General features: G+C 39.1%; 6 protein-coding genes across 9 annotated transcripts; 1 reads left to right on the top strand and 5 right to left on the bottom strand.

Moving 5' to 3' along the window:
- Positions 1-33113: 33113 nt before the first annotated feature.
- LOC129723374 (enhanced level of genomic instability 1) lies at positions 33114-37721 on the top strand. Of its 4 annotated transcripts, none has more exons than XM_055677558.1 (5): positions 33114-33251; positions 33316-33792; positions 33854-34563; positions 34755-37126; positions 37187-37721. In XM_055677558.1, exons 2-5 carry the CDS (start codon positions 33438-33440, stop codon positions 37485-37487), a joined length of 3738 nt encoding a protein of 1245 aa, XP_055533533.1. In that variant the 5' UTR covers positions 33114-33251; positions 33316-33437; the 3' UTR covers positions 37488-37721. The 4 variants fall into 4 exon arrangements, with proteins under 4 accessions (XP_055533533.1, XP_055533534.1, XP_055533535.1 ...); XM_055677559.1 differs by having other exon boundaries at positions 33121-33251; positions 33302-33792; XM_055677560.1 differs by having other exon boundaries at positions 33121-33251; positions 33295-33792.
- Positions 37516-39933, bottom strand: LOC129723375 (uncharacterized). Its single transcript, XM_055677561.1, has 3 exons — positions 38298-39933; positions 38092-38224; positions 37516-38030 (listed from the first exon to the last, which is right to left on the bottom strand). Exons 1-3 carry the CDS (start codon positions 39633-39635, stop codon positions 37753-37755), a joined length of 1749 nt encoding a protein of 582 aa, XP_055533536.1. The 5' UTR covers positions 39636-39933; the 3' UTR covers positions 37516-37752.
- A 6615-nt stretch (positions 39934-46548) lies between these two features.
- Positions 46549-107826, bottom strand: LOC129724524 (cytochrome b5). The gene is made up of 4 exons (XM_055679491.1): positions 107475-107826; positions 47588-47918; positions 47329-47457; positions 46549-47089 (listed from the first exon to the last, which is right to left on the bottom strand). Exons 2-4 carry the CDS (start codon positions 47705-47707, stop codon positions 46979-46981), a joined length of 360 nt encoding a protein of 119 aa, XP_055535466.1. The 5' UTR covers positions 47708-47918; positions 107475-107826; the 3' UTR covers positions 46549-46978.
- LOC129724522 (leucine-rich repeat-containing G-protein coupled receptor 4-like) lies at positions 65182-69686 on the bottom strand. Its single transcript, XM_055679488.1, has 2 exons — positions 69559-69686; positions 65182-69494 (listed from the first exon to the last, which is right to left on the bottom strand). Exons 1-2 carry the CDS (start codon positions 69606-69608, stop codon positions 67421-67423), a joined length of 2124 nt encoding a protein of 707 aa, XP_055535463.1. The 5' UTR covers positions 69609-69686; the 3' UTR covers positions 65182-67420.
- LOC129724523 (toll-like receptor 3) lies at positions 101221-105047 on the bottom strand. Its single transcript, XM_055679490.1, has 2 exons — positions 102618-105047; positions 101221-102556 (listed from the first exon to the last, which is right to left on the bottom strand). Exons 1-2 carry the CDS (start codon positions 102698-102700, stop codon positions 101386-101388), a joined length of 1254 nt encoding a protein of 417 aa, XP_055535465.1. The 5' UTR covers positions 102701-105047; the 3' UTR covers positions 101221-101385.
- A 24081-nt stretch (positions 107827-131907) lies between the features above and the next one.
- On the bottom strand, positions 131908-133144 carry LOC129723816 (trypsin alpha-3-like). The gene has a single exon (XM_055678266.1). It carries the CDS (start codon positions 133065-133067, stop codon positions 132174-132176), a length of 894 nt encoding a protein of 297 aa, XP_055534241.1. The 5' UTR covers positions 133068-133144; the 3' UTR covers positions 131908-132173.
- Between the last annotated feature and the right edge of the window lie 11035 nt (positions 133145-144179).

Raw genomic sequence — 144179 nt, 5'->3', positions numbered from 1 at the left:
ACGGACTATAACGGCCAACAATGCATCAACTTCGCAGCTTACCGAGGTCTGGTGATTAGAAGTACCTTTTTTCCACGCAAAGCCACTTGGAGATCTGAGCATAGCCACAAGAGACAAAGAAACGCCAGCAGGAGGACAGAGATCATGTAGAGCTGGAGCAACTGTTCAGGAATAATGACACGCGCAAGTTTTATGAGAAGGTAAACCAATCCCTCAAGGGCTACATACCAAGTTCAGATATGTGCAGGGACGAGGAGGGATACCTTATCACCTACAAGCGCGAGGTGATCGACAGGTGGAAGCAGGACAGTCTACCGGCAGAGCTCTATAAACACGGCAAAGAGACTCTCAACTATGTAATTTCTAGGATTTTCAAGTCTGTTTGTCCCATCGATGATTTTCTACACATATTTGTCCCACTAGATTTTTTTTATTCTAATTCATCCCACTAACCACTAATTCCCACATTTATAACTTGGGAAGTGCTACAGAGCACTAAAGACTTCTCCTGACAACATTTGGTACATTACGGGTTTCAGAAATTCGGTACTGAAAATCTTTGCTTGATTATTTAAATGCGGTACGTCCATATCTTTGTTAGGGATAACTAAGCCATGTTTGCTGGTTTGTAATCTGAATGCGCTTCCTTATCGATAGCCAAAATGGCGAAAGCCCAACAACGCTCAAATATGATATAAATGGGCAATCTAAAAAAAACATTTCCCCTTTGTAATGGTAAGTCATCTGATACTTATTCAATTAACTAAACTTTCATCTCGACTATCAATACTTGCGTTTAAAGACAACAAGATTAGCGTGATCATTTTCGTGAAAGGTTAAACAGCCTTGTATCCCCTGTACGAACTTTGTATTGGGAAACATCGAATGCACGTGGTGGGACTGATATGCGTAGAAATTACATATTGAAAGGCAAATTTCTCGGCATTATTGTCCCAGTGGGTATTTTTATGGAAAAGAGTGTTAAATCGAAAAACCTTCAACTAGATTTATTGAAAACAGTCTATTGCAAGGTAAAACTGGTTAGAAGCCCATAATTGCATTTGTCACATTGACGCAATATGTAAAACTATAGCAAAACTTTAACATCGTTATTCTCGTTTGCATGATTTGGAACTTGGGACAAATATGTGTAGAATGGCAGATTAGTGAACGATTTTTAGGTAAATTATTGCCTTCTCAGATATTAAGTAAATTATTGCCTTCTAGGTATTAGACCAGTGGTATTGAAGAGCATGTAAATTGGTTCTGCCCCAATTCGAGGTTAACCGCTTATTCTGCTAAATCGAGTGGCAGCAAAATGTAACAATATGAAATGCAACTACCGTGGCATAGCGTTGATCAACGCCCCTTACTAGGTTCTTTTCCAGATTCTGCTCCCCTGTCTTTCTCATCTAGCAAAGTATACTTTGGACAGTACTAAGCGGGCTTCAAGCGAGAACGCGCTTCTACGGATCAAATCTTCACTCTCCGGCGTTTCCTTCAGTAATGCCAGCAACGTGACCACACATAACATTTTCGTGGACTTTGAGGCAGTGTATGATACAGTCAATCGAAACCAGCTATGACAGATAATGCACGACTACGCTGCCGCGCATAGCAAGTCAGTCCCATTTGCATTTTCAGTAAAACTGAGTTATTACGCGTAAATGGTAGCTAACAATGCATAGTTTCGTAACAATGGATGAGTTCCTCAACTTTGTTCTGAAAAACTGCTGGAAAACATCCAAACATATTGTCCCATCTCGTAAGAAGCAATGTTATAAAATCATACAAAAACGCGTTTTTCTCGGCATGCTGAAAATGCAGGTGGGACTGACATGCTATGCGCGGCAGTACGGTTTTCAAGAAAAACTAACACGACTTGGCCACCTTGGATCGAGTGACGTGTTATTTGTGCGTAACGGGGATACTCTCGAATCCCTTTGAAGTAGGGAGCCTGTATACCAGAGAGACGCAGAGGCACTCACCGTTAAGGCAACTATCAACATCAAAACGGATAACGGCAATGCAAAACCATACAGCTCGCCCGTTTTGATGTTGACCGTTTCCGTAACGGTGAGTGTCTTGTCATTTCTCTAATATACAGGTTCACTACTTTGAAGTAGTCAGCCTATACACCAGAGGCAACTGTCAACATCAAAACGGATGAGCTGCATAATTTTGCATTGCCGTTATCCGTTTTGATGTTGACAGTTGTCTTAACGGTGAGTGCCGTTGAAGCGCGTAGAGAGACGATCCGGCACGAGCGGCACAATTTTTAGTAAAGGTAGTCAGCTCACAGGCTTTGCAGATGACCTCGACGTTATTACAAGTAGCTTTGCGACGGCGGAGGCAATCTACGTCAGACGAAAGGTGAAAGCTAGGGTAGTTGGATAAGGAATTAATGTGTCGAAAACCTAGTATATGAAAGGGTGAGGTGCTCAAATCACCCCAATCCCTATTCGAACATCTGGGGACCATCCGGGGCTGGGCTCTGAAGGTCTTTTTTGATGGCTAGCTCGAGCGTGCGTTTTGGAGGTTCAAGGTTGGCTTTAGGCAAGGCGACACCAATCAGATGCCAATTACGGTCGTTTCACCTAATTATTCTTTTATTCAAACTCACGGGTGTGTGCGTGTAAAGTGTGTGGTATGTATTTTTTCTGAAATTAATCTTATACCGTACATAAATTATTATCATGCCTCTTTTACCTCCTAAAACTACTAAACTAATCTAATAACAGTTAAAACACATATGACGGGAATTCAGACTTTATTGACGACATTAAATGTTAGTACTAACTCTCAGGTACTAACAAGCCAATCATACCGAACAGCAGTATGCCTTGTTTCTCGCTGGTTGCTAGATAAAGGTGTCTATATGGGATAAAAGCAAAAGCGGTAACAGGACGGTGATGAACTCTAAGTGGCAGTTGAGTTCGTATACTGGTGATTTGTGGTAATTGCCAACAATAACACAAGTGAGGATATTAAACTACATATTCAAGCTTAAAATCGGGCCTGCATTGGCCTTCGAAGGACGCTTCGGTTCAGGAGCACACGGCGTCGCACGAAACTGACGATGTACAGAACCTTGATTAGATTAGTAGTTCTCTATGGACTTGAAACCGTGACGCTGCTTATGGAGGACATACATACACTGGTCGTATTTCAACGGAATGTGATGCGGACAATATTTGATGGACTACAAACCGAAGGCGGAGAGTGATGCAGAAGTATGAATCACGATCTGCTGGCACAACATGGAGATGTTCCCATTGGGCATCTGCCGAAGGTCGGAAAGCTGCGATGTGCCGGACATGTCGCGATGATACCGGACGACGGACCGTTGGACCCCACCAGCAGCAAAACCAGGGGTCCTAAGGTAGAAGCGGATCTGTCGAGAGTGTCGAGATTCCTAGGAAATTGGCGACGAGTAGCCTATGATCGAGGAGAGTGAAGAAAAGTTCTTGATATGCCACGTGTCTAGGATGCTGAAGTTAGTAAGTATTTTTATATGGAAATTTATCGGGCCATTCTACAGGAAAAATTTGGGAAGTATGCGAATGACTGCTCGAGAATCATGGCGTTTTACATCTGTTAGCCTTGCTGCTCAGGGGTTGGGAGGAAATATGACGGATGGGGGAGTGAATGTAAGCCTCAAGCTGCTTCTATACCAACCACGCAACTCTTATTCTTGCGAGCAGGAACTAAGGGAAAGTGAACCACCTAGCGGACCTCGACCATGGTGGAAAGCTTTGCCAAACATGTACTTGGTAACTATTACTTGCTCAAAAGCTTCTGTTCAGAGCACCTTCTCGTTAAATCAGTAGCGACGAGGGGTGGAAACTCCTTTCGAGTTACGAATACCGGACTAAGTGGCGGGTGTAAATTAGTGTGGATTATAAAACTTGCGTACATACATTTAACTTATAATATATTCATCCCGATTCGATACAATATGGCTCTTAACCTAGGTTTACTTGCGCTTTTCTGCCTGTGTAACTCTCATTGTACTCTTTCCAATTTTCCGCGGGTCGACCTCGCTGTACGGTTTTTTCTGCTTGCTGTTCCCCTGCTTTGGCTCACCGGCTTCGGACCACCGGTTGGGTACACCGGCGTTGGCAGCTACTCGTATCAGGGTATCTCTGCCGATTAACCTGGGCGGGATCACGTTCGCGTGCACTCCGCACGACTGTGGCGTATTGTATAGCACCGCTCCTGCGGGGTGGGGAATATTGGGCCAAATCGAATGGCGACCTGGCGACGAGCAACTGTCGGGAAGAATATCTGGGGTAAAACCAGAGCAAAACACAAAAAGGCCCCTCCAAGGACCTTTTTCTTGTACATAAATGACTTTTCTTTAACTTTTAAAACACTCTCTTTCAGCGCTTCTCTCTTCTTTGTATTCGTTGCTAGTACACTTTTCTTTAGGTTTTCACACAATTAACTTTTAAATCGTGTCTTTTGTTTTTTCACACAATTAGCTTTTATGTCCTGACTTTTCCTTTTGTACTTTTCTTCTTAATTTACACGGATTTACACCCTTGCTTTTTGTTTCGTCTTTTAGAATAAAACTGATTTCGCGCGCACTTCTAACTTCGCTACTTGTTCAACGTAAAAAGAGCGTTCACAGCTTTAGCTGAGCCTTATAAACCCTCTCAGGTTTCCCGCATTTTGATGCTTTCTCTCTCTTGGCAACACTTCCCGGTCGTTACTTAGGATGGCCCGAAACCCTTGTGGCAAAATCTGCCAAAGTGCATCTGCTCGCAGACCGGTATGAGCGACCCCTTCGTCCCAGACGCGAAGCGTCAGACTTGGAGGGATATCACCCATACAGAGTGGAGTAGTCGTGGTTGTGAAGTAAAGCTTGCCTACGTGAGTGACCCCTCTGTCCAAGACGCAAAGCGCCAGACTTGGAGTGATATCACTCACTTAGGGGGCTTTTTGCAGAGTCGTACTAAGGGAGTGAAAGGTATATCTGAGCAGCCTTAGCTTTTATTATTGTTGGCAGAGTCAACACTTTGGATTTGGAACCATGGGTTACACATCTTCGTTCTTCGAGTTTTTTCGTTTTTTTGAAACCGTTTAGGCTGAAATTGTTCTAGCCCGAGGAGTTTACTCGGATCTTTCATGGGAGTTAATTAGCAAACTGTTAACCCGAAATTGGGGACGAAATAAACTCTAACTTACCGAGTTAAAATGAGCTCGGAAACTTCAAGTTAATGCTATTTACAGTTTCTTTCCACGGAGTAAAGGCCTGTGTTATAGGTAGTTAAAGGAATTGTCACAGAAGCTGTCATTCCTGTTGTTTTTAATTTCGCTGTCGTCAACAACAACGTATGTTTGTGTCGTAAGGTCACCTCAGATTTTTTTCGGAGTTGTGAAACATAAGTAAGCAACTTATGAAAATCTTAGTGATGGGATTCAAATCCTTCAAGTCATGTTCAATTCACACCTTCAGATAGAAAATTTCTGAAGATCGATTTAAAAAAATGTATACTTCTATATGTATACTTCTCGGTGCCCTGTGAATTGTTTGGTATTCTGAATCCCAACAAAATTTTTAGTTGAATTACATTCTGAATTACAACATTTCATTTCACGCTTTCAGAGAGACAGATTTTTCAAGTCTTTCAAAAGTTAAATTAAATATTTAAAAATGCATTATGTTTGCAAAATATTTATTAGAATCGATAAATTGGTTCTTGCTATTCATTTTTAAAGATTACTACATGTTAGGGCCGGTTCAATAATTACGTAAGCAAATAGAGGGGGAGGGGGGCTGTGCAATTTTCTTACGCTACATTACAAGGGAGAGGAAGGGTGATTTCATTATCTTACGTGAGAAAAAGTGGAAAACTATGCTTACGTTATTATTGAACGGTCCCTAAATGTTGACCACGGCTACGTTTAACATAGTCCATACACAAGGTCCAGTTTTGCACCAACAATTACACGTAGACTTGCAAACAATATTCCAGTGGCATCAAATGACGTAGAGCTTTCAGACAGCTCAGTCACGCACACTTAATTCGGGTATTTTGCCTTATGAATGACTCTAACTTAACTCTACCGGGGTTAAGCAAATCAAAAAATATAGTCTTTTTTGAGTATATCGGTACTGGAAATCAAATATTCATTTGTAAGATACTATCCGTAAATAAATCACGTATGAACAAATTAGCCTTCAAGTCAGCGAAAGAAAATAAAAATTGCGCAATGAATGCAGGCATTATGACAGTACTTAGTTGCATCATTTTCCATCCGACTTACACGGTGTCAAGTGCACCAATACGTGTACGATTGGAGAAGTCCAACTGGTGGTCCATTGGTGACCAACTTCCAAGGTAAAACGAGAGAAAAAATTTCTTACTAAATTTATTCCTTGAATTGTCCACTGTTTCGTGAGCTGTGTGGTATGTGGCGCCGTGCTGTTGAAACCACATATCAACCCAGTTCAGATCTTCCAGTTAAGGTAAGAAAAGGTTAACGTTTTGTTCGAGGTAGTTTAAAAAACGGCTTAATGAATCCACTAGTTCATAAACTTCATTAAACTGTTGCGAGTCAATTATTTTATGTCCAACGAAGTATATTTGGTGCGAAATTTGGTAATAACACTCTTAATTGTGGTTTTACAAGGTCGATAATGACAACCATAAAACACAATTTTCCTCAGAGCACCGATTTTGATAATAAATTTCTACGATTTGCCGTCGTTCTTCGTTCGTAAGTCTTTTCATGACGCAATGGCGTATACTGAACAGTTTTGACATTGACAGATGATGTTCAGATACCATTACATACCAGTGCTACCAAGTTGGCGAAAATTTTACCCTGGTTAACGGTTTGCAGAAGTATAACCAACCTCCTTTTTTCTGATCGTAGTTTAAACCACAAAGAACCATTGTTAAATAGTGAATACCTCAAAATGTTCGAGAACTGATATTCATATATTAAGCCAGCTCTTTGAAGAACACACAAGGCACTAGATAATATAAACAATTTCTGTTCACTTTGTCAGCAAAGTGATAGTTAATCTAATTATTTTTTAGGCCTTCTTCGTTTATTCATATTATTTATGCCTGTAGGTTAGAGGTAGTGACTGATGATAGGCCTATAATGTTTTAATGTTTTTTTCCACAAAAGAATGTTTTCCATTAAACGTCTGTTCAGAGTAGTCGCAATAGAGCTATTTTTGAAACATCAAATTACCATCGTAACCCCATGATTCGATTCCTAATAGGTTGTCATTGTGTTGCAACCTCTCTTTTTTACAAAACATAATACTACATTATACAATATGTAGGCCAAACACGCCACGTGAATCCGTTTGAAATTTACCACTGCCATTTGTGTTAGTAATCTTAGCTCAATAAAACAAATTTTATTGAATATTCCACCGCTTTTTACCCATCTGCACTGTGATAAATTTCACCCAGGGTACTCGGCCGTCATTGATTCTCGGATCCTAAACGCCAGAGCGACGTGCGCCTCGGCAAAGCGGTTTCGTATATGTGTAACACTAATCAGCTTGCAATTGCGGGAAACCATTTCCCTGTTGGGGGCAGATTAAATTTTATACGTTTTACTTTTAATTTTCTCCAAGTATTCCATCACAAACTGTCGGTGTTATTATAATGCTTTCATTTTTTTTTTACAATCGGCGCATTGTTTTTTTTCCTTATTTTGCTTTGTGGAAAAGTTGCGCACTAAACGGTGTGCAGCGGCAGAATTTATGTGCGAGCACATGTGGTAATAATTGGCACAAGCTGACAGCTTCTCCTCCGCAGATAGCGTGTCGCATTCGCGAAGGGGGTATACCCTCAGAGTTTTTATTCAATGGGCGATCTATAACTAAGCTAAAGGTCGTTTATGAGACCGCAAATTATAAAAATCGCCTGTCCTTCCGCCCAAAGCAGGAAATTGACTTTGTCGAGCGGGGCTACGAAAATTTCCCCACCACTCGAGATGTAAGCGATCGATTATCGCGTTTATTGATGAGATGATAGGATCAAGCCTTTTCCTTTATGTATGACATTCGTTTAGCCCTTGGGCAGTGCATTCGAGATAAGTACACTTTTACTTGCTCGCTGTTTAATGGCGCACAAGGTGGATGGATTATTAGTTATTGGAGCCAGAGTGGTGCAAGTTTTGTCCGCTGTTCACAGCAATGGACACGCTGAAAAAGTTAGTTACGGTCTGCTTTCTCATTTAAACGAAGGCAAACTAAAAAATTTCAATATATCCGAAAAGAGCCTAGCACAACTTACTATTGGACTGACTGGTTAGTAAACTGGTGGAGCAATCAACTATACCAAACAAGTAACTCATTATTCAGTTTACTGATGCCGTCCGTGAATAACCCGTACTTATTTTGCTTACAAAACGCAGGCAAACCGTGGCAGTTTTCATCTCTTTACGCCTAAATGATTCCCTGTGTTATGCAATTAGTAATTTTCTACCCAAGTCATTCACATTTTTTTTTGATTCTCTATCTGTGCTGTGGCATTTCCCTTTTCAGCTGTTTTGCTTATCGACGGTAGCCATTGGTTTTCGCCTCGATCCAGATAAAAAATCAGTGGGTGGAGTTTGCAATCGCTGGGCGCCTCTAGTAGTTACAGGAGCGCACTGATGTGGAGTTTTAGTTAGTGAGTAGGTATGCTTTCGAAGAAAGTGGCATGATAAAGTTGATATGTCTCGGAGTGTTTACAAAAAAAATAGATAGAAAATCGATACCCACATGGGTTTTTCAACGAATATTGTATTGACAAAATAAAGCCTAATCGCATTAAGTTTTCTCGGTGAAGTAAAAACCCGTACTACTTGAAAATATTTGCGTTTACAGTTGTTCTGTAATTTGTTTACCTAGATATCGGAATAATTTACCGGATAAATCTGTAAAACCGAAATTTTTGAATTCATTGAACTGAATCTCGGTTCCTTGATGTCATTTCAAAGAGATCTCGTGGTTAAAAAGAGCTTTTACCAAGATTCTGAAAAAAAAACTGTCAAAGTAACGTGTGCCTCCTCGAAAAAATCACAGGAGGGTTGTGTGCAAAGCCACGACCGCAAGGTTGAAGTAGAATACTCTTACACAGCTCTACTTTAACTATTAACTTACGGCCGGGCGAATCGGTTCGCGCCGCTTTTCGCGTTTAGCCTGGCAGAGGTCTAATACGCACGGCCAACACAATAGAAAGGTGTTTTCATATTAAAAATTAGACACGGCTTTACTGGAGTAAGTGTTGGCAAATGCATCTACCGCTAATACCGCCGCTATCGTACGAAAGTGCGTCGTTTCATGTGGAGAATAATATCAACAATGAAAAATGACGCGCGTCTAAGCACACCCGAACCATTTCGCCGTGCCGCTTCCATTTACTTCCTTATAACATCCGCCTCATGGAAATACCGGCTGCACCTACCGCTGAGGCTGTTACCATACTGCTACTGGTACTCAAAACTATTAACTCTTCAAATTAAATGTTTTTTTTTTGTCCTCAAAAGAACAATTGTTCAATTCCATATAGAATATAATGCAATCGCAGCTCTGCAATATTACCGACAGTAATATTCTTCTGAACAAAATGATCCAACTTTTCCATTAGAGGAAGTGCCGGCTGATGTACGGCAAAAATCTCGCCCGATCGCTCGCGTTGGCGTTCGTTCTCAGGCAGAGGCCTGAGACCTGATGACCAACCACAGGGCAAGTGATTTGTTTAATTTGAAGGCAGCCATAGGCGCAACCCGCTGATATATTCTGTTACCGCTGAGTGCTGATATCTGCTGCTGCTGCTGTCAACGTTGTGGACGGTCCATCCAGCTCACCTTCCGACTAATGAATGTAGCTAGTTTGCTGCTGAATTGTCTTTTATTTTTGAAATTGTTTACAGAGGTATAATTTATGACAGGATAATTGGTCAGCCCTAAAGGCTCGTCATCTTTGTTCGTAGTAGTGCATTTAGATTGGTTTTTTAAATTATCTTGAAGATTAATTTTACATCTTTGCCTTAATGGCACGGTAAGTTTATGAATTTAAATAAAATTGAACAACCTACCTAACTAATACTATCTTAAAAACTAAATTGACAAAGATCGAATTGCCTCGTGAGTTGACCTCTGGCAAGCATCCCTGAATCTAGACAGAATTGTCTGTTTGCGCACCAAAAGTGTATCTAGACCGGTTAGTTGGTGGATCTCAGAATTACGCGTTCTTGGAGGACTGTTAAGGATCATCCTTAGGATCTTATTTTGGATAACCTGTAATTTATCATGGTCATACTTGGCACAACTCTCCCAGATTGGCAAACCGTATTCTAATACTGGCAGGATAATCATTTTATGGACAGCAAGCTTGTTCTTCAGGGACAGTTTGGATTTTCTGTTTATCAGTGGGTATAGAGATTTAATTAGGATGTTGCCTTTGATTGATGTTTTTTCCACGTGTGATCTGAATATAAGCTTGCTGTCCAGAACAAGACCGAGGTATCCCACCTCTCTCGACCATTCGATGGGTGAATTATTAATTTTAAGCCTGACGTCGTCAGTCGGAACAAGTCGACGTGAGTTTAAGTGGGGAAATAAGATGGCCTGTGTTTTGGCCGCATTGATGCAAATCTTCCAGTTGTTGAAGTAGCCGGATAGAACATCCAGGCCTGATTGAAGTTTTCTAGTCAGCGAACGGATCACTCGCCCTTTGTACATGATGGCAGTGTCGTCCGCGAACATGGACAGTACACCACCATCCGGAAGGGGAGGAACGTCTGACGTAAAGATGTTAAAGAGGATAGGACCCAAGAGGCTACCCTGGGGGACCCCAGCATCAACATTAAATGTATCAGACTGGGAGTTCTTCAAGCAGACCCTAAATGATCAACCCGACAGATAATTTTTGATGATTTTCACAAGGAAGATAGGGAAGTTGCACCGATGCAGCTTATAAACAAGACCATCGTGCCAGACGTTGTCAAACGCTTTCTCAACGTCCAACAACGCCATTTGTTTTGGAAACAGACTTGTTCCGCCTGATAATGTTCGTTACCCGGGTGAGCTGGTGCACAGTGGAGTGCCCCTTCCTGAACCCAAATTGCTCTCTAAGGAAGATGTTGTTCTGATCAGCAAACTCTAGTATACGTCTCAGAATCAGTTTTTCGAATAATTTCGAAATAGATGAAAGGAGGCTAATGGGCCGGTAGCTTTTAGCGTCAGTGGGATCCTTCCCAGGTTTATGGATGGGGATAACTTTGGCGAGCTTCCAACGGGACGGGAAGTAGCCAAGTTCCAAGCACTTATTGAAGATCTTTGCGAGGTGATGAAAGAAGTCCACGCTCAAATTTTCAATTCGAGATTGACCACCCCATCGACACCCGCGGCCTTCTTATTTTTACAAGATTTGATGGCTGCCATTACCTCGTCTGCAGAAATTATAGATTTCTCTGGGACAACTAGAGGGGTCCCAGCAATTCTGGACATTGTAGCTGCCATATCGGGCTCAAAGGTGCTCACCAGGGAACGACCAAGATTGTGAGAATTTACGAAATGCTGGCCAAGTGCATTAGCTTTTTCAGCTGGTGCTATTAGCTGAACTTGGCCAGCTTGTTGATCAGAATGGGAGAGAGGAGTGACAGGTTTCGGCTTGTTTTTCAGAAGTTTAGTTAATTTCCAGATGGGGTTTGCACAATCTGGGAGAGAGCGAATATGACTTTCAAAGCTTTTGTTTCTGAGATCCACCAACCGGGCCTTAATGATTTTGTTAAGACGATTGCAGTAAGACTTTAAGTGAGGCAGGCCAGTACGTTGATTATGGCGCCTAGTTGTGTTACGAAGTCTTATATAAGATTTAGTTAGGCTGTCTAGATTCAGAGTGTTACTCACCAGGTCAGAAGCAGGGATGTGTTGGTCACGGGCTAAGGATAGAGGCTCGTCGATGATCTGCAAGCACTGATCGATGTCGTCCGTCGATTCAAGCTCGATGTTGTAGCGGATGTTGGCGTCGATGAACTGCTGGAACCGTGGCCAGTCAGCACGATGGTAGTGGCGACGACGAGCACGAACTCGATTGGCGGAGTAGCCCACTTCGGCCACCACTGGAAAGTGGTCGGAGCTCAGTTCCTGGTAGACGATCGGATTCGAAAGGTTTGCCATGTTGGTGATGAACAAATCGATGGTCGAGTGGACACCAGAGCGACTCAACCGGGTGGGGGAGTCTGGGCTCAGGATGATGTACGAAGATGCTTGTAGGTCATTGTGGACGACTTTGCCATTTGGATTGCTTCGAGTGTTGCCCCAGGCTTGATGTTTGGCATTGAGGTCACCAGCCAAGATGAAGTTTTGCCGATGTCTGGTAAGCTTGACGAGATCTTGTTTCAGATTAGAGGATGAATCGTTCCTTGAGCTGACTTGCGACGGACAGTAGGCGGCTATGATAATAATAGGGACCTCGACCCCAACCGCTTCGATGACTTTTAAGTTGAAACTGGGCAGCAGCTTACAGCAGATGTTCTTCCTCAACGCGATGGCTACGCCTCCACCCGCTGAGTGGGTACGATCGAGCCGAACAACTCGAAAGTCGGGGAGGTAGATGTTGACTCCAGGTTTTAGATGTGTCTCGGTGATGATAGCTACGTCGATATTCCGCTCGTTGAGGAAATCAGCGAATTCGATGGCTCTTTAACGAGCAAGCGTTCCAGTTAGCGATGTTGATGCATTCACGGGCCATATTTGGTGAGGATGGAAACTGCTGCTTGCAGCTGTTCAGCTCTGGTTTTACAGGTGCGAAGGGCTACAAATGCTTCGGCCAGGAGATGCACGAACTCCTCTGTAGTGAGAAGGGAATCTGCGTTGTTTTCTTCGGCGTCTGTGCGGGTAAACTTCATTCCAGTGGCAGGAGTTGAAAGCCCTGGGAGCCCCGGGGGAGGCGAGGAACGGCTCGATGCTGCGACATCGGCAAACGAGGTTGTAAGCCGATTACTCAGTGGGAGAGGTGGAAGCACTGGGATTGCACGTCGCGATGCGATGACTGGAAAATTTTGTTCGTTATCCACTGGCACTGGGACTTTTCTCCGACCGGGTTGGTTGTTGGTTGAGGCTCTTTTGCGGATCTCAAAGAATTCCGTCCGCTTCGGGCAGGTACGACTGGTGGCCTTATGATCAGCTCCACAATTTGCGCAGACAGGTTCGGCAGTTTCCATCAATTGGCAGGCGTCGGGTGCGTGCGTTTGTCCGCATTTGATGCAGCGGGAGGCCATATGGCAGTTTTTAGTCCCATGTCCAAACAACAGGCAATTGGAACATTGAGTCACATCTCGATGAACTGGTTTGTAGCGCTCCCAGGCTACAATGATGTGGAAAAGGGCACGAATGGACTGCAAATCCGCCAAACATGTTGAATTTTTCTCCAGATTGATAAGGTACAATTGGTCACGGTACTTCCGACTCTTGTTGTGGCGTGACATCTTATGGATCTGTATTGGCTTGAGTTCATTTGCCTTCAGTTCCTCTAACAGAGTGTCAATTTCCATGTCTGGAAGACCACGGAGAACAACCTTGAGCGGTTTTTCTGCTTCAATGTCATGGGAGAAATATACCACCTTACGCTGCTGCAGTATTACTTGTACCGCCTTGTAGTGATTCAATGCCGGAACCATCAGTTTGTAGCCGTCAGTGCACATACGGATAGTGCATTTCAGTCCTTTTTCGATGTAAAAGACAATTGCTTCACGAAGACCTTCTGGAAATCCTTTCACATAGAAGGGTGGAATTTTCTCTTTTTTCACTATTTCGGGGTCCGTGGAGTTTTCCAAGACAGCAAATCTGTTGTTGGCCAAAAGCTTCTTAGCCGCCGAGTCGGGGGCATTTCCAGGTCGAGGCCGTTTACCCGTACTAGAACCGGTTTTCGATTTACCCATGTCAGGGTTCACCGTAGCGTCGGTTTCCAACGCGAAAATAAAAACCTACGAACGAACGAACAAAGCGAACGGAGCGAAAATAAACAACTGTACTGCTCAACACGCTAGCAGAGAATGATCGATGATTTTTTTTGTGTAGCTAGTTTTCCCAGAAACACTCTTTCATAGCCGAAGGGTGCTAAGTAATAGGCCACGCCCTATCAGTTCAGTTGTTCCATTCCCTAATGTTCTTCGGACAAATTATTCCACAATTCGCATTTGATTTTTGTATCCAGCGAATAAACACCGATGGTGCTCTCACACACGCAACGGTTTTAACCCGTATCTTATTGCGGTTTGTAACATCAAGCGATTTCGTTTGCTCGCTGTTGCGTGTTGCATCATGTTGCAACTTGGCAGCTGGGAGACGACGAAATTCTGTTTATGCGGATTGATTGAATCGTCTTCATATTAGCTCTGCATAGTCGAACTAACTGCTTTTGTGAATGCGTTCTAACAGGGTAGTTTATTATTCAAAGTCGGTTATGCTGATCGCAGCCTTTGCGCTGCCCCTACCGTGGGGGGTTTACTAAATCGTCTGTTGGATTCAATACTGGCACAACTCAAAATTTTGCAGTTTTGAGTTATTGATGGCAAACGATGCCGAATACTATAAAGTTTCATCTCACAAAGACCCGTTTTAAAATTCACAAGGATTCCAGAAATATAAGTAGATGGGCCTTTATTGCACAAATCTAAAATATCCCTAAATAGACGGGAAAATGAGGTTACAACTTTTATCACTTGCTTATTACATGCACATGATAGACCCGAACAAGTTCAATTGAAATGGGAAGTCTTAAAATTGGATTTTTTCACGAAAATAAAAAACAAATTTTCGACGCAAATCTTCAAACGCGTTTTTCTCGAAACTATGAATTTTGAGTTGTGCCAGTTTTGATTTCAACTGACGAAATAAAGTAAAACTTAGACAACTACAACAGAATTTGATTGCATCCCGCACAGAATGTCCGCTTGTGTTGATGCCAGAAAATTATTAACCTTCAATTATTTGTTTATTTGCCTTGAAAAAGGCATTTTGCGGATCAAAATCAGTTGCTGATCGCAACCTTTGAGCTGCCTCAACAGTGGGGGAACTAAAATACACGGACAACATGCACTGTGGAAGCTATTTCACATTCAGTAAATTAGACGGGTGCGACAGATTTAAATTGCTAGGATCCAACACAGAATGCTTACTTGCGTTGTCAAAACTTATTAACTTTCAATGACTTGTTTATTTGCCTTGAAAAAGGCATGTTGATTTTCAAAATTGGATTTCCTGATGGCAATCTTCATGCTGAGAAGAACCGCGCTGCTCCTGAGACGTGGTGACCAACCACAGGGCTAGCACTGCTGCTAAGGAAGGACGACTGCTGTTGTCGCTGTCTAGAACTATTATGAGCGGCAACGGCTGAAACAGGTTTTTTATATAAGCCAAATAGCATGTGTTCAATTGCAAGGTATATATGATTCTGTCGACCGTGCTTGGAAAGCAATCATATAACGACCAATCAGAGGTCGAGTTTTTCGTTCTGACAAGGCTTGACTATTTTCAATAGTACAATAGTGCGAACAATAAAATTACAATTATCTTCTTTCGGGAAGAATCTTAGAAGATTTTCCAATTTATTGCTACAAGAACGAAGGAAATCCATCGAATAATAACCGATTTATTACAATTCGAAATTGGACATGTTTTTCACTTTTTTCGGTTTTAGATTTTCATTTCACATCCCTATGTAGCCGAACTTCCTGAGAGAAGTATTCTACTTCAAAAAAATAACATCAAAAAAACCTTAACAGTTGCTGTAATTGTACATAGTTTTACCATAATTTAACTATGTCTTTCATTGTAAATACATCATTTTTACATTAAATAGCATTGTCCAGAACAATAAAAAACATTGTTTTTGCCATTTTCACCATGAAAAAGTGGGTTGTTATGTATCTTAACAGCATTTTTCCAGACACTCTTCCCATACATTTAGAAGTCGCTGACAATCAAATAAATTTCTTTTTGAGTGTCTTAGCAGAATGGAATTGAATATTGAGAATAGGTTTTTTTTTTTAAAGGGGGGGGGAATGTTTGTAATGATTTATTTATGTACTAATATCTATTCAGAATTAATATTGTGTGTTCTGCCACAAATGGTGACATTTCAACACTATTATATATATATATATATATATATATATATATATATATATATATATATATATATATATATATATATATATATATATATATATATATATATATATATATATATATATATATATATATATATATATATATAAATATACATATATATTATATATATAAATATATATATATATATATATATATATATATATATATATATATATATATATATATATATATATATATATATATATATATATATATATATATATATATATATATATATATATATATATATATATATATATTTGTACGCTTTTTTATATTATTGAATGTTATTAGCTTTCGCAGTTAAGTTAATGTAATTGTAGGATAATTATTAAACCTACTTGTCAAGGAAAAAAAAAGAATAAAACAAAACTTAAAATAAAATTAAAACTATCTTACTGACTATAAAGTGAGCTAATCGTTGCAATTGAGGATTGCAACGATTTTTGTCGGAGTTTGTTGATAATTTGGCTTGACATATTTTCTAATGTTTCTACATTAGTGAGCCTATGTAGCTCGTTCGTGCTAAACCAGGAAGGACGCTTCAAAATCATTTTCAAAAGTTTATTCTGAATCCTTTGAAGTGTCTTCTTCCCGGTTGCACAACAACTTGTCCAGATGGGAACTGCATATAACATTGCTGGCCTAAAAATTTGTTTGTAAATTAACAGTTTATTCTTGAGACAAAGTCTAGAATTCCTGTTGATGAGAGGATATAAACATTTGATATACTTATTGCACTTTGACTGGATATTTCCAATGTGCTCCTTGAAAGTAAGATTCTTATCCTAAATTAGCCCTAAGTATTTAACTTGATCAGACCAATTGAAGACCACACCGTTCATCTTAATAACGTGGTTATGGTCGGGTTTGAGAAATGAAACTCTTGGCTTATGAGGAAAAATAATTAACTGTGTTTTAGAAGCATTAGGGGAAATCTTCCATTTCTGCGAGTATGAAGAAAATATATCTAAACTTTTTTGTAGCCGACTGCATATAACACGAAGGCTTTTTCCTTTTGCGGAAATGCTTGTATCGTCACAAAACAGAGATTTCTCACAACCTAGTGGTAAATTAGGAAGATCAGAAGTAAAAATGTTATATAAGATTGGGCCCAAGATACTTTCCTGAGGCACACCAGCTCTAACAGGCAATCTATTAGAATTACCATTTAGATAGTTAACCTGAAGAGTGCGGTCAGTTAAATAACTTTGTATCATTTTTGTAAGGTAAAGCGGAAAACTGAAATTTGACATTTTAGCTATTAAACCTTTATGCCAAACACTGTCGAATGCCTTTTCTATATCTAGTAGAGCTGCTCCAGTCGAATAGCCTTCAGATTTATTAGTTCGAATCATATTTGTTACACTAAGTAACTGATGAGTAGTGGAATGCCAATGGCGAAAACCAAACTGCTCATTTGCAAAAATTGAGTTCTCATTAATATGTGTTATCATTCTATTGAGTATTATTCTTTCAAAAAGTTTGCTAATAGAGGAAAGAAAACTAATTGGTCCATAACTTGGTGCCTCAGCTGGATTCTTTTCGGGTTTTAAAATTGGAGTGACTTTGGCATTTTTCCATTTCGTAGGAAAATGTGCTAGTGCGAAGCATCTGTTAAAAATTTTTACCAAGAAATTTAAAGAGTTTTCGGGAAGTCTCTTAATAAGGATATAGAAAATCCCATCATCTCCTGGTGCTCTCATGTTTTTTAATTTTTTGAGAATAGTTCGCACCTCATTCAAGTTTGTTTACATTACCTCTTCAGAAAGAAATTCTTGGGTGGTGATCTGATCATACTTTTGGTTTACTTCATTTTCAATAGGACTTACTACGTTCAAATTCGAGTTATGAACGCTCTCAAACTGCTGAGCAAGTTTTTGAGATTTTTGTTCATTCGTTAGAAAAATGCAATCACCATCTTTAAGGACTGGAATGGGCTTCGAGGGTTTCTTAAGAACCTTGGTTTTGAATAAGGTTTTAGTTGTTCAACTTCTCTCATGAAATTCTCATTTCTCAAGAGAGTGAATCTATGTTTAATTTCCTTTTGCAATTCTTGAAAAATAATTTTTAAAGCAGGATCACGAGATCTTTGGTATTGACGTCTCCGTATGTTCTTCAAACGTATAAGAAGTTGAAGTTCACTGTCAATAATTGGTGCATTAAATTTCGCTCGAGCCTTAGGAACTGATAAATTCCGGGCATTGAGTATTAAGCTGCTAAAATTATCTAATGCTCTGTCAATGTCAGCACTATTTTGTAAAATAATATCATCATTCGAATTTTCTTCGATCGTAGAACGATATCTATCCCAATTAGTCTTGTGATAATTTAACACAGATCTAGTGGGATTTAAAATAGTTTCATGGGAAATAGTAAATGTTATGGGAAGATGATCAGAATCAAAGTCAGCATGAGTTAATAAATCACTGCATGAATGACTTTGATTTGTTAGTACCAAATCAATTGTAGATGGATTCCTAATAGAAGAATAACATGACCATTTGGAAATAAAACTGAATAAAATCCAGCCGAGCAATCATTAAACAATATTTTTCCATTGGAATTGCTTTGAGCATTATTCCAAGATCGATGTTTCGCATTAAAATCACCGATGATTAAAAATATAGATTTATTTCTTGTGAGTTTTTGCAAATCTCCCTTGAAATAATTTTTTCGCTCACCAGTGCATTGAAAAGGCAAATACACTGCGACTATAATTAGAATGCCAATACTTGTTTCAATTTCAATTCCCAAACTCTCGATAACTTTGGTTTCAAGATGAGGTAAAACACGATGTTTTATTCGACGGTGGATAACTATTGCAACTCCACCACCGGCAACATAAATTCTATCAAACCTATGAACTATATAATTTGGGTTCTTTTTTAGTTTAATATTTGGCTTTAAAAACTGCAATATGCACATCGTGGACTGTTAAAAAATTGAAAAATTCATCTTCTTTCGCTTTTAAAGAGCGAGCATTCCAATTTAGAAAATTTACAGCATTATTTAAAATCATTGCTGAATTTCAATTTCATAACAATATTAGTTGTAAATTTTATACCTTCTTGAACAGCCTCGTACATCGAGTTACAGTTCAACAAAACGGACATTAGCAGCATGGATTGTTGTAGGTATTCAATCTTTTCTGGAGTTGGACTACCTAAATCAATACTGGCTGACTTTTCAGCACCAAGCACGAATGGTTTGTTACTGTTTGAATTTGAAATATTACCTGTAAGGACACTGGCATATGAACAGCCTGGTTTTGCCTGAACAGGATTTTTTGTTTGAAATTTGTTATCTGAATTTAAATTATTACCTACAGACACACCTGCTAATGAAAGTGCTGGTGATGCCTGAACAGTATTGAAAGTCTTTTGTATACCCACATTGACAACAGGTTGCTTAGAATTTCTACGTTGTCTGGAAGCAATTATTTTTGACCTTACAGGACAATTAAAGAAATTAGATTTGTGATTTCCCCCACAATTTACACAATTGAAACTCTCTCTCTTTCACGGGGCAGATATCTTTCCTGTGACCAGTGTCACCACAAATCATACATTTTGCTGCCATATGGCAGTTTCGAGTTCCATGACCATAGGCTTGACAATTCCGACATTGAGTAAGATTATGGATTTCTCCATCTCTCTTGAAATTCTCCCACTTTATTCGCACGTTAAATAAAACACGTGCTTTTTCCAAACATTTCAAATTATTTACTTTGGTACGATCAAAATGTACTAAGTAATTTTCCTGGTGTATTCCAGTTTGATTAATTTTGGCATTTGCCTTTCGTTTCATCAAAATTACTTGGTTGGGGCCAAATCAAGTGATTCTGACAAACAATCTTTGATTTCATCAATACTTTGATCATTTGAGAGACCTTTCAACACAGCCTTAAACTGTCTCTCGTTTTAGGCATCAAAAGAGTAAAATTTATACATCTTTTCAGTCAAATACTGTAAAAGATGTTTATGGCCATCAAGAGATTCGGCCAAAATACGGATTTCGCCTTGGCGGCCAATTTGAAAATTAACTTTCACATTCGACAGAAACGATGGAAGCTCTGATCGAAATGCTTTAAAATTTGCTACAAATACCACAATAGGTGGAACTTTAACCTTCTTCATAACGGCTTTATGCTCAGTACCGTGCTGGATCGAAGCCCGTACAGTATCGAAATCCGTACACCTTGATGTTTTTCGTCAGTTTTAAGCATTATAAAAATGAAAATTCATATGATAGTTACATCTACAAACATGTAACTACCATATGAATTTTTATTTTTATTATACTTGAAACTGACGAAAAACATCAAGGTGTACGGATTTCGATACTGTACGGGTTTCGATCCAGCACGGTATGAGAAGTTTGAATTTCTTGATCCCCAACGAAAGAAAGAGTATCATACCTGTTAGTCGAAATTTCAGTGTCACTTGGAGGAGATGCCTCACGTTTCCTTGAAGCCGCATCAAAGCGAGCTTTTTTATTTTTTCCAAGCATAACTGGAAAACTTCACTACACTTTCACTTCACTATAGAATTTAATTAGAAATATCTCAAACCAAATTTACTCACTAAACACTCGTTAACGTTAAAAACAAAATTATTACTTTGCGTTTCAACAAGTAGTATTTCAAGAAGATTGCCTGTTGAAAGCGAAAATCAAAATTTCAATATCTCTCGGTAGTCTAAGACTTAGCCTCGAGCTGTTGATAAAATGCGACCGTACTGTAGGACAGTTCAAGTCGATCTGTTGAGAATAGGTTATGTTTCCATTTAATTCTACTACAAAAAAACGAATACCGTCCGCAGATACGTATTTCGGTTGCTACATGCAACCATCATCAGTGCTTATGTGGACTGTTGGATGGAAACATAACCAATTCTCAATATTCAGTCACTGACAATGTTTTTCATGATAAGATTATTGTCAGTGGTAGATTCAACAACAAAAAAACATTGTTAAAACATGGAAATAACAAAAAACGTTTGCAAGCTTACGGTAAAAATATCATGATTTTTATGGTTACAACAAAAAGTATTGTCCATTTTCTACTGTTACATCCTAAATTTTTTTGGGTCACCATCAGTGTTCACACTTAGACTTTGTTGCCGAGAACTCAACAGCTGATAAACTCAGCTACAGGTTTACGGCTTAATTTTCAAGAACTTCGGTAAACAAAATATCAATACTTGCTGGTTTACGGTAGCTGGTCGCGGTGCTGAATGCTCATCAAAATATATTACTGACATCTGTTAAAAATTTCGCCAAGCTCGCTTTAGCTGTTGAGAAGTTTACCGAGATAAATTAAGAGTGTTGTTCGGTTCAGGTGCAATATAAATGGAGCAGATTTTAATAATTAATTATCATGGTAAGGGAATCTGTACAGAGCGAGTAGTAATAACTGTCAGTGTTTCTTGGACGTGTTTAATTAAAGATGGGTTTATCACAGATGGGTTTACCTATTTTTCGTCCAGAGTGATGTCAAATGCCGACACAGCTTGTGAGTTTTTTTAGCCAACACAGTTTGCAAGTGTTGTAGTAATCATGACCGCAAAAAAGGAACTTTGCGACATGAATGATTTCGGTATGAAAAATCTACTGTGTGATGTATCAAAGAAGCTAAAGCTACATAAATGAAAGACTCATCTCTCGTAGCATCAAGCAATACAAAAAACTGGTTCTTTGAAAATACTTCCCACACCTGGCCGTAAACGCATAGTGAGGAGTCCGGTAGCCATCAAACGAGCAGAAGCGTGAATTTGACGGAATCCTGGTCAGTCTGGACGTAAGATGGCCAAGGAGCTAGGAATTTTGCAGTCAACCATGAAGAATATTTTGAATGATCTTGAAATGATTACGGAATGTAGCACTTTAGCTTTGCTTGCTTCGATTTCTATGCATATGGTTACATGCTAGGCAAACTAGGGAGCCCCAAAGCATTGCCTGCAGATACTTTGAAGCAACGTTTAAATTTTACCGAAGTTCTCGTAACGAACTGACAATTTAACTCCCGAACGTCAAGCATATTTTGGTGAAGTCGGGTAATGATTCACAAATATATCTGTAAAATCCTATCGAGAAGCTTGTTTAAATTTTACCCCAGTTTTAGCATCGTGCGGAAAATTTCCCTAATTTTGAATACCACTGCAAGAGCGTGTACAAGCAGAAATTACTTCGATTTGGGTACTGCTGTAAGAGCGTGTACCCAACAGGACAACTGCTCACCACTCTTTGCCGAATAAAGTTAATCTAAATTTGTTTATTTTTATTCGTTTTTCCGTTTGTGAACGATATAATCACAATAGATAACTGTAGTATTCTCTTTGTCATATTTGTGAATTAATATTTAGAGTTAAATAGACCGAAATTTTCCTCTAGCTGTAAAAAGTGATATGCTAAGTGCTGACCTCGACGTTTCGGCGGGTTTGTAAGATATTTCACTCAATTTGTAAGCTGTTGAATTCTCGCCAATTACATTTAAATGTGTACAGAAGATATTCGCTGAAAAAACATCAATTTGATTCCAGAAGTTTTCTTTCAGTTCAGCCAAAAAAATTGTCTTGACTCGGAATGTGTAGTGTTTATTCTCCTTAATGCTCAACATGGTACAGTCAGGTTTTTTTTTACGCGGGGGATACGTACCTCGTAAAAAAATCGCGTAAAAAAAACCGCGTCAATTCGAAAATTCGCGTAAAAAAAACACCTTGTTTTAAAAATCCGCGTAAAGTAGTCCAGCAAGAAGGGCTTTAGAAAAACCCGAGACACTCTAGAGCCAGTATTGTACAGTACAGTACAGTATTTAATTGTCCTCTTTGACGGTCATTCCGGATCTTTCGGTGGGCAGAGAGTATTTTTTGGACAATGTCTTTTACTAGATAAACAATTGAACGTTTTTGGTTCCAAACCCACGTTAATTCGGAAATTCGTAAAAAAATTTTTGAATTAGCGCGGTATCGCGTAGAAAAAAACCGCGTTAATTAAAAAATCCGCGTAAAAAAAATCCGCGTTAATTCAAAAATCCGCGTGAAAAAACCTCGTAAAAAACCGCGTATAAAAAAACCGCGTAAAAAAAAACCTGACTGCATATCATTGGCCATTTTACGAAACGTTTTTGAACTAAATTCATGAATGGTATTTTGACAGCAAGCACGAAACCAGTATAAAGCCATTCTCAATGAAGGAAGAAATCTCTTCTCTGTCTTTTTTATTGTTAGTATGTATTTTACACTTAGGCGACATTCATAAATTACGTAACGCTAAAAACTCGATTTTCGGACCCCCACCCCCCATATGTAACGAAACGTAACGCCAACATCTACCCCCCCATAAAAATAACGTAACGCTGCAGAAGGATTTCCTTGATAAAAATGCTTATTTTTGGACAGTCTCTCCAGAGATGTTTCGTTACGTAACGCTGAACTTATTCCCCCACCCCTGTGTAACAAATCGTAACGCTGAAGAATACCCCACTCCCCCTTATTAGCGTTACGTAATTTATGGATACCGCCTTAAGACAGTGCATTACATTAAGGTATTTACAGAGTGTAAATTTCATTAATAAATTCATTCCGTTTGTAAATTTTTCTTGGAAACTTTTCAGTTTCAGTTCGTTCACAAAGAAAGTCCATTTCTTTGGGAAAATATAGCCTTTCAGTTCGTCCCCAAGAATTAAAAGCATTCACGAAAATCTACGGACCATAGTGAATCAGTTCACTCGTAGAATATTACAAGGGCCACCACCTCGGATTATCAGAAGCACAAGACTCGGAAGCAGATAATGCATTCCCTGTGAAAACGCTTTTTTATGTTTGCTTCACCGCAGCAAACATAAAATAGTGTTTTCACAGGTGACGCATCAACTGTTACCGGGTCTTGTACCTTTGAAAATTCGAAGTGGTGGCTCGAAGTCGGCCATTTTTGGATTCAACATCGTTTTGCCTTAAGCACGAAATATCACCAGAGAGAACAAAAGCGTGTTCGGTGCTATTTAAACCATACTGTAGGAACAATAGACCATCGCACGGTGAACTCACGCGTTTAACTTTGATAGCTACTGGTAACTTTGTTTACCTTTCTTCAGGCTATATAGTTTTGCTCTCAATCATAGCAGATCGTTTCAATTGTGACCAAAATCAAAAACATCATAACAAGAAGACTGTGAACTCTGCCTGAGACTGAGCGACAGTTTTGGCAGCGCAGTCTTACGAGTAAAAGTGGAACTGAGGCATGCTAGTGTGTGTGTGTGGCGATGCGAATGCAAGCCGATCGTACAGGTTGGACCACCACATAGCCCACTCTGTCTTCGCAGCGATGCAAACTTCCACCTTAAATAGAAGGAGTGCGCTGTTTGATTTGACGCTTGTCATTTGTATGCGATCGATCCAGAGATGCCAGTCTTCTTGATATGATGTTTTTTGCCAAAATGCTCTTTAAATGTTGTACGTGAGGTACTAAAACACTAAGAGCAATTATAAAATGGGCAGCATTTCCACTACGCACACGATTGCTCTACCGGAAAAAAGCACAGGGTCCAAAATGCAAACAATGTTACCGCTAACTGTCAGAAAAGTGAGGTTAAAGAGATTCGGTAATATGGACTATATCGTCGGCACAGTAAGGTGAAGTCACAAACTAACAGACTGGAAACTAACTAATAAACCGATTTGTTTGATTTTTTTTAGCATGTAAAAATGGATTATTTTACTTATTACATAGCCGTTTTTCGATATCTAAATTTTTCAAGTTTTTATGATTTTTAAATAGTGATATGTCATAAAAATTTTTTTTTCAATAAAATGGCCACCAGTAAAATGGCCACCAGTAAATCATTAACCCTCTACAGGGAATTGTAATTGGCGAATTGGCACGAGGAACGAGGTTTCGATAAGACTCCTTCCTCTTAAACCTGGCCAGAGAGGAACGTTAGGTGTAGCCTCAGCTCAGGGAATTGTAATTTCTCGATATTGGTAGGATAGAAAAGAGGCTCGGCGGTATAGTAGAGCAGTAAGCTTGAAATGGAAGAGTAAACTCTCACACACAAGCACGGATATAAATAAAAAAAGTGTATCATTCACTTCAATGATGATACTGCCAATAATATGAAGTGCGGAGTACAGAAAACACCTGGGCAATATCACAATAGATCAAAATGTCTCTGGTCGCAGTGATGAGTCCACACCAGGGGGCTCTTGTGGCTGTCAAACTCCATACATTTTCCATCTACCATTCTTTGATTCTGGTACCAGCGTTTCTGGTATCCACTTTTTGGTTGGTTTGCTCTAAAACAAGTGTAATAGAGTAAACGTCCCTTTTTGTCGGTAGACTTATTCTTGAGTAAATGTCGTTTTAGTTGGGAAAAAACAAGAGCTCAACATTTGTTTTCAGTACAATGAGCACTTTCAAAGAATATGATAAGTTTTGTAAGCCTTTCCAATGAAATATTACCGCCGTGATGAATTTATGATTGGTAGGCAAAATGTTGACGTTTATAGGCCCCTGGTCCACACAGAGGAAAAAAAAAGTAGGGGGGTGGTATTCAAGACACGACCGCATGACGTTGACTACCGTATTCTTAAAAAAAAAAAAATATTCCATTGAAGCAAATAGTAGAGGAAATTGCAACGCTTCTTTTACAAAACTTCTGTAACAAAATTTCGAGGCTCCAAAAGGTACCAGTTTCCGATTATTCTCGTCCAGAATTCCAGCCATTTTAGTATTTTGCAGTAGCCATTTATTACTAACACCTAGCGCTGTCGTGAAATTGACATCAACATAAACATGCATTTTTGCAAGGTTTTTTTCCGCTAGCAACAGCAATTGTAGAACATAAAATTCAACTAACCGCTTCTATTATAAAACTGCGAGGCACCAAAAGGTGCCAGTTGCCGATTTCTTGTTTACTGGTTTCCGTCCAGAATTCCAGCCATTTTAGTATTTTGCAGTAGCCACCAGCATCACGGGTCAAACCGGCACGAGATGACCGGTACTATTTTGTTTTTCCTCCTTTAAGCTGCTAACACCGAGCGTCTGTATGTAGCCGGTACGGTTTAATAATGAAACTGATGGGGTGAAATGTTCGAACGATACGTTTTATACCAAGGCTTCGTCAGATAATTAGAAAAAGGGAGGGGCTACATAGATGATGGAATGGTAGAGACAAATGTTTCTTGAAAGCTGCGCCGGCCGCTGTCGTAATATTAACACCAACACAAACATGCATTTTTGCAAGGTTTTTTCCGCTAGCAGCAGCATTTGGTAAAACAGAAAATTCAATTAGCCGCTTCTGTACCAAAATTTCGAGGCACCAAAAGGTGCCAGTTGCCGATTATAGTTTCCTGGTTAGTCCGTCCAGAATTCCAGCCATTTGAGTGTTTTGCAGTAGCCATTTACTACTAAAGCCACCAGCATTACGGGTGAAACCGGCACGAGATGACCGGTACTATTTTGCATTTCCTCCTTTCAGCTGCTATCACCTAGCGTCCGCATGTCACTGGTGCGGTTTTGGAATCAGAATGATGGGGCGCCGGCCGCTGTCGTAAAATTAACACCAACAAAAAGATGCATATTTGCAAGGTTTTTTCCGCTAGCAGCAGCATAAACATCGGAAACAGAAAGTGACAACAACAATAACAACAAAGTCAGATCGATTGTATCCGTTAGTGTCGACTGTGCTTGGGAAGAGAGGTAGTGATTGGCTGCGCGGTATGATTTAGACAATCGATATAAATTACCAATTTTTCAATAGTGTATCTCAAACAATAGTTTGTTTTTGTTACATAAATTTAACCGTAAAAGAATCTCTGATCGATTGATGCCAAAACCTCGAAAACCTGATTATAAATGACTGCAAAATAAGCGCTCAAAACCTGACCACTTTTCTCTGGTTTTCCCTGGTTGAATTACTAGATTTTCAAATTCAGGGGCCCAACTTCGATATAGACGTTAGTCAACGTCAAAAATCATATCATAATAAATAAACAAAAAAACAAATCCATTTATTCAGTATTGATGCAATTCATCTAACAGATAACTTGTTCGTTAATCATGCTCATCAAAACATCGCTAAAAACTAGAGCATAATTATTAGAAAACTGCAGATGACAGAGACAAAGGCATTTGTTATTCACCTCAGAAGTGACTCTCCAGCTTAAAAACCTGGACGAAATCACTGAGGGGTGCGACATTGCACAAGCCCTAAAAGCGAAGTGCGGGGTGGAGGTGGCTAAGGAGTCAATCCGCCTCCGCAAAGGTCCGGCGGGGACCCAGATAGCTACCTTCCGACTACCGTCGGCGGACGCTAACCTGGCCCTGAAAGGGGGCAAGTTGAAGGTTGGCTGGTCTGTATGTCCTCTGGGCATACTACAGCAACCAGACATTTGCTTCCGGTGCTTCGAGGGCGGACATAAGTCCTGGACCTGCAAGGGGCCCGATAGGAGCCAGCTGTGCAGGCGATGTGGTGGTGCAGGCCATAAAGCAAAGGACTGTGGGGAGTCTCCCAAGTGCATGGTATGTTCCGGGAAACGGGACGCCAAACACTTTATGGGAGGCCCCAGGTGCCCAGCCGGTAAGCCGGCTGCGAAACCACGGGCGTAAGGGTGACTCAACTGAACCTGAACCATTGCTTCGCGGCTCAGCAGCTGCTACACTTAGCAGCCACTGAGTCGTTGTCGGACATCGCCATCATATCGGATCCCTACCGCATCCCTCCCGGAAACGGTAACTGGGTTGCGGATAGGTCCAGTTTGGCGGCCATATGTACGACGAGCAAGTTCCCGGTTCAGGAAGTTGTCTTAACCTCAGAAGAAGGGTACGTAGTTGCTAAGGTGAACGGAGTGTTCTACTGCAGTTGCTATGCTCCGCCACGTTGGTCTACCGAAAGGTTCACCCAGATGGTCGACATCCTATCCATGGAGCTAACGGGCCTAACGCCGTTGGTGGTGGCGGGCGACTTCAACGCTTGGGCTGTTGAGTGGGGAAGTTGCTTCACGAACCAGAGGGGCCAGATCCTGTTGGGGGCTTTGGCAAAGCTCAACCTAGATCTGGCCAACGTTGGGAACAAAAGTACATTTAGCAGAAATGGTGCGGAGTCGATCATCGACGTGACGTTCTCCAGCCCAGGACTGATCAAGAACTGGATGGTAGACGATGGCTGTTTAGTGTAGACAACAACGAGAGGCGGCAAGCGACGGGTAGAGCCAACACTCCGACCGTTAGCGGGTGGAAGACATCGCACTTTGATGCCGAGGTATTCGAAGAGGCAATGAGAAGGGAGCGCGAGGGGGGCAGTTGGCTCCGCCCGACTGCTGACCAACTAGTTGCTATGCTATCGCGGGCGTGCGACGCCACCATGCCTAGGACTCGCCAACCTAGGAATGGAAAGCCACCGGTTTACTGGTGGACGGACGCGATAGCCGACCTTCGCAGTGCGTGCCTCCGTGCAAGACGGAGGATGCAGCGTGCGCGAAACGAAGAAGAGAGGACAGAGCGCCGCGCAGCATTCAGTTCGGCAAGATCGATGCTAAAGAGTGCGATAAAGGCCAGCAAGAGGGCCTGCTTCGATAGGCTATGTGCGAGTGCCAATACAAATCCGTGGGGTGACGCCTACAGGATCGTAATGGCCAAGACTAAAGGCGCGCTGGCGCCTGCAGAGGGACTCTTTCCACGCCACGAGCCAAGTCCTTGGCCTCCGGCGGTCGAGTCTCACGTCCGACGTTCCAGTATCTCAGACATAGACCAGGGATGGTCGGCCAACCTGCCGAGCATCCAATCCGTGAGCGACGACAGCCGTGTCGAGGCAGGGGAGGAGGCAAGGGTTACGAATGAGGAACTCATCGTGATCGCCAAATCCCTAAAGGTGAGCAAGGCACCGGGACAGGATGGTATCCCTAACCTGGCGATCAGGCTGGCGATAAAAATGGCCCCCGGGCTGTTCAGGGCAGTCATGCAGAGGTGCCTGGATGACTGTCTCTTTCCGGACAGGTGGAAGCGGCAGAGACTGGTCTGATTGCCGAAGGCTGGGAAACCGCCAGGGGACCCATCGGCATATAGGCCTATCTGCCTGCTGGACACCGCGGGCAAGGTGCTTGAGAGGATCATCCTCAACAGACTGGTGAGGTACACGGAGGGTATACACGGTCTGGCAAGTAACCAGTTCGGCTTCCGGAAGGGCAGGTCCACGCTGGATGCAATCTCTTCCGTCATCAAGACGGCGGAGGTAGCAATCCAGCGCAAGAGAAGGGGAATACGCTACTGCGCAATCGTCACGCTCGACGTGAAGAATGCGTTCAATAGTGCCAGTTGGGACTCCATAGCGCTCGCGCTCAGGAGCATCCATGTACCGGTGTCGCTGTACAAGATTCTGGAAAATTATTTCCAGAATCGAGTACTTGTTTACGACACGGAGGAGGGTCAGAAGTGCGTCCCAATTACCGCAGGAGTTCCGAAAGGTTTTATCCTGGGCCCGGTGTTGTGGAATGTCATGTATGACGGAGTGTTGAAACTCAAGTTCCCTGTAGGGGTTGTGATCGTCGGCTTTGCAGACGACATAACGCTGGAGGTTTACGGCGAGTCTATCGAAGAGGTCGAGTTGACGGCCGCGCACTGTATACGCAAGGTCGAGGACTGGATGCGCTCCAGGAAACTGGAGCTCGCGCATCATAAGACGGAGGTCACGGTTGTGAACAACCGTAAATCGGAGCAACAGGCGGTGGTCAGAGTCGGAGACTGCACCATCACCTCGAAGCGATCCCTGAAGCTCTTGGGGGTTATGGTGGACGACAAGCTCACGTTCGGGAGTCACGTCGACTGTGCCTGTAAGAGGGCCTCAAAGGCGATTGCAGCACTATCTCGTATGATGTCCAATAGCTCAGCGGTTTATGGCAGCAAGCGAAGACTTCTTGCCAGCGTGGTTTCGTCCATACTTAGGTATAGTGGGCCAGTGTGGTCCAGAGCGCTAGGTACTAACAGTTACCGTGGTAAACTGGAAAGTACCTACAGGCTCATGTGCCTGAGAGTTGCGAGTGCGTATCGTACGGTGTCATACGATGCAATCTGTGTCTTGTCCGGCATGATGCCTATCAGCATCGCCATCAAGGAGGACAGAGAGTGTTTCGACCAACGTGACACAAGGGGCATACGAGGTACCAGAAGGTCATTCTCGATGCTCCGCTGGCAGCGGGAATGGTCCAACTCCACAAAGGGCAGATGGACGCACCGACTCATACCGGAGATATCCGGCTGGGTCGGGAGACGACATGGTGAAGTGAACTTCCACCTGACACAAATCCTGTCAGGCCATGGTTGTTTCAAGCAATATCTGCACAGGTTCGGACACGCGGTGTCCCCCATGTGTCCCGAGTGCGTGGAGGAGGAGGAGACTGCGGAGCATGTCTTTTTCGTATGCCCCCGTTTCGTAAGAGCAAGGAGCAACATGATGGCTGTGAGCGGGCCTGGCACTACTCCGGACAATCTAGTCCGGAGGATGTGCGACGACCCGAACATCTGGAACGCGGTCTGTGCGGCCGCCTCTCAGATTGTCCTGGAGCTGCAACGTGTGTGGCGGGTCAACCACCAACACGCCAGTGGTAGCTAATTACCAGTCTCCAGGTAGTTAGCAAGGAGGTTATTAGAGTAAAGAGGGTGCATCACGCACAAAAGCCACTCCCCGACGTAATACTTAACCGTCGTTCCGGGAAGACCAGGGCTGGAGACTGGAGGGGTTTTAGTGGGTCGGGACAGGGATCAGTAGGTGCCTGGGCGAGTGTAACTACCCCAGCATCTCTCCCCTAGTCTCATCCCCACACCCTGAGTTCTCTTCTAAGAGCAAGCCCACCAGTGGCTAAATTGAAGTTTCTAAAGCTAGTTTGGCAACTCCCACCATAACGCGGCAACCGCACCGGGCGTTGCTATGTTGGTTTGGGAAATAGCAATCCCCACCTCGGGTAATAGCGAGTTATTAAATTTGGCAACGCGATAGCAACGAGCCGAATCGTTGCCGGCAAATCAGTGATGCCAAGGCCGAACCGTTGCTATTTGATGAAATGTCAAACTGTTGTTTTTTTGTGCTCGATAGTGAATGTTCGTAATAATATTACGAAGATGATGAGTGTTTCGAATGCGGACTCAATTGGTCGGCCACGGAAGACGAGATGTTTTGCCTCGCTTGTTAAACACGTCGTAGAACGCAAGTGTCGGCGTGAACTACTACTCAATTTTGTTTCCGATTGAGCTGAATTTTTGCACAGGGTGTTTTTTCGGGCAGGTAAACATTTTGTATAGGTTTTTTATTGAAATGACCATTTTGGTTGGCATTTTGGTGTGCAACCTACAAGATGCGGAAAGCGCAAATCCTCACAATATTGGCCAATATTATTCAATATACCTGGAAGGTTTAAGCAAATCTGCTCGGGAGTATTACCAACTATTTTCCCGTTTAGTTCGGTCGTTGTATAAAAAACCATATTTCTCCTTTACCGCTGTTTCAATTTTCAAAAACAACCTGAGATGCGTTCGAAAGCGGCGTTGGAAATGGTCATCTGTATTGACCGGTGTTTCCCATGAAAATATTTGTTAAACGCTGGATGGCACCTTCCTCCGTATGGCGGTCAATGTTTGGCTATTTACTAGGCTGAGAGCCGCCCCGAATCTTTCCAAAAACCTTTTTCTTAATCGCGTATAAGGAAATTTGTTTGGCGAAATCACTTTCTTCATCACTAGAATCAACCAAATACTCGAAAACAATTTCCGCGTTCTATATTCAAGTTTCTTTTTTTGGTGGCAAATTTTCAAATATTAAAAGCAAACTGTGGGAACCAAGACATCATAGAATACAGAATACAACTAATGAAAGTTCGCCAGCTTTCAGTAGAATAGTCGTTTAAGCCAACGTTGCGGGACGTGCCCACTTTTACGAAATTACTTTAAATAAACATGTAAGGATGAAAAAACCCATGTACGCACAAGTAAAAAAACCTGCAAAAGAATTATGTTATCGATAACTTGGGAAAACGGAAACAAAGTTAAAACAAAGTTGCGTGAAATGGAGGGAACATTTTATGAAGCAGAAAGAACGTAGATCATTCCGGAAAAGATTGACTGACGGATAGGTTGGTTATTACTAGATACGCAAAAAATATGCGAAATACATCACAAACAAACATTTTGCCAACGCTGGCTAGTGACGGTCTTCAGAAATTGGCAACTGCCGGTGTGAAAAAGAAATAGTGGAATTGGTAATCCCCATTAGCAACGACCGGTGCGAAAATCGGTTGCTATCCAAAACAGCAACGGCCAGCGTTGTGAAAGTAGCAACTCAAATGGCAACGGGTGACGTTTCTTTGCTTGTACGTTTGTTATTGTTGCTATTTTTCAAGCTGCAAAACCAAAACATGACCAAAACCGAAATCTTTTAATATCGACAGTAATATCAAAAGTGATTTTTTATTGTTGTATTTAGGATTGGCACTCGCGATACTCGAGCTACCAATCGGATAACATTTGTTTTTCACGCTTCTGGATCCAAATTGCATCCAAGTTGCAACCGATCTAACATACATAAAGCTGTCATAAGTTGAAAACAGACTAAAATCAGCTGATCGCAACTGTCTCGTGGATTGCCTTATAGGTAGATAAGCTGATTCAGGTTCATAATTCTGGAAATGAATGACGAGCTCGAAGCGAACCTACAAAAATTATTTGAAGTAATAAAAATGATTTTGTTATTCTCAAAATTCATTCACAATCAAGAATAACCAGTTTCTAAACTTACAATATATTTTGTTTGAAGTCAGATATACAGAACTTTTCTGATATGTATAAACACAACGGCTGAGCGAAGAAGCATTTTAATGCATCATCTAGTCTGTTCTTGAAAAAGGATCTTTGAACTTTGATCAGCTGCTCTGAGTGCCCTTCGGAAACGTCTCGCGGCTGACAGTTTGTTTCTTCGCGCTCAAACGGGTAGAAAATTGCTGTCAAAAAGTTGTGAATGAGCGAACTGCGCCCGTCGTCTGTAAAGAAAACAGACGAATATATAGTTGTAAAATAAGTAAAAAGTTAGTTAATGTTGCGTGTAAACTGAGTCTCGCCAAGTGTAGGGGGTAAATATTAGTTTAATTGTTCTATTGTTGTTAATTTAATTAGTTTCAAGCGTCTTCTCTTAAGTCATAAGCGATGTTGAATGGGAGGTGTCATCTGGTATCTCTATATTGACGACTGAGTGAACGATTTGCTAGATGCTTGTTTGGGAGGATTGAAATTTATCGGATTGCGAGCCCCACAAAACAATGAGTACAGGTATAGTTAAGTATTTGAAAAGTCCCGTGCACGGGAATGGACAATTTAAGCCGAACGAGGCTGATCCGGTGGAGGAGAAAGCTACGGAAGCGGAGTCCGTCGCTGTTTGCCCCAGCGCTAGTAATGCAGAACCGAGTGCTGGTCCAAGTCAGAGGTCAAAAAGTGAGGAAGATCGAATAATCGCTGAGAATATGGCTTCCGTACTAAAATCGTTGAAAAAGAAACGAAACCATAAATGCAGTAGACGAAGGCGCAATGAGGAGCACAGGGGTCGGGACAGGCATCGGGTAACCGATGAAAAGAATGAGGATGGATTGATAGAAGTGATTAAGGTGGTGCAAGAAGGTAAATTTATATTATAGAAAGACTAAATGAAATCTATTAACTTTAACGCTTACCGTTTCAGATGCTATAAGACGATCTCCCAGGAAAGTTAGTAAAAATGCGAAGGACTTCGAAAAAGAAAAATCACCCGTACAAGAACCAACAGTAAATAAGTCGAAAAAAGTCAATGCATTTCAGTTGATGATGAGTTCGAGGAACAAAGCGATCGGCTCGAATTCCCCTGGAAAAGATGATGCTGGGTTGGGAGAAGAAGACCCCGAAGCTCAGTTGAAGCGTGGTGACAAAATAAAGCGCAAACTGAAATTGGAAGAATGGGCAGAACGAAAGGGTGCAGGAAAGCGGAAGCTACAGGAATCAGCCGAGGAGGAGTTTATTGCTAATCAGCTAAATCGCAGAGCAAAGCGAATGAAGCGACTTATTAAAAATATGGAAACAAATGGTAGCGATGACGATGCCGTAGTAGAAACAACTGCAACAGAAAGTGCGAAGCGCACTAAGTCGAAGCCACCAAAAAAAGAACGACCCGCAGCTAGTTTAAAGTTGAAAGCCCGACAAGGGTGGCAGCGATTGTCGTCGGAGGATTCTACCCAATCGTTATCAAATGGAATGGTAGGTGGCGTGGCAAACACAGAGAAGTCTCCAAGTAGGAAACCAAAAGATGATAATTTTGTTGATAAGTTGAGCTCTCCGTTGAAGAAGAAGGATAGTTTGTTGGGTTATTTCAGCAAAGTTGCAGGAAAAGATAATTCGCCGGGAAGCACAACTGAAGAGGTAAGAAGAGAAAGACACCTGAAACGAAAATAATTGTTTCTTCCTGTATTTATATTTGGAACATGAAATAGAGAATTGTATGGTGAAGTTACCAATCATTTTCTTGTAGTATGTAGTTCCTAAAATACTGTTAGCCTTAAGCTAATGTTGAACGTTTCGATAGTCTTGTTGAACGATCTTTTTCTTTCCAGAAGTCTCCTGCCGGCAGTCGTATCCGGGGTTGCAAATCTAAACCAAAAGAAGAGTCACCTGTGAAATGCGTTGCTATTGATCAGGTCACACCTGGCGAGAATCTACCAGCATCGGAGAGCACCGATAGTATCGCTAATTCCGGCCGGCCGCGGCGGTCGTGTGCTAGTAAAGTGAAAGATTATGCTGTCTTTGCTGGCACTAGTCCGGAGAAGGAAGTCGGCGTTAGGCGGACAAGCAGTCGGAAGGCGATGGTTACACCGCTGAAGATACTGAACGTGGGCTCACCGCAAACTATTAAGGTGATAAAATCGGTACGCAGCTTGAGTATAGATTCGGAACCTCCTTCAACACCGAAATCGTCCAAAAATGTGAAACTCGCTCCAGTGTTTGTCAAAAAACCGGTCGAAGATCCAGAGAAAGTTCGCGCCAAACAGGAGTTTTTAATGTCAGGAATTCCTGAGAAAATGCGCCTGGAAATCGAAAAACAACGTTCTTTCGAGGAATCAGTTTTGAACGAATCGCCTGTGTTCCCACTGATTAGTCACATACAGCAGTTGGATTCGCCGAAGAAAAGCATTAACACTTCGCTTAAAAACAGCAGGATTAAAGTGCTGCTGGAATCACCGGAAAAGTGTGATGCTGGGAGTAAGCAGAGGGAGGAAGAGTTCGAGTATAGTACATTGACGAGTTGTGATGATGAAATTGTAGAGGACATCCTAGCCAGGCTAATTGATGTTGGGAATCCGGATGCCATCTATAGTTTAGAATTGCCCGACGTGGCTAATGTTAAGGGTATCGTTCGCGAGTGGAAACAAATCTATCGTCATTTTCCCGTGTTCAAATGCTACAAACAATTTCGAAGCATGTACGAAGAGCATGTTGAGGTTGGTTCTCCACCTGGAAAACATTATCACAAAGAGGCGGACGCGGAAGACAGCATCGAGCTGGTAGAGCCATACTTTGCTAATTTTAATGGAGAGATTTTGTTTACCGAAAAGTACAAACCAACCTGTTTGGATCATATCTTGGTGAACTGCCAGCCGGCAATTGCACTTAAGAAATTTCTTTCTACTTGGAAAGAGGACCGTTCGTCAGTTCAGTACGGTTCGGAAGATGACTTCGAAGGTTCAAATTCTAGTGTTTCGTCCAGTTCGACAAATATATGTAATCACGTGGTACTGGTGGGTCCTACGGGATGCGGTAAAACGTGCAACGTGTACGCCATTGCAAACGAAATGAACTTTAACGTTCTCGAACTGAATGCTAGCAGTCGGCGGAAAGGTAAGATCATTCTCCAGGAGCTGCAGGAAGCGACCCAAAGCCATCAAGTGCGCAGGAAAGATGAACAGGTCGATATTTTTAAGAAAGCACTTGCTCGAAAAAATAGTAAATCTAAGCTGCGAAAGCTATCAACCGATTCCGATGGCGGAGTATCATCGAAGAAGCTCTCACTGATTTTAATCGAAGACGCCGATATTGTGTTTGATCAGGATGAGGGATTCGTTGCGGCCATAAATCAGCTGATTTCCACCTCCAAGCGTCCGATCGTTTTGACCACGACAAATCAGAACTGTCCGCACCTGTCACGATACATCGGCAACAACGTAATCCGATATGTGGCACCCGGAATCGGCCACGTGGCCAAGCTGCTTTCAGTGTTGGCTTTGGTTGAAAAAGTTCACATCGATCAGAATGATCTCGCGCGATTATACGCTTTGAATCGAAAGGATCTTCGAAAAACGGTGAATGAGCTACAGTTCTTCATTCAAACCGGGGGCGATCGGAATCAGACGGAACAGTTTGATCCCGAAACACCACTGGAACTGGAAGAAGAGAATGGTACGCCTTCTGTACTGGCAGTTGATGATGAAGCCTCCCGGCAGTCGAATGTTTCGTCCACCACCTCGGAGGTTGTTGCCGTATCTTCTCGAAAACATACATCTCTTTTTCGGTTGTTCAATCGTGACCAGAATAATCCAGATCAGCTGATTCGAATGCCACTGAACTTCGATAATCTCTGGTGCAATATGGAGCGGGTGCTACAGACGGTGCCTGTTACCGTTTCGAAGGCGAAGAAACGAAAGAAAAAAGGTACGAATCACAAGCAACAGGTGGATCTTGGCGAACTGGAAGAGCTGGTGTTCTTCTATCAAAACGTCTCCTCGGCGGCGCTAGTACAACGAGATACTAAGCGCGACGAAGATCGGTTGGTGAATTACTTGGAGGAAGAAATTGCGCACGATTTAGTGGAGGATTGTTGGGAACGATGGTTCGAGGGCGATCTTGATCAGGAGCCAGTGCCAGACAGACGACGCAGTGGAGTTGGTGCAATGTGTTATGACAGTCTTAAGCAATTCGATGCTGAAGAATGGTCAGTAACTGAACTTCAATAAATCCGATATTATAATCCTAAGTCATTTTCCTCTTTTAGTCAACCAATCTCTGCCTACATTGGTATTAATCCAATACGCACCCGGTCAACGTACTGCGATTACGAGCCATACCTACGCACCATTTGCCGCTACGAACGAGAACGCTCGAAGCTGGAGCGACGTGGCAGTCGCTTTTATCACTATCTCCGGAACTTTATGTACACCAGTGCGAATCCGGGCCCGATGGGCGTCGGTGGCAGCATGGTAACCAATTTCAGTGTGGATCACTTCGATGCACTAAGCACCCGCTTCGAGGAGGATCCCATTCCGGCGGTGGAATCGTCAGACGAGAGCCGCTAGGATGCGTACAAAGAGTGCTCACAATATATAAGACTAAACGATTGAACTTTATTTCAAAGGATGCCTTTTCTGCACAATGTTTTTTCTTCATGCTATTAGATTAAAATTAGTGGCCTAGAATCTAATTATTTATTTCACATTCGGTCGGCGCAAAAGTATATCCTCGTAGCACTTCACTTTGATGTCACTTAATGGTGATTAATAAACACGATTGATCTTACATTTATGGTGTAGAAACGTAGAAAGTTTGCTGCCGCTTGTTCTGTTAATATTGATTGACAATGTCCAGCTTTTCGGCCTTTATCTGCTTAACCTGCCGCTCAATGGAGCAGTTCAGTGCCGGTGGATAGGGACTGTTGGACTCCCGCCGCTTCCGGCTGTCACGAAGCATGTTTTGACGCGAATGTTTAATGAAGCTCTGAATGGCGGTGAAAATGGGTTTCTTGTTGGCTTCTGCTTCTTCGTCACTCTTGCCCAGGTTGAGTGTTTTAGTGAGCAGATCCAGGATTCCTACACTGTTACCGAACACGTACTTTGTGTATTCTGTAAAATAAGAAAAAAATAAACAATTTCACATTATTTTAAAAGAAGTAAATTAACGTACGTCCATTAATCGCGGATTTACCGCTCCAACTGAACTGGCAGAGCACCTCATAGGTCACAAGTGCCTCCATCATTTTCTTAACATTGCGCTGGTGGGGCTGAGAGTTATCCACCTCTTGATGAAGACGAAACATCTGAAAGCAGCATCAGCCATACGTATTATGTAATAAGTACTTATCACTTGAACCAAAACAAAAGGGTACTCACCATCTGCAACAAAAACTGTTCATTGTCGGTGCAGTGATCGTTGAGATCTAGAAAGTCATTAACTGTCCGAATCGGAAGTTCCGGAACATCGGGGAATGTATCGTTAACACCGTTGCAGCCACCGATTGACTGGACGGCACTCGCCGGGTTGGAGTTAATGAGCGCGGTGCCGACTTGGCTACCATTGATGGCATCTAGCGAAGGCTTTTGAGCTACCGGATGGTGCACGGGAGTAACCAGAGGCGCCGTCGGTAGCGGGGCCATCATTTGAATCGATTGAACGCTGGAAATTGTCGGCAGCTGATTAAGCGAAACGGACACAGGCTGCGTTGGAAGCGGCGGTAAATTATCAACCGGGACGGTCACCAGCGGAAATGGGACTATTGTGTTTAGCTGGCTTTGAGATGCCGTTTGTGCATTCGTTTCCTCGAATTTGCTGACAAAGATTGCGATTATTTTGGTAAGCCCATCGATTTTCGTTTCAACGCGGTTAAGGTTTTGGTTAACCAAATGTACTTCCCGTTGAAGAGATTTTATGCGTTCCTCAATTATTTGATAGCGAACGTCACTCTCTGTAGGGGTTTGAGACGGCGCATTACCCGAGGTTCCGTCTATGGTCAGCGAAATGTCTGGCTCTAATTTCATAACAGCAGTACTTTCTTGCAGTTCATAACTTTTGAAAAATCGCTCGCTATCACCGGTGGCGTAATCTTCATCCTCACCAGTCCGCCCACCGGACTGGAAACTAGAGTCCTGCGATTGTTCCGTTTCCTGATCCGGATGTTGAATAGTTCCAGTGTAGTCTTTTAAATGGGTCCGCTGGTGCTTCGTCAAGCGATACTGCTCTCTGAAGGCCTTGTCACAGCTGCCACACTTGTACGGTTTTTCATCCGTGTGAACTTTAAGGTGATAGGACAGTGTGTTCGATCGAGTGAACAACTTCCCGCAAAAGTTGCACTCATAGTTACGTTCGTTATCGATATCATCACCGACACTCGCTGCTCCTGCCACAACTTCGATTCCGCCAGTTCCATTCATCAGCGCATCGATCGTTTCCTGCAGCAGCGGATCTTCTTCCGAGTGCATAGTCTCTAGCTTGTCATTGTCAACCTTCTCTTCCTGTTGCTTTCGCTCCTGTTCAGCGGTTACGTTATCAACGTTCAAATCTTGGGTCATGACGCAAGATGAACTGGTGGAACTTTCCATCATCAACTCGAGACCTGCTGCGGGTGTGAAATGACGAACCTCAGATGTATCGTTCACAATTCCTTCCGCCAAATCCGTTCTGCCAATGATTGGTTCCTCGATTTCCAGTGGTTCATTTTTTATTTGTGCCATCGATTGTTGCGTAGTCCGTTCTCTCGGCCCATCAAGTGGCGAATCATTTTCAATCGCACGTAGAACACGCACAAACGAATGATGATTGTTCACGGCTCAGCTGCCTGCGCTCGAGGTGTTATCAAATTCTGCACCGTAAACTTATACACATGCCGATAGCACACAGTCGCGCTGATAAGGCTTAGATTTGTGAAGTCAGGTCGGCCGAGGAATACAAAAAAGTTGAACGAAATTCCCTGGAAATAGCGATAAGATTTCTGATCACGACAACAAAACAACGAGATGACAAGACACCAGAGATGCCAGATCTTTCTAAATTTTTAGGAAAATTCAAAAACATATCACTCCCACGACTCACACCGACAAAACTCTGCAGAAAATTGCGCACATTTTGAGTAGGACTGCGCAAATATGAAAAGACTCGGACAAACACTTTAGGATACTAATAAAAACGTGTAGATATTAGCAAATCATATGAAGTCTGTACATGAACTCTAAAAATTTGTGTTTTGTATGCAAATCTACATGTCTGGTGTCCCTGCAAGGCCCAGTCAGATCCAAGTACAGATGACAGTTCTACAAGGTATGCTATTCACGTCGATGCATTAGTATTAGTGATCGTTATGAACTTTTTCCAATTTTGTATGAAATTTGAAATGATTTTGCATTTTAAACTAAACTTATAACACATACTTTCCTGAAAAGTTATAGAAATGATGTTGAAACATGTTTCATTTGTGGGGAATACATAAACATGCTGCGTTTTAGGTAAAATATGCGGTTTTTCATCAATTTGCCGGTAACCTTTTTGCACTTTTCGTTTTTTTCTTGTACTCTAATAGCTTTTTTCTTGTACTCTAAATAGAGTCGCTTATGTTTCATACAGTAACAAAAGTCATGAGCTATGACAATGACTAAGATTATGCTCCAACTATTAGAAATATAGCATTTATATATATTTTATTTCGACATATTGTCGCAATTTTTCACACTAAATCTAAATTAATATAAATTTCTAGTGTGTTTCAACTGGAGATTCACTCTCCAACCAAAAAAATCAGATATAAAACAACATAAAACGAGAAATTTCCAAAAATGTTCTGAATTCCATACAAAACGCGAAATTTTTCATAACGAGATTTGTTTGTGTGCGTGGATAGACAAAAATGTAGCATACCTTGTAGAACTGTCATCATACTTGGGTCAGATTGAGTTTGAAAACGGCTGCTGTCAGAGAGCTGGCCGCAGGGTTGTGGTTACTGAAACGAATTTATGCTGTACACGGTTGGTTGATAAATACCAATAAATGGATTAAAATGAGTAAAAGTATTGAAGATTTGTTAAGATTTATTTAGAATCATTCGTCTTTATTTTTTCCAGCGCGCAACTTCTGTGACGTTTTTGCGGAAGGTCCTGCAGAAAAATTTCAAATCCGAACATGTAAAAAAATTCAATTTCAAATGCTTATAACACGGTTGCTTTTCGATAAATTTCTTCGTTCACGAAATGCGAAAAAAGTGTAACTTGATGCCTTGTTAAAACGCAGTTCTCAATCCAATATAACACAAATACTATTCAGGAGCCGCAAAATGATCTAAAAAGTCATTTGCAATTCCAAGATAGTCCGGTTTTCAGAAAACAACCTGAGATGACCAAATGCCAAAAATCGACGCTAGACGAGATGGCTGTTCCGGGAAACAACCTAAAATGACCAAATAACTAAACAAAACGTGGTTTTCAAAAATTTTCTATCGCTGTCCTCCGATTTTAAAATCACGAATTAAAACTGCTCGATATCTGCCCGAAATTGCTAGAATGACAGTTCGCCCACATACATAAGACATACGTAACACTGGCGTTTTTTTCTGGTACACGTTGTCCCATAGTACTCCGTACATCACCCTGTCAAATTGCTCGATAAATAATGAACCAAATGAATTTTCTTTTTCTCGGCCTTATCGAGCCCCCATGAAAATCCCATAATGAACTGTCAAAAAGTTATTTACAAAATCAATGCAGCATTTTTCGAGTAGGAACGAGACAAATGCAGGGCTGCGCAGGTACACTGCCTTCAAAAACAACTCAAACAGTGATTTTATTCAGGGTGTGGTACCATTCGAGTAGTTCATTTTGTACCAACTTTTTTGGAAGATTTCTTCCTGAGTGTTAAGCCTGTATTACACTCTTTGACCAAGCGTCAAATATTTGGCACTTTTTGACAGATAAAAATTTGGTCAAAGATAATTGTTTGCCACTCTCCAATTTTAACATGGGGCAAACACGGGCAAACAACAACCATGATGTCAAATAAATTTGACCATTATGTAAGAAGGTCAAATATTTGACCATTAGACAAAGAGTGTACTACAGGTTTTACATATGTCTTATGTACGTGGTTCGCCCATATACGAACCGTCATTGTAGCGGTTTTGGGCGATTTTTATTCTTCTTTTTAAAATCGAAGGACGATAATATAAAATTTGAAAAAATCACGTTTTGCTCAGAAAATTACACCATTAGCTCATATATAAAAATCCGAAATCCGAGCATAGCTAAACAACCCAATTTGATTATCATGGTGGCGACTTTCGGTTTCTGATAAAAAATACAGCTAGAAGAACCAAAACCTAAATAATGCAATTTTGAAAACTAAGATTGCAAACTGGGTGGTGAAATATGAGAAGAGATTCGAAATTGTTAAGACTTATATCCTGAGCAACGTAAGGTACGCCCGGAAACTGGCAAATCTTTTCTATCTGCGCTTGGTTAAAAATCGTTTGCATTCAGATCAGACGTCACAAGTTCACCACGTATTCTTAGCAGTGACGTAGCCGAAAATTTCTTCTGAGGAGGTTTCGATAACAAATGTGAATTTTGAAAATAATTATGAGAGAATCACTTATATTAATGACTATCCTGTAGCAAAATAGAATAAGAAAAACATTGGTTTGGTGCGCTCACACCACTTAATCTCAATATGGATTCTGTTGTAGGGGTACCTGGGGTAATAAGCACCGTTGAGGCAAGATGCACCTCCTCCGATTTGCAATGGAGAAAAATTTTAATAACAAAATAATAACTCCATTATTTGAATTCGTTGCAAACGGTCTAATTTTTTTCAGCTGAATTGAGTGTTTTAAGCTCTTTATTTGTTGTTTTCCACCGGCGAAAAGTGTTATTGCATCGAATAAACGTTGAGCAACATATTCCTGAGGAAATATCGGTGAGTTTCAATGAGCATTACCGTTAAGTAAACCTAAGCATTCTGTTGTTACGTTCGGGGCATAACGCTTCCCGTAGCTTAGGGTAAAAGGACTCTTTGCAAACTACTTTTTTGCTAACATTTCATCTCGTTTCCAGCAATGTCTTTAAGTCTAATCGGCGGTTATGGACCGTTGTCCAGCTACGATCGGTGCTAGAGGCAATCAAAAATAGCACATATTTCCGAAAGCCATGCCGCTCGAGTGTATGAAATTCCAAAGAAAACCATTTTTACATTACTTTTTAGATGACAAAATGAGCCGTACCGCCTCAATATTGTAGTTCATTTTACCTCATTTGCATGGTGCTTCTTGCCCCTTGGTTGCAGTGCATTTCACCCCAACAATTCATCTCGATTGTTGATATTTCCAAGTTATTGATATTTTGATCAGTATATAACATTGGTTCTATCCCTCAGCTTCAACAAGACTAAGCGCTTTTTTCATCAACTGGTGCGTTTTACCCCAGGAACCCCAAATAGAGATATGAGTGCGGATGAATAGACCATCTCACCGAATCTCTTTAATCTCACTTTTCTGACAGCTAGTGGTAACTTTGTTAACATTTTGAACTTTGTGATTTTTATCTGGTGGAGCAATCGTGTGCGTAGTGGAAACGCTGCTCATTTTATAATTATTCTAAGTGTACTAGCACCTCACGTACAAACTTTAAAGAGCATTTTGATCAAAATTGAACAGATCTGCTATAATTGCCCAAGTAACCAGTAAGCACTAAATCATTGCCCTACAACAATACTATATTCGATTACAGAAGTCTGGGTAAGAACTTATTCTGACCTAAATTCTTGTGTATATCTGATATAATGTTAAAAAGGCGAAATAGCAAGCTGTTATAGTGCTGATGGTGGCAACCATTGATATGCATCACTAATGCTGATTTGGAGCACTCATGAGATTTCTCTTTTTTGACATGTGAGTTAAGAAAACAAACGAAAAGAAAATTAGAACCCTAATTATTTGGTGTCTGGTACGAATGCAAAAAAATATTCAGAGTAATACATATGATCTAAAAAGGTACCTTGGGTGGCAACCCGGGTACTACTAGAATCAGACTTTTTTCATCGTCTGATATTGATGGTTCAGAAACCACGAGCCCAGGAGATGTAGATCCTGGATCCAACTCACTAGCTTGCAATAGTTTTGTATTGGGTATCTCGGAAAGCTCATGCATTCATATACCCGAACTTTCCGTCGAAAATTCTCTCTCCTTAATGTTTTTTTTTTCATTTTCGTGGAGTATCCACGTTCCGTCTATTTTTAATAGGCCACTCGATATCGCTCGTTATTGGCACTTACGAATAAATGTAATGCGTCATCTATATGCATTCAAAACACTACATCGTAGCACCTACGGTAACCCATTAAGCGCATATTTTGCTCTCAGTAATGCTAGTTTAGCATAATGCCCTATACATTAAAAAAACATGATATAAAGCTGTTTGGCATTAAAAAGGATGAATTAGTGCTAATAAAATGCTATCTCCTAATGGTTATGGTTACTTGGTTGAGAGCATCGCCCTAAGGTAAACAAAGGTAAACAAAGTTACCAGTAGCTGTCAAACTCAAATGCGTGACGTCACCGTGCGATGGTTTATATAGAAGAGAGAGAATAGAAGAGAACAACATAGAAGAAGAAGGTTCTTTCTATCTTTAGATAAGCAGTCTTACCGTGCAACGCTATTAAATAAACTGTTGCCAAGTTCAGACAACGGTAGGGTTACCATTCGGTCGGGGTTAAAAATCAGGACAAATTTTTCCGGTACAAATTTGATATGGGGTGTTTTCTTTGTTTGAGTTATCAATAAACAAAACACGTAATTTGAGATTTGCACTTCAAAATACACCAAAACAATCATTTATTTATTTGAAGTATTTCTCGGACGATCCAATTTTGCAACTTTGATTCATTGGGCGTTAGAAGATACTTAAACATGAGGCACACGTAAACGGTTTAAAATTGAGTCCTAAGTTTAACACGGTTTTCTTCTTTTTATATATCTGTTGAAAGAATGCAATTTTTTTGAGCAAAACGTGGCTTTAAAAAAATGTTTATCGTTGTCCTTCGATTTTTCAATGAAGAATAACAAACTGCTCGAAATACCTTAAATGAAAGTTCTCCCATATACTGTACGTGTGCGAAATGTCATTAAAGTCATTTAGAGCAGGTTTTTATTCTTCATTAAAAAATCAAAGGAAAACGATAAACATTTTTTTAAAAGTCACGTTTTGCTCAGAAAACGCGGCTTTTTCAAATGATATATAAAAACTGGTATCCAGCTTTTTACGCGCCATAATGACGGACGCTAAAATGCAAAGTTCGTATTGAATCATCCACCCTTTTGACAACTCTGCTCACGTCATTTTGAAGTCTTCACGTATTTTTTCAAAAGAGAAATAAATTTGACAACATTTGTGTTGCCAATACCTCAGAAATCCCAAAACTGACGTAAGCGGAGAGGTTCGCATATAACGAACACGCATTATAGCGACCGCCATCATGATGCGTAAAAAGCTGGATAGCTTTAGGACCCAAAAGTCAGATAGTTGAGAGTTGCAACGACTAGACAATTTCTCTCGTCAAAATTCAACCGAAAAAGAAAAATTGTTCGAAATAAGTCCGTTTCGTTCCGGAGTCGAAGTAAAAGTACTGAACAATTTTCAACATTTCTGAACATCCGGCATAATTCAGAAAAATCAGGACAAATGCTAAAATATGAAAAATAAATCAGGACGCTCCAAATGGGTCTCGAAATCAGGACATGTCCTGCTAAATCAGGACGGATGGAATCCCTATTCATGAGTAAAAGCAAAGCAAAGCCTTGGTGCTACTTCTCGAGTCGGAACTTGACCTTCTGTTTATTTATACACATACTTCGCAGCCGACTATTTAGTATACAGAACAATTGTGGCGCTTTGATCCTACTGACACTATCAGTCTCTCCCGAGTCGAGACTCGAACCTGCGACAACTGGCATGTTAGGCCAGTATCGTACCTCGACACCATCTGGGAGAGTCATGAGTATGCTGTTAAAATATTACCGAGGATCTCGTTAAAGTGTGAGAGGATGTCAATTGTTGGTTTTAGAGAATCTCGGTATTTTGATGCATTACCGAGATATCAGCTGTTGAAATCTTGGTGATTTATTTTACCGTACTCGGTGATAACACCAAAGTGTGTATCGCATGACATAGGGCGTATAGTGAGGTGCCATTGAAGTCGACTTTTCGAATTTCGTTTAGCAGTAGGTATCACAAGTTTTGTCACCTCGAAAAAAGTCCGCATGAAAATACTAACCCTCGTAGAGCAGCTTCCTGTTGCTAAACACCGGAATTAACTGCTGATACTAGACACCTTGTTTCCCGTGGGAGAAACAACGACGTCCGCATGGTAGCGAAATAAGTAGGCAATTAAAAAAAAAAGGCGATTAAGTGTCTTTTCTTGGTAACTGTAGAGTGTAGGTGACAGAAACAAAGTTAAGAATTAAATAGCTAGAGAAAGACGGAGGAAAATTGGGAAAAAAATTCTCCAGGGTTTAAGAAGATCCATAATAATCGGATTAGTTTACGGATAATAATAATAATTTTCAGTTTTATGTTTTTTTTTTCATATTTCTGGATGTTGAAAAGCTTCCGTTTTGTATGATATATATTTCTGGGCCCTGAGTTTTTATTTGAAGATGTCAAAAATTTATTTTTTTTATTGTAGATGTAATGTTAACCTATCAATATTTGTATTACAATTTGTAGTGGTAGGATTTCATGCCATCGACAAATTTAACAAATTTTAAATGGCTTATAATAAGAGCATCTTTTTCTGATTATTATATCTCTAATTTTTGTCTATTTTTTTATATTCAACATTGCATACATTTTTTTTTGGGGGAGCCTCGAAGCACTACTAATTTCACTTTGGTTCTACACTAAGCTCCCCAACAACTTAATAAATATGTTTTAATTTCTTAGGAATAATGATAATTTACAGTATATCTTTTATAAACTCAGAAACATTATGACTCACAGTCTAGGGGATACAATAATGACTTGAAGAAACCTTTGAAAAACCTAACCACAAAAAATAAACATTCGTCGCTTGCTTCGCTTTTTCGGTGGTAGAACGCATGCTCCGTCCGGAGTCCACTCGGAACCCTTCTTCTGGAATTTAGCTTGTTCGCACTGTTACAAAAACGCAGAATGCAAGTTAATTACAGAAAATTCGCTCGAAGCTGAATTAGTTGTTGAATTTCGTAAAGATCGACACTGACTGACTACAATTCGGTGAATGTCATTGTTTCATCAAGCTTATCAATTTACGTGCCGCTGATTAGTAGCAGCTGATTTAGTCGTAAAGCACCGTTGGTGTAGGTCAGTGTTAAGTTGATTACGAAATCATTGCAGTATACTAAATCACTTACCCTGTTTAGCTCGCCAATTTTGTACTGCTTGAGAAGATCCATCGCCCCACCAGAATGCCCAAAATCGTCGAAGTCGCGTGTGCCATCTTTCCCGGCGAATTCAGTGATCAATTCTCCTCCGCCTGGGTGCTGTTGGGTGTGTACATATTAATTTAGTTTTAACATCATAAGCTGTATTAAAATATAGTATTTAGGTTTGAGAAAAGACGTGTATTTGTGAGTTGATGAAAAGACGAAAAAAATAAAAAAATTGACAAACCTCATTTAAATACTCCGTTACATCGTACACCATTTCACGGATGATAAGCCACGTCGGATTGCCGTTTTTGCCGTCCCGAAGGGCCACTTCTTGGCGGGTGAACTCGCGTGTAGTCACCATCTTTTAATTCGTAATACCTCCCGAATTGTTTTAGGAAATACTGCTTTCCCGTAGGCCCCTGGGTCAAGTTTGAGCTTCATGGTCGTGGAGAGCAATGTTTTATACGCGTTAATTGATCTAAATCTGAGTCGATGCACATTGCAGATTATCGAGCCCGTCTGTAGGTCGTAAAAATCTTCACGTCACGGTACGTGTCTTGAAGATAACTTTTCTGGAAACAAAATAAAAAGAAATTAAAGAATACGTGATTAAATGAATTGTATATCATGGCTTCTGAATAGGAGATAACAACTGTCGGTTGGCGGCTGTTACTCGAATGTTTGTATCAGTTTGTATAAATATTTAACACTTTATCCGATAGAACCCTATCATAAGTGCGTATTGAGGGTTTAGGCCTAACAATTGCCGTTCCAGATAATATTGATGAATATTTATAATATATACATAGATAAGCTGCATTGCTAAATGCCAACAGCATAGCGTTCCTTTTTACAGGAAGTTATATATGACTGATAAGAAAGTGCTCATCAATATCGATTTGGTATTCCGCATTGCACCAGGTAATATATCGATAAGGGAATTTTTTTCCGCGCTGAAATTTTTCATAAAGATTAAGATTTACTAACTAGGGCTGATTGAATATATCGTTACTAGCAACTTGTATGATGAACAAAAACCGTCAAAAACGTTTGATATCCTATTTTTCTCAACTTATTTGTGTACTTCAGTATTTTTTTAACTTCATAAAATTATATAACCATATTACCATCCTAATTGCAGTTACGGTTCCGGGAATGGTTCCTGAAATCTAGCTTGCGGCATATTAAAGAACTCAGACAGGTACAATCATTAGTCGTCTAAGTGGCCAAATACCGAACGCCAACATTGTTGTTTTGCAAAAACTTAAAGTTTGATATGTCGTAGGCAAGGTTTCGCTACCTTTTCAGTCTACCCTGTGTCTCTGGAAGGGTGCTTACCCCACGGTTCCCTTCGATAAATCCGGAATACGAAAAATTTTGAAATGTCCCCTACTGTCCCAAAAACTATGATAAATTTGTGATCTTTCAAAAAACGTACGATAAAATACGGTTGGGATCTTGCGGAATGGCAGGTGAAAGTATTTCATTTTTTCGGCTCCGGAAGAGTCAGGTACGCCAGTGTTATTTAAAATAGAAAATACATAGATGATCTTATAAAATTGTGTACCATTTTGCAAAACTTTTTTGCGATTTTTTAAGCGATTTCTCTTTATCATTAAAATTGTAGTAGACATTGTTTTTCAAATTTTATTTCGGGTTCTAATCCATCAGTTCAAGAGTTATGTTCTTTGGCGACACACTGTCGAATCCACTGCCGAATTTATAATACATCTCCACAACACTCGATCCAACGTGGATGAGGTCTGCCACAGAGTCGCCGACCTCTCTCCGGCACTTCGCTGAATACTATCTGGTCGCTCCTTCCGCGAGTTGGTATGCACTTCGATCTCCAGTTTGCCGTCAAATATTAAACGCAGGATACTACGCTCGAAGACTTCGTGTGCCCGCCAGTCGGCTTCTCGCAACGACCATCACAAGAGAATCAGCGTTACGTAGAGTGCAAATTTGTACGCACATGCATAATGTGGGATGTTAGCTGGCTACCTACCTGTTAAAGGTCCTGTTCTCGGTTTCTATCAATCACTTCGCGACTAACATCGTTGTCACACGTCACAAATTTATCGACTGCATTCTTCCAGGTACTCTTCTCAATCATGACCTTACGATTCGACGAGCTTTAACGCTTTACACCAGTAACCTTGTGCTTTGTTTTGGTAGAGTTGATGATAAGTCCAATTTTCGTTGCTTGACGAAGTTAATATCACCCGAAAAGCCCAGGAGTACATGAGAACTCGAGGTAATGTAAACGTATAATGTGTTCGAGGTTTTCGGCTCATCCGTTAGGTCTCATCTAATAAATCCTGAACACATGATAATGGTACCGCTTCTTTGCACGCCAGCTCTCCGTATTACACGATCTAAGGGAGTGTTGAACAATAGGTTCGAGAGCCCGTCGCCTTGCTTCAGATCGTCCAACGTCACAAACGGGTCCGAAATTACACCTGCTATCCTGAGGAATGATGAGAAACCGTCAGTGGAGGCACGAATCAGTTTAACCAATTCCCGAAGGAGAGAAATCAAATTTTACCTCGAAAAATGACCTTCAAACTGTTTTTACTCAGTAACTGTATGTACTATTGACACAAACTGTGTTGTGTATTGTAGACCGATCTGTTTGCTAACAATATTGAATAGTTTCATCGATCAAAAAATCAAGTATAATTGTTAAGCTGTAATCCAAGTTTAGATTTCAGGTGATGCCATACGGCATCATCCGCCAGGAATGGTTGAAACCGGCTTTGAAAAGTTCGACTTGGCCGTATTTACCGGCTGCTTTGGAGATTTTCAGTTTAACAGCACCTCGAAGTACTGTTTTCAACGCATGGCCACCAGTATCTCATTGGTTTTCATGTTTTCTTCCCCCTGTCGTTGCACATGGCAGGGATTGGCATAGTCCGCTTGCAGATGCCATTATTCACTTGCGTCAGTGGAGTTGATTTTCGATCGCTCTAGCCTAACGATATATCTTTCTTATCTGGTATGTCACACGATTTACTTATTTACTTCCGTCACCTCTTGAAATTCCACATCTAATCATCTGTTGCGTGTGGTTCCTACGGTCGTACCCAACACCTCTCGCGCTGTATTGCTGACTGTATTGAGGATGTGGTTCCTCTGTTCGTTCAGGTCTCCGATAGGATCATCAATCTGATGAGCGGAGTTTACTTACTTACTTACTTTACTTCACTTTAGCGGCGACAGACCGATTATCGATCCAATGCCAAATCCAGAATACGTCATGTCACTCGGGCTTGGGCTCCTCAGGTCCTCGCATCCTCGTCGACAGCACACATCAAATCGGTGCGCAGTCTACCTCGAAGTCGACGGCGGTAAATGACACGTGTCACTTGAGCCCTTATTATGGTTATCCACCTCTTTTCAGTAGTTCCTATCCCAAGCTCCACATGGTGCCGACCGGAATATAAGTAGCCTTAGAGGAGATCGGTTGGAAACGTTACTCGTGTGCTGATTGAGAAGAGAGGAAGGGTCCACATGTTAGGAGCGGCGTTCAACAATGTCTGACCCAGAGTGGGCGGTTGAATCATGAAATGCGGTGCATCGCCAGCCATATCCAAGACAGCAGCCCCGTCGCGAGACTAGGTATCGCAGCCCTAATAACGTAGCATACCGAATATGAATTACTACGAACTTTCCACCCTTTCGAGTCAAGTAAATAATAGTCGATCTAAAAGCAGGCTTCGCCTTATGATGTTGCCAAGGGTGTTTCCGGATATTTTTTCGTGCTAGGTATGTCTTGCAGCTTACCAATCCTCTGACTGCGGCGAAGTTCACCAACTTCAAGCTATTCTCTTTACCGATAGCCTGGAGGCTATGCCTACGATTGAAGAGACGAAAGAACTGCTCCTGTCCAACCTGAACGTGTCCATCCCCGATGACGATCTTTCTATCATATTTTGAGCAATTGAACTTCTCCTTCACGTCATCGGGTATATCGTTTGTCGGTGCATAAACTTACATTGATCAGGTTGTATTTGAAGATTTTACTCTGATTCTCAACACGCATAAACGGTCACTGATGGGCCTCACCCGGACAAACACATACGATTTGCATAGATTCTCTAGGATTCCTCACATTGGAATCGTGAGCGTCCTTGAAAAGGATTCCTGAAAAAAGAATCCTTAGGAATGACCTGTATATGGCTCTAGGATTCTTGAATAAGAATCGTGAGTGGGAATCCTCCGGATCGTGTTTGCGATTCCTTTCACGATTCCATCAGCGAGTTAAAGGTATCCTGGGGATTCTTACTCAGGATTCTCTGCGTGTTAGTAAGGGCAGACGGTTCCGACGACTTGTGCACCAATGGAGCCATCACACTATAGTAGGTGTGGGATTTGAAAGTCGTTCCCACGAAATGATCACCGGTCGGAACTCACGTTCACCCACCTCCGGCCACCGGATGGCTGCAAATTCCACCTGGCTAAGATGCCCACGCTTGCTGGATCGAGTTGAATTATGACATCTCAGGTATCGAGATTCCAATCATTGATACCGATTATTCCGAGAAAAGTCAAGTTTTTATTCGTTGTAAATTTGCCAGGAAGTTCTTGATTCGGAAAGGGATTTCCAACTGCTGACAGAAAACCAAGGCTCTCGTCACAAACGACACAGTTTACTCGAGTATTGAGAGAAAACTGAATTCCATTGCTCTGGAAATTGGGTGTTCGAACTCCTCCATCCGTCTAAAAATGGTCAACCCACCATCCCCCAAATCACGGCAATTGGACAAATCTTCAAACTTCTGACTCGGTTGAAGTATCCTCGGAAGAAGATAGGTGGCCTGTACCAGATTGTCAGGTCCGGTTTCTATCGTCATGTCAACGAAGTTTCCGACCCATGTGGTGGTTCTAGTCGTAGTTTCCAACGAGGGGGACGTAATGCCCCCGTATTTCTTTGATCTGTACTTATATGCTTTGTAGGTTGTTGTTGTCCCGCGGATGAGGGAGGTTGCTGCTAGCCTTCATTTTATCTTCCGACAAGACAAGACTCATAATGCCAAGAAAACACGGAAATGGTTGAAAGTGTTCCGGTGTTTTAGGAGAATGAAGTTTTTATTCTTTTCTGAGAAAATTTTTATTAGGCAACGTTTATTGCGAACCTTTATGACACATTAGCCCTTTGTGCTGTACGACGAGCTCTAGACGTTCCTCAAAAGAATCGCACGCGGTACACACCTGGTCCATCAGCATTTCGTCCTAGATCTTGCAAATGAGCTTCCTGAATTGGTCCTCAGTGCTCACTTGTGGTTTGCACTGCTTGGCCAGTATGTACGACCATACATAAAAACCCATGGGGTTTAAGGTCTGAAGAGCTGAGAAGCCGCAAAATATTATCGAGAAAATCAGTCAAATTCTCCCGACACCACGCTTGGACGATATTCGCCGTGTGGGCCCTATCAATCACCTGTTCGCGTTTCTTTGCTCCCCTGGTATTTTCGTACACCATGGTACCAAAGACCTCTAAATCCCAAAGCTTCGATTGATGGAACTGAAACACAGTATTTTGAGTACAAGTGTCTGTTTAGGTATTTCTTGTGTTTTTGGCGTAATGTGTTGATTCTTTATTTTCATGTATTTACTTTGGGAAAATTAGACACATCTTGTCAAAAATTTTCACAACATTTTCGTAAATTTTTTGCCAAGACTTTTGTGCGGCTCAGCTAAAACTGGATAATACACTTGCGCAATGCTTCATGTTTAAACGTCATTTTGAGCAGAACTGAGCGTGCATAAGCAAACAAGACTGGCATGGCGTAGAAAGGCGAGAGAAATTTTCATTAGGGTGCCAGCCAAAATGGTCATATTGAATTCCAAAAAAGAAACCCTTTACAAAATATTCACCTGCCCGAAAAAACGCCTTTGTTAAATTTCAGCTCAAGTGGACTTGAAATAGGGTGGCGAAGTTCGGAAAATTTAGAAATTGTCTTCTGTAGTTGATCGCTAGTGTATCCAAATGATATGTACACTAAAGTCGCTTTTTACGCGGGGGATACGTGCCGCGTAAAAAAACACGTAAAAAACGCGTAAAAAGCGACCTTAGTGTATAATAATTTACACCATAAATATCGCCAAATACATTATATTTCGTAAGGGTGGTTCATTCATTCGACATAGAGTGAATACAACTAGAAAAATTCCTGAGAATGTGAAAAAGGTCGGATCGATTATCCGGAGTTTTGGAAAATATTTTACTCCGTATAACCGAGTTCTCCGGATGGCTCGATTATCCAGAGAATTCGGTTATACGGGGTAAAATATTTTTCAAAAATCCGGTTTATTTATTTCCATTTCTTTTCTTTAACAGCTTGACAAGATCAAATAGTTTGCTGATGAAACATATTGTAATCGATAATCGTGCCGACATGAACATATTAAAAAAGGTCTATTAACTGTATGTCGCTGTTCGTCATATAAGGTAATTAATTAGAAAACGGCTTCCGATGTATTTATCTCGGAGATGCCTGAATGTATTTGTAGCAACCGATTTTTTTTGAAAGGTTCATCTGCTTTCAAATCCTTATGAGTTATATACCTAGTGACCAGTTAACAGATTCCAACATGAATTTCGGGATAATTATGAGGGAAACATGAAGATACTTAAACGCTTTGATACCCTTTTTATATGTATCTTATTGGTGACTATTTCAGCGTTGCGGCTAGATAAGATACGGATCAGAGGAAGCGACAAAGATTTAAACAGAAGCAACCCATCCATGCGACGGGTACGGCGAACGAGAAAATATTGAGCAAAATAATGTGAACCAAAAACAGTCGTACCACTGTAATCTATCAAAACTGATATTTTTCACATGGAAAAAACGGATATCGAAGAGCTTCGCGCACAAATAATGTAACGATTGGTCATGAGGTGATCCTTTATTCGCTTTTGGTTGTTTGAACAATTAATCACATAGATAATCATAATTTAATATTTCTAATTATTATAAGTCATCAAGATACAATCGGTAAGTTGAATAGCACACAATGCTGCAGTTCTATTCGATATTGTGCACAATCTGCTGAATTTAATTATATAAGACTTTTTCGGACTTTTATAAATATTGCAATATACAGGGGGTAGACAAAATGATTGAGACAGGCAAGATTTTGTTAATTTTCAAATAGTCAGAACTTCCTGAAAAATGATTCAATTTTGATAAAACCGGTTTCATTTTACTGGAAAACTATCCTGGTCTCTTGGTTTTATTTGCGAACTTCACGTGACCAATGGACACCGGAAAAGTTCCGGATTCTAGAAGTGTGTATCAAAATGTGCATTTTATGCTCGCTATGTCAAATAAATGAAGCACTCTAATTAAATTTAATATATTTGATGCTATTTATGGTGTCAATTTCAGCGTTCAATATACGAAGAAAATTTCTAAATTTTCAGAATTCCGTCTCCCACAATTGGCATCAAAAATAAAAAAAAACGAACACTGAAATTTCACGTACTTCCTCCTCTGGGTGGTTTTTCATATTTGAAAAAAGCCAAAATTCAATCGCTTTGCACCACTCTATTTTTGAGCTGAAATTTTGCAGAGGGTGTTTTTTCGGTTGATATTTTGTATTGGAAACTTTTGGATTGACACCTTTTCGTCTGAGCGTGTTTATTGTGGAGAAAGAGAAAAAAATCAAACTTATAGCTGTCTCCCATTAGAAAACAAATGCGGCTGTGATTTGATTTAGCAGTTGGTAAAACTCGTATTAGGAAGGCCAGATAACAATAACAAACAATATCGCACGCTTAGCCTTGGGGCTAATAGCGGTCTCGATCAACTAGATTAGTTGAGAGAATTCGTTATCGATATTGTTGCCTTTCTCCTAGAAAGGTATAGCAATCACTGGAAAAACCAAAGGTATAAAAGTGCTCCAAAGGGTCGAATCTCGTATATCAATCGACTTAGTTTGACGAGCTGAGCATTTTCTGTATGTGTGTGTGTGTATGTGTGTGTGTGTGTATTTAACGCTCTCCCAATATCACTCGATTTTCTCAGAGATGGCTGAACCGATCTTTATGAAATTCATTGCAAATAAAAGGTCTAGTTGCCCCATAAGACCCAATTAAATTTCATTGCAATCGGATTTTTAGTTTAGAGGTTATGTTTAAAAATGTGAAAATCACGAAACATCATTATCTCAGAAACTACTCAACTGATTTTAACAAAATTGGTTTTAAATGAACAAGCTACTTAAAAAACCCTTAACTTTTGAGTTTCATGAAGATTGAACGTGTGGTTCAGAAGTTATTTAAAGAAACGTGTTCTGGAGAGTGTTTAATCTCACTCATGTTTCTCAGAGATGGCTGAACCGATTTCCACAAAATCAGTGTCATTAGGAAGGTTTAATTACCCCATAAGATCCTATTGATTTTTTTTGTAATTGGACTATTACTTTGCCTGTTATGTTTAAAAACGTGAAATCCAGCTATTATTTATTTATTTATTTATTTCACAATCTATATTCATCTGACAATGATGAGTCTTAATGAATTATTAAATTAAAAATATAGTCAGGTTGTTCGTAAAACATCAATAACTCGCTGACGAAAAGCGTTGATCGGCATATTGAAGTCAAATAACTCATAAAACTCATTAAAGCGGCGTGATATGGCGCGAATCGGATCGTGGGAACCATAAAGTCGACTGCGCGGTTCCAAATAAAAAAAGTTTCTGTTACGCAGTGGTCTTTCAGGAGCGTATAGATTGAGCTGGGTCAAAATACTTGGGCAGTCGATGTGGCCAGTCAATAGTTTAGCAGCAAAGACGGCCTGTGCGATTTGTCGTCGATGTTCTAATGGTTGAATACCAAGAAGTCGGCAGCGGTTTTCGTATGGTGGTAGGTTCTGTGGATCCCGCCAAGGGAGAAAGCGGAGAGCATAGCGGATGAATTTTTTCTGCACCATTTCCATTCTGTGTGACCAATTTGCATGGAAAGGACTCCATACCACAGAACTGGTCTCTAGGATTGATCTCACAAGGGAACAGTACAATGATTTGAAGCATAACGGATCACGAAATTCATCAGCAATCTTGAATATAAACCCAAGTTGTCGGTTTGCCTTAGCGATAATGCTGTCATAATGGGTTTTAAATGTCAGTTCACGGTCCAAAATTACTCCGAGGTCTTTTACACACTCCACACGGAGAAGATGTTGATTTTCAATAGAATATGTAAATTCGATTTGCGTACGCTTCCTATTAAAAGAGATTGTGTTGCATTTATCTATGCTCAGCGTTAAGCAGTTCGTTCCACACCAACTCGCAAACATGTCCAGGTAGTTCTGTAGCTCCATACAATCACGCAAACACTTATTTTTTTTAAACAGTTTCGTGTCGTCAGCATAAAGCAGCCGGCAGCCTGGTGGCAGCAGAAGAGCAGCGTCGTTGATGAAGATAGAGAAGAGTAGCGGACCCAGGTTACTACCTTGAGGAACTCCTGACATATTGGAAAAGCGGTCTGAAACAACAGATCCTACTTTCACACAAACTCTACGCTCAGTCAAATACGACTCAAACCAGCGTACGGAATCCGATGTTATACCGAGCCTAAGCATTTTACCAAGCAGTATCCCGTGGTCCACTTTATCGAACGCAGCCTTCAAGTCCAAATAAATTGCATCAGTTGGAAAACCACAATCCATGGTTTGTACACAGCGAGACACGAACTGCATTAAGTTTGTGGTTACTGACCGTTTAGGAAAAAATCCGTGCTGCTCGGTGTCAATATAATGTTTACAGCTAGCGAATAAAGCGTCGTAAATAATTATCTCGAACAACTTAGAGCAAGCGCACAAGGATGTGATGCCACGATAATTAGAGATGTTGCGTTTATCACCTTTCTTGTGAATTGGAAACAAATACGAGAATTTCCAACGGTCAGGAAATTTACATTGCTGCACAGATAAATTAAATAGCTTAGCGATTGGTGAACAGAGAACTTCTCCACATCGCTTGAGAACCGCTGAAGGAATACCATCAGGTCCAGCGGTATACGAAGCTTTCAGCTTACTCAGGGCAATGACAACATCCTCTGTATTAATAAGCGGCAGTCGAAATGAAAACACGTCTCGGGGAGCTGCATTGCTGGCTATACTGACTTGTTCGGGAGAGGCAACAAAACCGTTGACAACTTGCTGGAACTGCTGGGCAAATAGATCGCATTTTTCACGTTCGTTGTTAGCAACGGAATCGCCCAGAAACATGGAAGAGGGTAATCCGGCTTCCTTCCGTTTATTATTCACGAACGACCAGAACTGTTTTGGGTGTGGGCAAAGATTATTTTGAATGCGTTTCACGTACCGGTTGTACAAATATCGGTTGTAGTTGCGATACTGGCGGCTAGCGATGTTCAATCGATTTTTGTTGTATGACGAGCGATGTGAACAGTATTTCCGAAGCGCAGCAGACCGCAAGCGCTTGAGCGAACGGAGGTGAAGATTCGACCACACTGGTTTTCGAGGTGGATCACAAGCTGGCACTGTATGGTTGATTACGCCCTCAATTGCACTGTTGAAAGAGTCAACCGCTTCGTCGATACAGGAAGACCGATCCAATAAAGCATCCCAGTTTACTTCCGATAGTGCTGCGCAAAGTGCAGAATAGTCAGCACGACGAAAATTCAAAGACCTGCTTTCTGAAGCTTGATCGAAGCCATTTGGTTGAGAAAGGCTCACTGATATAACGACCGCAGGATGCACAGCTTCAAGATTTACCAGTGGCTCGTGGGGCACAGACACAGAACAATTTTGCATTGCTTGGTCGTTTGCAAGTATGAGATCTAGCATGCGTTCGTCATCAATCAAAGCAGTGTTGATTTGGGTCAGTCCGTGTAGACAAAAACCATCAAGAAGAGAGCAACAGCCAGTCGGCATGTGGGAACGCAGTGTGTTCACTAACGGTAGTCCATTAGGCGAAATAAACCATCGCAAACCAGACTGATTATAGTCGCCGAAAACTAATGCTTGAGCATGAGGCTTCAAACGTGACAGAACCATTTCTATCGAATCGATATGTTGCTGAATGAGCTGTGAATCCGATTTTTGGTCAGGGGGCAAATACACAACACCCACGCTGACGTCACTGCAAGATGTTTCCACAATTACCCACACTTGCTCAAGAGTATCATGGATAGGTGCAGTATCAATACGGCAGTTCAGTCTCACCGAAACAGCTATCAACACACCTCCGCCGCGCGTCTTTTTGCTATTCAAATCAGAACGGTCGGTCCGGAACACAGTATAGCGATTTCCAAACAATTGTGTTGAGAGAATGCGATCGTCGAGCCATGTTTCAGTAAGAACAATGACATCGTAATCACCTTCGGAGACTGCCAAAAAGAATGAATCTATTTTGGTGCGCAACCCACGCACATTTTGGTAGTAAATCCGCAACTGGTGTGAATACGAAACGGATCCATGCGCCAAAACACTGGAAATGTGGAAAGCATGAGGTGCCGAAAGGTCGGAAATACAATTATACATGCCTGACGATGCAGGCTGGAAGACCCCGTCCCCATCTCCGAACACAGGACCGGGACGATGAGGAAGGCGGATGTCAGCAGGTAGCACGACTGTGTCGGAGGGGTCAGGGGCTTCCATAGTGCCTGTTAAAGGGTGTCCCGGATCCGAAAAATCAGCAGTGGCATATGTAGATGAAATCAAGTCATCAGAAACGCAGTTTCCATCGTCCGTGTTACAATGTAGAGTGATCAGGTGTGAACAGCAGGGCTGCAAACGTACTTTTCGTGGGCTGAGCTCGGCCCGCGACTGGCGTTTTTTTTCGATGAATTCACGGAACAACAGACCTTCTGGCCAAGTAGAGGGCATCAGCGCTTGATGTTTTAGGTCAGGAGAGAGGCCTACTTTGTAGGACACAAATGTCAGCGTACCAATATCCTTGCCTTTGGGAACCAATCTGACAACATCTACTGGGTTATCATCATCTAAACAGCGAGCAACAATCTGGCAAACATCATCGTTTGTAACAAGTGGTTAAAATCCCGAAAGGTATAACCAAAACTTAGGAGCAGGTGCTGCAGGAATAATAAATGGGACTGATAGGCCACTTAAATCGACTGCTTTCGTTCCACGATCAGTAGTGGTAGTACGTAGTGGCGTTCCGATATTACCTCGTCTTCTTTTAACACCTAGGCTTGGCCAAATTGTATTACTTATTGGCCGCGGAGTAATATTTTGTTCCGGTTGGGTACGGTCTAATGCCAAACTGTCAACTTTGCGGCTCAAACATTCGACAAACTTGTGTAGCTCATGAATTTGTGATGAGATGTTACCAGTATCAAAATCAGTAGGTACAGCAGTACTCGGTTCGATTTTATCAGCCAAATATGAACGAATGCTTCTGCCTTGCAATTCGTCTCTGCATTCTAAACACAAAAACATAGCTTGGCCAGCGGCAAACAGTTCCTTATGTGCGCGATTATTAAATCCACAGCACTTTTGGCTGATGTGGAAATAAGTTTCACAAAAGCCGCAGCGAATTGGTTCCAAATCGTTCACCAGCAGCTGACATGCACCACACTGCTTCGTATCCATCACTGCTATAGTCTATTGTTTGCGAGATGAACTGATGAATCGAACACAACCGACGGTAGCGTGTAGCGGCAAAATAAAAATCGCAGCGAAAGAACTATTACACTTCGAAATATGTACAAACTTTAATGTTCAGTGGTACTACGCACAGAGTAGAATGACCAGTAATAAAATTTACAAAAAAACGACGGAAAATTCACTAAATAAATAGAAATTAAACGGAGCTAAAAAACCAAAACAACTGCTTGTCGTGATTACCACACACACACACAATGAAAAGAACATATTCCGAACATATTCCGAAGACTACTTAAACTCACTCACATTTCTCAGAGATGGCTGAATGAATTTTATAGTGATTAAACACGTGGCTCATAAATTGTGAAAAGAAACATGTTCCGATGACTTTACAAATTCACTCGTTTTCCCAAAAATGGCTGGACTTAATTCAACAATCCTAGTGTCAAATGAAAAATTTGGCTTTCCTATAGGTTCCCATTTTATTTGACTATAATCGTATTTTTATTCCAACCGTTATGTATTAAATTATAAAAACAACGAAAGTCTGTTATCTCAAAGATCACACTACTTATTTGAACATATCTAGTGTCATTTGAACGGGTTGTCTCTCAAACTCACAAGTAAGAAATTTTAAAGCAATTTGATATATGGTTCAAAAGTTATGAAAAGAAACGAAATTCAAAGACTATTTAAAACTGTAACTGCTTTGATCAAAACATATGGCCTCAAATTTAAATTTGGTATTGTGCTATGCGTACGTTCCCGGTATTGCTCGTGATTGAAGTGTACGAAATTTAAAGTCATTTCTTTTATTTCACTATTTCTTCAGCACGAATATTTTACTCCTAATAAATAACTTTTTTAACTTTTTGCTTTTCTCCTAGAAAAGTATAGAAATCACTTGCAAAACCGAAGATATGAAAGTGCTATAAAGGGCCGAATGGTATATAGCACTCGACTCAGTACGACGAACTGAGCATTTTTTGTATGTTTGTATGAATGTGTGTGTGTGTGTGTGTCTGTGTGTGTGTGTGTGTGTGTGTGTGTGTGTGTGTGTGTGTGTGTGTGTGTGTGTGTGGGTGTGTGTGTGGGTGTGTGGGTGTGTGCGTGTGTGTGTGTGTGTATATGTGTGGGTGTGTGTGTGGGTGTGTGTGTGGGTGTGTGTGTGGGTGTGTGTGTGGGTGTGTGTGGGGGTGTGTGTGTGTGTGGATGTGTGTGTATGGATCTGTGTGTGTGGATGTGTGTATGTGCAGATTTTTATTTTCACCGATTTTAATGAAATTATATGCAAATGAAAGTTCTTGTTGCCCCATAAGATCCTATTTTTCATTGTAATTGGATTTTTATTTAAGAGGTTATGTTTAAAAATGTAAAAATCACGAAACATCAATATCTCAGAAACCACACAACCGATTTCAATAAAATTGGTATCAAATGAACGGGCTATCTTAAAACCCTTAACTTTTGAAATTCATATAGATTGAACTTGTGGTTCAAAGTTATGAAAAGAAATTGTGAAAGTCACGAAACTTCATTATCTCAGAAAGTATACAACCGATTTGATCAATAGTATTATCAGATGAACGGGCTAGTTAAGGGTTAACTGATGAATTATGATTTAACACGTGGTTTCAAAGTTTGGCTGCCCTATACGTTCCCATTTCATTTGATTATAATCGAACTAAGCAACCGTTATGTATTAAATTGTTAATAAAACAACGATAGTCTATTATTTCAAAGATTACACGACTTATTTGAACATAACTAGTGTCTTACGAACGAGTCATCTCTCAAACTTACAAATAACAAACTTCATAACAATTTGATATGTAGTTCAAAAGTTATGGAAAGAAAAGAAATTCAAAGGCTATTTAAAACTATACCTGCTTTGATCAATATATGTGGCCTCAATATAATTTAAATGTGGTACCGTACCATTTGAATGTTCCCGGTATCGCTCGTGATTGAATTGTTCGAAATTAAGAGTCTTTTTTTTATTTCGCTATTTCTTGAGCCTTTACATTACGTCAAATTTCATATTTTATACTTCAAATACAACATCATTATTTTAGAACCCAAAAAGTGAATACACATTTATTGGATTGAAGCGTTCATGTAAATCTATTTTTACAAATAATAAGTTTGAATGAGAAAGGCTGGGTCTGACCGCTAGGTGGATTAATTAAGGTTTTTTTTGGCACATTTTGTATGTGTAGGATAAGTACAACGATACACCGTTCCCCAGTGCTGAGTCGAGGAAATTTCCGGCTTGAAAAAATCCTCGACTCGATCGGGAATCGAACCCGATATCACAACCGTGTGGGAGAGCTAGCTGACCGACATCGCTAACCACAGAGCCACGGGGACCACGTGGCCAGATAACAATGCTGGGTGAATAAATTTATTTAATTTGAAATAATCTATGATAAATTCTAATTTTGTTTTCGATACACCATACAGGCCATTTGACTTATCTACTCATTTTTAGCCTAAACACATATTTCAACAAGCGGGGGCCTAGCGTGATTGGTAACATCTCCGCCAACCACGCTCGACGCCTGGGTTCGAATCCCACCGCCGACATACGTGTCGATGGTTGTGAGGTGGCGTGAATCCACTCACAACCAACCCAAATGGTCTAGATTCAATTCTAGCCGACACTGGGAGATTTTCTGAGGCGAAAAATCTCTGGGATCACGCCTTCCATCGCATGAGGAAGTAATGCCGTTGGCGCCGGTCCGTTAATAAACGGGTCGTGAGTTAGGGTCCTGGGTGGAGTCGCCTCCCCGGGCGTCGGTGATTGGCACAACAACAGTGGCGGAACTAGACCGACGGAAAATAAGCGAGAATATCATACATCATTGAATTATTTACAACTTACATCCAACGGGTTGGTCATTCATTCCGGTGATTCAACCTGCGGAAAGAATCAGAATGACGTAGCGCTCGCAAGGGTATACTGATTTGGAATTTTCCAAGAATGTCCACACAATCGATTCGGTCTGTTAGAACATCAAATATGAGCGTACGTTGAAGGATGACTCGTTGGCTTGACAGCGTAGCTAAATGAGTCAGCATAGAATGGCTTTCGTATGATGATAGGTAGTTTTTGCGTTAAAATATTGATTTTGCTTAATACACCTATTTTTTCGTGAGAAATCTAATAAAATTGATTTCGCAGCGTTCAATACATATTCGGAAAGCATCAACTGGGAAACTATCTCCCTAAAACCCGATGTTGATCAAATGGTGGTGCTGTTCAATGATACTTTACTTGAGTGGCTCAATTCGAATCTACCTTTAGTAAAAGCGTCAGTTTTTTCACAATGGGCAACTTCACGTCTGCGAGAATTAAAACGTGTACGCAATCGATGGTGACACATATATCGTCGTACTAATACAGTCGATGCGAAGTGTCATTTCGGGCGATTGAGTGATGAATATTGTCGGTTGAATGCTGGCTTGGCTTGTAAAAACCCTATGTCATGCGAATGCAGACAGACCTTCGGAAAAATCCCAGAAATTTTTGGAATTAAGGAAACTAAACGAAATTCAACAAAAATGTACTACAATCCCCGCAATCCGATTCTGACACGTGTGAAATGTTGACACAATTTTTTGCTTCTGTGTTCGCTGATAATACCGCATCTGATTTCGATGCTGAGGATGTTGCTGAGTCTGTTGTTGTCGATTTGGCAGACCTGGATTTATTTCACATCTCTTCTGACATGATAAAAACTGCTGCAAAAAAATTAAAACACTCGTACTCTGCAGAACCCGACGGCATCCCGGCAGTTATAATAAGTCGTTGTGTACACGCTTTAGTCGAACCTCTTTGCCATATTTATAACAAATCTTTCGAGCAAGGCAAGTTTCCCACATCTTTACATTGTCCCAATATTTAAAAACGGGGAACTACCGTAGCATCACTAATCTTTTTACTGCGTCAAAATTGTTCGATATAATCGTGAGTACGTTTATGCTTTTAAGCACTAAGAGTTATATTTATAGTGACCAACACGGTTTTATGCCTGATCGCTCAGTAAGAACAAACTTGCTTGACTTCACGTCGACTTGCTTATCGCACAACGAACAAAAAGCTCAAATCGACGTAATCTAAACAGATTTAAAAGCAGCGTTTGATCGGATTGCCTATTAAATAATACTAAAAAAATGCTACGGCTTTGTGCATTGCCGAGGTTTGTCGGTTGGCTTAGCTCATACTTATGCGATTGAGTCCTACGAGTATACATTAATTCCTGCTGTTCGTCTCAGTTTTCAAACACCTCCGGCCTTCCACAAGGTAGCAACTTAAGACCATTGCTGTTTACGCTGTTCTTCAATGACGTTTCCTTACTGCTGGATGTTGGCTGTAAACTAGTATACGCAGACGATTGATAAGCGAGTGGTCGTGGGTTCGAATCTTAGTAGAATCAGGCCATTTGGTTGTCAAAGGACTTTAACATGGGTTCATTCTCAGGCTCTCTACTACATACCCTTCCTTCAAACTGAATTCTATAGTACCCTTGCTGACTTTCATCCTAACAAAAAAGTCCTCTTATAATAAAACTGTTCTGAGTAACGTATAATAGTTCTCTTCAGGGAATTGTAATTATGGCGCGGTCTTGGCTGGAGGAACGAGGTTTCAATAAGACTCCTTCCTTTTGACAAAATAAGTCCTTCTTATAATAAAACTGATCTAGGAATATTTATCCTCTACAGGGAATTGTAATTGGCGATATTGGCACGTGGATCGAGGTTTCGATAGGACTCCTTCCTCTTGACACAATAAATCCCTCTTAGAATAAACCTGGCCAGAGAGAAACGTTAGGTGTAGCTTCAGTTCAGGGAATTGTAATTTGGCGATATTGGTAGGATAGAAAGAGGCTCGGTATAGTAGAGCAGTGAGCTTGAAACGAAAGGGTAAACTCTCATACACAAGCACGGATATAAATGAAAAGCGTATCATTCACTTCAATAGTGATACTGCCAATAATATGGAGTGCGGAGTACAGAAAACACCTGGGCAATATCATAATAGATCAAAATGTCTCTAGTCGCAGTGGTAAGTCCACACAGAGGAAAAAACCGCAAAATGAAACCAATTGTGTTCAACTATCAAATCGATAATTAAGACTGGAAAAGAGTCGACCGCGTAAGTGACCTCGGAGTCGCTAGAGCGACGAGACAACTTGGTTGCGTTTCTATAATTGCTCGCGACTTTATAGATCCCCATTGCTTGAAGGCGTTGTATTGTGCTATCGTTCGACCATTCCTGGTACTTTATTAAGTATGATAAAGGTTTCTTCACTGTCAGGTCGATTAAGGGAGATTTTCTCGTTTACTTCTCAAACTGTCTCTTTAGTCTATTTTGTGTCATGTATTTGTATAGTGAAACATACAGCGTAAGAATCTTCATCATCACAGTAAATCCCGGCACGGCAGTAAGAATTTTTCCCTAAGTACTGTTTGAGTGTGTAATGTTTACACAAATTAAGTAACCTTGTTGGAGCACCAATTGAAAATACGTAATAAAATAATTTGGACACACGAAGTAACTTTTTGTTGTAAGTGAATCCTTGAATACCTAATTACTATATACTAAAATAAAAGTGAACTTACGTTACAACGGAGAAGAATCCGTTCTGATTTGCCCGAATAAAACATAATCCGTGAACCCGAATCTGACCAGAATTCTCCGTGAATATTGTACTTTTTTCAACTCTCAATAGCTGCAACGTTCAGGGTACAAAACTAAACTAACTTTATGCGTCAATATTTTGTTGAACGATGGAAATGTCATTAATTTTTCATATGACCATATGGCACCATTGGGCTGATTCGGGTTAAACTAATACTAAACTGTAATACTATTGCGCAGACTTGGAAGAGCATGCACGGTAGTGGTCACAAAATGTTGCTCTCTATGCGCAGTTTTTGGATTTCGCGTCTGTCCTCGGATAGTCAGCGATACAAATGAAGTTCGGCATCTTGGTACCGTATTACACTTTATCTTTGCTATGTATCGTCTTTTCATACTCTGATTTTCATTGGCTAGGGTATCGAACGTCTTCGTCAGTGGTTTTCTTCGGCAGTTTTTCTGCAGCAATCTTATGCAAAAGGGGGCCGAAGAAAACTACTGACGAAGACGTTCGATACCCTATATAGTTTTGTATATATCTTTTATTTTCACTTTGATACCGATTCGGCACATGGCACTGACATTGCCTGCAAATGCGATAAGCTCTTGGAGTGGTACTTTTCTATTATCTGTTAATGGTTGGTACAATAGTGACGGAAATGTACCAACGAAAACCGAACGATATTAAATAAAGCTCGTTCACCTACGATGCATCCTATGTTGTACTCATCACCAGAACAACTGCTAAATGGTGCTTTGAATTCCAGCCAGTGTTGCCAGATTTATCTGGATAATACAGATATTTAAACATGCATCCAGATAAATGGATTTGTTGTACAATTTCCCCAGATTTTTCATAACAGGTCTAGATTTATCTAGATTTAATTTTTTCTGTCTCGCAAAAACGTCGTCACTTCCAGTTTTTCAATTACATCACATCATAAAATGTTAAAATGACCGTGCTCCCCGTGGCTCTGTGGTTAGCGATGTCGGTCGGCTAGCTCTCCCACACGGTTGTGATATCGGGTTCGATTCCCGATCGAGTCGAGGATCTTTTCGAGCTGGAAATTTCCTCGACTCAGCACTGGGGCACGGTGTATCGTTGTACTTATCCTACACATACAAAAAGTGTCAAAAACAATATCGATAACGAATTCTCTCAAATAATCTAGTTGATCGAGACCGCTATTAGCCCCAAGGCTGAGCGTGCGATATTGTACCTCAAGAACTGTATCCGAAAAAATTACCATTTGTCCAACGAAATGACTACCAGATTTTTTCCAGATATTTTTTGTTTCTTTTTCCAGATATCGACGAAATTGATATGGAAACGCTGATTCCAGTAGTAGTAATCGGAACAACTGGTTCTGTGAAGATCATCTATTGCTGACAACTCAGTTTGGGCAGTAGTACTCGATGGTATATCACCCGGTAGCTTTCAGCAAACTCCGTGCTACAGTACGAAGCCTTTGCACATTGTTTCTCCGAAGGTCAGGATAAGAAAACTTGTACCGTCTCGTTTCGTTAAAACAAAACATTTCCAGTTATTTCAACAGTAACTGGAAATCATCAAATAGAATCTCTATCGAAAAGCTCGTAAGATCATTGTTGTCCAGCAGTATTACGTTTGATTAGATGGAAGCAGGATCTACGCTTTGTATACTATTGTTTTGTCACCACAGCTTTGTATACTACTCATATACACTCATGTCCACGTATTTAATAATACGATCACCACCGAAGTGTCACGGGTTTAGTTGCGTTATGGTACCGACCGTGCCGACGGAATACAAAAGAGATGAAATAATCCACCTTTAGCCTTTTTATATAGAATGCTGCACCCACTGCTTAATCAGGTGTAGGCTTGTGATTATAAATCCGGTAATACCCGACCTTGTGCATCCCCAATCGGAACCACTAGTTCTAAATTCAGCTATCGCTGCCAACTCTATTCGGGAAGTGGTACTCGATGGTATATCATCGGGCAGCTTTTGGATAAACTCCTCGTTGCAGTTCGAGGCCTTCGTAAGAATCCACTTTTTCAATTGTACATTGTTTTCCCGTAAGACAGGATTAGTAAACTCGTATCGACTCGTTCCAGTTAGACAAAACATTTCCAGTTGTTTTAAATGTACGATAGCGGTTACAGGAAACACGTGCAGATGGCTTTTGGACAAATCTAGAACCCGTAGTTGCGGATTATTCTCGAAGGCTCGCTGATCAATGTGTTGGATTGGGTTGTCGGAAATATAAATTTCCCTCAAATTTGGCATTGAGAGGAAGCTTAAACTAGTGATGTTCCTTATCGCACAATGTTTCGCATTAAATGTTTCGACAACCGGTTGATCGATGAATGGTACAGTTGAGGTGAATGAGAGGAATCTGTTGTTATTCAGGTTTAAGGTAGACACATTTCCGTGCAACGAAAGCAATCGCACTGGTAACAGTTGCAGTTCATTTCCACCGAAATCAATGTGGTTCAAATGAGTATTTGAATCAAATGCTTCAAAGGCTATTTTTGTCAGGTGGTTATTTTTTAAAAATATTCGTCGTAGCTGTTTCAGATGAGAAAATGTGTCTTCGTAGATTATTTCAATTCCGCACGATTCACAGGAATAACTTTCTAGAGATTCACTGTAGAGCAGCGGGTAGTGCTTGTGGAAGCTAAAGTTCGAGTTGTCATCCATGTTCAAGGCTGTAAGTGCTTCACAGGCCACGTAAGCCATCGGATCGATGAATATCACATTGCGGTTTGCTATGCTCACAGTGCTGTTGCAGGCTGGGAGATCTTTTTCGTACAGCGAACTTCCTTCCGCCTCTATATTTGGAACGATTTTTTCAAAATGATGATGCTGCCCTGCGGCGCAGTCTTTGCGCAGTTGCAATGATTTGTATAAATCGCTGAGCTGTTTGAAGTTCGGCGTGGGATGGAAATAGTTATTGTCGATACATAACTGCTGCAGGGCTCGAGATGTCCGTAGAATCTCTATCGGAAAGCTCGTAAGATTATTGTTGTCCAGCAGAAGCGTTCTCAACATTGTGTTCGATGCGAAGGTAGCGGGATCTATCCTTTGTATATTATTGTTCTGTAGCTGTAGTACTCTTAAACTAGGGAGCTGCTGAAAATTTTTCTCAGTGAGGCGTGATATATTGCATTTAATACAACTCAGTGTTTCAAGACTTTCACTTGTCAAACTTAGTTCCTGTATAGGATTGTTGTTCAGATTTAGGAAGTGCAGTACACTGTTGTTGGTGAAACAGTCCTCCGTCAGCGCATCTATAGAGTTGCTATCCAGATGCAGTTTTTTGAGGCGAGCAATTTTGGAAAACCACTGCCCACTGACACTGGAAAGGTTACAGTTACTACAATGTACTCGCTCCAATCTCCGAAAATCCATCGATAGATCATACAGATTAAAGTTTTTGTTAGCGCTGACATCCAACAGCATTAGGTGTTGCATAGTTTCCAGTTCATGCCGCTCGTTAAATCGGTGGATTTGGTTATTCGCTAGAAACAGGAATTGTAGCCGATTATAATTAAATGCTTCGGCTGGTATTGTTTTAATGTGGTTATGGCTTAGATTGATCGATTTCAACTGACGAAGCCCGGCAAATGTATCCCGGTAAATTGCAGTGATTCCACAGTTAATACAACAATATTGAATCAACTGTTCATGGTAGAGAAATCCCGATCCGTTCGAAGGAAAGTCAAACAACTCGTTGTTGCTCATGTCCAGGGATTTGATGAAACTGTCTCGGCCGAAGTGGTACGGGTTAAGTTGCGTTATGTTGCAGTTTGTCATATCGACAGGATTCGTGAAACGATTTAGACAATCTTCATTGTTTGTGTTGGTCACCACGGCAGCCTGTACCAGTAAATGTTCGGTAATTTGTATGCTATGGATTAAAGCAAATCTTCGTTCGTTAGCTGTGGTAAACTCTTGAATATTTTGATACACACCAGTAGAGATAAAACAATAGCAACCGTAACAGTGAAAAAACTCTTTCCATTGTACTGCTGTTTAATAACAAACAGTCATTACTCAACTGACTGGCTCAGACTAACTGGGTTTGCCGCTAAACATGAACGTTATAACGAGCACATTTGGTGTGATAACGTTGATTAGCGTGCTTACTTGTCAAAGGCACGCTGAGGTGCGATAAGATACCTTGGAATGTGGTAAAATTGATCAGTAAGGTGAGGTGAGGTAATTATTTACTATTTCGGAAAAAATGTACATGAAGCAAGTTAATTGGAAAATATTATTAAAATTAATCAATTTCACCCCGTGCCATGGAACCGTGGAATAAAAAAAAGATCGGGATGCAATCAAATAGGCACAACTTCGAACCAAAAAACTTTTTTATGCAAATTGCTAAATTTTCAATTATTATCACTAACATTCTTCTATAAATGCAGTTAACCTTGATAAAGTCCATCAAAAACGACCGAAGAGTCGAGCAATTTGTTTAAATTTATTATCCCAGTGTACAAGTTAATGGGGGACCCTGCTCTGGAAAGATTGAAAAATTTTAAATTTCTGTGATTTATTTTTCGGATGTTCAGAGAAAGGTATTAAAGAGAGTATTTTGGCTATCGAATAAGATATATTTGAAGATGTATTTTGCATGTAGTGGACCATATTTAAATAAATACTAGGCTGTTGACAGCGGTTTTATCTATACAAAGATAAATAGCCACAATTTATAGCGTTCAGTTCCCGCTAAAATGTGCTAAATACAGCTTGTGAAAAATCAATAATTCACTCGTAGCTGACTGATAACAAACGTTGCGAGAAGAGTACAGTAATGCAAGTAAACCCAACCAGAAACCATAAGTGGGACCTTCCCGAAACATAACAATATTAACAATCGATATATTGCGTGGTACTTAGATGGGCGTATCGTTCGTATCAAAAAATAAACAAACTATTATCACCGCTCATACACGGCTGCTTAAGTTGTGAGGAAAATACACCAATGGGCCGAAACAAGGGGTGCGAAGGGTATTTTGAAACAAATCAACAAAACGTTTTCTATGTTAGGAATAAAGGTCGGACTCGTTTATATGTAGTCTCCGTTTTTTAACTATATATCATTGAATTTTATATATAATCGAATCAGAGAAAAAAAAGTTTTATATTCATCTTTCATAAATGATTTGTTGTTTTCGAATAAATAAGAAGAATTTTATTTTTGATTCATCCCCCTAAAAGTCAGAGGACACATTTCTTACAAAAAAAAATATATCTTGTAGTTTTCCTGATGTAATTGCAGTCAAATGTAAAGGAAAATCATTGAAAAAAAAAATGGAATGTGAATTTGTCAACTTGTTTGTATTTAATTTCTCAAATTTTTAGAAATTATTTCTTTAATTTTTTTTATTTTTGAAACTATTTTTATTCAGGTATTTTTGTTAAAATATTTTTAGTTTTTTAATTTTAAATTTTTTAAACAATTTTCAAAAATTGATTTTTTTTCAACTTTTTTTTTATTTTTTCCCTTTTCTATCAAGCTTTACGTAATTGTAGATATTCCCTTATGATATATTAGCTCTAAATAAGTCATATTTGAAATTCAAGAGAAAAATTTTTTTGCTTCTTTATATAATCGAGTTTAAAATTATATACAGTAATCACCCGATTATATCTGTATCCGATTTTATCTGCCCCCGATTTTATCACATTTTTCACCCGATTCCATCACTATAAAACATTTCATTAAAAAAATATCAGAGTGAACTAATTTTCTATTACGCTTCAATATTTAAGATATTTTTCATAATTCTGTGTATCATTCTGGATGTAGTTTACATTAAAAATTCAACCGATGCACAATGTTATATTTTGCTGTTATCGTGCAAATAATTAAATAGTGATACAAATGTTTATTATAACCGTATAATATGTTCGGAGAAGTTTAAAAATATTTGAAAACGCATCTTTTGATGTAGAAAGCTGGGAGATCAATCCTCCTAATAGTGAGATAGAATATTGACTTTTTCATTAGATAAAGATAGACGCTTGGTGTCTTAGGCAAAGTATTAGGTGATCTCGGAACAAGAAACTTTACAGAAGACATCATGTTTCTATCTCTTACATATTGCAAGCAACATAAAGTTCTCTATGAGGAGACATTAAAAATCGTTATTTACATTTTAAGATTTTTCAGGCTGAAATATGTGAGAGATATCAACGTGCTGTCTTCGGAAAAGTTTAGTGTTGTGAGAACATCTAATATTTTTCTTATAGTACTGCGCTACAAAGAAGCAAGTAATTCATTTTACCAATTCAAACAAAAACATAACGAATAAAAAACTTAATTGTAATTTATTTGCAACTTAACATCGATTTTTTTAGGTTTTTTATATTTTTAGGTTTGTTCAGAAAAGCTTTAGGCAACTAAATTATCTATCTAAAAAAATGTTTTAAAAAAATAGTCATGATCGATTTTTTATAGTCACTTTTTGTTTTTGAATATTTTTTTAGTACAGGATCTCAAATTGAATTTTTTAAATATTTTTTAATAAAAGCTCAGACAGTTTTCTCAAATTCATCCCTTGACAACTTTCTCTATCTTTTGTCATTATTCAGATATATCGATTTATGAAAAAACAACTGCAGCTTTTTTGTTTGTACAGATAAATTTTCAAAAAAAAATTAAAATCGCTGATTTTACGTATTTAGTTATTGATTTAACAACTTCAATAAAAAAAATAAAATTTTAAAAATTTCCCGATTATATCACTTTCCCTATTTTATCACGCCAAAAATCATCAGGGTGAGATATAATCGGGTGATCACTGTATAATCGAATCATATATAATCGAGTCAATATATAATGGAGTCTCTATGTAATCGAGTCCGACATGTACTTGCAAAGTGTACATTGCATACTTTTTTGTCGTCCCGTTCATAACGATTTGCAAACATTAAATTCATATTATCATTTACTGCTTCTAAATTTATACCCACAAAATTAAATGAGCGATTCTCACGTAACTTTCCAAAGATCTATGTAACGATGAGAGATTCTCTCTTCTCTCACTCTTTTCCATTAATCACAGCGTCATTACAAAAAACATCCACAATCCATTGCCATAAATCGAAAGATGATAATATTACCTTGCTCACTATGCAAAAAGTGTTCTGTAGAATGTAAAAACGACTTAGTTATTAATCAAAGAGAAAGTTAACAAAGATAGTCTCACTGTCTAAGTTAGGTTGTTTTGAAAAGTTACGCGAGAATTGTTCACTAGAAGTCAATTCTTTTACGCGGAGATAAGCTTCCACTGGGAAAATTCCAAGAAAATTCAATTTGATTGGCGATACAATATCTGAATTCTGCTATTTTTATTAATTTCTGATACTGAAATCAGTCGTCAATGTAATATCAGTAAATATCGATACCGGCACAAAATATTGGTATGACAGCTGCCAAGAACGTTTTGGAAAGCGGAAGAGGGTGTCTTAATTTCTATATCGATTCAAGAGTTTTCATGCATTCCGAGTCGAACAGCCAAGCGCATCGGTTGTGTTTATCGGTCGTCTCGATATATTCGCAAAAAGTAATCGAACAAAGGGCATCGCTTGCCCGGTCCCGGTCTAACGAGTGCTGTGCAGTGCCAAATAGTTCCGCTTTGAAGGTCATCCGCTATTGTTTGCTTTGTTGCTGCGTAGCTGAACCGCCGCTGCTGAACCGATCGTTTCGGTGTTTAGCTGTGTTGAAGACAACCAGAGCTGCAAACAGGGAAGAAAGGGTAAATCCGCACAGCTGCCGGCTGCCGGCTGCTGCACCCAACGATTACGTGACCACATTGTCGAAGACAACTTGAGCATCGCTCGAAATCAAGAAAAGGTACGTGTTTCTTGTCGGTGTTAGGGCGCTAGCCTTAGCACAATGGAAGTCGATCCTCCGACACCGAACCCTCCTGACCCTGTCCCTCCTGCTCCTTCCCCCGCTGTTCACTCTTCAGTTCCCCCTCGTGCCAGGCTCTACCTTGACGAAACAGCAGGTTCACGTTTCGTTGTATATTTCCGGCCAAAAGCAGGACCTAAGTCGAAATCCCTGAACATATTACAAATTTCGAAAGACCTGACGTCACGCTTCAAGGCCGTGACTGAAATAATCAAGGTCAGACCAAACAAGCTCCGTGTTGTGGTCAATGACCTGAAACAGGCCAACGATATAGCTTGTTTCGAGCTCTTTACTCGGGAGTATCGCGTATACATACCGGCCCGAGACGTGGAGATCGACGGCGTCGTGACCGATCCGAGTTTGTCCGTCGAGTGCCTCTTGAAGGATGCTGTAGGCTGTTTTAAAAACAGCAGCCTTCCTGAGGTTAAGGTATTAGAGGTTAAACAACTGCGATCTGTGTCGCTCGTTGGCGACAAAAAAGTATACACTCCGTCAGACTCGTTTCGTGTCACGTTCGCCGGGTCTGCATTGCCGAGCCACGTCTTGATCCACCGGGTTCGTCTTCCTGTGCGCTGATTTGTGCCCCGTTTAATGAACTGCACCAATTGCAAGCAGTTAGGTCACACAGCCGCCTACTGTAGCAATAAGGCACGGTGCGGTAAGTGTGGAGAGAACCATGCCGACGATTCCTGTAGTGCGAATGCTGAAAAATGTATCCACTGCGGGGAGAATCAGCATGAGCTCTCCACATGCGCGGTGTACATGCAGCGCAAGGATAAATTGAAACGGTCTCTCAAAGAGCGTTCAAAGCGTTCTTACGCTGATATGCTCATGAAGACCACGACCACTTCTACCATAACAGCGAACCCCTTTGATCTGTTGTATTCAGATGAAACCGACTCTGACGAACCACTAGAGGGAACTTCTTTTGCCAATCTTGGGGAGTCTAGAAAGAGGAAAAATCTTTCCTCCCCTAAGCTTCCCAGAAAAGGTCCTAAGATTTCCCAAAGTGGAAAGAACAGTACAACCAAAACTAAAGGTGCTACGGAAAAACCGAAGCAAACCCCTCCTGGGCTTGGCAATTTAAAGTCTCAGAAGGAGTTCCCAGCACTTCCAGGAACATCTAAAACCACAGTTGCTCCTTTTGCACATCCAGTTGACAAAACAAATGCTGGATTGGTGAATTTTTCTAATATTGTGGACTGGATTTTCGAAAATTTCAATATACCTGATCCAATTAAAAACTTTCTTACAGCGCTCCTCCCAACAGTTAGATCATTTTTGAAGCAGTTGACTGCCCAATGGCCCCTCCTTGCAGCGATTGTATCCTTCGATGCCTAATTCAACTGCGTATATGAAGGATTCTATCTCTGTCTTACAGTGGAATTGTAGAAGTATTCTACCAAAAATTGATTCGTTTAAAGTTTTGATAAATAAAAACAAATGCGATGCATTTTCCCTTTGTGAAACTTGGCTTACTTCAAATATTGATCTCAACTTCCATGATTTTAATATTATTCGCCTTGATCGAGACACCCCATATGGAGGAGTACTTTTAGGGATTGAAAAGTGCTATTCTTTCTATCGTATTAACCTCCCCTCGATTCCAGGCATCGAAGTTGTCGCATGTCAAATGACAATACAAGGTAAAGAGCTTTGTATTGCCTCAATATATATTCCTCCCAGAGCACAGGTTGGGCAACGGCTGCTCTTTGATTTAATAGAACTTCTTCCCTCACCACGTTTGATTTTGGGAGACTTCAACTCTCATGGCGTGGCTTGGGGTTCCCCTTACAATGATAACCGCTCCTCTTTAATCTATAACCTTTGCGATGACTTCGACATGACTATTTTAAACAACGGTGAAATGACACGTATCCCGAAACCTGCAGCGCGCCCAAGCGCTTTGGATCTATCCTTGTTCGACGTCGCTACGGTTGGATTGCACATGGAAGGTAATCCTCGATCCTCACGGTAGCGACCATCTGCCTATTCTTATTTCAATTACTAACGGTTCAACTCGCATGCGACCAATTTACATTCCGTATGACCTCACACGGAATGTCGATTGGAAGTTATACGAGGAAATGATTTCAAAAGCGGTCGAGTCGATTCAACATCATCCACCACTTGAAGAATACAACCTCCTCGCGGGCTTGATTCTCGACGCCGCGTTGCAAGCCCAAACGAAGAAATATCCCGGCGTAACGATCAAAGAACGGCCTCCCACTCCGTGGTGGGACCAAGAGTGCTCCGATGTCTACACGCAAAGATCCGACGCGTTTTTGGCCTACCAGAAGGGAGGTATACCCGACGACTATATACGGTATTCGGAGCTTAATACCAAGCTTAAAAGCCTGGCTAAAGCAAAGAAACGCGGATATTGGCGTCGGTTCGTGAACGAGACGTCGAGGGAGACATCGATGAGCACTCTTTGGAACACAGCCCGAAGAATGCGGAATCGCGTAACGGTCAACGAAAGCGAGGAGTCTTCAAGTCGGTGGATATTTGATTTTGCCAGGAAAGTATGTCCGGACTCTGTTCCTAAGCTAAATATTGTTCGCGATGCGTCTCCGGGCCACGACGCGATAGAATCACGTTTTACGATGGCAGAATTTTCAGTTGCCCTCCTCTCCTGTAACAATAACGCGCCTGGGTTAGATAGAATCAAATTCAACTTGTTGAAGAATCTACCCGGCAATGCCAAGAGGCGCTTGTTGAACTTGTTCAATAAGTTCCTGGAGCAAAACATTGTACCGCAAGATTGGAGGCAAGTGAAGGTGATCGCCATCCAAAAACCAGGGAAACCAGCTTCTGATCACAACTCTTATAGGCCGATTGCAATGCTATCCTGTATCCGGAAATTGATGGAAAAAATGTTACTCCGTCGTTTAGACCATTGGGTCGAATCAAATGGTCTACTATCAGATACTCAATTTGGCTTCCGCCGCGCCAAAGGGACGAATGATTGTCTTGCGTTGCTTTCAACAGATATTCAGCTGGCGTATGCTCGCAAAGAACAAATGGCGTCTGCGTTCTCGGACATTAAGGGGGCTTTTGATTCCGTTTCTATTGACATTCTTTCGGGTAAACTTCACCGACAAGGATTTTCTCCAATTTTGAACAATTTTTTGCAAAATTTGTTGTCCGAAAAGCACATGCATTTTACGCATGGCGATTTGGCAACTTTTCGCATTAGCTACATGGGTCTTCCCAAGGGCTCATGTTTAAGCCCCCTTCTTTACAACTTTTATGTAAATGACATCGACGAATGTCTGGCAAATTCATGCACGATAAGACAACTTGCAGACGACAGTGTAATCTCTGTTACAGGAGCCAAAGCTGCCGATTTGCAAGGACCATTGCAAGATACCTTGGACAATTTGTCTGCTTGGGCTTTACAGCTAGGTATCGAATTCTCTCCGGAGAAGACTGAGATAGTAGTTTTTTCTAGGAAGCATGAACCTGCTCAGCTTCAAACACAATTAATGGGTAAAACGATTTCTCAGGTTTTGGTACACAAATATCTTGGCGTCTGGTTCGACTCTAAAGGCACCTGGGGTTGTCACGTGAGGTATCTGATGAAAAAATGTCAACAAAGAGTGAATTTTCTTCGTACAATAACCGGACAATGGTGGGGAGCCCACCCAGGAGACCTTATAAGGCTTTACCAAACAACGATATTGTCTGTAATTGAATACGGGTGTTTCTGCTTCCGCTTCGCAGCAAACACACATTTGATCAAACTGGAGCGAATACAATATCGTTGTTTGCGTATCGCTTTAGGATGCATGCAGTCGACCCATACGATGAGTCTGGAGGTCTTAGCTGGAGTTCTACCATTGAAAAACCGCTTTTGGAGCCTCTCTTCTCGTATTCTTATTAAATGTGAGGTCTTGAACCGTCCTGTGATTGATAATTTTGAAAGGTTAATCGAACTCAATTCTCAAACCCGTTTTATGACATTGTATTTCAATCACATGTCTCAGAATATTAACCCTTCTCCGAATATTCCAAATCGTGTCAACTTATTAAATACTTCTGATTCTTCTGTGTTCTTCGATACATCCATGATAGAAGAAATTCGTGGAATCCCGGATCATTTACGCGTGCAGCAGATCCCTAAAATTTTTTCCAATAAATATCGAAACATCAACTGCGACAATATGTTCTACACTGACGGATCACTTCTGGATGGGTCCACTGGCTTCGGTATCTTCAATAATCATTTAGCCGTCTCCTATAAGCTCGATAATCCTGCTTCTGTTTACGTCGCAGAATTAGCTGCAATTCAGTACACCCTAGAGATTATCGAAAAAATGCCCACGGACCATTATTTCATCTTTACGGACAGTCTCAGTTCTATCGAGGCTCTCCGATCGATGAAAGATGTTAAGCACTCTCCGTATTTCCTGGGGAAAATACGGGAACATCTGAGTGCTTTATCCGAAAAATCTACTCAGATTACCTTAGCGTGGGTCCCTTCTCACTGCTCGATACCGGGCAATGAGAAAGCGGACTCTTTGGCTAAGGAGGGTGCAATAAACGGCGATATTTATGAAAGACCAATTGCTTTCAATGAATTTTTCGCATTTGTACGTCAGAATACGATCATCAGTTGGCAAAATTCATGGACTAAAGGGGAACTGGGAAGGTGGTTACATTCCATAATTCCCAAGGTATCGACGAACCCGTGGTACAAGGGGTTGGATGTAAGTCGAGATTTCATTTGCGTGATGTCTCGGCTTATGTCCAACCACTATAGATTTGACGCGCATCTCCGTCGTATTGGGCTCGAAGAAAGCGGTATCTGTGCCTGTGGTGAAGGTTATCACGACATAGAGCACGTTGTTTGGTCATGCCCTGTTCACCGTGACGCCAGGTCTAAACTTGTAGCTTCCCTTCAGGCCGGAGGTAGACGGCCAGCTGTTCCTGTTCGTGATTTCTTGGCGAGCCGTGACCTACCCTACATGTCCCTTATATACGTTTTCCTTAAATCCATCCATGCCCCAGTCTAGTCCCGTTCCCCTCCGTCTACACCCAACAAAACGACAAGAACACGTTTGAACCTTAAGCACAAAACCAGCAACCAGACCCCGCACAATAGAACCAGGACCCAAGGACTACGAGCCTCTGTCCCAACTCACGACATCGTGATTTTGATTTGAAATGGTGTGGTGGGGCATTTGTTGAAACTTTACTTGCTTTGGTCACTTCTGCGAAATGTTCTTTGAAACGTATCCCTAGGTTACGTTTAGTTTGTCCAATGTAAACCATGTCACAGTGACTGCATGCAATTTTATAAATTCCAGCTTTGTTCAGGGTATCAATAGGGTCTTTGGTAGACCCTAATTTTGTTTTGAGTTGGGTATTTCTACTAGTGTAGACAATATCCATCCCAAATTTTCTAAATTTTGAACGAAGTGGGCGTGTCAAGTTAACGTCATATTCAACGGGTACCCTTTTCAGATCTTCTGTTAATGGGGTGAGTGTTGTAAAAGATTTCCGAATTTGAGCACGCTTCTTTTTATCAACAATGGCTTGGATGATACTTTCATTGTAGCCATTAAGTTTAGCAATTTCGAAAATATATTCCAGTTCCTTTTGCTTGGCTACTTCACTTAGAGGTAAAGTTACCATGCGGTGGATCATATGATGGAAGGATGCCATTTTATGCTGGAAGGGATGGTTTGAAGTGTTAGGTATTACCCGTTTTGTATTCGTGGGTTTCCGATAAATTTCAAATTCCAAGTCCGTAGACTTTCTGACTACAACGACGTCCAAGAAAGGGAGTCTGTTGTTAAGTTCCGCATGGTAACTTTACCTCTAAGTGAAGTAGCCAAGCAAAAGGAACTGGAATATATTTTCGAAATTGCTAAACTTAATGGCTACAATGAAAGTATCATTCAAGCCATTGTTGATAAAAAGAAGCGTGCTTAAATTCGGAAATCTTTTACAACACTCACCCCAATAACAGAAGATCTGAAAAGGGTACCCGTTGAATATGACGTTAACTTGACACGCCCACTTCGTTCAAAATTTAGAAAATTTGGGATGGATATTGTCTACACTAGTAGAAATACCCAACTCAAAACAAAATTAGGGTCTACCAAAGACCCTATTGATACCCTGAACAAAGCTGGAATTTATAAAATTGCATGCAGTCACTGTGACATGGTTTACATTGGACAAACTAAACGTAACCTAGGGATACGTTTCAAAGAACATTTCGCAGAAGTGACCAAAGCAAGTAAAGTTTCAACAAATGCCCCACCACACCATTTCAAATCAAAAGTGGCTGAACATATTTTTAACGAGGAACATCCACTAACTTCGGATAACATTCACCTCCTCCGCCCCGTTAATAATTTATGGAAATTAGACGTAGCTGAAAGTTTAGAAATTTATAAACAACACTCATGCACGCTCCTCAATAAAGACGCAGGTAATCACCCCTCATGGCTATTCAATCTGCTTCCCAAAAACCCCAGAAATGGTACGGTAAACAATCGACCGCATAATTCCCTACCTAACTCCAATTAAGGGTGCTAAATTTTCATTTTTACCTACTACAAATAAAAAAACAGGATTTACGCTTTGCTCTTTACCAGTCCACATAAGCACTGAAGAAGACTGTACGTCACAGTCGAAATATATATTTGCGGACTGAATTTCAATATTTATTTCCAAAAAATTTAGTAGAGTATAACGGAAACCGATAACTATTTCTTTGATTGATCTCAATCACTCTGCTAAGACGCTCGTTATAGATTTTCTAGATTATTGGTTGAAAGTTTTACGTTGAAAATATGATAAAATTTAACGATAAATTGACCAAAAATGCGTGATGAGATGAATATAGGTACTGAGGTAAATATTGGTGCGATTACCCTATTGATATTGCCATCCGTAGATTCCGTAAATCGGTGTCCCACGACATTTTAAAGTTTAAAATGATGACTTCCGCTCTCAGGAAATCCCCCGAAATGAGCATTTACCCTGCCATAGGGATAGTTTCTGAACCGGGATGACGTCCAGGGACTTATCTTGTGGAAAAAGGTTTGGATACTCCATGGTATCGATATTTCTACAACCCGGATTATACTCAGAAATTGAAAACTGGGGTCCGACGCCGAGGAAAATATTAATATACTCCCAAATATTAGTAATTCTAAAAAAAAATGTGAGGATGTCAGCATAACAGACAAAGTAAGAGTCCAATTGCAAAACAAATCAATAGGGTCTTATGGGGCAACTAGACCTTCCATATGACACTGATTTTATGGAAATCTAGCTATTGTCTGAGAAACATGAGTGAGATTAAACAGTGCCACAACTTTTGAACCACATGTTAATCTTTATAAGATTCAAAAGTTAATGGTTTTTTTGGTAACTCGTTCATTTGAAACCAATTTTGTTCAAATCGGATACGTTGTTTCTGAGATAATGATGTTTCGTGATTTTTACATTTTGATACATAACCTCTAAACTAAAAACCGATTACAATGAAATTTAGTATGGTCCTATGGGGCAATCAGACCTTTCATTTGCATTTAATTTAATGAAAATCGGTCCAGCCATCTTTGAGAAAAGTGAGTGAGAATAAAAATCTACACATATACACACACATACACATACACACATACAGAAAATGCTCAGCTCGTCGAACTGAGTCGAGTGATATATGGCATTTGGCCCTTTGGAGCACTTTTATATCTTCGGTTTTACAAGTGATTGCTATACCTTTCTAGGAGAAAGGCAAAAAGCTATTATTTTGTTCTGCAATGAACTTTCAGTTTGGAAGCACTATAAACTTATTTTGTTTGTTTAGTTATATATCATTTTTCAAGCTTATATCTAGTTACGTGCAATTATTTTTAATCGAATCTTTTTATTGAATGGAGCTTTTTCACGCGATTTTTTCAAACTACGCGGTTTTTTTATACGCAGTTTTTTTCAACGCGGTACAACCAACCGCGTAAAAGAAGACCCCAGTGTACAGCGGAAGTTTTTTGGAAGAACGCTTTTTATGTTATTTTAATGGGTTGTTTTTACAGTTACTCTGATTGTCCTATAGTTTTTTTTTTGTTTAGCATTAACACTGCAACGCGTTTGGAATTGAGAATGTGCTTCTGACTATAATAAGATTCGTATATTCAGTTTGTTAGAACTGAGACAGTTAGAGAGACTTCTTGGATTTCCTCCATTATCAAAATCAGGGCAGGATCTAGATCCAGTTCATACTGAACACAGAAAATGACGCAGAATTCCAAGCTGAGAATCTCGAACGAAATTAATTTCCAAGAACGCACTCGCCAACTGATTAGTAGATACAATATCTGAACTCAAATAAAAAATATTGCTTGTGCTATTTTTGTAATATCAATACTTGATAGGAAGTTTGTCACTGTATGTAATCAGTATGAAATAGGGTGGTCGGTATTACCCACTTTTCGAAAAACCGGTATTTTGGTATTCATAAAAATAAAACCGGTAAAAAAACGGTATTTTTATTTTTTTCGGATTAATACAAACCAGGGGCGACTCGTGGTCTTTGAACCTACATGTTCAACTACAAAATTCTGAATATCATAGTTTGGGGAAGTCATGACAATCATGTTCGCAGAATAAACGCACGTCATTCTCTCTGTACTATTTAAAAAAAAACTGAAAAACAATTAAATACACTAAAGTCGCTTTTTACGCGGGGGATACATGTCGCGTAAAAAAAAACGCGTTAATTCCGGAATCCGCGTAAAAAAAACCGCGTTAATTCCGGAATCCGCGTGAAAAAAAAACCGCGAAAATTCCGGAATCCGCGTAAAAAAACCGCGTGAATTCCGGAATCCGCGTTAAAAACCTAAATTAAGTCACCTAGCGGTCAGACCCAGCCTTTCTCATTCAATCTTATTATTTGTAAAAATAGATTTACATGAACGCTTCAATCCAATAAATGTGTACTAACTTTTTGGGTTCTAAAATAATGAAGTTGTAATTTAAGTATAAAATATGAAATTTGACGTAATGTAAATGCTCAAGAAATAGCGAAATAAAAGAAATGACTCTTAATTCCGAACAATTCAATCACGAGCGATACCGGGAACATTCAAAAGGTACGATACCACATCTAAATTATATTGAGGCCACATATATTGATCAAAGCAGGTATAGTTTTGAATAGCCGTTGAATTGCTTTTCTTTCCATAACTTTTGAACCACATATCAAATTGTTATGAAGTTTGTTATTTGTAAGTTTAAGAGATGACTCATTCGTATGACACTAGTTATGTTCAAATAAGTCGTGTAATCTTTGAGATAATAGACTTTCGTTGTTTTATTAACAATATAATACATAACGGTTGCTTTGTTCGATTATAATCAAATGAAATGAGAACGTATAGGGCAGCCAAACTTTGAAACCACGTGTTCAATCATAATTCATCAGTTAACGTATAACTAGTATGCTTTTTTTTTTCTTCATCTATAGTTTATTTGACACGGCACAAATACAATTCAATGTTTAACGGCGCCAATTATATCTGGTAGCTTACTTTCTAAAGTATCTTAATAACTAAAAGCAAATTTTTTATCCTCGCTGCCGACTACGAGCTGAAACTAAATCTAACTTAAAGCTAGAATATTTTGCATTAAAAGCACAGGTTTGCTGTTTGATGGTTTTCATTGCCATAAGTAAGCAGCATATTAAATTTGTTCCGCTGCTGGGCCAAGATATTACGGACTGGCATATTGGGTTGTTTCCATCGGGCCTTGAGAGTATCGTGCGGGTCTGATTGCTGTTTCCGGATCCGGGGTCTTAACGTGTTCTTGTCGTTTGGTTGGATGTAGGCGGAAGGGGATAGGACTAAACTAGGGCGTGGATGGATTTCAGGAAAACGTATATAAGGGACATGTAGGATAGGTCACGGCTCGCCAAGACATCACGAACAGGAACAGCCGGCTGCCTACCTTCGGCCTGCAGGGAAGCTATTAATCTAGACCTGGCGTCACGGTGTACAGGGCATGACCAAACAACGTGCTCTATGTCGTGATAACCTTCACCACAGGCACAGATACCACTCTCCCCGAGCCCAACACGACGGAGATGCGCGTCAAATCTATAGTGATTGGACATAAGCCGGGACATCACGCAAATGAAATCCCGACCTACATCCAACCCCTTGAACCACGGGTTCGTCGATACCTTGGGGATTATGGAATGTAACCACCTTCCCAGTTCCCCCTTGGTCCAAGAATTTTGCCAACTGATGAACGTATTCTGACGTACAAATGCGAAAAATTCATTAAAGGCAATTGGTCTTACATAAATATCACCGTTTGTTGCGCCCACCTTAGCCAAAAAGTCCGCTTTCTCATTACCCGGTATCGAGCAGTGAGAAGGGACCCACGCTAAGGTAATCTGAGTAGATTTCTCGGATAAAGCACTCAGATGTTCCCGTATTTTCCCCAGGAAATACGGTGAGTGCTTAACATCTTTCATCGATCGGAGAGCCTCAATGGAACTGAGACTGTCCGTAAAGATGAAATAATGGTCCGTGGGCATTTTTTCGATAATCCCTAGGGTGTACTGAATTGCAGCTAATTCTGCGACGTAAACAGAAGCAGGATTATCGAGCTTATGGGAGACGGTTAAATTGTTATTGAAGATACCGAAGCCAGTGGACCCATCAAGAAGTGATCCGTCAGTGTAGTACATATTGTCGCAGTTGATGTTTCGATATTTATTGGAAAAAATTTTAGGGATCTGCTGCACGCGTAAATGATCCGGGATTCCACGAGTTTCTTCTATCATGGATGTATCGAAAAACACAGTAGAATCAGAAGTATTTGATAAGTTGACACGATTTGGAATATTCGAAGAAGGGTTAATATTTTGGGACATGTGATTGAAATACAATGTCATAAAACGGGTTTGAGAATAAAGTTCGATTAACCTTTCAAAATTTTCAATCACGGGACGGTTCAAGACCTCACATTTGACTAGAATACGAGAAGACAGGCTCCAGAAGCGTTTTTCAATGGTAGCACTCCAGCTAAGATCTCCAAACTCATCGTATGGGTCGGTTGCATGCAACCCAAGGCGATACGCAAACAACGATATTGTATTCGCTCCAGTTTGATCAGATGTGTGTTTGCTGCGGAGCGGAAGCAGAAACACCCGTACTCAATAACAGACAGTATCGTTGTTTGGTAAAGCCTTATAAGGTCTCCTGGGTGGGCACCCCACCATTGTCCGGTTATTGTACGAAGAAAATTCACTCTTTGTTGACATTTTTTCATCAGACACCTCACGTGACAACCCCAGGTGCCTTTAGAGTCGAACCAGACACCAAGATATTTGTGTACCAAAACCTGAGAAATCGTTTTACCCATTAATTGTGTTTGAAGCTGAGCTGGTTCATGCTTCCTAGAAAAAACTACTATCTCAGTCTTCTCCGGAGAGAATTCGATACCTAGCTGTAAAGCCCAAGCAGACAAATTGTCCAAGGTATCTTGCAATGGTCCTTGCAAATCGGCAGCTTTGGCTCCTGTTACAGAGATTACACTGTCGTCTGCAAGCTGTCTTATCGTGCATGAATTTGCCAGACATTCGTCGATGTCATTTACATAAAAGTTGTAAAGAAGGGGGCTTAAACATGAGCCCTGGGGAAGACCCATGTAGCTAATGCGAAAATTTGCCAAATCGCCGTGCGTAAAATGCATGTGCTTTTCGGACAGCAAATTGTGCAAAAAATTGTTCAAAATTGGAGAAAATCCTTGTCGGTGAAGTTTACCCGAAAGAATGTCAATAGAAACGGAATCAAAAGCCCCCTTAATGTCCAAGAACGCAGACGCCATTTGTTCTTTGCGAGCATACGCCAGCTGAATATCTGTTGAAAGCAACGCAAGACAATCATTCGTCCCTTTGGCACGGCGGAAGCCAAATTGAGTATCCGATAGTAGACCATTTGATTCGACCCAATGGTCTAAACGACAGAGTATCATTTTTTCCATAAATTTCCGGATACAGGATAGCATTGCAATCGGCCTATAAGAGTTGTGATCAGAAGCTGGTTTCCCTGGTTTTTGGATGGCGATCACCTTCACATGCCTCCAATCTTGCGGTACAATGTTTTGCTCCAGGAACTTATTGAACAAGTTCAACAAGCGCCTCTTGGCATTGCCGGGTAGATTCTTCAACAAGTTGAATTTGATTCTATCTAACCCAGGCGCGTTATTGTTACAGGACAGGAGGGCAACTGAAAATTCTGCCATCGTAAAAGGTGATTCTATCGCGTCGTGACCCGGAGACGTATCGCGAACAATGTTTTGCTCAGGAACAGAGTCCGGACATACTTTCCTGGCAAAATCAAATATCCACCGACTTGAAGACTCCTCGTTTTCGTTGACCGTTACGCGATTCCGCCTTCTCCGGGCTGTGTTCCAAAGAGTGCTCATCGATGTCTCCCTCGACGTCTCGTTCACGAACCGACGCCAATATCCGCGTTTCTTTGCTTTAGCCAGGCTTTTAAGTTTGGTATTAAGCTCCGAATACCGTATATAGTCGTCGGGTATACCTCCCTTCTGGAAGGCCAAAAACGCGTCGGATCTTTGCGTGTAGACATCGGAGCACTCTTGGTCCCACCACGGAGTGGGAGGCCGTTCTTTGATCGTTAAGCCGGGATATTTCTTCGTTTGGGCTTGCAACGCGGCGTCGAGAATCAAGCCCGCGAGGAGGTTGTATTCTTCAAGTGGTGGATGATGTTGAATCGACTCGACCGCTTTTGAAATCATTTCCTCGTATAACTTCCAATCGACATTCCGTGTGAGGTCATACGGAATGTCAATTGGTCGCATGCAAGTTGACCCGTTTGTAATTGAAATAAGAATAGGCAGATGGTCGCTACCGTGAGGATCGAGGATTACCTTCCATGTGCAATCCAACCGTAGCGACGTCGAACATAAGGATAGATCCAGAGCGCTTGGGCGCGCTGGAGGTTTCGGGATACGTGTCATTTCACCGTTGTTTAAAATAGTCATGTCGAAGTCATCGCAAAGGTTATAGATTAAAGAGGAGCGGTTATCATTGTAAGGGGAACCCCAAGCCACACCATGAGAGTTGAAGTCTCCCAAAATCAAACGTGGCGAGGGAAGAAGTTCTATTAAATCAAAGAGCAGCCGTTGCCCAACCTGTGCTGGGAGGAATATATATTGAGGCAATACAAAGCTCTTTACCTTGTATTGTCATTTGACATGCGACAACTTCGATGCCTGGAATCGAGGGGAGGTTAATACGATAGAAAGAATAGCACTTTTTAATCCCTAAAAATACTCCTCCATATGGGGTGTCTCGATCAAGGCGAATAATATTAAAATCATGGAAGTTGAGATCAATATTTGAAGTAAGCCAAGTTTCACAAAGGGAAAATGCATCGCATTTGTTTTTATTTATCAAAACTTTAAACGAATCAATTTTTGGTAAAATACTTCTACAATTCCACTGTAAGACAGAGATAGAATCCTTCATATACGCAGTTGAGTTAGGCATCGAAGGATACAATCGCTGCAAGGAGGGGCCATTGGGCAGTCAACTGCTTCAAAAATGATCTAACTGTTGGGAGGAATGCTGTAAGAAAAATTTTAATTGGATCGGGTACATTGAAATTTTCAAAAATCCAGTCCACAATGTCAGAAAATTTCACTAATCCAGAGTTTGTTTCATCAACTGGATGTGCAAAAGGAACAACTGGGGTTTTAGATGTTCCTGGCAGTGCTGGGAACTCCTTCTGGGACTCTAAATTTGCAAGCCCAGGAGGAGTTTGCTTCGGTTTTTCCGCAGCACTGTTTGGTTTGTTCGTACTTTTCATTACACTTTGGGAAATCTTAGGACCTTTACGGGGAAGTTTAGGAGAAGAAACATTTTTCCTCTTCCTAGACTCCCCAGGATGTTCCCGCTGATGTATCGTCAGAATCGGTTTCATCAGAGGACAACAGATCAAAGGGGTTCGATGTTATGGTAGAAGTGGTCACGGTCTTCTTCAGCATCTCAGCGTAAGAACGCTTTGAACGCTCCTTAAGTGACCGCTTGATTTTATCTCTGCGCTGCATGTACAGCGGGCATGTGGAGAGCTCATGCTGGTTTTCCCCACAGTGAATACATTTTTCAGCATTAACACTGCAAGAATCTTCCGCATGAGTCTCCCCACACTTGCTACATCGTGCCTTATTGCAGCAGTAGGCGGCTGTGTGGCCTAGCTGCTTGCAATTGGTGCAATTCATAACACGGGGTACATACAATCGCACAGGCAGACGAACCCGATCGATCGAGACGTGGCTAGGGAGTGCAGATCCGGCAAACGCAACGCGAAACGAGTCTGACGGAGTGTAAACTTTTTACCGCCGACGAGAGACATGGACCGCAATTGCTTACAATCCAAAATCTTCGCCTGTGTTTCGGTATTTTTGAAGCAACCGGTTGCGCTTTTTAGGATACACTCGACAGACAGACTCGAATCGGTTATGACACCGTCGATCTCCACGTCTCGTGCGGGTATGTAAACGCGATACTCGCGTGTGAAGAGCTCAGAGCAAGCGATAGCATTGGCCTGTGCCAGATCACTGACCACGACACGGAGCTTGTTAGGTCGGACCTTGGAAATTTCGGTCACGGCCTTGTACCCCTTCGTCAGGTCTTTAGAAATTTGCAGTATGTTTAATCGCTTTGAATTCACTCCTGCCTTTGGACGAAAATAAACAGTATAGCTGCCCTGTTGAGATCCATCCGGGTAAAGCCTGGGGCGAGGGGGGACTGGAGAATGAACAGGGGAGGGGGTAACAGAAGGGTCAGGGTCAGGGGGGTTCGGGGATGGTGGCACGGGAGGCGAGGGATCTACATCCATCGTGCTAAATGTAGCGCACTAGCGCAGTAGCGCCGACAAGAACACGTACCTATTTACTTCTTCCTTCCAGCAGTGGTTGTCCGATCGTTCGAAGCTGCACCCAAAGCAGCCAGCAGCACCAGTACAGCAGCACCAATACAGCCACCAGCAGTGAGCCGGGTGTGAGATCACTCAGCACAGCGACCCGACTCGACTGTCAAATGATGGCCTTGAATTAGAAAGATCTATTCACTGTGCACAGATCAAAACTGCAGCTGGTATTTTGCACCAATACAGCCAAAGTTGCGAGCCGGGTACAGAACGTATCGACACAACTCACAATCTAGTTGGCCTTTAGCGCGAATAATACACTCTTTTGTTTGGCTATTCGTACACACGGACCGGATTGTAATAGAACGACCACTTCGCACGTCCGTTTCTGTCGAGTGTTCGACGCGGAATGACCAACTAGTATGCTTATCTGATACTAATATTGATAAATTTGGTTGTGTAGTTTCTGAGATAATGAAGTTTCGTGATTTTCACATTTCGGTACATTACAGACGAAGTTACAGTTCGATTACAGTAAAATTTAACAGGGTGTTATGAGTCTTATGAGTTATGAGCTAGACCTTTCATTTGACACTAATTTCGTGAAAATCGGTACAGCCATCTCTGAGAAAAGTGAGTGAGTTTATGTATAATTCGGAATATGTTTCTTTTCATAGCTAGATTTCACATTTTTAAACATAACAGGCAAAGTAATAGTCCGATTGAAAAAAAATCAATAGGGTCTTATGGGCTAACTAGACCTTTCATATGACACTGATTTTGTGGAAATCGGTCCAGCCATCTTTGAGATACTCTTCAGAAGACGTTTCTTTTTATAACTTTTGAACCACATGTTCAATCTATGTAAAATTCAAAAGTTGAGGGTTTTTAAGGTAGCCCGTTCATTTGATATTAATTTCATTGAAATCGGTTGTGTGGTTTCTGAGATATTGATGTTTCGTGATTTTTACATTTTTAAACATAACCTCTTAAATAAAAATCCAATTACAATGAAATTTAATAGGGTCTTATGGGGCAACTAGAACTTTAATTTGCATATAATTCATTAAAATCGGTCCAGCCATCTCTGCGAAAAGTGAGTGAAAATAAAAATCTGCACATACACACACACACACTCACACACACACACACAAACACATACATACATAAAGAAAATGCTCAGCTCGTCGAACTGAGTCGAGTGATATATGCCATTCGGCCCTTTAAAACACTTTCTTATCTTCGGTTTTGCAAGTGATTGCTATACCTTTCTAGGAGAAAGGCAGAAAGTTAAAAAAATTATTAATTAGGAGTAAAATATTCATGCTGAGGAAATAGCGAAATGAAAGAAATGACTTTGAATTTCGTACACTTCAATCACGAGCAATACCGGGAACGTACGAATAGCACAATACCAAATTTAAATTTTGTTGAGGCCATATGTTTTGATCAAAGCAGTTACAGTTTTAAATAGTCTTTGAATTTCGTTTCTTTTCATAACTTTTGAACCATATATCAAATTGCTTTAAAATTTCTTACTTGTGAGTTTGAGAGACAACCCGTTCAAATGACACTAGATATGTTCAAATAAGTCGTGTGATCTTGGAGATAATAGCCTTTCGTTGTTTTTATAATTTAACACATAAAGGTTGGAATAAAAATACGATTATAGTCAAATAAAATGGAAACCTATAGGAAAGCCAAACTTTTCAATTGACACTAAGATTGTTGAATTTAGTCCAGCCATTTTTGGGAAAACGAGTGAATTTGAAAAGTCACTGGAACATGTTTCTTTTCACATTTTATGAACCACGTGTTTAATCACTATGAAATTCATCAATTAACCTTTAACTAGCCCGTTCATTTGATACCAAAATTGTTCAAATCGGTTGTGTACTTTCTGAGCTAATAAAGTTTCGTGATTTTCATATTTTGATACAGTACAGACAATTCATTTGACACTAATTTCGTGGAAATCGGGTCAGCCATCTCTGAGAAAAGTGAGTGAGTTTAAGTAGTCTTCGGAATATGTTTCTTTTCAAAGCTGGATTTCACATTTTTAAACATAACAGGCAAAGTAATAGTCCGATATCAAAAAAAAATCATTAGGGTCTTATGGGGTAATTAGACCTTCCAAATGACACTGATTTTGTGGAAATCGGTCCAGCCATCTCTGAGAAACATGAGTGCGATTAAACACTCTCCAGAACACGTTTCTTTAAATAACTTCTGAACCACACGTTCAATCTTCATGAAACTTAAAAGTTAAGGGTTTTTTAAGTAGCTTGTTCATTTAAAACCAATTTTGTCAAAATCGGTTTAGTAGTTTCTGAGATAAGGTTGTTTCGTGATTTTCACATTTTTAAACATAACCTCTAAACTAAAAATCCGATTGCAATGAAATTCAATAGGGTCTTATGGGGCGACTAGACCTCTTATTTGCAAATAATTTCATGAAGATCGGTCCAGCCATCTCTGAAAAAATCGAGTGAGATTGGGAGAGCGTTACATACACACACACCTACACACACACATACAGAAAATGCTCAGCTCGTCAAACTAAGTCGATTGATATACGAGATTCGACCCTTTGGAGCACTTTTATACCTTTGGTTTTTCCAGTGATTGCTATACCTTTCTAGGAGAAAGGCAAAAACCAACGTTAATTTTGCATTCCGAAGGGAAACTGAAATCCGAACAAAAAAAAAAAAAAAATACCGCGTAAATTCCGGATCCCGCCTGAAAAGAAACCGCGTAAATTCTGGAATCCGCGTAAAAAAGCCGCGTAAAAAACCCGCGTAAAAAACCCGCGTAAAAAGCGACCTTAGTGTATATACATAAATTTGGATTTGAAATTTCATTTTTTACCGAGTGTCCCAGGTTGCATCTATGGACGTGTCGCTGTATAATTATGTTTTTGCATTTATGAGTACCTATGCTTCATTACATTTATTTTTAAGATTTGGGCCACTGCGACCATTGTTTTGATCTCTTGTGGTATACGAACGATCCACATGCACCACAGGATAAATTTAACAGTGTTTGAAAAACTTCAATGAATGGATCCAGTGATATGATTACGAAGAACATAAGTTCTAAACTCATATTAACATAAAACATGCAGATTTTTATTTCAATTTTTCTCCGATCTTCAATTTTTCACATCGCATAACTAGTTTTAAATTATTGAATAACTTTAAAATTCTTAGAGAAACAATATTTGAAACTGTTGATTAGAGTAAATGAATGAAGAAGAAATTTAATTGACGATCAGACAAGAATTTACATTTTACGAATCCAAAGGAATCGAAGATAGATACTTCTCTATTGTGTTCGGTGCTCTTTAGGCAGTTCGTCCAAATCCAGTTGAACCAGTTGAACCTGAGTTTCTCAGCTAGAATTATTGCTTATAAATTCCGCTGCGGTTTGGGCGACGAAGCTTTGACCATGCTGCAGCTATTTAAATTTCACTTTTTCAAAATAAGGAGCAGTAATTTTTAGGATGAAATTTTTTTTTGATTGATTATTTCATCCTATAAACACTTTGTATCAGGAGCAATCAGGAGACGCCAAACAAAACATCAATTTTTAATCCAAATTTATATTTATTTATCATTTTTTAGTTTTACTTTTAAATAGAACTAAACGAATAATGACTTGCGTTTTTTTCGCGGACATGATTGTGATTATTGCCCCAAACTATGATTTTCAGAATTTGTAGTTGAGCTGTTAGGTTCAAAATCCACGAGTTGTCTCTGTATGTATAAGTGTGTAAAGAGATTAGCTGTTCTATTAGAAAATAAAAGTTCTGCTTGATTGATTTGAAGTTTTTGACATACTATCAATACACGCAAACTCATCGTCTAATTCCAAGCAGAACAAACAAGAAGGAAACATAAAATTGATGTATAGGTAAGAACAAATTAATTTTCAATGTTGCTTCTGTCTAAATGTATTTATTATATACACCTTCATGTGATTTACAATGATTTATGAATATTGTGACAAATTTTATTGAATTTTAAGAAAAATACCGAAAATACCGGGTTTTTCACCTCTTCAATACCGGTATTTCGGTATTGAAAAAAATATCGGTTTACCGGTTTTACTGGTTTTTGTTATACCGGTAAACCACCCTAGTATGAAATCAACCCGGAGGAAAGTGATAAATCTAATTGGCAATTTTGATGATTTCATTCGTTTCCAATCAGTAGATTTTCAATTAGGATAAGCGAGGTGTCAAAAACAAATTGGAATGTTTTTCTTCTCTTATCAATTGCACCTTGACCGAATACTTATCTATTTGTTTGTACGTTGGCCAACCAACGACAATTATGTCTCCATTTAGAACCCCAATTACAGGTCGGACTCGATTATCCGGAATTCGATTATCCGGAATTTTAGTTTTTGGTGTCCGTATTGAATTTTTATTCCGAAATTTTGCCTTTACCATCCCTTCTGGCATATTTGTTACCATTTAAGTTACTTCCGCTTCTCAAAATTTTACCGATTTTCGCCTCAGAAATAATTTCTGGTTACGCCACTGCATCATACGAATGAAATAAAGAAAAGATATATTTATTTTATGTTCGTTAATCGCAAAATTTCAGTATTTTTTGTGTGATTCGATTATCCGGAAAACTCGATTATCCGGAATGAAAAATTTTTCGATGTTTCGGATAATCGAGTCCGACCTGTATTATCATTTGGGACAGAAGAACTATTCCTAGTCAATAAGGCGGTTGTACTAATGATTAGGATTATGAATATTGCGCAATGTTTTGACTGCTAAGCTTTTTGAAATTGTTCAGTGCTCATGGGTACGTATAAAATGCTTTAAAATGCGAAAAATCGAAGAGATTGGTGGACAATTCCGACCTCTCCAGCCTACGTGGTGTTCTATTTCTACTGTCTCAGTGTTCGGATTCGAACCCAGTCCACCAGTACGATTGGCAGAGACGTTACCAACTATACTACACCGGCAGCAATATTTCGTTACCACCAACTAGTGTTTTTCAGAAAAAAAGTTATCGGGCTACGATGTCAAGAGATATCTTTTTTTTCGGGTCAAATTTATAGCTATACACACTCTTTGGAAATGCTATTTCAATCAGTGTGTATCGACATTACACTACATGACGGATGATTTACTTTTAACCAAAGTACAAACTGACATTACCAATATAGCAAACGTATGCGTTCTGTGAAATTGATGTTTGCTTTATTTTGACGTAGGGCTACGTCTAACCGCACTACATATATAGAGATACATTCTGTGGAAACTAAAACCAAGGTGTAACGTTGGAATGAAAGATTTCAAACATTCATACTGATGTAACCACGTGATGGATCACAATAATCAGTATGTCGTTGGATTGGTAAAATGATGGACAATTTTGTGATTTTTCAGTTATCATTTACATTTCATTGTTAAACAGTGAAAATTTCAAAAAAAGTTTAGGGTCGAATTTTCACGAACAATGTACCAATCACATGCAAGCACGCCTGGCACAGACTTCATGAGTAGACACCAACTGCCTGCTGTGATATACTGTATAACAAGGGCAAAAAAAAATTGACAGAATCTTCCCGTCCCAATAGGTCAGCTAAGGTTTGCTTCTATGAGCCTATACTATTTTGATGTCTTAAAGGTGAAGCTTTTTCGGAAAGTTCATAACAACCTCCTCCATCAGACAGTTTAACGATCTGCTGTTTAGAATGTTATTAAAACTGATGTCTTGTAGGAAAACATGCTAGTACAGGTAATAGTACTGCACCGAGTAATGTATGAATAGAGCGCTAGTTACTCGTCGTCTATCAGTGCAGAAGGACTCGATATTCATTTGTGTGCAGTCAAGCCAAGTGAAAACTATGTCAAATTTAAATTTTCTGTGAATATACATTTTCTACTAAAAACTGTAATTCGTTACCGATGTTTTTTCCACGAGCTTGTAACTATAGGAAAAAAATTTATGTGACATCTTTACCGCTTTGTGATCAGTGAGTGAGCCAACTTTCACAGGACAAATAGATATTCAAGGAAGTTTAATTTCTCCTATCGTACTCAATTTATTATTTTATAGAAGGTTGCCTTTTCGCGTATTGAAGAAAGTTGACTGTATTAGAATGAAAGGTATTTTTCAATGTTAAAGATAATCTTTTTTGTGAAATAGAGTGCTGCAAATAAATAATCAAAATACAGACCCCGTTTGTTTTTGGCAACACGCCAGAATTTTTTCTGTTGCCAAATTCGTACCATGCCAAAAATAAACAGTTCTATTTTCATGACTTTTTTTTACTTTTTAAGTGGCCAAAGACGACCTTGAGAGTAAAAATGGCCAGCAATGAACTTCTTTTAGTTCCAAGTCGTTTGAGGTGTCGCTTGATGAATTTAGGCTGACGACCTAGATACTTGATATGACCACTCGAGTAATTAGAAACATAGTACTGCATTGATCATGATCATTATATTACCGGAACATATTCCAATGATATCTCCGAAACCGTTTTACCGATTCCGGTTATCCGCTTCGGCAACAAAAAGAACCAAAATACCTTTCTTTTGTAGGATGTTGAGCTTAAATTGGTTGAAATAAATCAAGAAAACTACCAAATGTGATTAAACGTAACCGCTCGTTTTTGTCAAAACGAGCTCAAATCAAACAGAGCTTCAAAAGGTATTATAAAACTATTGTAGTCCTACGTCAACTATGCGGTCGAGTCTTGGATACCACCCTTCTACTATTTTGGCAGAATAGGATTTTTCATTTTTATCAGAAGGGTTTCATGAAAGGATCGTATAGCGGTTTATATAACGAAAAAAGTTACGATGCGGTAATGTTGTTCAATTAATTCAATTTGTATGTTTTCTGCTGCCATGAAAAGATGTGAATCCAATTCACAACACAACAAACTAGTCACGTTTTGCTACCACAGAGCTCCTAAGTACTAAAATATACATAACATAATTTTTCTACTCATTTGTTTAAACTGTAGTGTTCAAATATAACTAAACTCAAGATATGTGTGGTAAAATTCAATTGAGAGTAATTTCTGAGCTTTTAGACAGGTATGAAATTTGTTTTAAGTTGGTTTCTCTTTTAAATACTAAACAACTCTACTATTTGAGCTGTAGAAAACATTTAATAGGGAAATTATGCACAAAATCAAACATTTCGGAGTAATTTTCCACAAATGTCGTTTTCTTGCTGCTGCTAGCAAATCTGTCGCTTTTCCAAATTGTCACAAAAGCAAGCGTCATTGGTTTAACCATGGTTAGGTACCAAGATTATTTTTTTTTTGAAATATCTGCACGAATCAGGTAGGGTTGGTTCTATTATCTCTGATAATATTGATTAGAGGCACTTTTCGGTGGAATAAATAAATTAGGATAATACAGAACCATAAAAATACGGTTTTGAAGAATGCATTGCCGGACAGAATTTTTCTAGCACCCATTCCCAATGCGTCGAACACCCATTGGTTAAGGCAAATATGTTTCATATGTTAATTTTGGTTTCAGTATGTATGAAACTACAAAAGTCTATATTTCAACGTATGTTAATTTTAAGAAATAATCATTGAGTTGAGATGTTCTCATTATTCATGAATTATGAATGTATTTTCTTTTTTGTTGTTTTCAATAAAAGTTTATAGCAACGTATTGTTTTTCGGTAGTAGCTGAACACTGAAGTGATGAGAAGGTGTAACGAAGACACGATGCACTGCTAGGTGGTTTAGTTATTGTTTTTCACTTACGTATTTTTGAAGTACACTTGAAATACAATTGCGTGTCAAGATTTATATCGATTCCAGGTATGGCGTTATCTCGCAATTGCAGTGCTACTTGATTAGATAGATAACTTATAAGTCATGTGCCTGTTGATTGTTAATGCCAACTGAATCTTATTGACAGATTTCACATCAACTTGACCGGAGGCTAGCAGTATTTAATGATACATTTCCATTACCAGGTCTTACTAAATCAAGCAGCTTTGCATATTCTTTTTCTAGTATTTGAAAACTCTGAAGTTTTTAAACTTTTTTCCATGAATCGAAAAGTTGTCGTGGGATATCTTTGGAAAGTTGCCTAAGTTTTCATTTTAAAATATTAACCCAAAACTTTTCTGTTTTAAATATAACAAATTGGAAAATATAAGAGGGAAAGTTTCTCTTACAAATAAAATTGATTATACTAAAGTTTTTTAGTGCTGGATACAACCAAAACATAAAACCTTCAATGCCGACCACGCGGTTATAATAACCTACTTACAACAACTATAAACATGTGACATAGCATGTTGGCCCAGCTTTATTGTAGTCATCAAAACGGAGCGCTTATTAGCTTAGCCCGATTTGCTTGCCAGAAAATGGTTTCGAAATTTTATATGAGATAAATTCTCCGTAATTTGAAACCTACGCTGGATTCTTATTTAGCTTCAAAATTGTATTATTTTTGCATCTTTCCATAATTAAATAAACAATTTTGAAACAACTAGGTTGAAAACTATTAAAAATTCCATTGTGTTCTTAGGGAGAAGTTTTTCACTGTGAACAGAGACATTTGATTTATTGTGATATTGCCCGGGTGTTTTCGATACTCTGCACTTCATACACACTTAATTTATCACGGCAAACTTCCCAACAGCTGATGGAGCTCGGCGAAATTTCTAACAAATGTCAGCAATATATTTCGACGAACATTCAGCAAATATATCGATCTACCGTAAACCAGCAGGTATTAAATTTCATTTGCCGAAGTTCTTGAAAATTCTGCCGAAAACTTGTAGAACATTTCGCTGAATTTATCAGCTGTTGAGTTCTCGGCAATAAAATCTAAGTGTGTATTATGGGCAGTATCACTATTGAAGTAAATGATACGTTTTTTCGTTTATATCCGTGCTTACGTGTGAGGTTTTACTCTTCCGTTTCAATCTTACTGCTTTACTTTATCGAGCCTCTTTCAATCCTACCAATATCGCCAATCTACAATTCCCCGGAAAGAGACCTCACCTAACGTTCCTTTCTGGCCAGGTCAATTCTAAGAGGGACTTATTATGTCTAGAGGAAGGAGTCTTATCGAAACCTCGTTCCTCCTATCAATACTGTGTCACAATCCCCCTGATTTAATCTCATTCAAGATAATTCTAATTGTTTCTGCAGATGCATTCCTTGGAAAATAAATAAAAACATTTTTTTTCTGGGATGTGCTTTCCGATTTCGCTGAAACTTTGCACGGTTGTTCCCAGTTGAAAAAGAGGCTATTCTACACAATCAGTTCTTCATGTAGACTCACGACTGCTGTTTCAAAACCGGCCTATCCAAAAATGTGACTGATGAATACAATATTTTGTATCAGAAAAACGACTTGTTTGATTGAAATGGTGTCTTCAGCAGAGTTGTAGGTAATCAAATTGCAATTCTAAAAAAAATAATGCATCGTAAAAATTTTTTTTGGGCCAAACATTCCAAATTGTCATAAAATCTAAAATATCTCAAAGAGTACATTTAAAAAAAAAATTTTTTTTACGCATTGAAGATGACAATATGTACTACTATCTGTCAAAATTTGGTGATGGTAAAATGAAAAACAAAAAAGTTATGAACGTTTGAATATTTTATCATTCTCACTCAGAACTTATTTTTGAGGATTGTTTCTGTTGTTGTCATGAACTATCGCTAAGAGCATAATACAAGTCCAACGCGCTATTTTTGTGGTAAAATTAACTATTTAATCGAATATACGAATATACCGATTATACCTGCCATACTATCATACCTACCTATATTATTGCCCAGCCAAATAGATGCTATAGCTACACGCCAAAGTTTAGCTTATTATTCGAACTAAATTTCTATTTTTAACAACGGCTTTTACCCGTTAACATTCAAGTACATTAAGCAGACAATGTGTGCAGTAGGGAAAGCGAAGAATAAGCGAACTGGAAATATGATACAGATTTGGAAAAATATACTGCATCCCGACGGGTCTTGAACCCGCAATCTCCGGGATTGCGGATTTGCGGGTTCGAGTTCCGTCGGGATGCGGTATATTTTTTCAAATCTGTATCATATTTCCAGTTCGCTTATTTTTCGCTTTCCCTACTGCACACATTGTCTGCTTAATGAACTTTAACTTATTACTTGGAGAGCAATTAAAGAATATTTTCCTTCGTGTAACAAATCTATTACTTTACAAGTAATAAAATTCTTCTCCTGTTGAGTAACAACCCTTACTGTCATACAATTTGCACATGTTGCAAGATCACGAGTATCTAATAATAACCGTTACAACTACTTGCAACACTTTTACCCACTACTAGGTAAATGAAAAATTATTCTCATCTCCAGTCGATTTGCAACACACACACTGTCGTGACTTAAATGAATTAGATCGCTGCATCAATACAAACACAGCCGATTATGTCTCGCTTACACATGCAACGCGGCTCTTGCTTGTATGTTCCCCTGCAAAAATGCATACGAGCGCGTAGCTTTATTACTTTATGGTTATTGGTATCTTAGCAGTAGCAACAGCAGTTTTGAAGTGAATAAATAAGTGGTTAAGTGAAATAACTGTTGGTGTTAAGGTCCAGCAAACAACATGAATAACACTACGTACAAAATTTAATGTATTCGACCTTTCGATGGTAAACAGTGTTCGAAGCAGCTGCGGAAACTATCGGATGATAATATCCACAACTTTAAAGCGATAAAGTATTCCAAGTCATCGCAACTAACTAACGAGTTTCCTATTTGTACGTCATGTCGTCTGCATGTCGCGTCTTATTTTTAGCGGGAATCTGATAGCGGGAATCGAATCGTCGCTGAGTTACGCATATTAGATTTCAATATGGTCAGTATCAAAATGATTGATTATGTTACAAAAACAGCGCGTTGTATTTGTATCATGCTATTAGCGATAATTTATTTCAATAACAGAAAAAACACCCTAAAAAAATTCTGAGTGAAAATGACAAAATATTCAAACGTCCATAACTTTTTTGTTTGTCATTTTACCATCACCAAATTTTAACAGATAGTATTATATATTGTCGTCTTTAATGTGTAAAAATATTAGATTTTTAAAAAAGGTACATTTAGAGATATTTCAGATTTTGTGACGATTTGGATTAATTGGCCAAGAAAAAAAACAAAATTTTTACAGTGAACAAATTTTTTAAAATCACCATTTCATTGCCTACAACTTTGTTGAAGACACCATTTCAATCAAACAAGTCGTTTTTCTGATACAAAATATTTCATTCATCAGTCACATTTTTGGATAGGCCCTTTTGAAACAGCAGTCGTGAGTCTACATGAAGAATTGATAGTATAGAATGACCTCTTTATCAACTGGAAACAAACTGTGCAAAGTTTCAGTGAAATCGGAAATGGTCGATCAGGAGCGATTTGCGAAGTAGCGTGGACTTGCTCTGCAGGTAAAAAATCCTAGGAAGAATTTAAATTATGTTGACGTGTGACTTCATCTTCTATTGGACTCAGAATCAAAATCAGTATGTGTGATCCATTCAATACATTCATGACTTTGATTTCTCACAGAAGAGGAACATGTAGAACTATTCGGAAGTAACATCCTGCGAAACAATCATCGAATAAAGTTTTGCCATTGGAGGTACTTCGAGAATTATTCCATGATCGGTGTTCAGCGTTAAAATCGCCGATTATAATATATTTCGAACGATTTCTGGTGAGTTTTTGCAAATCACTTTCAAAATAATTTCTGTGCTAGTGTGTGCATTGGAATGGTAAATATGCTGCGGCAATAAATAAAACCCCAAGTTCAGTTTGAACTTCAATTCCCAAAGATTCAATAACTTTCGTCTGAAGATGGGAAAGAGCACGATTCGGCGATGGATTACAATTGCAACTTCACCGCCGGAACCTTGAGTTTCTCATATCTATGAACCACCCAATTGAGATCATATTCTAATTTAATGTTAGGCTTCAAAAAAGTTCAATAATAATTGCGATGAGCACATGATTTACTGTTGAAAAATTGAAATGCTCGTTCTCATTGGCTTTGATTGAGTGAGCATTTCAATTCAAAATTTCGATTGATTTTTTTTACAATCATTGCTAAATTTTAAATTTGAATCTACTTCAAAGGTAAATATTGTTTCAATTTGAATTGCTTCAAACATAGAATTTGCTGCAACATGGCGTTCATAAGATCGAACATTGCCTATTGTCTGAAAAGGTAGCTCACCTGCCGTAAGAGGTTCCAGGCAATTGATTTTAGGAAATATATATTCTCAGTAGCAATGCCAATGTATTTTTGCTTTCCACCATTTTTCGTTTACCCTCATTAACGGTCATTTTCGAACTTGTCATTTTCGAAATTGAAATTTGTTTACCTTGCCGAACAGGGCATTGGTAAAAATTTGACATATGGTTGCCGTTACTATTAGCACAGCGAAAAGTAATAACTGTTTTTGACAGGACTTGTGTCCTTTCTGTGAGAAGAATAGTTTTATAATTTTAGATTATCTGAGTTTAAAACTTACATCATATGAAAACGGATCCGATTTTCAGTCTACTTGGGTAGTATTGTAAACTATTTATTTTTCCCAGTGTTAAATTCAAGACGATTTTTCAAATAGTTATAACTTATTTGAAACTTAGTTTGGTATGTGCGCAAATCCATGAATGTGAACCAATAACTTGAAAATCTACATAAACATTATTTCTCGGATCATTTGAGGAGATTCTCAGAATTAAAAATAGCACAACTTTAATAAAAAGCATTACAAACCTCAATTGATTATGCCTATTTCATAATATTCGTTGGTTGTTTAGGTTCTTTAATTGGTCAGTCATATTCTACAAAGTACTTACTTACGAGCACGGGGCTCTTCTAGATAAAGAGTATCTCTTATAGTTTACTGTCATGAAATGTGGCTACTCCTACACATGCTAGCATGCTAGCGAATGGCCTTGTAGAAGGCTGTCGGATTGACAATATTTTCGGCGTAACAGTCAATTTTCGGGTCCGCATCGTTTTTCGCCATTTTAAGGTAGACTCCCAACAGTAGCATCATAAGGGTCAACTGAGCTAGGCAAATTATTACGAGGTAACCGGTTATGTAAGCATTTGATATGCCGGCAACTGTATCCGCTTGCATTTTCGGCGGATTTGAGGTAGAAGATGTTAGCTGAGGTGCTACTATTGTCATGGCTCTTGTTTCTGGTATGATGTCGGAAACTGTGCTTCTTTGCAATGGGCTGGTTTCGGTAACCTTTTCGGTAGTTGTTGTTTTGATGGCACATGTAATGCCCTTCGGTGAGGCAGTGGAACATTGAAACTTTAACAGATCCAGTGAAAATTTTTCATCACAATCGAGTATTATCGAGTTTCCTTCCAAGCAGAGTTTCATAGGTTGTACCAACAGAGAGTAATCTATCACTTTTAATTGATTGTTTTGAACTTGCAGTGTTGACAGGTTTTTGTGCAAATCGAAAGCCTTACTTTCGATAAACGTTATTTCGTTTCTGCGCAGATATAACTTTTGCAAGTTTATTGTCATAGCGAATGTTTTGAAGCTAATGACACTGAAACCACAGTCGTCACAATTAAGCTCCTCTAAGCTAGTACTGATCAAAAAAGAAACATTTCCTTTAGGAGCAAGCCTTTTATTGTAACTGAGATCTAAGTTTTTTAACAGCTTTAGACCATCAACCATATCGGGTGACACGTGACTCAGGTTATTGCGGCTCAAGTCAATGTTATGCAGCTTGAGGTTCTTCCTGAACGCTTTGCTTGAGATTTGCGAAATTGCATTGCCGGTTAGATTAACGAATTCTAGACTGGGCATGCTGCTGAGAGATCCCTGATAAATTACGCTTATTCCACAGCGAGCACATGAGAGTTGAGCGATCATATCATGGCGAAGTAACGGACTTCCGTCCGAAGGAAATGCCATGTGCTCGTTTCCGTCTAAATTTAAACTTTCCAGATCTTTGAATTGTTCGAATGCATCCGGACTTATGCTCGTTATTGCATTGCAAACGTCCAAATAGGTTATATTCGATGGCAACTGTTGTACGTGCAACGTTTCCCTCATGATTTTGGTGGTTTCCTTCGGGCAGAAAATACTACAAAGATGATGTTCGAATGAAAAACAAAAAAAAAATTAAGTTATTGTAAGATACGTACTTTAGATCAAGATAGTCACTTTTGTGGTTAGCCACCGTAGAGCCTAATACCAAAATTACCACCAACAGCGGTGAAGTCTTCATGGTGTGAACACGAATTTTTGACTGATTCACCGTTCGCGAATGCAAACCCCCTTTTTTCAAGTAATGCACTGTAAAATTTTTGTGTTAAACACCAATCGCTTGACCAATGTCCAATACAAATGATTATTTTTTAGTTTTTTCTACTGTGTACCGTTTTCTGCGAAATTGCGATACGCAGATAACATATCGCTAAAAATGGATGTAAACACCATATGTAGATAACGCCATCCATGGTCATTTACTGTGTACATTCGATTGCTAAAAGAGCTCTAGATATCAAGCACACCAGAAGAAATTTTTGTCATATTTGGAGAGTACCGTAATAATTTATTTTTTGTGCAGATTTGAAAGTAGTAATGTGAACTTGACTGAAAGGTGATACGATACGCAAATGCATTAGTGACTTGAGCTGATATGATACGATATGAATGGGCGTGCCAGGACGTAAAAAAAAAGGTGGTTTTTATTATTCATTTTTTTCAGCGGAGGAAAAAGCATTACAAAAATAATCATTCGCATTTATTTATTACATTATTGCTTATGAGGATATGACTTTCTATGACAAAATATGGCATGAGATGATCCCAAGAGACATGACTTGAGATGATATGACAAGACATGACAGATGAAGATTTGACAAGATATGAGATGATATGACGTAACACGATATGATAGATATGGCAAGACAATACTTGAGATGATATGACAATGTATGAAATGCCGGTATATTGTGATGATGTGATATAAAATGAGATGACGCGATAAGACTCGAGATGATGTAATATAAAATAAAATGATGTGATATTACTTAAGATGATGTGGTATGACATGAGACGATGTAAAATGATGCGAAATGCTATGACATGTCATGAGCTGATGTGCGAGTTGACATCAGGTGATATGATATGATATATCATGGAATGAGATAATGTGCCAAGACATGAGGTTATATGAAATGAAATTAGAGAATGTAATTTGACAAAAAATGATGTGACGTTATGACATGACACGACTTGAAATGCCACGACATGCAATGACATGACATGTCGCAACATGATATGAGATAATGTGATATGATATGTCACATGAGATAATGTGAAATTATGTCACGACAAGGAATGATGACATGTCAAGAAATGATGTTACGACAAGGAATGATGTCACGACAAGGAGAGATATCATAGCAAGTAATGATGTGAAGATAAAGATTGATGTCACGAAAAGAAATGATATCACGACAAGGAATGATGTCACGACAAGGAATAATGTTCTGAGAATGAATGATGTCACCACAAGAAATGATGCCGCGACAAGCAATGGTATCACAACAAGAAATGATTACACGACAAAGAGAGATGTCACCACAAAAAATGATGTCACGACAAAGAATAATGTCACGACAAGGAATGATATCACGACAAGGAATGTTGTCACGACATGAAATGATGTCTCAACCAGGGTTGATATTTGTTGACACTCTTGAGTGAAAATCAAAAAAAGCATCCATAAACTTTATTTTTTTACAATCCTCATCATATTTCATGTGACGAAAGCAAGACAACAAAATCAGTTTATCAGTTAACGAAGATTGTCAAGGAATCGGTCAGTGACAGTGAAAAAGTGTTTTGGTGAGGTTCATTTTGGTTGAGTGGACTGTTTGTTTTTCTTTTCCGCTTTGAAGTGGAGATCATTTGGTTGGATTTGTCGTCAAATTTTATTCCGTAACCGTGAACGATGCGCGCGATCTATTTCATATGAGTATAACAGCACGTTACTAGGACGAAAATCTAGTGTATCTGAAAGAGTGCTGCGATCATTGGAAGTGAAAATGATTGGCTGTAATTTTCGATGAATTTTGCTGGGGAAAATGACTTTTATCAGCACTGGTCTCAACAAGGAATGATGTCACGACAAGGAATGACGACACGACAAGGAATGATGTCATGATAAGCAATAATTTCATGACTAGGAATGATGTCATGACAAAGGATAATGTCACCACGAGGAATGATGACACGACAATGAATGATGTCACGACAAGGAATGATTTCACGATAACGAATGTTGACACGACAAGGAATGATGTCATGAGAAGCAATGCCGTCATGCCAAGGAATGATGTGACGACAAGGAGTGATGTTACGACAAGAAACGCTGCCACGACAAGATATGATGACTCTACAAGGAATGATGTCACGACAACGAATGAAGACACTACGAGAAATGATGTCATGATAAGTAATTATGTGACGACAAAAAATGATGTCATGACAAGGAATAATGTCACGACAAAGAACGATGACACGACAAGCAATGATGTCACGACAAGGAATGATATCATTACAAGACAAGATATTATAACAAGGAATGATGTCACGACAAGAAATGATGTCAGGACAAAGAATGAAATTACGACAACGAATGATGACACGACAAGGAATGTTGTCCCGACAAGGATTGATGTCATGAAAAGCAATGATGATCTGCCATACTGCACTTCTCTCACATGCATCGATGATGTCCCAGGATGTTCACGCTACTGGAGATACTCGGTCTCGGCCCGTACACCATCCAGCCAAGATTGCAACGAACTGCAACAGGCTCAGCAGAATCTCTATGTAGGGATTCCAGTGGAGTGATCAAGTGAGCATTGTCGATTCCAATTAGTGCTTTTGGTGCAGCTATTTTGTAACTGGGAAGTCTTATGTCCTTCAAATAATCAAACCGCTGTTTCAGCTCTCTGACATTTACCTGTTGTACTGGTTGTACTGGACACAGAACGAACTTCCGACAAGTCATAGCGATATGGTGAATCTTTGGCTGAAATTTCTAATTTCACCTTTTTTGACTGATTCTCCGTACATTGCACACCATTCGTCCAGCACATCTGCAGGGGTTCCACTGGTCCATCAGCTCCCAACAATTCGACCACTTCACTGTCTACCATAGTTATGGATGATCCTTCGTCGATCAAAGCGAGAACGTCAACCGCCTTCCTACCGTGGTACAGCGTTACTGGAGCCTTTCTGAACAGTTCTGCACGACCCTTCTCACGATGACTGTTACACTGCGCTCAGATTTGCGCAGCACTTCCACCCAAATGTAGCAAAGTGTTATGATGCTCAAGACAACCTTCTTCTTTACAGCCTTCTAATGCGACAAGATCTCTGTCCGTGGTCGTATAGTCAAAGTGGACACAGGTTCAATCGCTTTACAGTTTTCCACCGCTCTTCAACGCTCTGCCGTGATTATGCCCCGGTTTCTAACAAACTGAACAATTATATTCTCGTTGTCGCTGCTGATTTGACGACTTTTGCTCTAACCCTTTCTAGCATCCTTTTGGTTTCGCTGACTCTCTTGGTTTCCCACATCTGTGGCGTGAACGAAGGCCCTCAACTTCGGCTTATCTTTCCCCCTCACCTTTCCATCTAAACCGGTCTTTTCAAATGTTGCCTCCAAGGCCTTTTCCACGAGAACTTCTATAAACGCTCCAAATCCACCGTTTCTGCGCGACGCTTATAGTCTACCCCACTCCATGACATAATACGTTGGCAGTTTTTGAACTAGACTTTGCATTAGAATCGGATTCTTAAGATGGTCAACTAATCCAGCCGCTTTAAGATGCTGACTAAATTCTTCAACAGCACTACCGAATTCAATTACGCTCTCCAAGCTCTCCGAGCTTGATCCATCAAACTGTTGAATCCGCTAAGCCAACCTAGTCGACAAAATTTCCGGGTTGCCGAATCTTTTCCGTAGCTTCTCTATAATCAGTGGGACGTTTTCTGGCAAAAGTAGGCGATTTCGAACGGTCTCCAACACTGTACCCCTAAAGGCTTCTTGCAACCGAACCAGGTTCTCAGCATTGGTAAATCCACATGACTGATTTGCATGCTCGTAGGCACTAATTAAATACCGGCCACTCTTCGGCTGCACCGTAAAACTCGGGCAAGATTCTTGGAAACACTTATCGAGACGCTGTTGGAAGCCTAGTTGATCCATCCGCATTAATTTCATCATCAGAGTCTTTCTCGCTCATCGAAGACTCCAGGGTATCATCGTCCCTTTCGAATGACGGACGTCCATTCTTCGAGGAACGTTTCGCACCTTTCATCGTGTGTTTCTTGTTTGCTGATATCGAACTCTTGCCATTATTCAGTTCCTGAATGCTGTCCTCCGTATGTTGTTTTCGTGGAACATTTTTACCCGCATTCGAATTCTTTGTAGATCGTTTCTCCGGCAGCACCGTCCCGAGACTGCATATCGATCCATTTACATCTTCACCTGCTGTGTCCGAATCATCTTCGGCAATCTGGTTGATTGTCTTTTCTAATTGCATCCTTTTTTCGAGCGCTTCCTTCCGCCTGACGATCCGCTTTCGCTGCAGCTCTAGAATTTTAAGTTGATTTTCCTCTTCGAGCTCATCTAACTTATTATTTTCTCCTCCAGCTCAAGCATTCTTTTCAACGCGTAAACGCGTGACGCAGCAGATTTCTTTGACGGTACACTGACACTTTTTTGAAGCCGACGCCCACGAAAATCAATCAATTCTACACGCGGTGGTTGACTTTGACTATTTTGCAACTTCTCTATCAAACCAGTTAATAAACTTTTACTCTATCGTCTACCTTTTCGTGTATTACACGTCGAGGTTCATTATCATTCGAAATTTCCTCATCCTGCTCTGATTCGTTACAGTCACTATTATCCTGTGCTCTTTCTCTACTAATGCGACGAGATTTGGACGCTTTTTCCTACTTGCTAATTCACCGACCTTTTTATTAGTACCACCTTCAGCCGGCTGATGTTCGATCACTACCGGGTGAATTTTTGTCCTTCCTGGTGCGTCAATGACTGACGGGCTGAGCTATCCTCTCCAATGAACGTCGTACAGAACCAGACTTCCTCCGCAATAGATTCATTCGCACTGAACACTGCCGTCGTATTGCTCATCACCGTCACAGCACGGGTACTTGTAGGTTGTTTCCATAATCAAAGTAAATTTCGAGAATGTTGCTTCGACCCTTTGGTTCGGATAAATGATTCCACGCAGTAAAGGTTTTCCCAATACTAACCACAAAAAAAAAAATAACACACTAACCAACTTGCATTTAGTTTCCCATCAACAGACTCCTGTTCCAAACTACAGTCCGGCTTTTCTGTCTAAACGCTATACGGATTAAATTTAAACATGTTTCGAGACGTACAAACTTTTTTACGGATTAACTTACTGTGACACAAATCTGACGCTAACAAACAGCTCCTATGCGTTCTCCCTTATTGACTGCTCTACTGCACGCTAACGAATCTACTGCCTATTGTTTCATTTTTATCACCGGCTATCGTGCAGTATCGAGCCTATCTTGCGCCCCTTCGCAACTGGAGTTTGGACGGACCCCCCTTTCGCAACTGGGTGTCCATTTAATTTTTAGAATTCTAGAAAGTTTTAAATAAAATTTTTTATCCAATACCTATATCTTAAAGTTCAATAAAAGTTAAAATTTTCATAAAATTTGAAATCCAAATATATTTAAAATTCAATAAAATTGAAAATTCCAATAAAGTTAAACATTCATTTAAATTTGAAATTGAATAAAATTTTAAATTCAATAAAATTTCAAATTCAACAAAGTTCTGATTTTAATTGAATTTTAATTTCAACAAGCTTTGAATTTGAATGTTAATTGTCAATTCAACAAAATTTGGAATTTATTACGATAAAAAAAATAATCAAAATCAATTTCAACTGTGTGTCTCGTATGGTGACATTTTCTAGATTATTTTGCATCTAATTCTTTTACTTTGTACTGTTTTGAGCTTGGCTGACAGAATTAACGGTAAAAAACTAGAAATCTGATAGCTCGAACCATCTGTGACTGTGAAAAAGTTTGTCGTTTCAAGATAAGCTAAAAGGTGATATGGATTAATTTATCAAGCAATTGTTCTTTCATACGAGAAAAAAGGTTCGCGAATAGGAAACAAAATATGGAAATTAACAAAAATTGTTTGTCTGATTAATGTCACGACAAAAAATGATGTTACAACAAGGATTGATGACACGACAAAGAATGATGTCACGACAAGGAATAATGCCATGATAAGCAATAATTCATGACAAGGAATGATGTCACAGCAATGAATGATGTCACGACAAGGAATAATGTTATGACAAGAAATAATATCACGATAAGGAACGATGTCACGAATAGAATGATGCCTTGGCAAGAGATGATATCACAAAAACAAATGATGACACGTCATTACTAGAAATGATGTCATGACAAAGATTGATGCTACCACAAGAAAGAATGTGACGACAAAGAATGCTGTCACCACAAGAAACGATATCACGACAAGAAATGTTATCACGACAAAGAATGATGTTACGACTAGGTCTGATGTTATGACAAGGAATGATGTTCTCACGAAAAGAAATGATGACACGACATGAAATGATGTCACAGCAAAGAATGATGTCACGAAAAGGAATGATGTCACGACAAAGCACGAGGTCCTGGCAAGAAATGATATCACGAAAAGAAATGATATCATGACAAAGAATCATATCATGACACCGAAGGATGTGACGACACAAAATGATGTAACCACAAGAAATGGTACCACGACATGGAATGACATCACGACAGAGAATGATGTCACGACAATGTCTGGTGTTATGAGAAGGAATGATGTCCCACGAAAAGAAATGATGACACGACTAGCAATGATGTCACGACAAGGAATGATGTCACGACCAGGAATGATGTCACGTCAAAGAATGCTGTGACTACAAAAAAAGAAGTCTCGACAAGAAATGATGTTCCGAAAAGAAATGATATCGCGACAGAAAATGATGTCCCGTTAAGGACTGATGTTACGACAAGGAATGATGTCACGACAAGAAATGATGCCACGACAAGAAATGATGTCACGCCAAGGAATCATGTTACGACAAGGAATGATGACACCACAATAAATGATGTCACGACAAGAGATGATATTATGACAGAGAATAATATCACGACAAAGACTGATGTCACCACAAAAAATGATGTCACCACTAGAAATGATGTCACCACAAGCAATGATGTCACAACAAGGATTAATGACACGACTAGGATTGATGTCATGACTAGGAATGGTTCCACTACAAAGGATGTCCTGACAAAAAAATTATGTCACGAAAAGAAATGGTAACACGACAAGAAATGATGTAACGACAAGAAATAATGCCATTACAAAGACTGATATCATGACACGTAATGATGTGACGACAAAAAATGATGTCACCACAAGAAATTATATCATGAAAAGGAATGACATCACAACAGAGAATGTTGTCACGACAAGAAATCATGTCACGGGAGAGAATGATGTCAAGGCAAGGAATGATAACGTAACAATGAATAATGTCACGATAAAGTATGATGTCCTGGCAAAAAATGAAATCACGAAAAGAAATGACGACACGACAAGATATGAAGTCACGACAAGGAATGGTTTTACGTCAAGGAGTGGTGTCACGACATGGAATGATGATGATGATGGTGTTAATGATGATAATGATGGTGGTGATATTAGATGAAAAAAAAAAGATAATGATGATGAATATGACGATGATGATAAATATTTGAAAATTCAACACAATAACAACTCACAATTCAAAACAAAAATTCAAAAAATTCAAATCAAAATTCACTAAAATTAAAAGTTCAATAAAATTTAAAATTCAATGAAGTTAAAATTCAATTAAACCTAACATAAAATTTAAAATTAAACAAAATTTTAATCTGGAAAAAATGGAAATTTAACTAAATTCAAAATTCAGTAGAACAATATTTTAAGTTCAACAAATTTTATAAAATTTAATTCTAAATCCAAAGAAATTTGAAATTTGATACTACAGTCAAACCTCCATGAGTCGATGTTCTATGAGTCGATATTTTCCTATACTCGATGATATTTTAAGTCCCTTCGATTTCCCATACAAACTCAATCCCAGTAGTCGATATTTCTATTACTCGATGCCTCCTTCACTCGATGGTCCCTCATGGTATCTCTGCTAGTTGTTTGGTTTCTATGAGCCGATGTTGTTTTCCAATTGCAAGTTCTTTTGACGTGAAAGAGTAAATGACATCTCAACTCGCGCTGAGGATGAAGAAAACTAAGAAATGAAGAAATAATGTGCTGACTGTTGTCCAAATATGATAGGCTAGACCGGATTTTTATTGAATTTTGTTAGCGTAACTAGACGAAACAACAAACTCTAGAGCAATAATACCGGACGCTTGACAGTTGGCAAAACATCTTGCTTCTTAGTATCTAGCTGAATTTTCGATCCAGACAAAAAATCATTTGAAAGCAGAGGCGAACCAGCTGAAAGCCTCTCAAATAAAGCCATATCATTAGATGCTCACAACTCATTTTACAAATCTGCAAATTTTGACACACGATATCAAGAGATGCTAGATTTATAGTGTAAAAACCAACGGACATATGGTCGGCGTGCGACCAGACCGAACCAAGCGCCATTTTTTTGAAAATTGAGTTTTTAACACTAGTGGATGTTATAACTGATAATCTATCTTCCATGAAAAAACGAAATCATTTGAACAGTTTATAATGGTATTAGGGTTACCGCTCCTATATTCATCTCAGTACCTATATTCATCTCATCACGCCTTTTGATCAATTTATCGTCCAATTTTACCAGATTTTCAACGTAAAACTTTCAGCCACTTGAGAAAATCGAGAAGCAAATAGATTTACTTTCAAAAATTTGTAGAATTTTGACGGTAAATTGAACAAATGAGAGAAATAAGATGAGTATAGGTGCACCATGCTATTGAGATGAATAATGGAGCGATTACCCTATAACAAAATTTCTCTGCCGCAACTTGCAGGAAGCATACGGGATGGTTAAACTTTGATCGCCGATTACTCGAAATAATGTTTTTGGCGCTTGGTTCGGTCTGGTAGCACGCCGACCATATAAAAATGCCCTCATTTCCTATAATTATTTCTCACTCTTGCTATCAAAGGAAAAGTTACTGCTACAGGGTGATTTTTTTCCCCAGAACTGCAGTTTAACTATCTATAACATTGCCGAATATAGTATTTCAATAAAACATATCATTATTTAATACATTATATTTGACATATTATTGCCATTTTTGAATTATTTTCCAAGAATTGGGATTTTAAATGATCAACCGATATCATAGCTATATCGGAAACAATCGGTCCGGATCAATTCGCGAAGCAACATGAATTGACTCTAGACACCTGTTGCTGATGAAATTGATTAATATCTTGAATTTACAATAACAAAAAATAGTGTACACTACTCCATGCAATCTATTGTATGAATAATTGACGTCTTTAAAAATTTATTCTATGATTCGATATTTCCTTGAGTCGATTGTCCCTTCGATATCGACTCCTGGAGGTTTCACTGTATTAAAAATTCAATAAAATTTGAAATTTAATGAAATTTGTAATTCGATAAAATTTAAAACACTTTAAAATTTACAATTCGGTAAATTGGTAAATTTAAAATTCAGTAGAATTTAAAGTTTAATGAGATTGTAAATTCAATAGAATTCAGAGTTCAATAAAATTAAATTCCCATAATTCAAAAAACTCCATAAAGTCAATATAAATAAAAACTCAATAAAATTTAAAATTCATGAAATTTTAAAAATTCAAAACTTAATGAAATTAAAATAAGACAAAATTTAAAACAAATTAAAATAAAAAATCAATAAAATTTAATTTCAAAAGTGTGTCTGGTATGGTTAATTTTTTAGATTATTTTGTATTTATTTCTTTTCCTTTGTAATGTTTTGAGCGTGGTTGACAGAATTTACAGCAAAAAAAACTCAAAATCCGATAGCTCAAATCTCCCGTGACTGTGATGAAAGTTTGTCGTTTCAAGATAAGCTAAAAGGCGATATGGATTGACTTATTAAGCAATAGTACCATAATACGAGAAAAAAGGGTTTGAATAGTAAACAAAAATTGTTTGCATGAGGTTTTAGTTGGGAGTTTTGCGAATGTTCCAGAAAGCATCCACTTTTAATAACAATCTCCACCAAATTCAATTAACAATAACATATGCATTGTTTTGCGTTTTAATGTTCTTTGGCGAAGTTTCAAACTATAATTGAACCACACGGTTGTATGAGTCAAAATTGTTTCAACTGATTTTGAGTTAGTTGTAAGGCACCACAAATTTTCGACAAGTTAAAATGTTCTTTTCATTCGTTTACCTAGGTTTCCCCGGCAAGTGTATGAATAAAAGTGGTATCGCTTTCAAATGTTTCTCATTCGAGTGCTCTGCGCCATGATCGACTAACTTTATCCTGCTCGCAAAGCAAGTACAGGTATTGCATAATTTATTAAGTTACGATTAAATCAGACGAAACCGGTCAAACTTTTATACTTGGGAACAAAAATTGCTTGCACCTAAAACTACCTAGCCAGTAGTGCCCTCGCACCCCGGCGAGTTTTCTCGACAATCATCATCACGTAATCTGCATACGATATACAGGACAAACTGCAGTGACGAGGAAGGTCGCACTGTGAAGAAAAACTCGCTGCAAACTATTCCCTCTGCTTCCAGGGTCAGTTTGAGCCAAGATTTCAGTGGATTCCATTTTATATGCAGTGTGAAAAGCTGGCAGTACTTTTACGGTCAACATTGGTGAAAAGTTACAACCGAAGCCTTCGGAGTATTAGCATTGGGAAAACAAGAAACAGAGAAGCTTTTCGGCGAAAAATGGCTCTGGAATCGAATCAATGTTTAAATATTAACTAAAAACCTCATTTTCGTCTTGATGATGACTGAATGGAAATTGATTAAATTGGTGCAAGAAAAATCACAGGAGGGTTGTGTGCACAGCCACGACCGCAAGTATGAAGTAGAATACTTTTACAAGAAAACCCGGCTGCTTGCGTGTCAGTAATTTTTTAATTTGTTGTTCAATTCAATATCGGATAAGATACCGATCACTGACAGTGCGAATAAAGTATTCCTTGTGATAAAATAAACAGTGAAAAGCTGATTTAATACTCAAAACTAGACGTCTCATGTGTTGTCAAAATGAGCACTGCTACTGCTGCTGCTAAGAGAAGACTGCTGTTGCCGGTGTCCAGAACTAATATGAGCGGCTTCGACTGAAACAGGTTCTTATATAGAGATGAAAAACCTATCGATGGTAGTAGGAAATCATCGATAACTATCGTTAGCCGTTTCAGTCGATAATTTCCATCCTTACTCTCATATAGACAAATAGCAAATTTAAAATGGCAAGGTCTATGATTCTGTCGACCGTGCTTGGGAAGCAATAATATTAACGACTAATCAGATCAGTCAAATTCCGCGCTTCAACAAGGATTGACCATTCTCAATAATATAGTTGCTTGTCATGATTTGGACTCGATAATTTTTTAAATTTGATTATGCGAAAAATTAATTTTTATGCTGATAATGAAAGCTTTACGGATGTTGTGCTCATGACTGAAGGAAAAGGTAATTCAGTACGTTCTGAGGCACGTAGATAAAGCCAAATATATATGTCTTGAAAGTGTAAATTGATTTAAGAGAAAATATTAACTCTACAATTAGGTTTTTATATCATCCTGAAAAGGACAATTTGTTGTTTAATTCAATGTTTGATAAGATGCCGATCACATCTTTGCGTTATCACTGGCAGTGCGAATAAAGTATTCCTTGGGGGAAAATAAACACTGAAAAGCTTTCCAGAACGTTTTTTTTTTCATTGGATGCATTTGCTAGTGTGTCTGCTATCGCTCAGAGACAGCATTTCACTTAAATGCCACACTGCATCAACTGGCCCTGCTTATATAGATGCTGAGACCAACGTCAACCGCTGCGCTATCCCCGTTGCCACAGTAGTGGACGCTTCCGTTGCCATTGGTATCCGCTGCCCTGCATCACCTGGTCCTGCTATCAATGCTGAGACGCGTTCCGCTATCCGTTGCCATACCACAGCTGTGGTCGTTGTCCGCTGCACTGCTACTGCTGCTGTATCCACTGCTGCTGCTAAGGGAGGACTGCTGTTGTTGCAGTCTAGAATTATAATGAGCGGCTTCAGGTGAAACAGGCTCTTATATAGGCTAAATAGCACATTTCAAATGGCAAGGTCTATGATTCTGTCGACCGTGCTTGGGAAGCAATCATATAACGACCAATCAGAGGCCAAAGTTTTCGTTTTGACAAGGCTTGACTATTTTCAATAGTACAATAGTTTGAAAAATAAAATGACAATTATCTGCATTTGGGAAGAATTTAAAAAGATTTTCCAATCTATTGCTGCAAGAACGAAGGAAATCCATCGAATACTAACCGATTTATCAGCATTTGAAATTGGACATATTTTTCACTTTTTTCGGTTTTAGATTTTCATTTCACATCCCTATGTAGCCGAACTTCCTGAGAGAAGTATTCTACTTCAAAAAAAAAAACTTTTTTGATAAATGTCAATACATATTCATTACCGTTTGTTTCTCTGCTCGAGCTTAATGTTCAATCTGTTCAACTTCCAGCTGCCACAGCTCTAAGGAACTGCAATCAGCAAGAATCTTTTGAAGACGTGAAATTACATTCGATACTTATAAACTTCTTAGAGGAAGAGTTTTCTCCATTCCTCGTACCACTAGGTCCACTTGGCTACGGTACGGTAGTGATAGGAAAAGATTTAGAACGTAAGCAGTAGAATTTTCTTTAGTTTACAGCACTTCGTGCTATCTTCTCCTGCAGTTGCAGTATCTAGAAGCAAGCACTAGTGGCAACATATATCAGCAAAAGTGCAAATCCTCCAGTACCTGGCATATAAAAGTTGGTCTGATTGGAGATGGTGCCGAAAGCTACACCTTTTAAATCGATACCGGCAATCGATAAATCATCACCTACGAAAGCGTGCCTGGTCGGTTTAGCTTGAGGCACTTTTAACTAACACGGCACGACGGGAAGCTCAGCTGCTGTGGCTAACTTTTACATGTGTTTCGGCTGCGATGCTGTATCGTCAGCAGCGTCCGTGATTCCGGTGCAAGGGAAAATGAAGGCCCCTAATTCACCTAACAGTGAATGTGTTAGAGGGTTGATATTTTAAATTGTTTTTTAGAGACTGTAAATAGTGAAAATTTTAAATATGCGATTGCAGTCGTGAAACAATAACTTATGACGACGTGTTCATACGAATTTAAAGTCTTTCGTCGGTGGAATTTTTCTTTAAAAAAAAAAACATTTATAGGTGGAGTAAAAATTCACCCCCGCCCCTTTGTCATTGCATCGTGAACAGGCAGCAAGCGGAGGGCACGGGACGGGAAAATGTTCTATAAATCATCCGGAGAACTTTTGTGTGATGCTTCTATGTTTTTTTTTGTTCGCCATCGCAGAAAACTTCTCACTTTTGCTTGGTAGGCACGGAATACACCAATAGCACACACCAGCGAAGTGCGCGCAACCCATGGGAAGAAGTGGAAAAATATTTGGAGATAATTTGCCGAGACGTGAAAGGCTGTGCTGTGTGCTTTGCTTTTGATGAGATTGGGACTTTCAAATTAGGAGCGCGGTCCCTAGGATAGCTACACAGCTGCACAATATCGTACCTTCTCGAGTTTAAGCCACCCAAGTTGTCTCAAAATTGTAACCAATTTCCTTTTTCCCGGACAATAATTTGGGTTTATTAAGCAACAAATAGACAAACAGTTCAATGGAAGAAAACGAACTGACAAATTTGCGTTGTGTTTTCTCTAAGATTGAACGTCTTCAATTACTGTTTTTTGAAGAACGCCTTGAGATCGTAGTATCCAACTGGGAATAAGGTTTTTCCCTTATAATTTAATTATATATTTGTGAATCACAGATTGTGATCCATTTTGTCGGAATAGGCAAAATTCAATATAATTTTAGGGGAAACCATTTCAAACCGTGAGTTCGCACACGTGGGTTAAATTCCTCTAGTTCTTTTCGTTTGAGTATAACACAGCCGTGAACTCATCCAGAGGGTATACTCTATGGCATAGATAAGTGCGGCACGCTGGAAATTAATAGCCCCTTTTCCCACTTTCTTTCTATTAATGCCTGACAAAAGCTTGTTTAATTCCTGGTCATTGCGGATTGCTCACTGCAGATGAAGTGGGATGATTCTGGATTCATCAATATCCTTAGCAGCGTTCATCGCCAACTGCAACATTTCTGCAGCAAGATACTCCATTTCAGCTGCCAGATCGACTGATACTCCAGCACTAAGGCGCATAATTTCCATTAAACAGGACACGATGGAATTCCCGCTAATTGAAACCAAGCACGAGATAAATGTTTTTTTTTTGTTTCCCTTGATTCCCAGTCCGCACAAATGACATGTTGGTGACCTTTGAGAGAAGATTTATTTTCGTATGAAGAATATGTTCTGTAGATGGTCAGGAATGCTGAAAAAGCGTCGAAAAGGCGGGGCTTAGAGCCTTATACAAACTTTTGGCAATTGTCACAAAGTGGTTTGTTAGAAATATTCCACATTTACATATTTTCAACTTGGTGATACTTATAGGAGTAACCAGAAACGTTTCTATTTTTTTAAATTATCACCGCGAGTGGTGTTTTCATCATAACATTTATGAATATTTTCCGTGACAAAGTTTCAAAATAAAATAATTTATTCGTGACCAAATCCCAAACATTGCAATTTCAGATTTTTTTTATGTCGCCGATGAAATGATTAACTGTGTACATATAAATAACAACCTAAATTAATCCACCTAGCGGTCAGACTCAGCCTTTCTCATTCAAACTTATTATTTGTAAAAATAGATTTACATGAATGCTTAAATCCAATAAAGATATATTCACTCTTAGAGTTCTAAAATATTGATGTTGTAATTGAAGTATAAAATCTGAAATTTGACGTAATGTTAGTGCTCAAGAAATAGCGAAATAAAGAAAAAATGACTCTTAATTTTGAACAATTTAATCACGAGCGATACCGGGAACGTTCAAATAGTACGATAATAGACTTTCGTTGTTTCAACAATTTAATACATAACCATAGGGCAGCCAAACTTTGAAACCACGTGTTCAATCATAATTCATCAGTTAACCCTTAACTAGCCCGTTCATCTGATATCAATATTGTTCAAATCGGTTCTGTAGTTTCTAAGATAATGATATTAGATTCAATAGGGTGTTATGAGGCAGCTAGACCTTTCATTTGACACTAATTTTGTGGAAATCGGTTCAACCATCTCTGAGAAAAGTGAGTGAGCACAAGTAGTCTTCGGAATATATTCCTTTTCAAAGCTGGATTTCACATTTTTGAACATAACAGGCAAAGTAATAATCCGTTTGCTAAAAAAAAAAAAAAAAAAAGTGGGTCTTATGGGGCGACAAGACCTTCCATATGACACTGATTTTATGAAAATTGGTCCAGCCATCTCTGAGAAACATGAGTGAGATTAAATAGTTTCCAGAACACGTTTCTTTCCATAACTTCTGAACCACATGTTCAATCTTCATAAAATTCAAAAGTTAAGGTTTTTTTAGGTAACCCGTTAATTTGAAACCAATTTTGTTCAAATTGGTTGTTTAGTTTCTGAGATATTGATGTTTCGTGATTTTTACATTTTGATACATAACCTATAAAGTAAAAATCAGATTGCAAAAAAATTCAATAGGGTCTTATGGGGCAACTAGACCTCGTCGAACTGAGTCGAGTGATATATGACATTCGGCCCTTTTGAGCACTTTAATATTTTTAGTTTTCGCGGTAATTGCTATACCAGTCTAGGAGAAAGGCAATATGAAAAAGGCAAAAAGTGAAATGATAGAAATGATTTTATATTTCAAATTCAATTCCGAGCAAGGCCGCAAACATTGAAATAGTACAACATCAAATTTAAATGATGTTTAGGCCACATATTTTGATCGTAGCTATAGTCTTAAACAGTCTGCGGACTACGTTTCTTTCTATAACTTTCAAACCACATGTTTAAACATTATGAAATTCATTGTTTAAGGGTTTAAAAGCCCATTTATTAGAATTCAACTATGTTCATAGCTTCTGAGATATGAGAGCGATTTTCACATTCTGACGCAGCGCCAAAACTAAAAGTTTGATTACAATGAAATTCAATAGCAACCTAAGCGGCAAATATACCCTTCATTAGACACCAAGATAGGAAGAATCGATCAGACCATCTCTGAGAAAAGTGAGTGCGAAAAAAAAGGTGCACATACACACGTACACACCCACACACAAACATATACACCTATACATGCGTACATGCAGAGAATGCTCAATTCGTCGAACTGAGTCGAGTAGTATATGACATTTGACCATTTTGATCACTTTTCTACCTTTTAGTTAGCCAGTGATTGTTAGGAGAATGTCAACATGTTTACTTGCATTATGTGATTTCACATTTTCATGAACAACGAAAAAAGTTACAATCCGATTACAATGAAATTCAATAACAACCAATCGGGCAACTAGAGCTTTCATTTGACACTAATTTTGTGAAAATTGGTCCAGCCATCTCTGAGAAAAATGAGTGAGTTTAAACAACCTCAGGATTACTTTTCTTTACACAACTTTTGAACCACATGTTCAATCATTACGAAATTTAGAAGTTAAGAATTTTGGAGACAGCCCGATCATTTGAAACCAATTTTATTAAAATCGGTTGTGTGTTTTCTGAGATATTGATGTTTCGTGATTTTTACTTTTTGATACATAACCTCTAAACTAAAAATTCGATTACCATGAAATTCAATAGCAACCTATGGCGCAACTAGACCTTTCATTTGCAATTAATTTCATGAAAATCGGTCCAGCCATCTCTGAGAAAAGTGAGTGAGAAAAAAAAGTTGCACATACACACACACACACATACATACATACATACAGAAAATGCTCAGTTCGTCGAAAGGGGTCGAGTTGTATATGACATTCGGCCATTGGGACCACTTTTATACCTTTGGTTTTTCCAGTGATTGCTATACCTTTCTAGGAGAAAGGCAAAACATAGAGCAAATTGCGAAATTGCGATAAATGCCAAGAGCTATTTTTACATGCAATCCCATTTTCGTGGGAAAAGTATATGGCCTACCCCTTAAAATTTTCATGCGCCCTCATAAAAATAAGGTTTTAGATTGCATTAGTAAAATTTTGAATATTCTAGAAATACGAAAAATTGAATATTTGCTCTTTTTGCGTAAATGTCTGTTCATATGTAAGTCTTGCTATTCTAGTTACAAAATATATGAACGTTTTCCAGGAAAGCGTCTAAATTATTTCATGGTTTGATTTTATAATACACACTTTTACCGATTTTAGCAATCATCATCTTCATTTTAGTGAGCTTTCGAACTTTAGGTGTTCGTCACCAATTATTCTTAATGAGAGCGGGGGCCTAGTGTGGTTGGTAACGTCTCCGCCAACCACGCTTGACGCTTGGGTTCGAATCCCACCGCCGACATAGATGTCGATGGTTGTGAGGTGGCGTGATCCACTCACAACCAACCAACAACTGGTCTAGATTCAATCCTAGCCGACACCGGGAGATTTTCTGAGGCGAAAAATCTCTGGGATCACGCCTTCCATCGCATGAGGAAGTAAAGCCGTTGGCGCCGGTCCGTTAATAAACGGGTCGTGAGTTAGGGTCCTGGGTGTGGAGTCGTCTCCCTGGGCGTCGGTGATTGGCCACAACAGTGGCGGAACTAGACCGACGGAAAATAAACGAGAATAAAAAAAAAATATTCTTAATGGCTTCCATAAAAAAGAGATGCATTCTTTTAGATAACGATCATAGATCCTATCTTGATTCGTCAAAAAAATTACTTGATATGAGGGCTCTTGTGAGAAAATATTAATGGAATGTTAGTTTAAGGGAATATGTGACCTTTTTAAAATGAAGAAATCCTTCTTTCATTACTTGATTGAAAAGGGATAATTAACCAAATTCCGCCACATTCACATTCTCATTTAATATACTTTTCCTTTAAAAATTCACGGTGACTTAATAGTAACATTTGTCGGACAAAGCCCGATGTTTACTTTTTCTCATATTTGTTTAAACCAAAAAAGATGATTGCCAAAATCACTGTGACAATGTTAATCTAAACATATAAAATGCAGCTCTGTCTGTCTGTCTGTCTGTCTGTCGGATTCATATAGGCTTGGAAACTACCGAACCGATCGGCGTGAAATTTTGTATATAGAGGTATTGAGGGCCGGGAAAGGTGACTAAGATAGTTCGAGACCCCTCCCTCTTGTGTAAGGGAGGGGTCTCATACAAATGAAACACAAATTTCTGCACATCTCGAAAACTAACCAAGCAAATGGAACCAAATTTGGCATGTGGATGTTTTTAGGAGTAACAAATATGTCCATGTTGGTTAGACACCCTTACCTCCTCTGGAAGGGAGGGGTCCCATACAAATGAAACACAAATTTCTGCACATCTCGAAAACTAACTAAGCAAATGGAACCAAATTTGACAAGTGGATGTTTTTAGGAGTAACAAATATGTCCATGTTGGTTAGACACCCTTCCCTCCTCTGTAAGGGAGGGGTCCCATACAAATGAAACACAAATTTCTGCACATCTCGAGAACTAACCAAGTAAATAGAACCAAATTTGGTAGGTGAATGTTTTTAGGTGTAACAAACATGTCATTAATGTTTCGACACCATTCTTTCTTCTGGCATGTCTCCAAATACCATTTCGAAATCCAAGATGGCGACCTCCGGTTCTGGAAAATAGCGGCAAATGACCCAACATGAGTATTTCCGGAATTGTTATGATTCACAAAAAAAAAATGACCAAATACTACCCAATATGAGTGTTTCTTTTACCAGATTGACGCTCAGAGGCCAGATATTGTTTCCAAATGCCATTTTGAAATCCGAAATGGCGACTTCCGGTTTCTGAAAAACAGCGGCAAATGACCAAATACCACCTAATATGGGCATTTCCGGAATTGCTATGATGCACTGAAGCCACAAATCGACCTCAGACAACATTTTGAATTGCAAGATGGCGACTTCCGGTGTCTGGAAAACAGCCGAATTTGACCAAATACCACCCAATATGAGTGTTGCTTCAACCAGATTGACGCTCATAGGCCAGAAATTGTTTCCAAATGCCATTTTGAAATCCAAGATGGCGACTTCCGGTTTCTGAAATACAGCGGCAAATGACCAAATACCACCCAATATGGGTATTTCCGGAATTGCTATGATGCACTGAAGACACAAATCGACCTCAGACAACATTTTGAATTGTAAGATGGTGACTTCCGGTGTCCGGAAAACAGCCTTAAGTGACCAAATACCACCCAATATGAGTATCACCGCATCCATAATGATGCAAGGAGCTATAAATTGATTTTAGACAACAGTTTGAATTAAAAAATGGCAACTTCTGGGAAACAGCCGAAAATAACCGAATACTACTACATATGGATATGTCCGTAATCGAAATGATGTAGAGAAGCCAAGCATTGACCCTGGACACCATATTGAATTATAAGATGCCCACTTTCAGTTTCTGGAAAACAACGAAAATAACTGAAATGCACCCAATATAGAGGTGATGTACAAAAGCCAAAAGTCGAGGATGTTGTCATTCCGATAAAACCAATCATTTTTAAACGATATAATCGAGTCGCAAGAAATCAATGAATTTGAAATGTTTAAAATTATTAAATCAAACACTTAAATAGGCGGGACGAAGTTTGCCGGGTCAGCTAGTAACTTATATTTGTTTTAAAATGTCACATATTCTTTTAAACAAAACTTCTGACATATATTTTTTTATGATAGTCACAGTGACTTATTAAGGAAACTATTGCTATGAAAAGTCACCATGAATTTACTAGAAAAAATTACCCGTACTTCTTAATGACTGAAATACTTTCGTTTCTAAAGAAAAATAATTCCATCTGTGACCCTTCAGAGCAAAATCAAATGTTGTAGTTCACTTGCCACAGAGACAAAAAAAATAAAATATTTGTTTTTTTTAATCATTGCTTTAGTTTCTCTTGTGAGAATATTCGCACGAATTTTTCTATAAAAAGTAACAGTTACTCGATTACAAAAACTGTTTCTATATTATTTTTAAGACATTCACGTGACAATTGTAAGAAAAAAGAACTATTTCATTTGTGACTCTCGTGCGGATTGGGTTCAGCCTCCTTTGCAACGACCAGTCATGGTAACTTCGATTGAACGGAATAGCGATGTGACGGTAAACCAGACTGTTATCTGCATGATATGAAATCTGTGTGATTGTTCTAAACACCTACGGAGAGGACTAACACATCAAGCAGGTAAGTCGGCGTTGATGATAGAATGTTTGTAGATACACAGACGAACGTTGTGCGCGAAGTACATTAGTTTTTAGTCAACTGTAGAATCGTCAACAAACACATCGTTAAGACGGCACTAAAAACGAGCGGCAAAGCAGCCAAATTTAGACTTTCGTACGTCGAGCTAGTTTGATTTATGTAAATTAGTTTGTTTGATTGGCATGGTATCTTCGGCAAAATTGAAGATAACCATTTTATCCTTCCAAATAAATATGTCCCTCGAAAAAAAAGATTGAAAAATTTTTCATTTTTTTTTTCAAGAAATCACATTTTTTTTCTGGATTACTCCATGACCAGCACGGCTTCATTGTTTAAGTAATCTTTTGTAGTTTCAAGAAAAAAATTAGATTTTTAGAAAATGAGCTTTTTTAGATAATTAATTTTTATTTTTATTTTAACTTTTTTCTTCACAAGAAAATAATTTTTTTAGAGTGTATATTTTTTTGGAAAAACAAATCTGTTATCTGCAACTTTGCTAAAGACGTTACACCGATCAATCAAATTGTTTTGGCCCTAAAAATATTTATGATCATCAATACCTTCTCTAAATATCAATTTTTAAAAAGCGTCTCAAAAATGAGTTGTGTTCCAAAAAAATCTTTGACTTATAGAAACGTCTTTGCAAAGTCTAAGCCAAATCAAAAATAGTCGATTAAATGGTTGTCTTTTTTGTGGAATTGCTCTTGTGAAAATCGTTAGTATATTAAAATAAAATATAAAAGAATTACTTTTAAAAAGAATAAAATTTCCCCTCTAATTCATAAAAAAAAACTTATGACTTCTATATAAGGGATTCTTGTGACGCAAAATGATAAGGGGTTCTTATGTAACTCAACAGTTATTTTCTTTGGGTGTACATCAGGGCAGAATCACTCATATGTCCGGAAATGTTCAGTAGTACTACATGCATACCTGTATGACGGTGCTTTCCACATAGACGGGAGATCCAAAATATAGCACTGTTAAAGGTAATCTCCGATTTCCTCTGTTGGTTTGTCGGCTTTGGAAGGCTGTCATCGAATGAGCGTATGTTAGGTGTTGCAGCTCTACTTGCCGCTAGTTGATCTAGTCTACTATATAAAAATGGAATTCCGTAACGCTTGATCTTATTGATATTATTCCCTCAGTCTCTGAGGTGTACAGTAATCATCATCATTTTGAATCGTTCTAATATAAAAATAATAAGCGGTGACATGTAGGTTTTTTAACATGGAAATGTTCGCTGATGTTCAGGAAAGACATTTGAGAAAAAATAATAGGTATCTATTTACTAACACTTGAGATATTATTCACAAAACTACGTAAAACATGCAAAACTATGACTTTCTGTGCTAAATTTGCCTCTAAATCAAAATTCAAAGCGATGACATATGGTTTTTTTTTCACTAAAATGTTTGTTAATGTTCAGTAAAGACATTTGAGAAAAAATAATTAGTATCTGATCACTAAAACTTGAGATATTATTCACAAAACTAAGTAAAACATGCAAAATTGTGACTTTTTGTACTTAATTCGTCTCCAAATCAAAACTCAAAGCGATGATAGGTGATTCTTTTTTCATTAAAATGTTCGTTGATGTTTAAGAAAGACATTTAAGAAAAAATAATAGGTATCTAATTACTAAAACTTGAGATATTATTCACGAAATTGCGTAAAACATGCAAAATTATGACTTTCTGTGCTAAATTTGCCTCTAAACAAAATTCAAAGCGGTGACAAATGATTCTTTTTCCACTAAAATGTTTGTTAATGCTCAGTAAAGACATTTGAGGAAAAATAATTAGTATCTGATCACTAAAACTGGAGATATTCTTCACAAAACTAAGTAAAACATGCAAAATTATGACTTTTCATACTTAATTCGTCTCCAAATCAAAATTCAAAGCGATGACATGTGATTCTGTTTTTCATTAAAATGTTCGTTGATGTTTAAGAACGACATTTGAGAAAAAATAACAGGTATCTGATTACTAAAACTCGAGATATTATTCACAAAACTACGTGAAACATGCAAAATCATGACTTTTATGCTGAATTTGCCTCTAAATCAAAACTCGAAGCAGTGATCTGTGATTTTTACTATAATAAAATGTTCGTTGTGTTTAGGAAAGATAGGGTATCGAACGTCTTCGTCAGTGTTTTTCTTCGGCAGTTTTTCTGCAGCAAAAGGGGGCCGAAGAAAACCACTGACGAAGACGTCCGATACCCTATCTGGTTATTTAAAATTTAAATGTTTTCCACAAAACCACATGAAAAATGCAAAACCATATTTTTTTAGGTTCAATTTGTCTCTAAGTCAGAATTAAAAGCGATGACACGTGATTATTTTCAATAAAATGTTCGTTGATATTCAGGAATGACATTCGAGATAAAAAATAGTTATCTGATAACTGAAAAAAGAATTATTATTTACAAAACTAAGTAAAACATGCAATATCATGAATATTTTGGCTCAATTTGTCTCTAAATCTTAATTCAAAGCTATGATATATGATTTTTTCCATTAAAATGTTTGTTTATGTTCAGGAAAGACTTTTGAGGAAAAATAACAGATTTTTGAGTACTGAAAATTGAGATATTATTCACAACACTACGTTAAACAAGCAAAATCATTAATATTTGAACTCAATTTTCCTCTGAATCGAAATTCAAAGCTATGATATGTAATTGTTCTTCATTGAAATGTTTGTTAATGTTCGGGAAAGACATTTGAGGAATAATAATAGGTATTTTATTGCTAAAAGTTGAGATATTACTTTGGAAACTACGTATGTTTGTAGATGATTTTCAGCATACAGAAAAACACATTAAAATACTCTTTTTTAAATTTATATCTACTATATAAAAATGGAATTCCGTAACGCTTGATCTTGTTGATGTTATTCCCTCCGTCTCTGAGGTGTACAGTCACCACTATCATTTTAAATCGTTCTAAATCAAAAAAATAAGTGATGACATGTGGTTTTTTTACATTACAATGTTTGTTGATGTTTAGAAAAGACATTTGAGGAAAAATAAAAAGTATCTGATTACTAAAACATGATATGTTATTCACAAAACTACGTAAAACATGCAAAATTATGACTTTTTATGCTGAATTTGTCTCTAAATTAAAATTCAAAGCGATGACATGTGGTTATTTTTCAATTAAAATGTTTGCTAACGTTCAGGAAAGACATTTGAGGAAAAATAAAAAGTATCTGATTACTAAAACTTGAGATATTATTCACAAAACTACGTAAAACATTCAAAATTATGACTTTTTTGCTGAATTTGTCTCTGAATCGAAATTCAAAGCGATGACATGTGATTATTTTTTTATTAAAAAGTTTTTTTACGTTCAGGATAGACATTCGAGGAAAAATAAAAAGTATCTGATTACTAAAACTCGAGATGTTATTCACAAAACTACGTAAAACATGCAAAATTATGACTTTTTATGCTAAATTTGCCTCTAAATCAAAATTCAGAGCGATGACATGTGATTATTTTTCCATTTAAATGTTTGTTAACGATCAAGAAAGACATTTGAGGAAAAATAAAAAGTATCTGATTACTAAAACTTGAGATATTATTCACAAAACTACGTAAAACATGCAAAATTATGACTTTTTTTACTGAATTTGTCTCTAAATCAAAATTCAAAGCGATGACATGTGATTATTTTTTTATTAAAAAGTTTTTTTACGTTCAGGATAGACATTAGAGGAAAAGTAAAAAGTAGAAATATTATTCACAAAACTACTTAAGACATGCAAAATCTAAATTCAATGCCTCTAATTCAAAATTCAATGCGATGACATGTGATTACTCTTTCATTAAAATGTTCGTTAACGTTCAGGAAGACATTTGAAGAAAAATAAAAGGTATCTTAATGCTAAAAAATGAGATATAATTCATAAAACTACGTATGTTTAAAGATGATTTATGTATACAGCACAACAATATCGCACGCTAGCCTTCTAATAGCGTTCTTGATCAACCACAATAGTTGGGAGAATTCGTTATCTATATTGATTTTAGCACATTTTGCATGTTGTTGATTTTCGACCTTATCGGGGATCGAACGCGATATCACAACCGTGTGAGAGCCAATCGACATCGCTAACCACAGAGCCACGGGGAAAACAGAATACAGAAAAACACATCAAAATACTTTTTTTGAAATTCATACGTATTATACAGTCCCTCTACAATTATGGGTCAGTCAACGTTTTGCCTGAATGTTCAAAAATGAATATAAAATTGGAAAAATTATCAACCACGAAGCTTTACAATCTATTTCTGTGTTCTAATGTATACTTTCGATCGACAATTAGTTTTATTGCAGCTGATGTGTGTAAATCGGTTAAGAAGAAAAATATCATTTGCATAGCAAAAGACACAATTATGGGTCGCTTTTGGCATTCAAGATCATTTTGCTATAAAATCATCAAAAAAAGTTATCTAAAAAGTTATTTCATTGTTGTAAAAGCTTGATAATGTTGTAAAAGCTTGATCATTTCATTAAGTCGTGATGGATTATCATGCAAAAGTAAGAAAAACACCGGAAAATGTAGCATTTCTACGATTATATGTCACTCTACTTAATGCACGGAGCAGAATTATTTTTTTCAGTGACATTTTCAGAATTTAATCATTTCAATCGTATAAATAAGGCTACAAGTGAGTTATAAAAAATACTACTGCCAATAAAAATAGAAATAAAAAATGGCGACTTCCGGTTTAAACAAAATAATCTAAAGAGCTATTGGCCAACAATTGCAATACTTCCAAAAGTAGAACTCCTTACGTCTTTTTGAAATCCAAAATGGCGACTTCCAGTTTCTGTAAATCAGCCTTAAATCACAAAATGCAATCCAAAAAGAAATCTCCGTTCTGTGCGTTCTCGGAATATTGAAGTACTAAAAGTGATGATGGACATATAAGATGTGAAATATTTTATAAGAGATTTGAGCTAATGCAGCAATGAAGTATAAAAAAAGTCTTGGCTTCGAAACCTTTGATCCCGAGCATCGCCGGAAGCGTTCGACTAGTATATTATACATATAATACATGACTTTTTGAGCATGAGCTCAATTCGCCTGTAATTTTTTTTTCAATGAAATGTTCGTTGTGCCTTCAACATCTGCAAATATTTTCCTGCAGAAGAATTTATGTTTTAATTCGGTGCGAGTCGAGCAGAAAAAAATTACATTTCTGATGTTTTCGTAGTTTTGTGAATAGTAACACATTAGGGTATTCGAAATACACTAAGGTCGCTTTTTACGCGTTTTTTCACGCGGCTTTTTTTACGCGGCTTTTTTTACGCGGATTCCGGAATTTACGCGGCACGTATCCCCCGCGTAAGAAGCGACTTTAGTGTACTTTTTTACTTTTACCAAAACTAGATCTTGGGACATTTGGCTGGAGGAAAGGCCGCATTTCATTGGTTTAATCTTTTTTTTTAATTTCTACGTAGTTATGTGGATCAAAACTTCTTCTAACTTCTTCTCAGACGTGTTCTTCGGACACCAACAAACATTTTCGTTATAAAAATTCACATGTTATCTCTTTAGATATGATTATAGAGGAGAACTAAGCATGAATGGTCACGCTAAATTCTTCTTACTTTGATTTCTTTCTCGATTCGATTGCCGAATATCCGGTTATCACCCGAGTGTGATATATTCGGAACTGGGATGACCTCACATAACATTTTCCAACATAACGACTTCTGGTTTCAGGAAAATAATCTACAGTGGTATTTGACCAACCATTTCAATACTTCCGAAACTTTCGAACTCCATACGTCATTTTGAAATCCGAAATGCGACTTCCAGTTTCTGTAAAACATCCCCAAATCACAAAATGCAATCCAATATGGGTATTTCCGTTCTATGCGTTCTCAGAATGTTAAAGTACTTAAAGTGATGTTGGACGTATAAGATGTAAAATATTTTTGAAGTGAGTTGTGCTAATAATGCAATGAATTAAAAAAATGAATCCTAAATTTGAAACTTTTGATCACGAGCATCGCCGGGAACGTTCAAATAGTATCTTCTTGAAACAAGGATCAGACAAACAATGAAGACTACATTTGTGTATGCAAGCATTATGGGATGTGCTGGGAAAGAATGATAGTGATCTGTCATTTAGTTTGCATTAGGCTGGAACTAAAAGTTTCGCTTCATATCTGGACTTGTTTTCTGCTCTGATTGATCAAAATATCTCCACAAAATCTCAATTTGCCTTACTTTGGTTGACACTTAGCTAATGTTCCAACCGATTGCTGTGAAAATGAAGGGAATCTTTCGAAACTGACTGTTGCCGTAAGACGTAGTTCTACGTCGAAAGGCTAATGACTGGCAACCCATGTGGGGTGCGCTAGTTCAGGACAAATCGGTCCTTACGGGACCAAGTTATAAACTCCAGAACATGTAAAGAAAGCCACTTCATAGGTTGAATTTCCGAGTGAAATAACCACTGTAATTAGGAATGGCAGTCACTTTGAAGTAGTTCATAACAACTGACATATTTACTAGAGCGGATAGCCACACCGTTGAAAGATAAGAGCAGAGATATGTACAGGCAGCTGCATACCAGGTTTTGTGTAAGTGGGACGCAAGTATGATGATTTGTTGAGTTCAAAGATCACAGACAATAAATCTGAAGATACTGAAGGGCAGTTTATTTAACTAGACGAAGAGGTTTGAAGTTATTCAATCAAAGCCTGCTAGTTCATGAAGTAAAGAAAGTCATTTGAAATAGAACATGTTATGCAAAGAAAAGAAAAAAATAAAGAAAAAAGTATTCTACCAGTTATTGGTGCAATTTTTTTGAGCAGAAAAAAATGCAAACCCAATCAAATGCAAACCGGATCGGATTTGGCGGTGGGCAGAAAAGACATAACTACTTCAATTGAATAATTTTGAGGCGTGTAAATACAAAGTTTTTCAGAATTGTGTCCAATAAATGAGCCATGGGCTTGTGAAAAAAATGTGCGCTAGTGATAATTTACATCCTTGGTTCAACCGATTAGAACCACTCATTCCTTATGCCCCAAAACGTTGTCCGCTACACTGTTGATTGCTGTTTTCACGGTGTTAAAACAGTTCTCGAGAGGGGTTTCAATCAATTCGCCCTCTTCCGGTAGCGATGCTTCGAGCGAATGTGTGTAACTTTCATCGACATCGATTTATCTCAGATTGTACCGTGGCGGGCGCCGGTACCGAGTATTGTTCACAATGGAGAGTTTTGGGCGCATTTTCATCATCACTAGACAGTGGTCCAAATCGATGTTGGCACCTCGGTAGGTTCTGACGTAGGTGATGTCCGAGAATAGCGACCATCTATCAACAGGTGGTCAATTTGCGATTTTGTCTGATTTGGTGACCTCCAAGTCACAGGATGTTGTACTGGCGAAGTCGATGGGTCTTAGGCCATTTTCGTTGGTCAATTGGTACGATGTCGAAATTGCGGCTTTTCAACTCATCGGCAAGTACTCTAGTGCTTCCAATGAAATTGAGAGATTGGCAGTTCCATGTTCCGAGTTTTTAATAGTTAGTCCGTCCTCGTCGCCTGGGTCTATGACGTTTTTCCCGGCTCGAATTATTTAGTTCTTTATTCGTTCCGCAATCAATCTCACTGTCTCACAGGACGTGGAACCGCTATTTTAAGTCTCGAATACTACCAGGAGTGCACTGACAAGACGGTAGTTCAGCCGCTCCTAACATGGAGAACAAACGCTGTTTCGAGGCGCTCATAACGTGGAGGTCAGACGCTCGAATTAGCTCCCGAAATTAGCCCCCTTCCTCTGTTAGTATCGACCAGAGCTGAGACCATCAGGGTTGGTTACCCGATCTTTCTTAAGGTTACTCGTATACCAGTCGCCACCACGGGGAGGTAGGGATAGGAGTGAATGGACAAGAGGGTGAATTAAGGATTACCAGTGATACCTCACATGGATCTATTTCATACCACGTATACAGGATGTATATACCTATGGTACGCATTGTCCAGCCTTTTACCAACCTTTTTCCAGATAAGAAGTGGAATCATGGGGTCCGAAGAACACTCCGCCAGAAGCACTACACGGACATTAATACTTGGTGGTTAATACAGTGCAGTGAAGCAGGACAAAGAATCAGTCACTTTATCTTCAGCTGCCGTACTCATGATTTGTACAGATTGTGAAAAAACTTGAATCCTCACAATCATTTCATGCTTGTTTTGTGAAATGGTTTCTCAAAAAAAAAAAAAAAATCAGATACATGATTAGACTACATCAGCCAGCGAAATCGAAGTCGAAGCGACAAAAGTCGCTCGTTGTGTTTTTCTCTCTAAATGTGTCCCGTCGTCGGAGGATAAAGAATAGCAACAGGAGAATATAATGTTGACTGAGCAGCAGCAGAGGTCTTGTTCTAGAAGATAATCACGATCATCAGTCAAATGAGAAAACTAGAAAAGTACATTTTCCGAATAACGTCATATACCGAGTTGTGCACATTGAGAACCACGTGTTGGGGCACACTAACAACAAGAAATATATCGTCAAAAGAAAGGCATAGAGAGTGCACTAACACCGATACCTATTTACTCTCATACTGACGACGATGTTAACGCATTTTAGGCTTGGTTTATAAGTATTCAAAATCGCTAGAGGTGATTTGTTTCCATCGCTGCAAAGTAATGGTTGGCGACTTTTTTTCTAACCCCCGAACACGTGAACAATGTGAAGCATTGTCACGCATTTCGTTCATGTATGAGGACTCAAGAGCTGAGGCTTCATATAAACAGCCCGGAAATGATAAAAGAAATTGAATGCAATGAGGAGATAATTATAAACTCTATATTTAGTTAGTCCTCAAACTGAGTTATCAAGAGCAGCGATAACTTTTTTGTTTTAAGCCGGTACTTGCTTCAATTTTTTCTCCACATCCAATCAATCAATCAATGTTCTACTTATTCAGTTTCAGTTCACTTCTTAAAAATAACAGACCAATCTAATCGTCAAAGATGAAAAGCAAACCCTTATCTACTTATCGTCACGGTCAGTATCGATAAGCAACATATGCAACCCAAATTCGTATTTTGCGGCATTTTATTTCGCCATCATAATTGAACACACTACTGACAGTACTAAGACGCCGATGTTAAGAACAACTTGCGCTGCTCCACCTCCGGATGGTTTGGTGACGGCAAGCTGCACCTTACTGATGATCCAAGTTATATACTTTGTGGTATCAGTAAATACTGAAGTTTCGTTTACTGCACCGCAGCCACCCACAAGCGACAGTACGCCGTACAGAGTTCCATCGCATAACAAAGGTGCTCCAAGATCACCTGTGCAGGCACCACGTCCGGCAAGCAAGTCTCCTGCACAGAACATTCCACTAGCAAGAGCAGTTCCTCCCGTTGTCCGTAGGCAATGTGCCGAGCTGCTCGTTTGCACTTGCAGTTTGATACGTTGAAGAGTTACCGCTGGTGAACCGGTTGTTGTGTTGGCTCCCCATCCGAACAAATCGCAGCTGCGATTCACCGCCGGTGTTGTGGCACCAAACCCAACGGTATTTATGCTTGTCACATTCTCATTTAATCGCAACACTGCCAAATCGTTGATGCGCGTTGTGGTATTGAAACTTTCATGAGGCGACACTCTCCAAACCGATCGAACCGTTGCATTCGTGGTAGTATTCGAATTGATCAGAGTTCCTAGCACCACTTGGAACTCCGATGCCTTTCTTACGGTGCTTCCATTATAAACGCACTGGGCTGCTGTTAGAACATCACGATTAGAAATCAGTATTCCATTGCACAGAAAGCTGTTCGCCGTCGAACGAATTGCCACGGTGTACGGGGCGCCAGTTGCAGTTGCATTTTCACCGCCTACGATACGAGATTCGTAACCTGAAGCAGCCAGTGGCGTCCCCAGCAACAGGCAACTCAAGAAACTTGCTGCCGCCGACAGGAGCAGCAAACGATTACAGCGCAGCATGTTTTTAATAGGAGCGATGGTCAGGAAATACTAACCCTATCAGTTGCTCAATGGGTTATTTAACTGCTGTGCATGGTGAAATCTTATCGAAACTGAAGCTGTCATTAAGTTCCCCGAGCTAGGAGTAGAGATTACTTGTTCGAACGAATCACCTGTGCGATTGCTGATACGGACCAAACCGATAACAACAAATGGAATACTCATTATTTTTTCTTCTGCACAGCCAACCGAAAAATCGTCATCTCTTGATGACGTGCTGAGGCGATAAATGAATTTACCCTAGAATGAAATCAGCGGGAGTCATATGACTAGTGAGTAACAATTGAGATTCGATGATTTCCAATATTTGTTCACGAGCGTTTGTACAATGACAGCTTAAATGAAAATGCTTCGAACACTAAAGACATTTTTCCCAACCAAACAAGTCAACATCCGTACTACTTTTTATATCAAAAGGGTGATACCGAAGGTATCTTGGTCAGGCCAGTCAGGGACTGAACTGTCAAAAAGAAAATTGAATTTGATGAAATTTGGTTAGCATCTACGAGTTGCTTCACAAACCTCCCACGCCACTGTCGCGCTTATGCTGAAATAGGTCAAGCAGCACCCAGAACCCCAAAATACGGGTCATTGTCACCCGGGATTGCGACGATGTTGTTTGTGCTTCCTCGGCTGCTGCAGATGGTGAATATTGATTACCCCACCCGCCCTGTTCGGTTCATTACGCCGCGTGACGGTGGAACGGTTCCGCTCCGAGCGATTTGTAACAAAGGAATGGCATTCATCTAAATGGAAAATGAACTGCGTCCTTCATTAGGATAATTGCTTTTTGCGAAAATTTATTAGCTGGATGAGGGCTGCTCTACGGCGGGGGATCCTCATTGCTCGGTGTTACAGATTGTAAATCCCGTCTAGTTTGATATTCGCAATATTTAAGGTTATGCCGAAACTAAATCGTGGCAGCAACGAAATAAATTACGCTGCGATTCAAAACTCCGGTTAAGGTGATCCAGCTGCACAACGAACCACTTAATTGGCAATTCGGCACCGAGTGAGTATAGCTTTCAGAAATTCTGAAACGTTATTTGAGCGTAGTTGTTTGAATGCAAATTGCCCTCGCTCGTATGACACCGGAGTTCAGCGCGCCCCGGCGACGAACGGTGCCATCTCCAATCAGTTGATAAAAAGAGGAGGACGGGTGAGGGAGGGGGGAGGGGCTTGGTATGAATTTCCAGCATCCAAAGTTGTTCGACATAACATCGGGAGATGTGAGTTTAGTTTGAATAACCATAATTTGCCAGTGCAGGAGAGCGTGAAATTGCGCAATTTATTCGCAAACATATCTTCAACTTCGAGCGCCAGGAATTAAAACTTAACTAACTCGGTCGGCTGCCGGTTCGTACGCATGCATGGAGGGGTTCTTCGGGAGCACTCACACGCAAAAGGGTTTCGATGGTAATTAATATTTCAGAATTGGATATATATGCAGGTATAAAATTTAATATTAGATGCTTAATGGTTACTGACTTTTACTGACATTCTGTAATCGTTAATCGTTATTATTAAGAGAGGAAAAACCAACCCAAAGACTGAAATGATTTATTGTTAAACTATCCCTTGTCATTTTCACTATGTCTTTTCAATATTATTGCATATTCATAGAACAGGAAACCAGCTGCATTTCCTCTTTCAAACTACAGCAACAGTGCTGCCAGTCAAGCAGCCGCTAGCGGCTGAGTGTCTGAAGATGGTTTCTTAACACAATGCCCGTAGTAACGAAGTCAGCGTCAGTCCAAGTGACTTTGGTTGCATTTTCATTCCGTGCGGAACACTGAATTGTTTTCTGCAGCCCAGTTTAGATGGAAAGTGCACTTTCACAGTTATCGCTGTTGTAACAGACAAAATATCTTCACATTTATTTGATTTTGTGCTCGCGATAGTTGGACGTATGCATCTTTTGCTTATTTTTATTCACATTTGCACGTGTTGCATGGATGTAGCTTGAGGAGCAGCCGAGATGGCGACGTGCGGGCAATCATGTTCTGCTGAGTGCAACAGGAGCACGTCATATTACACACCTTACTGGAGGCGACGCCTGGGTACCAGAATCCGTGAAGATGGTAGAAACGAATCTGATGATAAAATATGAAAATCGTTTTGTTCAGCTGTGAGTTTTGTTCGCTCCCTTTTCTCTTCCTAACCTCGTCGTACAATCTAAACTGCACTTTCGGAAGCTGATTCGATCTATCCCTACTGTAGCGAGCAGTGTAGCAGCACACACGGTCTGCTATTGGCATTATGATATCCATTTTTCCCGATGTTGCTTTTTCGATTTGGCCCAGGTGCGGAGAGAAGGAACAAGCTGCTTCCTGAATGTGACATTCCGAACTACTGTTTCAAAGCGTTCTGCAATTCAGCAGGACAGAAACAACAGGAAGGAGGATTTGATCGTTTTATACGACTTGATGGAATAATATTACCGCTCATTGCTGTCTGATGCGTTAGATTTAGATCAGTTCTAGCGAAAATGAATTATATTGCATCCCACAAACGACCGCAATGAAAACTTGTTTCATAAATCCTTTGTAGTAAGCGCAAAATAGCTTGATTATCATAAAAAAATATCGTATAAAAATTCAAATCGCAAATGATTTCAATATTTCACAATATTTTATTCCGTATCGTTCACTGTCTAAATACGGTGTGGAAAGAAATGGTTCTTCTGATACATTATAAGTGAGTATGATTTATGACTTTCACAGCTATTAAATCAATGTTACAGTGTATAATAACTCAGTGACTATATTGAATATATTTTATTTTGAATTAAGATAACTAAATTTTGTTTTAAGTTTTTGAAAAGTTGTAATACAAAAGAATGCGTTACGGGACAAAATAAATTTTAACTTCAATTCATCTAAATTTTGAATATAATCCACAAATATACATATCTCACGTACAAAGCATCATTCAGAAACGTGAACGTTGGGATCAATATTTTTGTCCTTGGCAGTAAGCCCCATTTCAATTCGGAACTCAACCTTCTGTTTATTATACACAGACTTCGCAGCCAACTGTACTTTTAGTACAGCACAATTGCGGGGCTAGCGCTATGATCTTACTGACCAGTCTCTCCCGAGCTGAAACTCGAATCTACGACGACTGGCTGGTTGGGCCAGTATCATACCCCGGAAGTGAAATTTTGGTAATAATTTTGTCTCGTTTTTTTCTGAGCTTTTGGAATGTTTTTCAGTGATTCTGAAACTAATTCGGGATCAAATTCTTTGCTCTACTTTTTAAGCAGAATTTTTTAGCCGAATATTGTTATTTTCAAGTCTTTAATTGCGTTTACCAACGATACCGACTTTGTTATGCATCAAATATTCGTTCTCGCCGCGTTTTTCAGTGATTCTGAGTTTAACATGAGATTAAATTCTAGTATTTTGGCTTTTAGAAACGATTTTCGGGCCTAGTCTAGGTTAGCATTCTTTTTTTCAAACACTGAGTGCTTTGTAGCAGTAACGAAAATACTCAACACGGAAAAAACTAAAATTTTGGCACGCAGTATTCAAAATCTTGGTAAAAATGTAAATATCCGAATTTCGGTTGCATGCTCTCCATCATTAATTTGATAAATTTTTAGTAAGGTTGAGTCGTGATAGCTTGCATATTGCATTACAGAGATAGAACACCATTTTCTGAGCTTTAGAAGCGTTTTAAAACCATACCTTAATTTGCTGTTTTTCAGAACCGTCTTAATTTGACACCAAATACATTAACAAATGCATGATTAGTCAATGGCTGGACACGTGTAACTTGAGATTCTAATGTGGTTACTCACCTCTGTCAATTAACTCCTATCCAACCAATATTTGCGAGGTGCCGACCGGAATACGAATAACCTTTAGCGGAGATCGGATAACTTCCGGTGGAAACTTTATTTTGACTAAGAAGAAGAGTCGCACGCGACTGTATCCTCATATTAGGGGCGGCGTACAACAGCGTCTGATCCGAAGCGGGCGGCTGAATCATGAAACACTGCATCCGCCAGCTACACCTAAGATGGCAGCCCCGGCAGCAGTATGTAGCGACCCTTGTAAGGTAGTATACCACAGTATGTAAGGTAGTAACCACGAACTACGAAAAAACGATTGGAAATTGGGTACTTGGAACGTCCGATCTCTCAATGAACCGGTGCGACCTCGAGAAAAACAGCGACAGGGAGTCAAAATCACAGCGATTCAGGAGGTTTGGTGGAGAAAGGGAATTCCATTCAGTAAACGCATTTCTTTCTAGTGTGCACACACTTGTGGCGGCAAAGTAGCGGAACCGACATTCCGGGTTTCAAAGTGTTGGGAAATCAGAAAACAAAAGCCATCCGGTGGAGGCCCGTAGATGACCGTATATGTGTGTTGAGGATTAAGGGCAAATTCTGTAACTACAGTTTAATCAACACCTACGCACCGACAAACGACAAATCTAATGACCTCGAAGACTAGTTCTATGAATAGCTGGAACAAACCTAAAACGAGTGCCCAAAACACGACTGAAAACTTGTCATTGGAGATGCAAACGCGCAGGTTGAGAGGGAGGAATTCCATTTCTTTTAACCTTAAATATCATTATTTTTGTTTCCAAACTAGCTGTAAATGATATTTTTCAGTACAGAAATCGTCATTTATCTTTAGCATAACGAAAAAAAAAAACACCTTGCCAAAAGAATGTATGGATTTCAATGGTGATCAATTTCACCTCAATTTACCTCATAGTATTTTATAGAATCATCAAATTTATTTCATGAAATAGACGATAGAAATTCCACCAATATCCATAGAGGTTTACTTGAGCACATACCAGTACTTGTTTTGAAATTATACTATTTCGGGAAAATGTACATGAAGCTAGGTTATTGGAAATTGCTGAAAAAATTGATCAATTTCATTCCGTTCCATGGTACCCTTCTTTCGAGAAGACGAACTTTTGAGTCCTACTTCTAGGGGGAATTTGAAGGTCATTTTTTCCCATGTAAAGCTCAAAAATGTTCAAAGTCCCAGAAAGTCGAAAGGCATTTTTAAGACATTTGGCATCAAAAAAATCTCGATATCGACGATTCCATGACCTACTAGCTGTGCATTATTTTCATTGATCAAAAAGTGAAAGTTTTACCGCTTTGAGACACATGTTCCCGAAGTCCGATTGAACTGAAATTTTGTTTTAAGGTTTTTTTTTGAACGACGAAACTGTTGAGTACTACTTTTAAGTCGATTTTAATTACCACCCTACTGTACATCCTTAGAAGCGAAATAAATCCATATATCACGCAAACCTGGCTGCGGTGTCTATGTCGGTTTAACCGAACAACACGAGCCCCCTAGGTTCTAATTCTGGAGTAAAGCTTTCCAGGATGTAAAGCAGTTGTTTTGAATAAATAAATTTTCGCAACACTCTGCATGATTTCGTGTACCTGATAATAATTTTTTGAACAATGTTTTTTTTTATTTTTATTCGCACGGAGGTTGATATTTTTGGTTCTCCAATTGATTCAAATACTCAATTTTTTTTTTTTTTTAAGGGGGATTTGTTAGTAGCTTAAGTATTTATGATAAATATTAGTAAATGATGAGTATGTGTGTCCAATCACAAATGGTGACTTCTCAACACTGTTAGAAATTTGTAATTTTAATTGTTAGGATTTGTTTGCTTTCGCAATTAGGACTTATCATTCGTAGGGATTTAAACCTACTTGTCAAGAAAGGAAAGTAAACTTACAACTAACTTAAATGCTAATTATTGGCTATAAAGAGAGCTTATCGTAGCAATTGAGGGTTGCAACGATTTTTGTCGAAAATTGTTAATAATTTTATTTGACATAGCTTCTAATGTTTCAACACCAGTAAGTCTATGTAATTCGAGTGTATCAAACAAAGGAGGACGCTTCAAAATCATTTTCAGAATTTTATTCTGAATCCTTTGGAGCGTTTTCTTCCTTGTTGAACAGCAACTTGACCAGATCGGTACAGCATAAAGCATTGCTGGGCTAAAAATTTGTTTGTAAATCAAAAGTTTGTTCTTTAAACAAAGTTTAGAATTCCTGTTAATAAGAGGATATAAACATCTCGTATATTTGATGCACTTGGCTTGTATACTCTCAATGTGCGCTTTGAAAATAAGTTTTCTATCATAAATTAGTCCCTAGTACTTAACCTTGTCGGACCAACTTAAAATAACCCCATTCATCTTGACAACGTGATTATTGTTTGGCTTGAGGAAAGAAGCCCTAGGCTTATGCGGAAAAATTATCATTTGAGTTTTAGAAGCATTGGGAGAGATTTTCCACTTTTGCAAGTAGGAAGAAAAAATATCTAAACTTTTCTGCAATCGACTGCATATGACACGAAGACTTTTTCCTTTCACGGAAATGCTTGTGTCATCGCAGAACAATGACTGCATCCTGGAGGCAAATCAGGAAGATCTGAAGTAAATATATTGTACAGGACTGGACCCATGACTGAACCTTGATGTACACCTGCTCTGACAGGAAATCTATCAGATTTTGAATTCTGATAGACAACCTGCAGAGTTCGATCAGTAAGATAATTTTTTAAAATTTTGATTAGGAAAATTGGAAAATTAAAAGTTTGCAATTTCGCAATTAAACCTTTATGCCAAACACTGTCGAATGCTTTTTCTATGTCTAAAAGAGCAGCTCCTGTGGAATAACCTTCAGATTTGTTAGCCCGTATCATATTAGTAACTCTGAGCAATTGATGAGTTGTGGAATGCCCATGGCGAAATCCAAACTGTTCATTTGCAAAAATTGAATTTTCGTTGATGTGTGACATCATTCTGTTAAGAATAATTCTCTCAAACAGTTTCCTTATTGAAGAAAGCAAACTGATTGGTCGATAACTTGAAACTTCAGCTGGGTTCTTATCCGGTTTTAAAATTGGAGTAATTTTTGCATTTTTCCATAATTTGGGAAAATATGCAATTTTGAAGCAGCAATTCAAAATTTTCACTAAAAATTCCATTGTGCTCTCAGGGAGATGTTTGATTAGTATATTAAAGATTCCATCGTCACCAGGTGCTTTCATATTTTTGAAATTTTTAATAATTGATTAAATCTCATTCAAGTTAGTTTCAATTATTTCTGCAGGTAAAAAATTCTGGGAAGAAATTAAATCAAATTGACGTGTGACTTCATTTTCAATTGGACTCACAAAATTCAAATTTGAGTTATGAACACTCTCAAACTGCTGAGCAAGTCTTTGAGCCTTTTGTTCATTGGATACAAGAAAACGTTCACCATCTTTTAAAACTGGAATAGGCTTTGAAGGTTTCTTAAGAATCTTCGACAGCTTCCAAAATGGTTTTGAATATGGTTTCAATTTTTCAACTTTAGTCTCAAAATTTTGATTTCTCAGAAGAGTAAATCTATGTTTAATCTCTTTCTGTAAATCTTTATAAATAGTTTTAAAAACAGGGTCACGAGAACGTTGATATTGACGTCTGCGGACATTTTTCAAACGAATTAGAAGTTGAAGATTTTCGTCAATTATTGGTGAATCAAATTTCACTTGAGCCTTTGGAACAGAATAATTCCTAGCATCAACAGTTGCACATTTTAATGGTTCCAAAGCGGAATCAATATTCACTTCGTTTTGCAAATCAAGCTCATTATTGAAATTTCTCTCAATATGAGTTTTGTATCTTTCCCAATTAGCCTTGTTATAATTAAAAACAGAGCTCATAGGGTTTAAATCTGATTCATGTGATAAAGAAAAAGTTATTGGAAGATGGTCAGAATCAAAGTCAGCATGTGTGATCAAATCACTACATACATGACTTTGATCTGTAAGCACCAAATCAATTGTTGAAGGGTTTCTTACAGAAGAAAAGCATGTAGGACTATTCGGAGATAAAATAGAATAGTATCCTGAAGAACAATCATTGAATAAAATTTTGCCATTGGAATTACTTTGAGAATTATTCCATGAACGATGTTTAGCGTTAAAATCGCCGATTATGAAAAATTTCGAACGATTTCTGGTGAGTTTTTGTAAATCACCTTTAAAATAATTTTTGAGCTCGCGTGTGCATTGAAATGGATAATATGCTGCGGCAATGAATAAAATCCCAAGTTCAGTTTGAACTTCAATTCCCAAAGTTTCAATAACTTTCGTCTCAAGATGGGGAAGAGCACGATGTTTGATTCGGCGATGAATAACAATTGCAACTCCACCGCCGGAACCCTGAATCCTATCATATCTATGAACCACGTAATTGGGATCATATTTTAATTTTATGTTAGGCTTCAAAAATGTTTCAGTAATAATTGCAATATGCACATTATTTACTGTTAAAAAATTAAAAAACTCATTCTCATTGGCCTTCAATGAGCGAGCATTCCAATTTAATATTTTAATTGTTTTATTTAAAATCATTGCTTAATTTTAAATTAGAAACAATTTTAATAGTAAAATTTGTGCCTATTTGAATGGCTTCAAACATTGATTTTGCCTGCAACATGGCGTTCATAAGATCGAACATTGCCTGTTGCAAAAAAGAAAGTTTACCTGCCGTAATAGGCCCCAGGCAGTTGACATTAGAAACAATATTTTCGGCAGCAGTATTAGCTGGAGTAATAGGTGTACAATTATTTTCTAGCGTGTTTTGCTTACCCATATCAACGGTCATTTTCGAACTACCAACACTAGGCGGTATAATGTTCGAACTACCTGTAACCTGTGCATAAGTTAAACGGGTATGCAAAGGAGTAGGTAAACTATGCGTCACTGGTACGCTTGGAGAATTTTGTTTTGAAGTTGGTTTTAATTGAGAAATTGAATTTTGTTTACCTTGCCTTGCCTTAACAAGTGCTAAACGGACTGGGCATTGATAAAAATTTGACATATGGTTGCCGTTACAATTCGCACAGCGAAAATTTTTACTCTCTTTCACAGGACATGTGTCCTTTTTGTGAGAAGAGTCTCCACAATTAAGACATTTTTGGTCCATGTTACAGAATTTGGAACCATGGCCATAACGTTGGCAAGTACGGCATTGGGTGATATGCTTTTCACCTCCGCCATACTTCCTATAAATTTCCCACTTTACACGCACATTATACAAAGCATGTGCTTTTTCAAAAAATTTTAAGTTGTTAACCTCATTGCGGATAAAATGAATTAAATAATTAACAAGGGAAATTCCAGTTCTCTGACTGTTTTCGCCTCGTGATTTTTGTTTCATCAGAATTACTTGGGTAGGGGCTATGCCAAGTAATTCTGTTAAAGTAAGTTTGATCTCATCAACGGTTTGATCATTGGTGAGACCTTTCAAGACAACCTTGAACGGCTTGGCGTTCTTGGTGTCATATGTAAAAAATTTGTACATCTTGTCAGTTAAATACTGTACAAGACGATCACGACCCTTTACTGAGTCGGCTAATAAGCGGCATTCACCTCTACGGCCAATTTGATAGGTAACTTTAACGTCAGAAACAAACGTTGAAAGTTCCTTTTTGAATATATTAAATTCAGAAGAAATAGTTACCACAATAGGTGGGACTTTCTCCTTTTTTAAAGATTTTATATTTTGTATAGTTTCATTATTGGTAACTTCCATTTCACCAGCTTCTTGCTCAGGCAAAATATCAAAAGGATTGTCACTACAGACACTCGAAGTGTCAGAAAGAGATGCCTCTCTTTTCCTCCCCGCAGCGATGCGAGGTTTCTTTTTCCCTCCAGCCATTTCAGGTGATACGAAAAAAGTTAAAACAAATGTTAAATTCAAAAGTAGGTAGTCTTCAGAAAGACTGATGGGAAATAACTTTCAGGTAGTCTTTAAAAGACACACTGACAAAACACAAACTTTGAAGCTATAGGCAGTCAAAGACCAGTCCACAAGCAACCGAAAAAACGTCTGATCTGTAGGACAGTTCAAGACGCACTGAAATACTCAAATTTTGATGCTCTGATCTACAAGGGCAAAATTTCTGTTTTGTTTCACATTTTTCCGCTTAATTCGACTTCAAATTGATGTAAAAAGTTGAGCAAAAGAAGGACATAAAATAATCTTCAAATTTCTATCTAACAATCGAACAGAGATTATTATATGACATAATGTTGAGGTTACATTTTAAACTCGAATAAACAAGTTCTCAGAAAATCGCATTTAGTTTGCTTAACTTTTACGTACCTGATCCTTCCAGGGCCGGAAAAATTAAAGTTCTTTTACCTGCTATTCCGCGATATCTTAACGGAATTTGATCCAATCTTTTTTAAGAGATAACAAACTTACCATAGTTTAGGGGCCAGTAAGAAATATCTCGAAATTTTCCGTTGTTCCGGATTTATGGGTTAAAAACGGTACCGAAACCTTGCTCGCGACATATCAAACTTCAAGTTTTTGCAAAACAACACTGTTGGCGATCAGTATTTGGTCTTTAAACGTCTAATGTCCACTCCTGGTGCATATTTTAGATTAGAAGTGCGTAAAGTCTTGAGAGACTTAGAGTAAATTTTCCCGAAAGTCAACATAGCAGCGACGAATTCGGCAAGCAATTACTCTACGGACTTGTGATGCACTTCTATATTCGCTAGGGGATCAAGAAATTCGCAGGAATGGTTGGAAAGCTATAATCTCCCATATTATTTCAGTTTGAACTTTAAGGCAAAATCTGTGTATAATCATATTATAATAGTATAATAGTATAATCATATATATAGTATAATCATATTATGTGCAAGCCGAAGCATGAGTTTGCATTTTTGGTGTAAATACTGACTATTTCATATATTGTATTTTGCTTTCTGGATTGATCACTATCATACTCAAATGAAGTTTAAACATTTTGGTATAGTTTTTTTTTTCTTTATATTTTCAACTTAAAAAAATATTTTTTCACCTGGGCCCATACAAATTTGGAACGCATGCCCCGCGTGAAAAAAGACCCTTGTGTACAACAATTCAGCAGTCCTTGCGGTCGGTTGTAGAAGAAAGTGTTACAATCGTTGTTGCCAGAGATCGAGTTTACCTATGTATCTCTCACAACTGTCACGGAAAGGAAGATAATATTGGTACCATGGTAAGTGACAGAGTTTTATAATT

The sequence above is a fragment of the Wyeomyia smithii genome, chromosome 2, assembly GCF_029784165.1.
Source record: "Wyeomyia smithii strain HCP4-BCI-WySm-NY-G18 chromosome 2, ASM2978416v1, whole genome shotgun sequence".
NCBI lineage: Eukaryota > Metazoa > Arthropoda > Insecta > Diptera > Culicidae > Wyeomyia > Wyeomyia smithii.
The sequence above is the reverse complement of the archived record's forward strand: the minus strand, read 5'-3'. Positions and strand labels throughout refer to the sequence as shown.

What these genes read in the sequence shown, in the direction of transcription:
- LOC129723374 (XM_055677558.1), top strand. Translation starts at nt 33,438, where the DNA reads ATGAGTACAGGTATAGTTAAGTATTTGAAAAGTCCCGTGCACGGGAAT. An exon ending in CGGGAAGCACAACTGAAGAG is followed by an intron (nt 34,564 to 34,754) that starts GTAAGAAGAGAA and finishes TTTTCTTTCCAG; the next exon opens with AAGTCTCCTGCCGGCAGTCG. An exon ending in CAATTCGATGCTGAAGAATG is followed by an intron (nt 37,127 to 37,186) that starts GTCAGTAACTGA and finishes TTCCTCTTTTAG; the next exon opens with TCAACCAATCTCTGCCTACA.
- LOC129723375 (XM_055677561.1), bottom strand. Translation starts at nt 39,635, where the DNA reads ATGGCACAAATAAAAAATGAACCACTGGAAATCGAGGAACCAATCATT. An exon ending in AACAGTTTTTGTTGCAGATG is followed by an intron (nt 38,225 to 38,297) that starts GTGAGTACCCTT and finishes TGCTGCTTTCAG; the next exon opens with ATGTTTCGTCTTCATCAAGA. An exon ending in TAAATCCGCGATTAATGGAC is followed by an intron (nt 38,031 to 38,091) that starts GTACGTTAATTT and finishes CTTATTTTACAG; the next exon opens with AATACACAAAGTACGTGTTC.
- LOC129724524 (XM_055679491.1), bottom strand. Translation starts at nt 47,707, where the DNA reads ATGGTGACTACACGCGAGTTCACCCGCCAAGAAGTGGCCCTTCGGGAC. An exon ending in TAACGGAGTATTTAAATGAG is followed by an intron (nt 47,458 to 47,587) that starts GTTTGTCAATTT and finishes CACACCCAACAG; the next exon opens with CACCCAGGCGGAGGAGAATT. An exon ending in AAATTGGCGAGCTAAACAGG is followed by an intron (nt 47,090 to 47,328) that starts GTAAGTGATTTA and finishes TTTTTGTAACAG; the next exon opens with TGCGAACAAGCTAAATTCCA.
- LOC129724522 (XM_055679488.1), bottom strand. Translation starts at nt 69,608, where the DNA reads ATGGAAAGAGTTTTTTCACTGTTACGGTTGCTATTGTTTTATCTCTAC. An exon ending in CTATTGTTTTATCTCTACTG is followed by an intron (nt 69,495 to 69,558) that starts GTGTGTATCAAA and finishes TTTAATCCATAG; the next exon opens with CATACAAATTACCGAACATT.
- LOC129724523 (XM_055679490.1), bottom strand. Translation starts at nt 102,700, where the DNA reads ATGAAGACTTCACCGCTGTTGGTGGTAATTTTGGTATTAGGCTCTACG. An exon ending in AGTGACTATCTTGATCTAAA is followed by an intron (nt 102,557 to 102,617) that starts GTACGTATCTTA and finishes TCATCTTTGTAG; the next exon opens with TATTTTCTGCCCGAAGGAAA.
- LOC129723816 (XM_055678266.1), bottom strand. Translation starts at nt 133,067, where the DNA reads ATGCTGCGCTGTAATCGTTTGCTGCTCCTGTCGGCGGCAGCAAGTTTC.